The sequence below is a fragment of the Phymastichus coffea genome, unplaced genomic scaffold (genome assembly GCF_024137745.1).
Source record: "Phymastichus coffea isolate CEN01 unplaced genomic scaffold, Cenicafe_Pcof_1.1 PCOF00056, whole genome shotgun sequence".
NCBI classification, from domain to species: domain Eukaryota; kingdom Metazoa; phylum Arthropoda; class Insecta; order Hymenoptera; family Eulophidae; genus Phymastichus; species Phymastichus coffea.
Genome location: NW_026706867.1, coordinates 688,832 through 810,727, shown reverse-complemented (window position 1 = coordinate 810,727; position 121,896 = coordinate 688,832). Strand labels below are relative to the sequence as shown.

Genomic DNA, 121,896 nt, shown 5'->3' with positions numbered 1-121,896 from the left:
TTGATCGTGTATCTATATAGAGATGTAGAGAAGGTTGAAGAAAACACAACAGTTAAAAAATGTAACTCTCATTTTCCATCCATCTTTGTCTTGTGTATAAATAAAAGTGTACTTAAAGTTTCTCATATAAAAATGAAAGTGAAATAATGGCAAAAAGTAGCTGTAAAATAAAAATCATTAAAATTGTATTTGCCGTAGGAATTTGCGCAAGTCTCAAGAGGGGCACGTTTGGCGCTTGTTAAAAACTTTATCCCGAGAGTCGAGATCCGGATGAAGCAGCAAGCGCGTGTCCGCGCGCTCGTAACAAATTGGCAATATCTCCAACAGTGCGCGCGTCCGCAAGTCGTTAGGAGAGCTCTCACTGTATAGCCGGGCACTGGAGTCAAAACTCAAAGTTGATATTTCCGCTATGGAAATTAGACACCTCTCTCTCCCACCCTCTCTGTCTCATGCCGGCAACCGCTATAGACTTTTCGACGCGTGTATAATGCGCGCGAGTCGCTCACTCGCACTCACATGCGTGTGTAGTAGACGACTGGCTTTCGCTCGCATTAACAAATTTGCATTTGATTTGCACGGCTTCATGCTATATACTGTGCTTATAGTGCTTCGGAGCTCTTGCTCTTTCTCTTTGATTGTCGACCTGCCATTCAACTAAGTACTGCGTGTATTTGAAGTTGCTGTTATATTTGAGTTGCTCACATGGGCTTTCAAATGAATTGCGGGATATTGTCGTTCGATTAGATTTACGTACTATTTTATTTATTTACGTCGAACGCGACTATCTTTTTGTGAGTTTATTTCATTTTACTCACAATTCATCGTTACGTTTATTTACATAGCAGCGACAGCCGTACTATGTTTGTAGAACGAATATTTATCTCTCAGTATGGGTTGTACCTCGAAAGATTGCAAATATTTTAGTATTTGCATGAAAGATTTCAAGTGTATAAATATGTGCATATATGCCCACGTATAGTATATCAATAATCTTAAAAAAATACGAATATTGTTTATTTTTATATTCGTGAACTAAAAATTGTGAAATAAAAGAAATAGAGAAGCATGAATGAATTCTTTTTTAATTTCTTCATCATCGCCGCGTATACAGCATGTAGCTCGTATTATTTATTTAATGTGTTCACATATTTATTCTATTTCTTGAATTACTGTCACTCCATTTTCACTTTCACTTAACTAATAAAAGTAAGAATAGTTATAGCTGAAATATGGATGTCAATCATTTGTGTTAAACGTTTACATGGAACTTTGAGTTCTGAAATAACAATGCATAAGCTTCTATTTGTATACACAAGATCATGGTAAATGGAAAAGTACTTGAAACTTTTAAGATCTTCTATTTATACAAGTTAAGTTTACGTAAGACAGACGTCTCTTTAAAGTAGAAACGTCAAGATGTTAGCACACATAATAAAAGCTTACACAATTTTTATTAAGTTTTTATTAAGTGAATACTTGATAGAATTTGACGCCATGTCTTATATCCCTCAGATATTGTTGTGATCTATTAAAATTATAATTTTTAGAATTTAAAACTTCGTTCTTCTACGATCGCATAAAATGAATTTTCTATGCTATGATCGTGAGCTTCAATTTTTACGCAGAACAGTGATAATCACTTTGAGGGCTTATTAATATTAAGTTACAGACCCTTTTAACATCTATCAACAATAGCTCAAAAAATTCGCATCAAAACGCACACAAAAGTGAAAAAGTTGTTAGTACCCTCCAATAGTATTGCACTTGTACATGCGAGAGACATTATGTTTTCGAATGACTGCTCTATAGCATCAGTAAAAGTATTATCAATTTCCAGTTCATTCAGTACGAGTTTCGATGCGTCATCATCAAAACTTTTTTTGTAACTTTATAACCTTGTGCGTCGGAAAACGAAACTACGGCGCCAACTTTTAATACGTTCGCTTTACTTTGCCCTTTTAATCTTCAGCAGCGCCACTTTACCGTTTTTACCTCGCGCTCACTTTATTCTCGGCATTATTCCGTTCTCGCTCTCTCTCTCTCTCCCTCTCTCCTCTCTCTCTCTCTCTCTCTCCCTTTCATTGTCCTTTGGCTTTTTCAGCCATTCAGCGTTTGCTTCAATGTCTCAATGTTCACGCGAACGAGCGGCTGACCTTATTTTCTCGACGCTCGTATTACGCGACTCGCACGAGATAGCACGCAAAGCTCAAGAGCTATATCAGCGCAGTAGCGTTGCACTTACTTTTCCTCCCTCGATATCGTCTCTCTCGAGCTTGACCATCAGCTAACAAAGCTTAACTCGCATTGTGCAAGTTCGTTTTCTAGCTTTAATCAAACGACGGTTTTGTTGTGTGCTTTTATTTTTTTCAATGAAGGATAATGTTTTGAATACTTCTGGTGATATTTATTTATTTGATCTTTTGAAGTAAAATTATACAAGACAATTATAAACAAATGTCACATGAGTTATATAATAATGACGTACCGGTAGACAATCATTCAATAACTATATTCATATTTTGACAAAATTAATAAGTATTTGACCATCGACTCTCCAATCCCACTATTTATCCCATTATTTATTCGATTAGTCACTTGGAAATACAATGCGATCGCTATTTTTACAGTGTTGCGGCATGTTTTCAGTTTCCATCTGGTTATCGACTAATTTTACCATATGTTCTGATATCCAATCGATGTAGTGAGAAACTTTTGTGTAAACAGTTGGATACGCAGAACAGTGATAATCATTTTGAGGGCTTATTGAGGTGATACCTACTATAACGTTTCCGTTGATTATTAGTGGGCTACCGGAATCACCCTATTTGAAGAATTTTAAAATAAATAACAAATTGTACATTTATTTCAAATGAAAATGTATGATAAAAGACTTACCATACAAGCACTCTTAGGTTCGCCAGATGGTATTATTGTGCACACATGTATTGTATAAATATTATAATGTTTTCCAATGTATTGCTGTTGACAGTAATTGTCACTGCTAATCAACAGGGTCAACTTTTGGAGTATTTGCGGTTTCGTATGCTCATTTCGAAATTTTTTCTACATGTGGAATCAATCGTTTACTAATTCCGAATATACATTTCATATTAGTATTTTAGCAGATTTTCATGAATTTACAGTTACGGTTTGGCCCCAGCCTGCAATACGTGCTTTTGTTCCTGCAGATACTTCGGAATAACACTCTGGTAGAGTAACAGGAGCGACAAATTGGTTTAACGCGAACGTAGGAAATACCTGTTTATGAAAGTAAAAATATCAAGGAAGTACTTGAATGGCAATTTTTTAATAGAATCATTTAGTTATTAACCTTAAGTAGTGCAATATCGTTGATAAATGCAGCAACCCCAACGTAATTTTCATGTCTGATTGCTGAACTTACTGAATGGATGCTTATGGGTTGACTTCTATTGTAGCCTGTTGTAACTGTTATTCGATCTGCGTTCAGTTGAATCAAGGGGCTTGGGAAAAAATGAAAAAGTTATATAAAATTATTAGTAACAAACTATATTGTTTATGTAAGAACAAGTACAATCTTACTTATCGATGCAGTGTGCAGCAGTAAGCACGTAATATTTGTTTAAAATAGCGCCACCGCAAAAATGATCTCCCTTTGTTTGAAGAGACACCTATAAAAATATACGTGTTTCACAAAAACTTTATGAATCAGCCTTACAATGATTTTAGATTATATTGTCTTTATACCACATATGGTATCTCTTGTGGTTCTGTATTTTCTCCATTTTGAATTCTGAGATCGAGTTCTTCTACAAAAAAAAAAAAAAAATAACTTTTATCTTAGGCATAAACTGGTAATACTAACATAATTTTAATTAACAAAATAATCACATATTACCTTGTACTTCGGTACTATCAGTTAAGTACGCCAAAGACAAAATTAAAAGAGTTGCTCCAAACATTTTATTGTAGAATCTGCCCCTAATAACAAACACTCGTAACTGTCAACTCAAGATCAGACGCTGCATTTATGAAAAATATAAAACTTCTTAATATATCTTAGTCGTACGCAACCGTTTGGATAACGAATGAAAGTTAAGGTCGCATTTGAATCATAAACACATCAGTAATCTCATTAATTCTATTGACTTAAATTCTTTAATATTACGCAACGACAAGCTATATGCAGATAATACTAAGAGATAAAAAAGCAAACATTCATAAAACGACTCATATTTCATTGTGTAAATTAAATTTATTACTGTATAAAACAATTGTATTTCACTAGCAGGTAAATCAATTACTTAATAGAAAATTAATCATTTTTCTTAAGTAGAGTTTTGACAAATGAACTCAGTAAACGTAGTTTATGGCATTTGACGTCAATTTCACTTTAAGCTCATGATGTAGAACGTAAACTACACATAGCAGACATGGATAATTTTTCATTTTTTAAGGTCACAATTTTTTTCAAATATACAAATATAAATTCAAGTTTTTCGCGAAGAAAAGTAACAATTTATCGAGAAATTCTCAGAAAGATCTAAATTATATTAAATATATAAATATCTGAAGCTTTACCAAATTTTCGTCATGACAATAAAATATTTGGAGGTACCGAGAAGGCTATAAACTATATGGTACATTACATACATTACATTACGTACATTACATGCCAGAATTTAACAATTGATTAACTTGCCGTTATATACCTGTGGTTCAATATTGTCATACGTATACGTAGAAGGTGATCCACACAAGTTCTGTGCGCGGAACGAGAGAGAGAGAGAGAGAGAGAGGGAGAGAGAGAGAAGAGAGAGGGAAAGGGAGAGAGAGAGGGAGAAAGAGAGGGAGAGAGAGAGAGAGAGAGAGAAATGAGAGAGATTTGAGGGGCTTAGCTTGATTAATGACCTTATTGTGGTAAGAGCGGTTGCGAGTACGTACGTTTTGCGTCCAGTGCGATTACCTCGTTATGGAGTGAGTTTATGCTTCTAATTTAATAAAAGATAAGTTTGTAATTGTCGTTGATTACTAATAGTCACGATACATTTATTTTACTGGTTTCCATTTGAAAAAACAGAATATTGATTCATGTAAAGAATACGTGGCCAAAAATAATTTGCACATATTTGCATTTGTCTTTCGCGAGGAAAATTTCACGCTAAGTACGATATTTATCATCTCATCAATACGTTTCAAAATATACGTTTTAAAAAGGCGACTATACCAATGGTTCACAATAACCAACAGCCAACTAATTACTGTGAAGAAGTATCTTAATTATTTTAGAATCTACGAGATCACAAATATGAAATTAAGCGTTCTATTACGAGAAAAAATTTTGCACTCCAAGCTTGGTGAGGGTAGTCACGTCGTTATATCCATACGCGTCGTGAACGAGGAACGGCGCATGGTAGGTATGCAGATCGAAAAATTTGAATATTGAAATTCGCGACATGAACTGCCATTACCGCTTCGTCCATCAGCATCATGTGCGTGCGCGTGCGGGTGCGTGTGCGTGTGATCGTTGCAACTGTGTATCTCTCTAAAATAAACTGGTATACGTACGCGCGGGCCAGAGAGCTTCTGATGTATAGCACACGAGAGACAGAGAGTAAGCCGACTGGACAGTTACGCCAACAGAGATAAGATATTTGGTTATTGGGTACAACTGTTTTTGAAAGTGGACAAGCCATTACAGCGTCATTTTGTAGAAACACTACCAGCGCTGTTTTGATAGCAGCTTTCTTTTTCTTGCACAAATTAACTAATACATTATGCCTCATTAACGAGCTCCGATCCGATGTCGTTAAACATATATATCAAGTTTCAATCAAATAAATTATTAAAAATAATAATAAATAATTATAAATTTTTATAAATAAATAATTATAAATAAAATAACTATAAATAAATTTAAGATCATAAAAATATTCGAATTCATTGCGAATTCCACAAATGACGTAACACTTAGAAATCACTAACCTTTTCGTTGCAGAACCAAGTCTCTACTGGAAGTTATGAATCATAACTCGATCGAGCTCAAAAACTTGTCTTGTTTCAATAGCTTTATTTTATTGCCTGATAGCAATTTTGGCATAAGCCAGAAAAGCTCAAACACGTCAAGGCTCTTTTTCTTTTTTCCTCTCTAACTCTATCGTCTTGACAGATAAGTATTAGCGTATATGTTAGCGTTTAGTTTGCAAGTTTCAAATATGTTCTTAAAACTACTCATACACGTTTAATTAAATTTATATTTTTATTCTGTTTTGTGTTTTTCTTTTATTTATACAATAATGATTAAACGTATTTTCATAAAAAAAGTTTATTCATTTCCAGGCAGGACGAGATAGTAAAAATATTTCAGAAAAATAACAATGTAGCAACAGAATAACAAAGTAACAAAATTATAAAATGCATATATAAAACAATTTCATTTATTAATCTCTTTTTCGCATCTTTTTTAAAACATTTTTCAAAATTTACTATTTGTAAAATGTACATGTTTTTTTATAAAATAAAATTTAACATTTTGAAAAGGGCATCGTATTTGAACGTTTAAGCAGGCTGTTCGTTAAACTACATAATACAACAGAACTTGACTAAAATAAATTTCTCAGAGAAAAGAAAACATTCTTGTATGGAGGACGACAATATTTTTTAAAACTGAATTTATTCTGGAGCATTTCATATTTTCATATGAACTAGATTAATTCATTGTTATTCGAAAAGCATACAAATAAAGCGCAAGTATCATAGCAGCAAGATTCAATTTTATATTTTTGTTCATACAGATAATGGTATTTACCAAGATTAATTTACAATCTCGAATTAACGCACGTTCCATATATAAATTATTTCATTAAAAATAGTATTTAATGGTGCCCATTTTTAGTAAAATGAAATTAAAAAATGTAACAGTACTACGAATTTTTTATTTAAAGATCAACGAAAAGACGAAACTTTTATATAGTTATTTCATAGTACTTTTGCGAAGAATCGGGACATAATTGTCAATATTGATGACAATTATTAACAAATGTAACAAAGCATCCTATCAAGTAACGACCCAGAATGCCGGGAACGATTTATCACGTTGGTGTTGTGCATTCGGTTCCGCGAGAGCAGTAGCCGGTCACGCGCGACGCATGCACACTATAGTTACACAGCCAACGTTGAGAGCTGGACATCGATTACGCGTGGCTGCCGTGCAACGAACAGCAGTAGTATTAGTAGCAGTAGCAGGGTTACTTGTATATAAGGCACTGATTCATTTGGCCATATACGCTCGTCGCTTCGCCCCCCGGAATATTACGTCCTGTTTAGTTTATTAGGAGACCAGTGGTTCACGTGCATTGTCTATCGAGGGAGATGACTCCCAAGCGAGCCACCCTGCGTAATTGCCGTGGCCCTCTAGCCGTTACTCCTTCCTCTTCTCCCTTCCCTTCATTACGGCTGAACACCGGCGCGTGCAATCTCGCTTCGCTTCCAGGACGCACAATCGCCAGTCCCCTTGCTATTCACACGTCCTGACTATTTCCGACACTTTAGTTGGTGTCCACTGTCGACCAGCTTGTGTTTGTATACTAGTTTACAGGAGATGGCGCCTGCGTCAGTTGCCCGCTTTCTTTTTTGATCGGTGTCCATCGCGACAAATGATACTTTCACTTTATCTTCTGTGTCTCGTTGTTAAGCTGTTGTTTTTGGGCATAAAATTTATACTTCATCCCAATTTTTGGGTTGCTTCGTGAACGATTTCTAATTGGTTTCTTCAATACTTATTTCGTTTGTTCATGTCTAAAAAGATGGCTAGATGAGTTTTTTAACTTTTTATTTATTTGATTGACAAGATAAATATAAAAATTTAAATGTAATAAGGAAAAAGTTTAAAGTGTAATATTCTTTTGTAACTACCTCATTGTAATACCCTGAGATAAGTTAAGTAATATTGCACGGTGATTTCTTCGCAATACTGCACTTATAGAATCTATTAACTTCTGTATGTCAGCTGAATATATTAAAAAAATCTACAAAATGAGATATCGGGATGAATTTAACAAATTATGATCATATTGCAGCATGTCAAAACATGATCGAATGTTTCCATTGTGAGAAAAAAGTATATAACAACAGCCGGTCCGATAGCGGCTAAATTTTGTTGTATGTTTATGTCAAAATATAAATTACAGAATATGCTTTGAAAACGAATATGAAAATTAATCGTCTATATTGTCATTTTTCATAATATAAGACCATATTTGTAAAAGTAAATTAATTTTCAAGTAAATTAATTTTTTTATGATTTATACTATCTAATGATTAATTGTAAAATCATTTAAGTTTTTATATTTTTATAAATATTACAATATATGAGAAGATACTATACGTAAAAGGTTCTTAATTAATCAGTGATATTGACCAATACAAAAAATTTCCATCTATAATCTGTTAGGACTGTCAGTGTACATGGTTATAGAGAAATAGAAATTTAATATCCTAAACTATCATGGCAAATTGAAATTATATGTATAATGTTGAAATTCAGTTCTATAAATAATTTACAAGTGTGAAATATAGTTAAATTGATTTATGGTTCTTATTCATGATAGTCAATAGATTATAAGCATATTACAAAAATACAAGAAAGTTATTTTACTTCGGAAAGGAATGACTTATTAATTTAGATGAATTTGAAAAATTTTGTTAATTGAAAATATATTGATAATGCTAATTATAGTGGGATGAAATTAAAAACTATTAACATGGTAAATAAAAAAAGAATGTTATTTTATCTACGACGACCTTTTTTAACTACCGCTAATCTATTCCGTAATATACAAATTTACCGTCATAAGCTATAGCTTACCCACCGTCGATAAGAAAAAACCCCAGTGCATTAGTATATCGGTACGTACTCTGCCCGCACATTAATTCAAAATCAATCCCGCGAAATTCAAAATCAAAATTATTTTTGGTTGATTTTTCTTGACGGTTGAATTGAGCATTGATGAAACCAAACGATTATAGATAAAGGACTTATTTTAGCAATTTCTGCCCAGGTAACTTGTCAGAAAAAATCTATTTGACGCCATCAACGCTCAATCGTTGAAAATAATTTAGGTTTTGCACTTCGTGGGTTACAAAGTAATATCCCGTGGACAGCTCTAAAGTGTACATACACCCACCAGTAATGGATTCTGCACGAACATTTTGAATTTGACTGCTGAAGACAAAGTAAATATAGAATATAATCGACAGAGATTGAACTCTTGATTATCTGCATACAAAAAAAAAGATAGATAGATAATTGATAAGTTTGAATCTATATTTACTTTGACTTGAGCAGACAAATTTAAAACATTCATGCACAGATCAATACGGGTGTAGATACTCTTGAAAGTTTAAAATAACTTTTACTTACACGTATCAATAGTATATTATTAAATCTTATAATATCAATTGATCTAACTTTGAAAGGCAACTTTTAATTAACTACTTTAAATATTCATTTTTAATCATTTATCAAAATGTAAATTCTACAAAATGCTCTTGGAGAAAAGTTTTTAAAATTTATAAAAATATACTCAAAGTAATAAAAAGATATATTTATTTTCATACAACTTAAGTAAGAAGGATGAGAAACTCAATGGAGAATCTAAAAAAAACATGACGTATGGTTATCGATTTATTATTTGCCTTAACATATAAACAAGCTTACTTGATGAAAAGATGTATGCATCAAGAAAATATAGTACACAAAGGTGTAGTTTTAGCACTAATATTTTTCGCTTTCTGTAATTCTTAATAATATAATATTTACAAGACATTATACAAGAAGTTTATTTGGTTCCGAAAGAGGCAGTACAATAGTCTTTCTGTTGATCATTTATATCTAATTTGAGTATTCGTGAGTTTTACTTGTATTTACGGAGATTATAGATATTAGGTAAAACTTATAAACAAATTGTATAATTTAACAAATCAGAAAACTACATAATTTCTTAATATTATATTTTACTCCTATAATTCGGCGTTAAAGCAGATGTTTAAAGCCAATTATTGCATAACAAATAAATCAGTTTATAGGCTTTTCATAATACATTAATAGATCATCAAAATGTTTTTATTTCTGTTCCGTTTTCAAACCAGTTTAACACTTTTCAAATTCATAGGAAATGAAACCATAAGATATAAATAAGTCATTTGTCAGACAAAAAACGATCGGATTAAAAAATGCTTGTTGAAAAAACTGTCACACTGCCTCAGAAATACTACGTGAAATTGTCTGAAATCAATCATTCGAATAGATTTCAATAACTTTAGCGTTAATATCGCTTTAAATATACATGAAGAGCAGCCGGTTGCCTCCTGTAGGGCTCGATTAGTAATCACCGAGAATGGCCTCTTCGGAATATCCACGCCATAGGAGAGATGTATGAATATTTGCATGGGGGGAAGAACGGTGGTCTATGAATGTCAATTGGGTGGTTCACTTTATAACAGACATCGCAGGAAGAGCATTCCGACTGTCACTACTGAAATCTGGTATTGCCGGTTTGCCAAGTTCCACTGGTCATGATGTACAGCTGCTTGTTTCTCACCTGTATGTAGATAAATTGAATTATCAGTAGAGTAATTTTCAATGGTAACGTGATTTGATTTCATAAAAATAATTCATTATTTATTGAATTACAGCATTGAAATAAAAATATGCAGATTCCGTTTATTGAGGAAAGATCAGATTTTTTTTGATAATTAATTTAATAAATAATTTTAATTTAATACAAAAATGTGATTATATAAAAATCGGCGAATCGATTTGTTCAAACAAATTGAAAATTTCGGAAAATTTTATGGCATGTAATTACACAAATTGATACGTATTTTCAAATTATGCAGTCTCGCGTCAGATCTGTTGCTATGAATCGCCAATTGCCATGTAGACCTATAAGATCAATTATTGGAATTTGTATTAAAATTTAACGGAATATAAAAATTTTTGATACAATTACTCGAATTATTGAATTTAAATTATGACTTTTAGACGTGTAAAAAAAGCTGGTGAAAATAGTACGATGTAAATAGATTTGGTCAGTAATAAATCTTGATTATGCTAGACTTTACGTACGTAAATGTCAATTCACTCGATGGCGCGAAGGAGGAGAAAGTTCAAAGTGTGAAATTGACGGAAACGCGGCGAAACCGTGAATCTCACAACTTCATGATGCTGAGGAGCTTCTTTGATCGAGAGATTCTCTAATTTCCGGCTGTTGAGAGGCTCTCTAGACGGATAACACGACCGAGATGAAAAGTGATTCTCCGGGGAGAAAACTTTGAGTTTCGCAGCTCGGCAGTCTCCCGTTTAATTATGTCGAGATAGCCCTATTATTTGAGGTAATGAAATCCAAACGAGAACAAAATTCTTGAGCGAGAATTTCTCTTATGTACTTATTTTTTTGTGACGGAAAAAAAATAATAAAAGCCGAAATAGTGTGTTATTTATTCCGCCGAGTAGGCATCATACGTCCGATGTTTTATAAAAGCTCATATATGGATTATAAAGCGTGTGCGAGTGGGGGTTTTTCTTATCGAAAATGTAACGCTACTATACGCGTTCAGATTCGAAGCTCTGTGCCATCGTACCGTCTCGCGGCTCGTGCGGCAACGCGTGTGCAGGCAAAAGGTATTTACAAACTTGATGTTCTCATTATACTTTATAATCCATATAAAAGCTCCATGAGTTCGACTCGCATATGTGGTTTGTTTTTATTCGATCATCATGTGTTATTTTTTTTTTATTTTTTGCGTATTTTTTCTGATTGAGTAGGGGATAGATCATGATATTGCCATCGTATATTGCGGTTGAGTTTTATTGCGATATGATTTTGGTTTTTATGTTAATCGACTGGGCATCACATTTACATCGGTATTATGGCACAAATGAGCTGAAAAAATTAATGATGCTAAATTAAATTTGTAATTACCGATATACGTTTTGCAGTTATGAATAACCGTTATAATATTTAAAAGTCAACTAGAAAATATCGTATTTATACCAATTATGCTTTTGTATTTCTCTTATGAGTAGCAAAAATTTTATGTCTTGGAATAACCAAATTTCAAACTGTATTATTTTATGCTTTGCGCTCGGAAGATTATTTGATAATAAATAAAGACATTTTTTCAAATCATGGTAATAAGAGGTTTTATTTACCGTTGAGCACATGAATATTCACGAAGCTTGTGCTAAACTGACCAATGCTGCAGGCGAACTCGCCGCTGTCGCTCTTGCTCGCATGCTCGATCCGCAGCCTCGTTAATAATTCGTTGTCCGTTCTGGAACATATAGGAATAATATAGGATATATTGTATTAGATGAGGCTTTTCGTCGATGTTCTTTGTTTTATCCAAAATTTCACTGTTGGTTTTGTTTCTGTTCTACGAATTGTTTATGAGAAACTAACTTTTATTTGCTTTTTGAAATGTTTACATTGGCTTGTAGCACAAAGTTATGTGTAAAACGATGTATTTGTCAGTAGTAGAAATTATTATTTTACATGTTGTTTATCGAGTCACCGACAGTTAGTATATTTGATAAAAGCAAATGCTTGCACAACGTGGACTGTGAATATATTATAAAAATAGATATTTCTGGAACAAAGTTAGAAAGAATATTATTGAAAAAGTTGAGTATTTGTACTAATATCACATTTTTATTCGCTAGAAAATGGAAAAAGCCAGTATACATCAATAGCAAATATTTATTAAATTTTTGAGAGTGAACGTCTTTATTTTCTACATATAATCTTTTTAACATAAAATTCTATATTCAAATATTTAAGATAGTCAAGAGAAAGCATTCGTGTATTATTTCAGAGAAAGAAAAGTCCATATAGGTTGATTTACGGCATTCAAACTTACCCGTTGCTATGATAAACGTCGACGTGATCTGGTAGCGATTCGCCATTTTTCTTCCACACTGGATGTGGTACTTTTGAGTTAGGCCGCGATGGCCTTACCACACACGTCAACTCGATGACACTTCCGGTTTTGTAATAGCGATCACGTATTTCATGGTTCGCTTCATCCACTATTCTTATGTCGGGAGCTATAAAGAATTAATACGTAAATAAAACAGCTTCGTTTTGGATATGTGCATAATGGCATTGTTTTTGGTTCAGGTACAATATCTAATAATTTTTTATAGTTTGAAATATGAGAGTATATTTATTTACTATTGATAAAAACTTCATTTTATTTTTAATTATTAAAATCTGATAAATAATAGTGTTAAATAATCTATTTAATGGCAAAGTTAATAGAAAATTGAAATAATATTTTATGAAAGCTTTGGAAAATGTCAACAAAGTGTTTGCAACTAAAATCGGATTTAGAAAATGTTCGATGCATCACACAACAAACATCGACACTCCCCACAGCAAGGTTTCTATTATTTCTGTGATATTCGTAATGGCAGACATCAAAGAAGGTCTCGTAACGCTCGAAGCGTCCCTTGAAAATACAACTTCAAAACCAGCGCGGCAAGCCAGAGCGAGCAATAAGTGAAATTGCGTCCTTCCAAACAACCTCCATCGCGAGCTTACTTTCAGCCCTCGGCAAAATACTTTTTTTCTATGTATCCTCAATATCATCCCCGCGTATAAAGGATCAGCTTTGATTACTAGGTAAAAAGCAAAAAAAGAAGAGAGGAAGTAGAGCTAAACGAATTGCCAACATCAATCGAGAAAGGAAGGTCAACGATTGCTCTTCCGTGCTTAAAACGTGTTACGCATCCAACAAAAAAAGAGGAACAACCGTGACTGCGTAAAAAGTGTGAAACGAATTCTGCTCAACGGGGTATTCTTTTTTTGGTTTCGTGCCCATGTTTGGCTTTCCGATTCTTTTCCTCCCTGTAGCCATATTCACTATTCAAATATTAAACTTTCGGAGACGAAACAATATGTTTCGGTTCAGCTTTTTGAAATAGATTCCGTGAGAAAAAAAACAATCAATCTCGTATCAATATTTTACGATCGGATCGTCTGGTGATAGAAAATGAAATCTAGTTTCAATTCTATTGTGTAACAGCACATGTGGTGAGATTTTTAAATTAACTTCGCGCAATTGGATTTCAAATTGAATGACAAACTTGGATTCCATCAAAAATTTAATGCACGAGGTGTGTATAATGAAAACGCTTGTAACTAAATCTGTGGGTTTATATATTATATACAGATTAGTCCGTACAGACATTTACGCTTACAAATATGGTTATAAGCTCGGGTAAATATACCCGAATATCAAACCGCTCCTTCCTAAAGCGGAGCTACATTTAAGCTCTTCAAAATTTCCATTTACGAGCGCGAGAGTATAACTTTTGTTTTGCAAATGCTAACCGTAGTTTATTTGCCCGCTCAAGATTACAAAATTATATTTTACACCATTAAGCTTCATTTCCATTTCAGCAAAACACACTCATTAAACGTTTTTCTCAAAACTTTCGTACAATTACTTAAGTCACAACTGAATTTTCATTAAATCCACACACAAGGGAAGCTTTTCAAACGAAGAAAAATTGCTATTGTATGTCGGTTTCGCAATGGAAAGCACAGCGTGCTGCATTGTTTCTTTCGCTGCAGGAGTATAAAAAAGCGTAACATTGTGAAAAAAAAGTCGACTGCCCGACATCTGTGGCCATTTTAAACGGTATTTAAAGCACCAGAATTGTATGCAAAAATCGCCTGCATGCGCATACATTAGAACTATCCAACATTAACGTGGGTGGCACTCTGAGAAAAGTTGCACAGTAGAGGGAGAGAAGTGAGCCTCTTATTGTAATTGAATCCTTACGTCTGTGGAATTTTAATCAAGGGCCTCTTCGTGTGCAGTGCTGTAACAGATTTGGCCTCTTGCTAGATTTTTCGAGTGAAAAGATCTCAGTTGAAAATTATATGATGCTATGCATGTGAGTCATTTAAAAATATTTTTCGGCTAGTACGAAAAACTGTATCGTAATATGATGACTTTTTTAGTTTGCAAGATAATAAACTATTTATTCTTATAAGAAAACAGATAAATACGTTTTATAGACTTTATTTAAGTAACTGCAGTACATCAAGTCTGTTTATCTCCGAGGCAACATTTTCGGGCCACTTGAATGGATTAACGGTGACATTCTTTTTTCCCCTTTCCCAGAGTAACTTTTTACTACTTCTGATTTTCTGTCGTGACTACTGCTAAAGGTAGCAAGTTCGCTTTCGAATAAACGAAGAAAAGTTAGGTTCGGCAGCACAGATACGCAAGGCTGCTTTCCTTTTGCGACTTCTAATGAGTCTTTATGTAAATGTTGTTTTAACTATCGCTATGATCGCTTAGCTAAGTTTGCTTTAGATTTTGTTATTTTTTGGAAAAAAAAACTTCAACAAACTTCAGTTCGTTTTTCTTCAAATCACATAATCAGTGTACATTTATAATTTTATAATTTTTTATTGATCGAGTCCGTAAATGGTCGTCCAAGAGTTGAAAATTTGAGCTAAGTATTATATTGTAACTTTACAAAAACTTCCTCGCATTTTTAAATATAGAGCTATTCTCAGTTCCATAAGTAGAGCCTTTCGAGTTTAATCAAACTAATGATAAGCAAAATAATAATGTCATTCTCAAAAGCGGTACCCTATTCAGATTCAGTGTTTTCTTTCGGTCTCATAATTCCTTTAACGATCGACTTCACACTCTCAATCATTCGCAGGACAGCCATTCACAGCTCCAATAAGGGCACTACGCTCGATTTACCTAGAATGGTGACGTTAGTCACGAGCATTTTCGGCGGGTGCGTGTTCACTTGGCAGACATACACACCACGATCTTCCTTTTGGATCGCCGAAATAGCTAACCGCCAGTTGTTCGGATACTTGAAATGCACCGAGTAACGTGGATCTGCTGAAAATGTACTTTTGCCCACGGTTAACAGTGTTCGGTTTGGACTTTGCCGTATCCACATCACCTGCGAAAGAAAGTCGTAAATTATACCTACGAAAGTACACGTTGCTTTTTTGTAAGCCGATCCATCATTGGTTATTAATTAATGCTATACCCTTCTAATTATTCTCACTCAAAAATTGTCATAAATAATGCTTGATTCGTTATATGAGATTATAATCATTGCATTCATTGACAAAACCGATAAATTATTCTGTACTTTATTTCTACTGTTTTATATCAATGCAAATGCCAAATTGTTAAGTCGAATAATTCATCAGTGTCTATAAACGTGCGAATTTTAATCACGATTTAATTTCAGGATACATTAGTTAATTGTTTCAACATGATATTTCTTAATTACCTGATACTTTATTTATTCATCATACTCTTATATTCAAATTTGCAAACTGTTCTAGTTTTGAAATACAATTAAGAATGCTTAATTATTCACGTGCATGTTTAAATAAGCTCATAATTTCATAATTACTTCAATTTAATCAGTGCCAGCCGGCTAAAAAATGGACGAACGAAAAAGATAGCGTCATTTTAAAACAAAAATAGCACAAGCTAGTGCAGCAAATAACAAAAAGATCGTAAAACGTCATCGATTTTGAATTGGCTATATCCAGCCCAACCCGAACCCTTGGTGGTCTAAGATAAAGACTCGGTTAGCATGGTTGAAATGTAATTACCACTTTGCCAGAGAGCATAGCAACACGGCAGTCGAGAAGGGTGGTGTCACCGAGATGGGCGACATTCTCCGAGACATTGATCTCGTGGCCCTCGATATTCTCAAAGTAAGGGCCACGATGAGATCCATGGTGATGCCTCAAGTGCGGCACTCTCAAAGGACCGCCAACGCTCTCATGGTGATGATGATGCTGATGCTGGTGTTGATTTTGCTGTTGTCCATCGTCTACAACAAAAGAGGTGAGATTAGCAGTTTTTTCTCTCTTGAGTATGCCTTGACAACACGAAATTCGAACTCGAGCTTGAACTTTGAGGTTGTTGTGCCGCTTATTTGGGTCGGAAGGAGATCCAGTTTCGAGTTTCTTTGTTGCAAATGAGCGGACCTTCGAGTCTTGTAAGATCTGAAGGAGTGCTGAGTTGTTACTTAGAGTACTTTCTCACGTAATTTCTAAATTTTAATTGTATTTGAAAACTTTTACATTTTGGCTTGAAAATTTAATATCACCGAAAATACTTAACAAATATTTAATCGATAAGCCTTAATGCTTTTTCAGCTTCTTCTCGTTAATCATCACATATTTAGCATAAATTATTGACTTTTAATAAAACCAATATTTTTTATATAAAACTGTAAGATCACTGGTTATATTTAAATATGATAGTATTTATATAAATAACTATTAATTTATTCAAAAGTAAAAAAACTAAATCAACCGCGATATATCAGTCAAGCAAGTGTAATAATAATTACTCTTAATAAAAATAACTTCGATCAAAAATGAAAATATTAGTTTCTTAAAAAAGAAGCTTTGTTTCCGCGTTTATTTGAAGTTTTTTTTATTTTTCGTTACAATTTCATTGTTTTTGTAATTTTATGATTTTATCTTCCAATGTTTACAAGATTAAAAACCTAGGCATATAATTAATAAGCGTTTGAAAAGAATTTTTATTCATTAAAAATCACAGGGAGACAATAAATTTATCGTTTCATGACGTATGTTTGTGAAGGTGATGATGTGTGTGTGGGTATATGTGTGTATGTACTATCAATCAGTATAACTTTTATATTTGATGAATCATTGTTCATAAATTTGGAAATATACGAAGGTAGATAGAAATACTTTTAATAAATAATTTTTAAGTAAATTTATCGATTAGAAAAAAATTGTATTGTTGATATTTTTTAAGAAAATCCACAAATTAAATTTTTGATTAAAAATGTACTTTTTTACGAAAGATAACTTGCTTTAAAATTTATTCTTTTTACTAATTATTTTCTGAAGTGTATTTTGTAAGTTTTAAACTACGTATAAAATATATATTTCAGTACCTTCTCAACTTAATGATGTAATTAATTTCTAAACGATTTAAGATCATAAGCAACTCAAAGGTTTTAGTCTTCGGAACACTCTTATCAACATTTTTGCTCATATTTATTTTTTTTTTGAATCGTTAGTTCCAATATTCATTGTAAAGTAATATTGGTCATTAGATAATATATTATTGCTATTTATAAAATAATATATTTTATTACATATGGTTTTTTTTAATATTTTTTCGATGTTTGAAATCAGTGAAATATTTCTATAATTTTTTGCTTAATTTTTTTATTTAATTTATGGAATGGGGAAAATTAAAAAGAAATGCTATAGGTATAACAATATGGTCAATTATAGCTTTTAAAACTTTTGAAAGTATAAACACGAAAGAGTGTATGCTTTCTTATCTACAAGAAAGCATACACTCAGAGCACATTACCAGAGTAGCTAGTAGCATTTTTATTGACCCACTTGTAATAAATGTCGCTTCGAATTCCCGTCAGAAATAGCAAATGAAAATCAAATTAGAAAAAGAGAAAGGTAATAAAACTGGAAACGAATTATGATTGAAAAATTAATAATGTACGATTACTGGTCCGCGTTGGGAGGGGGGGAGGAAGATTCGATTTCACACTCTTTTAATTATCATTAAGTAAGCTATTATATTTTCACGAGCAGCTGAGCAAAACCATAAACTCTGTACGTGGTAGCTTGAAGGAAGTACACGTAAAAAAAAAGAAAAAAAAAGATGACTGAATTTAACGAGCGCACGACGTGGCTGCTGTTTCTGCGCCCTGCATTATACGCTTCTACTCAGCTTGGAATACTGATTTTATCCATTTACTTGGAACAATATACTTTACTTTGCTTAATTTTAGTTTCAGTTCACTTTACATCTTTTTGTTACACTCACACACTCACTATAATAAATAATTCAACTATTTATAAAAAGAAAAGAAAATTTTTTTATCAAACGTAAATCATGTTAAGCGCAGTTTTTATCATCAACATCGAATCTATACTGACTGAAAAAATAAGCAAAGCAAATAAATATATTGTATGTGACTAGTTTCTTCATCATTTCAAAAACTCGTGCAAGATATTTTCAATGCATAAATATCAAATCATCTTGAAATATATTTCAATAATATCATTTATGGTAAAACAGATTGAGTAACAGTTTAAGATTGAAAGTGTTCACTATCCGGAAACCCTTAATACAACGTACCAATGACACACGACTGAACGGAATTCCGTAAAGCTTGCATTTCATCTGTCCTCGTAAAATGGAAATTTACTCGATTTCGTTCAATGTTTTCTTAAACAGTCGTTATTGTATTTTAGAATTCAAATTTTTTCTATTCCAAGTCTGTAATTACTGGAAATAAATACTTTTATTTATTCATTTGTGCTTAGGAAGTTGATATTTTTTTGGATACATGACGCTTTTCCATCTTACTTTTTATTCAAGACTTGCTTTGAAAATAATTGCTCAGTCGAGGTAAAAAAAATGATTAACGAGCGTATCCTTGCCATTACTTTTTATCAAAGAAGCGAGAAATTGAACCAACTACTGTGAGACGGCTGCTGCTCTTCTTCAAGTCAATGGAGCAATATCCGGTAAGAGTAGCTCAGCCGTGGAGAAGTCGAGATTCTCAACATGCGGTGCGAAGATCGCGGAAATTTTCCGGACGAGGTTGACCTCGTATAATCAGAAAAAAAGAGTAGAAATGAAGAAACGCTTGCATACTTTGGGAGGTAAATGAAATAAGTTATTTGTACGGAAATCTTCTTGGTTTTCATTTTATCTAATAAAGTTGACAGGTAACTTCTATGATTCTCGTGGTAAGAAAATAAGATTTAATATTTTTTCCTATTTTTTGAAGTAGAAAGATGATTTCTAAATAGTAACTGCTTGCCAAAGAAAATGGTGGAGATTGAAGGATGTAATGACAATTTTTCATCTTGATAAATCCTTGTTAAAATAAAGCGAAATAGAACGAGAGAGAGAGAGAGAGAGAGAGAGAGAGAGAGAGAGAGAGAGAGAGAGAGAGAGAGAGAGAGAGAGAGAGAGAGAGAGAGAGAGAACTAAGAGCGATGAGAAAAAGAATCACAACGATTCTAACGTCATAAGTCGTATACTTTGTCAAAGAGAAACATGTCGGAAAAATATCACTATCTCCAAGTTGTAAAAAAGTATACGTAGGAGAAACCTTATTTGATGTGAACGCTAAGTAAATGCTTGATATTTCAATATTGAGAATTGTATTTTCTTAGATATTAAGTTTATCATATCACTAAATGCTGAATACTATATTATACGATCCTTTAATTGTCTTTATTGTCAGTACGAACACTTTGTACAAATACAATGTACGGCTCGTTTGATTTTCTTGACAGTGTAACATAGTTATTTGCAATAAATTTCGGTCACGCTTTCAATTCAGATGTGCTTTATGGTTACTACTCTGGGGAACGTGTTTGCTGCGATTCCCAAGACTGCTGCAACAGAAGCACGACTTAGTCCCTTGAGGCGATACTTGAGATTTTTTCGCGCACGACAGACTGGATGGTCACGGTTAAGCTTTGAAAATGTATGAAAAAGAAAAAAAATCTATGTAACAAATTTAATTTCATTGATTTTGTATTCTCATTGGGAAAGAACTCTGGATTATTCAAATATCATTGTATTATATTATTTATAAAATAATCGTACGAATTTGACAAAATATACCTTCTCATACCGTTGATTCTATTCTAAATATCTTTTATATAAATTACTGTTTTTATATAAAATTGTAATCATAATAAACTCACACTTATACTCGACCGGCATTACTCATTTTTCTTCAGCTTTTATAATTATCATCTTACGTTTACTTGTGTTTAAAAAATAATTACTGGTATAAAACGAGCTTTGCAACCGACTCAGTCTAAGTCTCAATTATGAGCAAAAATAATAAGTCAGTAGGATAAATGAGAATTGATTAATTCATTCGGGCAGAAACGACAGAGAAAAAGAGAAAGAGAGATAGACAGACAGACGGAGCGAGAGGTAGAAAACGAAGATCGAAACTCGATGAATTATGCATTTATAACCTTATTGTGCATCCTATCTCGTTTGAGGGTGTACTTTCGTCAGGAGAATGAGGTTACCCTTTAGAGTATGTGATTAAGCAGCTCTCACAGTAACGGTTCTTGTGGTAAAGAAGAGACGGCGATAATCGCTGGATGCAAGAGGAAGAAAAAAGTTTAGTGGTTAGCCCACAAACATGCTCATGCATATTAAGAGCTATATACCATAAACTTTTGAATGCATACTAGATCGATATTTTTATAAAAGAAGATGCTTTTCCTGACTTTATGTTTTCAAATTAAATAAAAGTAGGACACATTTTATGAATAAATTAATATTTGTTAACAAAAATAAGTATACACTAAGTAATGAATGTATGCTTATAGTATTAATGTATAATTGGAAATAAAAGATTAGCATTGAAAATGTCAGCAATTTGTTGACTGTCAGAGGAACATATGTTTTGAGTAGTTAGAAAAAAAGTAAAGCAAGTATATTCTTTCCTGCGAGTAATCCGATTAAGCAAAGTAGCGAGCGAAAGTAAAAGAGGGAATCCCCGCCCCCCTCACCTCTTTTCCTCAGCAGCAGCAACAGTCAGTGCATCGTCAAAACGTTTTATTCCGTCGTTTTCAAAGGCTTATCGTCCAAGACTATATATACATATATCTACGTGAGTTCGTAAGTCTTCGAAGAGAAATAGACAGAGGCAGAGGAATAAAAAGAAGTAAAAACGAGAGCGGAGCTTAGAAACGTTCGATAGTGCATCGCGAGCAAACTTCGAAGAGCATCAATCATGTGGCTCTTTAAAACTTTACGGCCAAATTCGGTCATTGCACGTTTACCAAATGCTTTTCTACTGTCGCACTCTATGCTCTAGTTCATAATTTAATGTTACGCCGAAAGCGTCGGATCAACAATTGTCGAGGTCGCGACTAAATTATTGCGGCTGATGATTGAGCGTCGCCTCGCCGCACCACCCACGTAGCCACATTTGCCAAGATTGAACTACTGACGCGACATTTGTACTGTCGCATTTAGCCTAGCAATCTATGCTATTGCAAAGTAAACTTTTGAATTCGAATATTACACTTTCGTTACACCATCGAAGTGATTTCCAGAAATGCGATTGTACTCTAAAGTAAAATAGGTTAATGGATAAATAAGAAAATCTGTTTAGTTCAACGGGAGAATTCCCCGAGGAAGCTGGAATTGTTTCGTTGTATTAAAGCTTTTCTCGAAGAATATTTAATAAATTCTCGCTGCAAAACTCAAATTTCCGAAGCATGGAAAGTTGAAGCTAACAGTACTCAACCTAGTTATATTCAATCAAATCAAGAGATCAACGTACGCAAAGAACGTGAATAATATCGTAGTAGTATTGAAACGTGAATAATGTCGTGAATAAGATTGGATTAAACGGAGAGTGCAATCTTTACTACGTTTCTTCAGGCTTCGCGTTTTAATATATAAAACACAACAGATTCAATCTGCTAACGTCAGTATTTGCGGTATATTGAATAGGTAGGAGGAATAGATAATATTAATGATGAGTGATCAGTGAGACATAAATCAGCATAACAACATGTAATAAACATTAAAAATGGATTTGTGAAAAATAAATTGCCTGTCCTTTTTTTCTTACTAATTATAACAGTTTCAGTTAATACAACAATTAATACATCCCTCCGTCCTTGCATTTAATACGTTCAAGATTATTTAATTTGCTGCTTGCAAAATGACCTGTCAAATTGATATTATTATTCAAGAAAATTGAAATAATCAAAGTTACAATAAAGTTCACTTTGAAATACCGCGAGAAATTGCCAACTGAGACTTGAAATGTGCTATGAAACAAGATCCGAGAGGTACAATGACAGTTAAAGCTGAGAAATAATTCAGCAAAGCCCAATGGCTGTAAGAAGTGCACAGCTCCTGATCCGCATCCTTGAAATAAAGTGAAGGAGAGAGTGAGAAATGGAGGATAAGAGAGGATTGGTAGAGAAGGAAGGATAGAATAGAATGAAACAGTATCAAACGAAATGAAAATTGATGGCCAAAATTCTAGTTTAAAAGAAAATTAATGTAATTTGTACGCCCCACTCCGTGATTCATCCTGTTATACCAATTTTCTTTTCAATTTTCTCATGAAACTGAATATAATAAAAATATTCAATTTTTATTTTTAATATTTCACTCTATCTAAGCTCTTTCTCTTTGTTCTTGACGGAAACCATAAAAGCGGTAGCAGCAATGTCACATTTGTACATAACGTAACATGGCAAAGTTGTCTTGTGGAGTTACATGTATTTTTATATGATCGTAAGTATAAAGAATTGCAATAAAACTTATTTGAATAGAATCATGAATTATAATGAAAGTATAATCTATTTTCTAGAATTTCACCTGGAGCCAATATGAATTAGGACATAAAATAGTATTTCAATGATATAACCAGTAAATTGAGGGTCATTAAAATTGTATACATTTTTTAATAAGTTCTTAACAATTCACACTTCTTGTTGTTCACGTGGTTAACTTTTTGTTTATATTCTATCATAATTATTTAAAAATTATTTTTCTTTTTCACTTTATATCGCACTTTTTTTACCATCTAGTATCTATTCAATCGATCTCAGGAAGCAAGACGTGCTTGGCCTATTTTAAATGTCCTGTTATCAATTTGCCGAACGTTGTATTCCCGCTATTTTTCGTTTTCCAACGCGTTTGGTAGTTTCAAATTGTCATGTAAATTTCACACCACATTCACGTTTTTTGTGACCTATGTTGATAGGAATGGTCAATCACTTTTCTATTGAATGCTTGACAATTCTAATTGGATTTCCACAATCTCGCTGAGAATTCGATTTTTGCGTGAAAGAAATCAATAGTGATAGAAAATAGTTTGATTGGACAATATTTGAAGTTCATATTTTGTATAAAGTACGACCGGATAGTCTTTTTTGCTTATAGCAGGTAAAAGTACACTAAAAGCATTAAATGCAATCAATGAGCCACAGAGTCTCGCCATCATGAGAAACACAATGGCTTTCCGACGGAAGTTCAAACAGTCGTAACAACTGCAATCGACCTATGAACAGCTGATCAAAGCAAAGCTAGCGGTGGAGAGTCCGAGTATCTTCGCTTTGATATATCTGTGTACACGGTGTTGCGCGCTCGCGCCCGGGCACACGGCGATGTCAATAGCAAATAGACTACCGCCAACTTGCTCGATTGACTTGCTCTACAAAGGCTTCCTGCTATCCCACGACCGCAAAGTTTCTTAATCGGTTAGACAATCACTTGAAAAGGCAGCTTCAGTTTCTTTTTATTCCATCATGTTTGTGTGCTAAATGCAGTAGAAACTATTTTTTAATTGCATTCAAGTTCTCAAAATTTCATCGATGAGTGTTACTTTCTATAAAATCTAAGAATTTTCAGAGATTTCCATTAAGAAATATTTATCTTTACAACTATAACCATCTTAAAAATATACGTTTCTTACGAAATTAGTACAATAAATAATTAAGCTGCTCGTTTTATACAATATCGCTAGATGTTTGGCACAGTTTAATATAATGCGTCATTTATTTATTATAACCTACAAACTTGTATACTCATAGAGGTTAAATGAATAATTGAAGTTTACTCAAAGTGGCAACATTGAGAAACAAGCTTATTTAACTTTTCATCCTCTCACGGGTTGCTGAAGTGCTATCTACTAATTCAAAATTCATCAATTTAGATACTTGAGATGAAAGTCATAGTTGAGCTGTATTAAATTTAAGTAACAAGACTTGCGTACATTTTGTATCTGCCTCTATATTTTTTCTTTCAAAGAAAATTTTTTTTCAATGTACTTTTCAAACTGGATGCGTTTTTTTGAGGAATCATGAGAAATTCAGAAAACTATTTTTCTTATTTTGTACAAAATATAGATGAATTATTACAAGCTTACAAGTAGTATAAAATATAAATATATAAAATCGATGGTAACTGATTATCGGAACGTTATGCGATCCGATGAAAGGCAAAGTTCGATGAAAAGTTTATAGAAAGTTGCGGTTGAGAAAAGTAGAGGCGTTCGTGTATAAAGTAAAGTATACTAATTCAGATGCAAACGAAATATGATTTGAAAGTTTAATTAAGCTGTAGTAATTGCTGGAACTTTTACAATTGGGAAGAAAAGCATGCTTACAAAGTATAAATTGTAAAATATCTACTTTTTTAATTCAATCTTCTTAACATTGCAGTGATGACAAAAGTTAATAATAGTATTATAGGTGAGTATGAAGTCCATATTTTATTCAGGTCAAACCAATTTTTATTCATACTATAAAAGATAATGTAATGTTTCTCGCGGAAGACAAATAGGAGTATCCATATCGTAAACTTTATGTGCTATAAAACTAACTGTTGGAAATGTTCAAAGTTAATGGATATCAATCAATCAACTGAAAAGACTGCTTTTAAATATTCCATCACACTCGTACAAGAGAATAAAAGGAGTATCGATAAATAAAACGATAAAATTTAGTTTTATGAACTGACCAGATATACGGGTGACGTTATTCGACAGTTTATTTAAGTCAGTATAGTTGTCGTAAAAATAAGACAGACTATGTCGACGATGATAGGTCGCTGTGACAAGTGTGGCGGTTGCTAGCATCAGGAATATCCTCGACCCCCAAACTCGGTCCAAAGACATCCTCCTCCCTCAACATTCGCATCCCCTGTGGTTCAGTCACGATTAGCCGCGAACAAACGTGCTTACTCCTTCTGTAACATTCGGATGACAAATCACATAACAAATCGCTGTAAAATTTTAGTTATAATTTACATTTAATATTTTACATAATTGCATGATAAAAAATTTAACGGTTTCATTTTATTATCAAATAGTTCAAACTTTCGGCCTTGTTTACTAAAATATATATTGGAAAAGAAACAAGCATGAGATGAAAACCTTCTCATATCAACCATCGATTTCTCGTTACATCTTTCATGAAGATGACGTTGATACTACTCTACGAAAGTCAAGAGCCTTCCATCGTTGGAAAGATAGCAAAGTAATAGATTCGGATATACATATACATGTATAGCCTTACAGTTGAAACGTAAAATTTGTAGGTGGCCTCGGGATTTTATTATTTTTGTGAAATAAAATTTCTTTCAACTCAGATCGCTTTTTTCTTGCCTCCATTTTATGTCTTGTACTCTGTTTGAAAACTAAACAAAATAAGATTACTAAAATCTAGATGATAATTCTAAATACAAAACTAAAAGTGTTGAAAACAGAAAAACCTGATTTAAAAATTATTCCGTAGATTTTATAAAATACCATTCATTATCAATATCATTCACCATTAATCTATTGAACGCTTATACGCGCATAGATTCGTTATTCGCCTTTTTATATTTTTATCTATATCCATCGTATCATTATATATGCTATGGTAGATATAAATAAAATTTTATGATATTCATATTGATACCGTTTATAAGAATCTATGAATATAAAATGGGAATTACAAAGCAAATAATTTTAACCAAGCTATGCCGCAGCAAGTTATGTTTTTCATTAAACAATGCACTCATTTGATAAGTTCATAAAATTAGAAACTAGTACTTTTTGCAGTATTGTAAAAAAAAGATGACGTACAATTCTTTTTATCAGTAGTTATTCATAATATAATTTTGCTACCAATTTCGAAGGAAATTAATGTCAAATTCATGCACAACTCGTTACTAAGCAGACGATGAACAAAGGAAAATTTATTCTTCGCACTGAATGCAGTATATGCCTGCAGTTCGTACTTAGCTACACGACTTGCGGACTATAATACAAAAGCAGGCGACCGCAGAGTTAAAAAAAAAAAGAGGAGGCTAAAAGCTCGCGCTCGCACGTACTGAATGCTTAATGTGCTTTATGTCTCTAGAACTCGCCATTCTTACGCGGCGGTTTTAAAATAACGTCACACACGTTGGCAATAGCGCGCACCTTAAACGTTCGCCGCTAAATGTGCTGCCGCGCGCTTGCACTGCTTAATTAGTACTCAACTGAGCGAGAGCCTTAATTACATTCGAGGGTTTTGCAACAAACGCCGACTTGCCTTTTATTTCCTTTGACACAGAGCATCCAACTGCAAACAGAAGAAAAATGCACTAGATAGTACGATTGATAATGTTGAACTTATCTTAAGCATTTCTAAGCTGCTTTTGAGACGATTCAGTGCCATGTCAGTAGTCGATATCAATGTCAAATCAGACAGACACATTGTCTCCGTTTTTCTTAGATATGTATTGATATAATAAGTAGGTGGCATCTATTTAATATTTTTGAATAATTTTTCATTTCTCCCTTTTACTTATTAAAGTTTTGCGTAGCGACGAATTTGAATTGTTCCTGGCTGTCATTTTATAAAAAAATTCATTATAACAGGAGAAAAATAAAAGAAAATTGTATTTCGTAATTTTCCACGAAATTGAGTTGCTTTTTATACTGGAATATAACATAAATTTTGTCTATGAATTAACTTAGATGAATTCAGATCCAGCTGCTGCAAATTAGAATTTCTCATTTGAATCGAATTAAAAATAAATCTCGATAATAAGACTGACTTTGATGAAATTCATAAATTTCCAAACACGTCAATTAAAGTTCATAATTCTGTTAACACTTTCCACAGTCGAGTATAATGGAAATTTTTCTCGCACCGTCATTTAATGAGATATCCCCTTATAAGAAGAATATAACAAAGGCAGCTAGGAATTGCAAAAAAGGTAGTCGTACCGGTAGTGTCCGTTAGCACGCTCAAAGAATGTACAAGTGCGAGAAATTGGACATCTAAGAGAAGAAAAAGTGGACAAGGACCTCAGCTTTTATGAGGTTTTTATGCTAATGAAATTTAATGTGGCGGACTTTGTCTTGAAAAGCAACTTATCTCAAATATAACTGGCCGGTCGCTCCTACAACTCCTACAGCCTCAGCCTGATCAACTTACTTTTCCGATACTTTTAATAAACTATAATAAAATTTTAACCAGTTGTTTTGGATAGAAACTTTAGAAAAATATTATTTATACTTTTTCGAACCTCATACGGTCTATTAAATTATTAGAAAACATTATTATTTATAATTTTATAAACTAAATTACAATTGCAATATGATAGCTTACGATTGTAAAATAAAAAAATTAGCAATAATAAAGTCCAATGATTTATTCGGATTTCTTTCACAGTGTGTCTTCGTAGAATTGAGACTATTGAGAAAAGGCTACATTTATCGAAGTAAAAAATAAGATAAGTGCGAGGAATCCAAACATAAAAGCGGCGAGCCGTTCAAATTCAAAAAATACGAGCCTCTATTGTGTCCCTGGATAATAAAATAAAACCCGGACATTTTCAATGTAAAGGGGTGAGACAAGGAAGCTCCAAGATAATGGCTCTACAACGTGGCTGTCGTTTTTCTTGAAATAAAAATTAAGAGCGCTCCAAGTCAGCCTTTTGCAGCCACACTCTTTTCACTTCTGCACTTGTTTGCTCAGTTATATTTTTCGTTGATTTTGTACAATATTTTAGGAGATAAAAATATAATAATTTACAATACATTATTATGCAATGTTGTGTTATAGAAGTTATTATCAAACATTTTTTTCCGTAATATATGAACTTCTTTTATATATTATTTACTATAGTAAAATTTATCAAAAGTCTAGTACAAAATTATTTGAATTTTTCTTCAAAAGTTATTGATGCTTCATTAAAAATTTAGGTTGTTATTTAAAACATAAAAAATGAAGTACCCTCATAAATAAAAAGTAATCGAAACTCATCAGACAGTATAGGATTTTAATAATTAGCCTTTTTGTTAGCTTGAAATGAAATTGACCCGGTATGGCCGACATTCCATCGTGATTAAATAATTTCTCTGGGTAGTGCTTAAACATTTTTGATCATACGCTCTAATGAGACTTCAATTATAATTGAGTATATTTCAGAAAACTTTTTCGGTTCGTTATAGTTGAATGTTTTCATTTAATTGGTATTTTAAAAAGTGCTGCATTTACTATTTTTCAGAAAAACAACGACAACCTAACGGCTACAAAAATAGCAACTTTATCTTATTTTCTTTCATTTCTTTTCCAGATAATATCTACTGGTAATAAAGACACAGAGTGCATCTCCCTAACGTTGGATCTCGCCAACGGCGTCAATTTGCTAGGGCTACTGAGAAACTGACCACAGCGTGCATCAGAACCAGGTCAATTGATGCATTAAAATCTGAAGGCCTGCTTCACCCCACTCTTATACTAAAAACAGAAATGTTACCTCGAGGGGAATATTAAAGATACCAATCGTGCATCTTTTCTGTGTAGAATATATCTGATATCCATGCACGGTAGTGTGCGCGCTGCAATGTAAAATTTTACGGTATTAATAATGTTAACTATGACATGAAGCATTAATACTGAAACGTTCGTGGTATTTAAAATCTTCGTATACCCCTGTATTTCTGAACGGGTCGAATTATGGATTGATTGCATTGATATTTCTCTAAAACTCGAGTATTGCGAGTTACAACTTTCCAACAAACATCAATGCAACTATGCAACGAGATTCATCATTTACGGCGACGCAACAAACAGCAACAACGAGAGTATAGTGCAAAGACTTGATGATTACGAATTAGATTCTCTGGAGTATTAGCGCAGCTCGAATTTTCCATATCCCTAAAGATTGTTAGGTGTCGAATCAGGAAGAGTCAATTAACTTGAGTCCAGCGTTTCATCGTACACGCATACGCGTGCATATCTATGCTAATTAATGCACTCGAGAATTTTGTCGAAGTAGAACTAGCCGCGCATAATTACGTGTGTACCAAAGGTTTCAGCTCTTTCATTTTGTGGTAAGTAAACATGTATTGATATGCTACTATAGCAAAGAACGTAAAAAGTAAATTAATATTTGTATGAAATTTTGATTGTGAAGCTATAGGTTATAAATTTATTTTTTTTTTGTCGCAAGCTAACGAAGCGAAATTCATCGTGCATTTGATAGAAGCGAGATTGCAATTTAATCATGCCTACGCATGCTCATCTGCGTCCATAAAATCAATCTTATCAGCTGGAATTTGACGTGGGCTATGACTGATTTTATGAGAATTATTATCTTTGGCAAGCTAGCTATGCGAATCGTTGTTGCACGGAAGGCAATTTGGCGTTTATCGTCGTCGTCGCCAGTGCGTTCCTCGTAAAACTGGCCTACATGCACTGGCAGTCTGCTTGGCCTAATTGATCAGGCAAATAAGCGCGCTACCGAGGCTATTTTGCTGATAGTGGCATCGCATCCGCGTGTGATTATCGTGTACGCTGATGTGATTAGTTGATTGTACCCCGAGCCTTCAATGCTTCCAAGCCAGTTAGGCAATTATTTTTTTTCTCTCAGAAGACGATTTTTAATAATTTAAATTACTAGTTCAGAATCGATATTAGTTTTATCTTTATAATCAGTTTGGAGATTTACATACATTATAAATTGCTTCGTGTTTATTGTAAAAATATATTCATTAGCAATTAAATTTCTGAAAATATTTCTTATTTATTTTTATTATTTCGTATTTATTTTATTAGAACTACTTTCTATTAATTAAATTTAGACATTGTCTAAAAGTTTTTCTACAATAATACCTTCATAAGTTGATAACTTATAACTTCTAACTAAGCTTTGAAAACAATTTATGACAAATCAATAGATATAACTGGTCAGATAATCACAAACAATTACGCACAAAATATCCACGTCACTAAATGTCGCTTATCTAGCATCCTTCATTATTAGGCTTATCGAACTAATTTTTCCCGCCATAGAAAGTAAAAGCTCGTTAACGGGATGATTTATGAAAACTATGAGCCAATTTTCATGCATTTCACGATTTGTTCCTCGCTCAATTAAAGCCGTAGAGTTAAGCAGGCCATTTGTTGGCCCTACTGCGCAGTCAGAAGAACAATGAGGAACGCGGTTAGATTGTGAATGCCGAAGGAAACAAACAGCTTTTGGTATAAGGAAAAGTTCTATTATAAGAACCCACGGGTAGGTGGATAATCGATTTTTCCAACGATTGATTTTTCGAAGAGTGAAACAGAACAAGATATGAGGTCTGTTTATTGCAATCTATTGATATTAATACTGAATTTATGGCTAACTAAAGTAAATAATGTATTGTTATTCTAATAACGATATATTTTTCTGAAACAAGATAGAGTACACCATAATTGAGTTCTAACAAAATTAAAGTTAAGTTTGAGTTCAAGGAACTGTCTGAATTACGAAGGCTGAAATTTTTATTTATGCTACAAGCGTCTTATCGGTTGACATAATTTATTTTAATTCGATTGAATAAAAAAAAATTATGGTTATATATATATATATACATGAAATAATATAATTAATATTTAAATTTTCATGGTTACTTTTTTATATTGGTATATACAGGCGATAATTAAGAATATTCCAAGTACTGGATGCTCTACACGCAAAAGTTGTTAAAATGCTTTGTACAAATATGACAATATTCAGTGATAATTAGTCTATTAACTATATAGACCATTCTATAATGTTAATCGGACTGTTAGAAAATTATTTAAGAGATATCAAATATTGCCATAGTACAGTTTTAATTGAGCAAGGATCGGTAGGTTTTAACTTGCCAACAGCAAAGAGTTCTAGAATTTTAAGCGCGGTTTATGAAGGATTTAATTCCTGTATCAATAGGAGCGAAGTTCGGCCATAGGTACATTAAAATAAATATGTAACATGATTTTATATTCTCATTGAGTACAAAGAGTAACCGAGATGTTTCTAGAAAATTCATATTAACGTTATACACAATTATTCATTTCAGATAATACTGAACTATTCTAGAAAGGGATAAAAGATTTTTAATGTTCTTTTATACCATATTCGTTCGAGCTAAAAAAGAGCTTAAATTAATAAACTCACTGAAATATGAACCGGCTATTTTTCTTCACTCTTTAGCAAAAAATGATAGAAATGATATTATTTTAGATAAGATTTTTTCAATTATTTAAATCTGAACGAGTAGGTTTTTAATTAGAAAATTTGATTATACAAGAAGAATTTTAATTATTTTTTTCATGAGTCCATCGCAGATTATTTAGCTCTATCTGATGATGTTGACTTATCAATATCTTGAAATAGATCAAGACTTCTTTCCTTCTGGAAAAAGTGTTGTAATATTTAACACCAATATCGATATGTAATTACTGAAATCAGTAAGTAATTTAATAGTAGTTTACAATATCAAAGGTTTTCGATAGAAGGAAACCTATTTTTAAAATACGTGAGCGCGAAAAAGTTTAGAATTAGTCTATCTAATATTTACGATGGTAATAAAAAAAATTAAAATGTTAGTTAAAATTCAAATAAAATAATCCAGTTGAATATGACGTGGTAAGAAGGAAACATATTTGGCTACATTTGCTCTGGAAGAAAGGTCACATTTTATGCACACACGTGTATTAGAAAACATCCATTAAACGTATTTTAGATTATCCCTATGAAAAAATAAAAAAAAAAAGAGGAAGCAAGTTTTCTAGGCTGATTATGCTTTGATGTTTTCTACTGCGTATACTATCAATTTATAGGATTCAGTTGAGTTTCGAATTATACTAATTTTTTTGTTCTACTTGTTCTTCTGATTATGTTTATAAGTATTTAATAACTGTGTCACGGATATAAAATTACAAATTTAATCTTAGAAATAATCCACGGCGAATGACGAGTCAGTGAAAACTTACACAAGTCCGATTTCGGAAAGATCAAATTCACAACGTTTGAATAATAAACTTCATGCACATTATTAACAGTTACGGTCGGCAAAGACACATCATTTTCTAGCTTCTCTATTAATACTAATTTATCGCGTATGTTAAACAGTTAGATATTGAAATTACTACGGAAGCGAAGCCGTAACGATTGATTTCTTACGTTGAGAGCGTCCTCAGCGCTAACGGATGACTCAGTCACTCGGATCTAGTCGTGAGGAATCTACGACCGACAGGCTTGAAGTTGCGATGGTTTTCTAATGCTGTGATGAAACCTTTATTCTTCTACGTCGGACGTGGTTTCAGGCTCTGACCTGGCAATAAGGTCACAAAGTGTTTTACAGGTAGCCGTCTTAGAATGTCCTGAAGTTGAGCGTTACAATTACGGTATGATAGTTCAGCCGAAAACACCGAGCAAAAGCTAGTGAGTTCATCATGGATCTCATCTCTTTGCTTTGTGGCCGTCACTCACGTGATGTTTTTGTTATTACTGCCTGCACCAATCAACTATTGAGAGCCAAAGCGGTTATCGTTCAGTCATTTGAATCTATACGTTACAATATAACAAAACGTAATCACGATTTTTATCAAATACGTATCAAAGATAAAATAACACATGTAGCACATTTTATATGTTTTTAAATTAAAGTAGTTTTTTACGTAAATAATAATTGTACGATTTAGACGATCGAAAATATCTAATATTCATACTCATTGTTCTTTCTTATTATATAATGTAATTAGTAATATTGACTGACGTTATATTGATTGACTATCTATAATAGGTACAATTAGAAAATACAGGAAAATAAATTGAATTATTTGATTTGTAGGATTCCTCAGCATAAAATAAATAATAGTTCGCTACAGTTCACGTCTAATAGCATCATTTTTATGTGACATTATACTTCGCTGTATATATCTTATGTATCTGATGAGGTATTTGATCAGGTCAACAAAACGTATATATATATATTCATCAGAAAGTCTCTAGAAGATATAAGTAAAATTTTATTATAAAACTTGTTAAAAGTAATCGTTTCATTTGTAATTAAATTTAAGGTATAATTTTCCTCTTTCAGAAACGTACCTCCTGTAATTGAGTTATTGAACATGATACATATTTTTAATTTCTATACTCGTAGAAATATGAAAAAGCTGCTATTTCTTTATTGCTATTTGGGATAACCCAGATACGTGCGAGAGAAAATTAAATTTGTTCACTCTTTGTAATGTTCAAACATATAAACTTTCTGACGAGCATTGGAAGCAGACCCGAGGCAGCGCACAGTAAAATGCGCTTGATGAACATGAGAAAAGAGCTCAACGCTTCACTCACTATTAAACCCGAAAAACTTTCTTTTAATTTTCTGCAACGTATATATTATGTAGTTGAAAGAGAGAGATTCCGACGCGTAGTTATCAAAAATTTGCTAACTTTTGTCTTAACATGCGGGATTACTCGTTTTATCTTAGGTATTTCTTTTGAATCAGTTCATTACGGCTCTAAGAATTAGTAATTCTCTCACGTGATTTATCCGTATTTGTTTTATAAATCAATTTGAAGATATAAGTCTGTTTGGGTTTTGTTTGTGATTGTAAAGTGTACCGTTATTTTGAATAAAAATTGTTATATAGATAATGCATAAAATAACGATATTTAAAGGCAATATCAGTTCAAGAAAGATAATATTAGTAGACGAGTTATATACACATCAAATCATTTCATTTAAATACGAACCATGAACTTTTAGTACAGTTCGATGTATCATTTGATAAAAACACAATATTCGTAAGGAATCCTTTTCCAATAGTATACAAAGATTTAAGCTCTGCAGCCACATGCGCTAAAGTAAAGTGTGACAGGACTAGAAATCTCTAGTGTATCGTAAGATTTCCTTGAAGATTTTTATCTTTTTCGCCTAAGGACAACGGAATGGCGTCCCTGTGGATTGCCGCTGCAATAGTTGTCGACGCTTCTTTAACTTTTTACGCGGGTTGCCCACAGCGAGCGAATATAACTTTTTTCTTCGTCCGGTCTTCCCACTTTCTTATCGATGTAAGTGACATTTGCTGCAGGACATCACGTTCAATCGATTTATCACGTTTTTCATTTCATTATGCAACCATTTCTTTAACGATTCTTCTTCTACGCGGAATACTTGTCGGTGAATATTATTTCACTTATTTTTATCTTAATAATGAACTGCATTAGTATTATAAAAGTAACGTTTATTTATAAAATGAAAATGAAACAGACAATTAGTTATGATAAACAAATAAGTGAAACTCAGTTGCTTTAACTTATTCTGGAAGCCTGTTCGCCGTTGAACTTATGTATAAATACTTTCCAAGAACGTGTAGAGCTTCTTGAAAAAATTAGCCTCAAGCTACACATTTGTCCAATGGATCAATAGTTAAACGCAGCAATTGAGAGTATTTTGTTCCAGTGAAATGACTTTTACTATCTACGAACTTTACCATTGAAAGGACACCAAAAGAAAAAAGATAATTGGCTTATTCTTCCAACTTTTACGTCGTTGCTATACGCAAACTATATATTTTCTTTTCTAGAAGTGTAAAACACGTAATACATGCATATTGTACACGACTTTTACTCCTTTGCTTTCATACTGTGTCAATGGAGTATGGCTTTTCGCAGAACTTTCATAACTCAAACGGCGAACTTTACGGAAGGTAATTTATTTCACTATCTGATACGTTATTCTCTATGGAAAATTGTGACTAGCCCGATTTTAAGTGAGAATTAAGTGGAGTCGCGATTTTCAAAAGATAATACAATGTTTCAACTGATTTACAATAACATTTTTGATAAACAACAATCAGTTTAGTGTGAATAGCACATCACAGAAGCCATGTCAGAGAGGCCAGTCTACACATAGTAACAGCAGCTTTAGTTGGCTTACTCGCTTTCATCGCCTCTAGGCTGCATTTCTATAAGCAGAAATTACGTACTAAACTCGAATGCCTGTGAGATGGTTCGATGATAGAACTTAACATATTTGCACTCGCAGTTAACGTATTTACGTTAACACGTATTGCTTCCAAATTCTCTATGGTTAATACTTAAAGATTCGATTTTATTTTATTTCCACTATTATCATTCATTTTTTAAATAATCAAAAAAGAAAAAGATAAAACAATATCTACTCACATTGATTGACATTAATGTCTACATTGAAGGAGCTTACGTGCTGTCATTTACTGTTGAATCTAGAAGGAAAAAAATTGTATTTTAATTAATGGCAAAATTAAGTAAGTACTAAGTCCTTACATTATCAAATTTTATCCTGTTGATTTATGGATAACTCAATTCTCTATCATTTCACTAGAAACGATATCTTTGGAAATATTCTGACTTTGATCGATAACACTTTTAATCCACCGTAACAATATTGAAGATGATTCTTATCACTATTTATTATTAGACGAATTCATGGAAATTAAAACTTATTCATTCAGTTATCATAAAGGTAAATTATATAAGAGATAATTATGATTTAGAGATTAATTTCCAATAATACAATAAAAAGTTAAAAGTTAAAGTACTTTACGCTACGGTTATTGTTCAGTAACTATTACAGATTAATGATCATGAATTTTAAAAGCAAAGCGAATAAACAACAATTTTTCTTTTTTCGGATCATATCAGTCATCATACACTAATAAATTTCAAGATAATAATAATAAACAAAAACAGCGATTTAGAGCAATTCTCACTAAATGTGAGTATATATTCAAAAACAGCTTCTCTTTATTAGAATTCTTCTCTGGAATAACATTTATGTAATGATGTTGACACAAAGTTCCTAATGAATTTGCGCAGGCATGTGATATGTGGAATTGCTTAGTCTTCCAAATGTACATGAAGCGATCTATTTCATTGCATGACGAATTGAACTATCTCAATGTTGAATACGCTGTAATCATGGATATATATCGATTCGTGAAACTGATATTACCGTGATTGCACGTACAGGATATAGCTGTTAAGATACCCGTGTAGTAATTTAATCTGGAGGCTGTCGTGTCATTAAAAAATAATCCAATTAAAATATTTCTCTTTTCAATGAAAGATATAGATTGTTCTTTTCCGTATAAAATTGCCGGTCAATCTACTTGCTAATTTTAAAAGTGATTGCGGCAGTTTGATAGTTCTATCGTTTATGTATCTTGATAGTCACGAGGAAAGTTTTCATAGCAGTATATATCTATCAAAACCTAATGAAAAACTGCAACTTTCATTGAGTACTCTAGCTATAATAGATTAGATTTAATCTTCAATGTTCCCTACCTTAGTTAATAACATAAAAACATTAGATAAGTTAATAGATAATCTTAATTAAATTCACAGAAAGATGTAATCGGATAGTAGACATAAGAAGTAAGACTGGAAAATTTTGATCTCAATAGAGAAGTAAAAATACCAATATTAACAAGTGATCGCATAAGCCTCATTCAACTGAATATAACGTATACGCATTTTTATAAAATAATGTAAATTTGTCATTATAAATAAGATCTATTAGAAAAGTAACCTACTAATAGCATTCGGCATGAGTTACCCTATAATGACAATTGTCGTGGTTTTTTCTCACTCTACCATTCAAAACCATATCACCTCTGTCCAGTTCTCTCGCGAGCTCCATTAGATTAGCTCTCTAATGTCATTATCCTTATTCCTTGTGTTCGTATCAGTTATCTCGTTGCCAATTAGTATAAGCTCGCTTTTTCCTCTTGTGAATTGAACCACCAGGATAAAGTAATTTTCTCTAGGTTTCCGAACACATTGATCGATTAAAAGAGAACAATTGATGATAACCATTCTCGTCTCTCAACCACATACACTTCTACACTAGTAACTTAGCATACCGGTAACCTCTCCTAACCAAACACATGATAAAACTTTGTGCAATAGTTTTATAAATTGCAATTGTATAGTGGGCTACAGCAATACAATTATTTTCAACGATGAATCCAAATATTTCTTTGATAGTAGTAGTGATGAGGAAGTCAACAAAGAAGAAATTCTTGATAAGGAAGTTTGTTCAGAAGTAGAAAGAGAAATGTGTCGTGATTTTGATCAAGAAGCTCGATTAGAGCTTGAACATAACTCATTACATAAAAAGTCAATGGTCGGTACAGTTTACTACATTTTTGAAGTGGAAAAACAAGAATAATGTGAAATGTTTTAAAGAGAATATTTTCATTTGTTATTTCAAAGATTCACAACAAACAACAAAGAGTATGCCCAATTGTTGCTTGGTGTATTTGGTCAGTATAAAAAAATGCACAATATTAAACATGATATTGATATTGATAAATACCTCAAGTTAAAGGATATTTTTTTAAATAAATTTAAATGTTATAAATAAAAAGATCGCTCACATTTTCCTGGGAGCAAATCATTTTATGACCAATGCATCTGATTATCTTTACCTTGGTATACTAAAGTATTTAAAAATTTTCTCATTTTTAACTTATTCTAAGCTCTTAAATATTAAATTATTTTTTAATAATTGTCATAATGTTTTCAGGTTTTGCTTCTTTTTGATATCTATGGAGAGCTAAGATACTGTGAATTTGTGAGTCTAAATAATTCTCATGTTTATAATACAACCAAATCCAAAAAAAATTGCGCCGCGAAATTTGGACGGAGGAACATCTTTTGCCATTATATTATGTACGTCTCTTTTATTTTCGGTATATTGTTTAAAATAGCTCATTTTTATTAATTTCTCATTCAAAATAAAATATGTAACATTAATTAATGTAAAATTAGGAAGCAAGAACACTTCTACGGTTAAATAGTATATTGCGGAATGTAAACTAATCGCGCACAAAACGAACGTTAGGATAAGATGACAGATGAAACACAGTGACACTCGCTTAACTTAAATACACGTTATTTACATCGAAAAATATCTGTACGTGAACTCACCGGTGACGTCACTGTTATTTAGGGGTGAGGTTGAGTAGGAATTCAGTGGTGGAATATTTATTATTCTTATGTTTATTAAGGCACACGATACAGAAAGTTTTACATGTAGTTAAATCGCGCGAAACAAATTCTTTCGACAAAGGCTACTTCCTGGAGATGAAGGTGGTGTCGAACTGGCTGCTACTTCACTCTCGTACGCCGAAGACCAAATTTTCCAGGCCCCTCCCCACCGCTGCATTGCAGGGTCTCATAGGCGCACGCGCTGTCGTTCACGCCCCCGCTCTTTCACCCTTCTTGCTCTCTCTCTCGCTCTCGTACGACAGCCGATCGGTCTAGAGCAAGTCCCATGTGACTTGCCCTTCCCGCCTCCAGGGTGACCCACATGTTCAGGAAGCTGAGCTTCCTCGAGGGGTCTGCAGCCTCCGGGTGCGCACGGATCTGTATTGGTGGCTTATGCGGCGACGAGCAACACTCATCAGGCGCCTCGTCCCGCAATACGTCGACTCAAGTATCGAGAGGAGCCCCGAAGGCCTCACACATACAGCATACCACACAAATACACCACACAGATACACCACGCACACACACCATTCAACGACAAATTAACACGCAGGCTAATTAATTTTTTGTTTTTGAACCCAATCTTCTCTCCGGCTATTGCGACACATTGTCTCGAGGTCGTAAATAACTGTGTTTCAGTTGGAGAACAGCCGCGCGCGTACACATTTTCCCGACCTGAACGTGTCCTGTCGAACATCTGTACGATCGAGCACCCGAACTCGAGTCCCGCTTTCTAAAGTAATAAAAAAAAAAAAAAAAAGGTTTGCGCTTCGCTGTCGAACGAGCCTTTTTTTTTTATGCAGGACTGACCCATGTGGCAGTCAGCCTGCTGCTCACTCGCGGGCGAATATATTTTTAGCGTTCTCAACAGTCACTTTGATGCCGAATACAAAACGGATGGTGCGAAACCGCACAGTGCGCGTAAAATAAGTTACCAACAATCTGCTTGATAACCTCCCCTCTTTAAACCCGCCGAAACGCAACCGACCGTTAGCAACGACACGGAGGCCGGCACAACTACTTGGCCACATATATGTAAATGTGACGCCTAAACATATGTATGTATATATGTATGTATATAAAAACCTATATAAAAATCTTAGGGTATAACCCTGAATGGTTACAATAGTTACAAATGCAACGGTGAGTGAAGATATTATTACTCAATAGGCTCTCGCATGAGCACTGCGCAAAATGAATCGGGCAATCAAATTTATAAACTAATGGGGAAAGTTCAAGACAGAGCGACAACAAATAACTCTGGATAGAGGATAACGTTATTAAATGGTCGCATATATTTCGAGCCACCCTCAACGCATAAGGGAACACAACAACATGAGACTCGAAAACGATGAAATCTAGCGTACACAGAACAATGTAAGCAAGACAATAAGTGGCCTCAAAGCAAAACAAAAAAATGTCAAAAGTTAAATCGAGCGTGCAGCAAAGAAGTGAGAGAGAGAGAGAGAGAGAGAGAGAGAGAGAGATCTTTTGCGCCTCGGAGACCGTTTTCTGCCTCTGTCTCTCTTTCTGCTCGTTAATGCTGCTGCTGCCCTTACCCTATTATTAACCGGTGTTGCTGTTACCGCTTAGCAACCGTGCGAAATCGTCGCTCGCATCGTCAACATAGATTCTCACCGGGATTCCACACGCACGGATGTTGAGTTTCAACGCTGGCTGTGAAATGGTGAAAAACAAATTTCATTGATACAATAGTAGTACAGTATCGTATGAAGGGAAAGCGATTGCCCGTTTTCCAATGCAAATGCTCAACGCGCGCATTTCTCGAATTTGCCATATGCGCATCGCTGACTCTCTCGTATCCCATCCTTTTCCTCGCCAAAATTTCTCAAATAGCCTTGCCTTTATCGGGCCTTGCTGTGTTGGGTGCTTCTTTTTTCCGCCATCGCACTCTTGCTCTCTTTTTTTTTCAAGTGGCTTCTGAATTCTAATCTTTTTTTCAAGTGGCTTCTGAAAACCCGTGGGGCCTGGTAACCTTCAGAAACTTATTCGTTCGAGCTAACGAACTGCAATACGACGACGAAACGCATACTTTGCGGTCGCCCATGTTAATGAATCGAGTCTGAGTTACGAATGAAATTGCCCATAAACATTTTTTATTGTTGCGGGCGTGGATGGCCAGTCATTCGAAGGGTTGAATAAAAGTAACGACATATTACAGAAGTCGGTACACGCGTAGCTTGACGGACGTGGACAGCGCCTGGTTTTTCTTCCTGAAATGGGTCCCGCTTTTTATAGTGACCTAATTGAGTTTGACACTTGCGCTACCGAACTATTGCACGACGCTCATAATGGGTCATTGCGTATTCGCATGTGCTGCTACCTGGCTTACTGTTTTCCAGCACAAATTCCCTAAATTTTTTTTCTTTTTTTGAAAATAAAAGTGTGCACCCTTTTTCGACGTTTTCTACAATAACAATGTACTAACAATGAAAGTGACACAAGTTACATGATGACAGAAGATGTTAATAAATAATGTAAAGATATAAATAAATTAATGTAATGATGTAAATCTTAATAATATAAAGATGTTCATAAATTTGATCTAGTAAACAATGAAACCGATCATAATAATTGATGCCGGTTTTGGACACCATCTTCGTTACGTACAATGGAGTGCAAGAAAAGCAATTTTCATTTAATCTCCGTCCAAATTTCGTAGCGTAATTTATTTTGAATTTGGCTGTATTGTCGGTAACGAAAATATTCTATTTGATCCGAGCTTCTCGTCTATCAAATTTACTAATACACATATTTCAAGCTCCACAATCTTACGCATGAACGCAATACGTGAACGAAATTAATGTTTATTGACGTATTTAATTTGCTCTTTGAATAATGACGATGTTTGTTAACTATTCTTCGTTGGAACGTAATTAATTCATCAATTAAATATCTCATTCAACGTGCTTGCTGCCATTACAGAAAAGTACATGATGGTACCTTTCAGTGGCATTCATGGTCAACCTCTGCATTTTTAATTGACAGTGTATAAAAACTATCGTCCTACTTTATTTAAATTTATTATTATTTTAATTTTTTAATATAAATATTAATTATTTATTTACTCGATTTAATTTATTCTCACTACATTTTATTTCATTTTGCTTTCATAATAAGCGTAACTTCAAATACCCTATATAGCACAGTGACACACTGATCTTGTTCGCATCTGATCGTATCAGAACTTGATGTTATTTCTAAATATCTGAATTCATCTGTAAACGGTCTTTAAAGAGATACGCATAAAATGTTATAGTCAATACTAAGTTTTCCTCCAAACCGGCAGATCGTTTAGCTAGTTATCTACGCGAATGATCAATTTTTATAAAAGCATACGTTAGATTTGTTTAAACATGCGTACTTTTATTTTTAAATATTTTTATAAGGCTTCGGCTAGTTTATCGCCATTTGAGGAATATAGTGGATATAGTATAGGAATATAGTGTAGATTTACTACGAACGTTTTACATTATTAACAATATGGGCCATATTTTCTAAATAGTAAAACTCGTACTATATTAATGAAAAAACACGAAAAAACGCCACTTTCATCTTTGCGCTTTTGTATCTCAACACCTTCGGTGCAAATTGCGTAATATAGAATAATTATAAAGAAATATTTCTACGAAAATGTTATGTTAAAACAAGTTTGAAAATATAAAACAGTTTAAAAATATAAAAGTAGAACGCGTCACAATTAGTATAGATTTAATAACTAACCTGTCTCGAGCGTCAATATGAGCACTGACTCTTTCTCTCTCGCGCGAGCTGGAGAGGTTCGGCTCGATCAATTCCCACTTTTGCGTTTTAATTAGTGCGCGAGCGACAGATGTGTTATTGTCCTGGTGCAGCTAACCTCTCAGCCCCACGACTCTTAGGACTGTCCGAGAGTCGCCGAATGTATGCATTCACCTATTGCGGCTTTTGGGAATTCCTGAGTTTTTAGAAGAATTTCAAAAGGTCAAGTTTTCAACTATACTACAGTTTTCGAGGACTTATGACATTCTGACACGGCACGAGTTGTACAATTGAGAAATGATTACCTTGAATTTTCCCTTGCTTAAACCTGTGACTTGCCGGAAGAACTAAACAAGTTTGATATTTTGTAATTAGTAATTTAGGAGAAAATTAATCGTGTTTTGAAGCATTGTACATTATTTATTTGCGAAAGTCGAAAGTATTGGTTACCCAGTTTCTTTCGCGAAGCCTCAGTAACACATTTTCAGCATCGTGATATCATTTGCTGCTTTTACGCACGCAAATGATAATTTTATAAAAACGGTTTGCCGTGGAAATGAATCGTTATGCAAGAACATCAAAGGATTAATCACACACGGAGCCTTTGCAGCTTGCGCGACAAGATTCTTATATTTCTCTGATGTTTATTTTTTTTCTTTTGACTGTACACATAATGAGTTTGCAGAAAGAATAGCAAGCAATTGCAGTTTATTGATCATTAAAAATAGTCTTAATAATTAGCAGTAATCTTAACTTAAAAATCGATATTAGTACACTGAATATAAAATTATCTTATTTTATTTTTAACATCATTCGGGAAAAACCCAAAAGACCTGTCTATCGGCATCCGTCTGTCGTCCCACGCGCCGGTGCAATAAAAAGCAATAAAAAAAGGATCAGTCGGTGATCTCACAGATGACCGCGAAAAAAGTCCGTGCAGACATAACGCAACGACCCGCATCTGCATCGGTCGTTTCCTAGAAGGTCTTCCGTCATCCCTCTCAGTTCACACTTCGCCTAGTGTGATTGCGTGCGAGCGTTCATGCTTGCGTGCATCTTTTCTTATACCTTCTTGTATCCGTGTGCCTTTATACCTGTGCGACGTTGAAAGGAAACGAGCTAGCGTACTAGTTGAGAATACGACGGTCCTCTGAGGTGCTCACTCTTGTCCTCGAGTCGGTATCCTGACTGCTGGCCGCGCGCTGTTCGAGACGTCGCTCCCGCGTAGCATTCACTCGAGCACTTTCTCTCGCCCATGCACACTGTATCACCGGGTAAAAAATAAGAGAGCTTTCGATTTTCATAGCACAGTGAATGGGCCATTACACATACAACAATCTTGCACAGGATAATAGAGCCACCGTTACATTGCGTTTCTTAACTAAAATCCTTTGTTTTATATGTTTAAATATATAGCTTTTATCATTTCGAAGAGGTTTTTTATGTCTAGTAAAACTTACTGTTGATTTAAAATAAATCCGTCTTGTCATTTATACAATTCATACATTCATAACCGTCTATTCAGTTTTGTGAGACTTATTAATCCTTATTTAGTTTTTCATGGTTGAAACAACAATTAAAAAGATTGTTGTTTACGTAGTTAATGTTAGTTTAGTTTATTTATTTACAACTTATATGTTACATTACGCGTAGTTAATGTATTTCACAAATTTATATCGTGCTTCTTTTCATTTACTTGTTTTCTTCAAACATACGTATTTATATTTATATTGTAAAAGTACAATTTTGTTTTCACCTGAAAATTGTATGCACGTTACAACGTTTCGTTGTACCAATTGCTAAAAATTCTTATGCATCCAACCCATACTCACGGATATGTCGTTCTACTTGCAGGTCATTGCCCTTTGACTTCTGTCGTTACTATGTTCGATTGGGAGATCTAAAAGAGAGCACGAGCGCTGGATAGCTCTCTTGCCTGGGGTCCGCTGAGGCAGTAACATCGCCGAGCTTTTCTCGATCGTTTGGTTCCTTGCTTCCTGATCTGCGTGTGACAATTAACATTACTCCAACATAACGACCTATCTCCAACGTGTTTTACTAACGACCAAACCAAGCAAGTGAATTTACTTACTGGAGGTTGATTCCAAACATCATCCTCATGATTACGAGGACATTAGGAAGAAATTCCAGGCGACGAGACGATTACTGTTGTTCATCCAGCCTAAATACTTTGTGTGCACGCGTGCGCTTTCTTGTCTTTAGATTTACCAATTATCATTTTACCGCGAACTTAAATTGCGTGCATAGTGATTTGATTTAAAGCTATTAGTAGTGTTTATCTGTAATCGTCCTTCTTAACTATGAAACCATAAACCTGCATTGCCGTGAATCGTTGATTAAAATCGCTTCCGACTCAAAGTTTGTGTCTTTCATCTTACTTTGCCAGTTTGTTCCTGAATGTTTGTGTATGTCATCGAATGTAATGAGCAAAAGAATTCTCTTGCAATGTTTTATTTGAAAAACCTTGATAAACAACCATTCCCGATCAGAAATAATAAATTGAACATGATCGATAAACAGTGACCCGCTGAAATTTGAACGTATAATGCTCGGCATTGTATTTGCTTGAGTAATTGCACTGACCGATGGGTTCGTTATTTTCACACGATATTAACAATTTCGCATATGTATACATTCATCCATGAAATATACATACGCGGACTTATAATAATTAATAGTTTAATCAGTTTCTGTATATTAAAATTCTAATATAATATGGCCGTTCTGGCCCCATAAGTCCGCTCGTTGCCCTTCGAGCGCTTGCTTTGGAGGTTCCGTTTGAACACGCGTCCACTTTTTCTTTACCTCTTTCGGCACACATTTTCCGCTTTTTCTCTGCGCTCTTTCGCGATTCGAATTTAACGACCTCTCGTCGGGGCAAATATTCAAATTAAAATAATCAAGACGTGGCCGTGATTAAAATGATATTTGATGTATTTGAACATGAGATGTATGAATATGTACATAAAGCAAGATTAAAATATAAGTATTGAGCGATAATTTTGTAAATTTTTATGTCCAAATATAACTTCAGATTAAAATTTTATAAAATATTAGAATCTGCATTGATAGATAAGTTATGATTCTATTTCAAATATGTTCGGTCGTGAGATATTAAGCTGCTCTTTGTAAGCGAAAAAGAAATTGTTCAAATTGTAAATTCAAGTGTAAGAGGTTTACGACCTACGTACGAGGTATCAACTACATTGTAGCAAGTGAAATTTAAATATCGATGATGAACTAGATTGATCATTATGAAAAAATTTTTTTAATTACAATAGACGAAATCCTACTGCAGAACTCGGTGATATGATAAATTATTGAGTTGAATTGGCAAAGAAAACCGAGTTCCCTCGAGATGGAAATAATATTGATTATGATAATATTAGGGTGAGAAAGACTGAGAGTGGAGGTTTTAAAATATTTGATATAAAGAACGCCGGATTTATTTAATTCACAATAACACTACTTAAAATAATAAATAAACCGGAACGCTCGGAACCAAAGTAAGTTTACAATCAAAACTAACAACTAACGATACAAATTACATTTATAAAAGTTCGAAATCTCAATCGCCAGCTAAACTAGTTAAAATAAGAAAAGATTAAATTTGTGTCGGCACGAGAATCGTATTTCGAAATATTACAAAGGTATAACTAACGGAAGTACAATTAATGAAGTATAATTAACGCACGCGTGCTCAACGATAGACGACTTGCCTGTTCAAGTGCCGGATCTAGAATGATTGCAACGCGTCGCCGCGCCAGCTGAGTCCGATCAAAAAATTTTCTTATCTCAATTCCCTTTCCTCGCACGAAGGTCGAAGGCGTGAACTTCTTGACCTCCTGCCAATGAGGTTTCATTATTCATATATCAACTGCTCCTTACTCTAGTTGATTGGCTCGAGTCGAAGTCTATGATGACTCCGACCGCGCGCTAAAGATTGTGCCGTGTTTTGGTAGCTCGTATTGCGTTGTTTGACGGTGCCGACTTTCGGCTCAAACAACGAGGTGACGGACGCTCAATGTCGGTCGTCGACAATCAGCTTTGCAAGGTAACCTTTCAACCAGTCTGATTGCCACAATGCATTTGCCATCGTTTTTAGCGATGTATGCATTTTTGCGAGTTTGGAGGCAGTGATCGTAGCAATATTAAATAGTCAAATTTGATTCTAAATCGTAACTCAGCTTGATGCGGCGCACGCTTCTCTCACACGCTTATTTTAAAGTAAACAATATTCGTAGTGTTGCTTAAGTTTCGAGTTTCGAAGAGGCTGTAATTGAAATTTAACAACAAAGGGACCAACCGACAAATATCGGCAGATAAGAGAATTCTTTTAGAAATGAGAGTGTCGATGCCGCGACGCATGGTCACTCGATCTTGACTTCGAGTTCGATATCGCACGTGCGCATCGATTAGCAAAACAGTCCGCGGCGTAATGAAATGATATAAGCGCAATGTCTTTGTCTGAAAATTCTTTGAGAGCATATTTCAAAATACATCCGTAACAGATAATGTTTAATACATATGTGTATAAAGAGCAGGAAATAATCCAAACATAATTCCGTAATGGTAATTAATATATGAATATATAACAACACGCAATAATATATGAATCGCTTGAAAAATAAATCGTCCACAACGGAGTTTGTTATATTTTTCTTCTATTTCTTTTTGTCGCGAAATCAGTTATTGATCTATCCACGCATCCAGAACCTTCTTGAGTTCGAATTTTATGACTGTGATGAAGACGGGGTGGGCAGGGCTAATTTGTTTATGATCATGTTAATGTTTATTTTATTTTTAAAAGATAAAAGGTGGAGACATAAAACCCGTAGTCGTAAGTAGGGGAGTACGTATACTAAGTAATATAAGTTTGAAATATAACGCTTTCCTGATACTATACAGCGGGAAAATCGTACAACTTGCTTACGAAGCACAAGATACATGCAGACTGACAGACTATCGACAAGTTAAAATAACTCGCAGTAGCCGCCACCGCTGCGGGTTGACACTCATTGGGGCGTGTTTTCCGCTAGCAGTTAGCCCCACCATCCATTGTTTTCACCTTTTTCCTCTCGCTTATTTCAGTCTACCAGCCTAAAGCAACCTCTTTGCTGACTCAATCCGTACCTAAGTGATCCACAATGCCCAGAAGCGCACTTGTAGCGGGATCTAACAGCTTTCTAGAGCTAAACTTTAGGAGCTGGGGGCTTCACGGACACGATAACGTCTGTGCGTTCGTACACGTTTGAAACGTTGAGCTTCCAGAGATATGAGTCGATTAATCGTTTTTTACTAATTTTTTAGTGTATATAGGAGCGCATGCCTACATTTCATAATAAATATTACCCGATAATTATACAATAGAGACCCAAGAATAGCTATGCGTTTTTAACAATTTCGTCGTACGTAGATAAGCATCTTTTTTTCGAGTGCATCTGCAGCACATGCGCTGCATCTGACTTTCACCCGTCGCTCATCTTTGAAGTTTTCTCGGCGCCAACCAAACGGACGTATTCTTGACGCGCGACCTTTGGCACCTGCTTTCCCGACGTTAGTGAGTGCAACTCGTTGTTGCTTGTTCACTCGCATTTAGATAATCTTGCTCACTAATCACTTTCTTAATTATAATTAAATTTTATGGCCTTATTTTCTATGTTCAGAACAGACACGTATAAAAGATCAAAGATACGTAAGTTCTTTGAATAATATCTACTGGTACGATTCGAATTTTTATACGCGTGATGTAAATTACAAATAGATTAAAAACAATTTGAATTACAAAATCTCTCAAACATCACACAGTTTTATCCAACTACAGCTACTATTACGCTCCTAAAGCTTACCGTAAATACATGGCATGTGCATCACTAAAATTTATGTACGTAATAATATGTGTATACAAATCAGAAACCTAATTTTTAAAGTTAAAAACCGAGAAGGAAAATTATCCCTCAGTAGTCGTCAGTTAGGAAGCTTTGGGTCATGATCAAGGCAAGTGTCATTCTTAGATTAACGCGTACATATAAGTGTTTTCACAAAGTTGACTACGGCAATTTGTGAAATATTTTTAGTTTAACTAATTGTTTAAATTATTTTTGTTCCAAAATAATCAAGTGCAATTTATTCATTTATTTACTTTAATTTTGTTCGCTATTTTTGTTCAGCGATATCATATTTGTTATTATGTACGTATTTATTATCTTTGTACTTAATTGCGATCAACTATTTATTTTTAATTATTAACATTAATTATAATTTTTTTATTGTTTTAAATAAAATCTGAATCGCACTTAATTATAATGAATTATTTACTTACACTTTATAATTAGAACAATGAAAGAAGAATAAAGGTGAATAAAAAATAAAATCTTGAAAAGTAGAAATAGAGAACAAAGTTCATGTATATTTCAGTTCATTGCTTATGAATATTTTTTTGAAAACTTCAAATCTTTGTAAATAAACTGTTTTAAATATTTTGAGTGAATATTAAGGCTTCGTTAAAACTTCTCGTTTCGAACGTATCATTTTATTTATTATGAGGATTTAAATTAATGTTAAAAGAATCATGAGTTACATTGGTAACAATAAATTGTTACTATTATTTTGAAAACAATGAACAATCTAAAATAATTTAAACATACATAGAAAAACTATATACTTGTATGCAAATACTTTTGTGAATCGCTAATATATTAATAATTTACAAAGACAATACTTGGAAGTCAAGATAAATACGCTGTTCTGAATATCGAAGCAGACCTCGAGTTTTTGTCTTTAGTACAACGATTGGGCATGTCCCTAGTGTAGGATTTACGAGAGTCGTAACACATGTCGACGCACTATCATGACAAGTTCAAGGAAACTAAGGTAGCTATGACTCACACACATTTAATCTAACCCACAGTTTTTGCATGCCTAATCGAGTACGGCTTTTTCTCTACACCCACCTGTCTCCGTCTTTTGCATCGAGATGTTTTCTAGATTTGAGTTTGCGATAGTTATATTGAATGTATACCTCCGTGCGTTATCTGACTATAAATAAGGATAAGCGACTCGATTATTTCTATAGCTTTACGCGAATATAATGTATTGTTCTCGTTTTTAAAGCTCTGATCTTCTTTTTCTCACAGTTTATAAGGCTCAAACAAACGTGTACGAGCGCAAAAGCGTTGTCGTAGCCATGAAGTCGCCAGCTTCAGGGATAAGCTCCTGGAAGCTGTTCGACTTCGCAAGAAGCTCTGCTTCTAGGAATTGTAGATCTCCCAGGTACGGCAAGGAGAAGCTACGAGGTTGATCTTTGGTGCGGTTCCGAGCAAGCGAGCGAGCGAGAAGAGGGGTTGGGGATCGTCTGAGGATGTGACCGATGCGCCCGCGTCGAGGCCCAAGTAAAGTAGCACCCCCGCAAAAACGGGGATAGGTTGGTCTGTCAACCAAATTATACACAGTAAATCAGTTAAGGATCGTCTGTTGAGATAGGCAAGTCGTTTTCGAGCATTGTAGTCGTCATCTGACATTTGCGTTTGGGTTCAGCTTGTAATTCAATGTGTTTGTAACGCGTTGTAAGTTCTTATGCCTCTGAATTTTCGTCAATTAAGAAAACATCAATCATGCAAAAATGTACATATTTTGTACGATCATTTCGGCTCTCCCAATCCCTAACACACGCATATATTGTATTCCAAAATTCGACTATAAAATTTTTCTTCGTCATAAAAATAAATACCACGATCATTTATTTTCACAAAACTAACGCTCATTGCTTAATTATCCAATACAGCCTAAACTAAACCCATCACTAATTAAACCAACTAACTTATAAGAATCAGTACTTGTAATAAATTTTTACAAATTCCATTATTTATACAAGAAGTTATTAACAAATAAAAGGAGAAAAAATTAAAAAATAGAGCAGCTTGTATGCTCTTCTTATTTCTTGACAGAGGGGCAAACGCTTGGACTGCAAGAAACGAATTCTTTCTCTTCCTCTTTCTCGCTTTTCTCACGCTTGTCAACCAACGTCTCTGTTTATGTGTGTTGGGTCTTGGCAGGCTAAAAGTAGAATGAGAATTTATTTAAGAACGTGTCTAGGTGGTAATTGAAAAATTTTCTTTTGTGATTATCACAGTTGGTTTTTGACAAATTATATACTTTTTAAATTTCATGATTTAATATTAGATTAATATAAAAATAACATTTCTTTCTAACATATTTTTCATTTCATTTCTTTGTAAAGAAAACTGATCAGTTTGATAAAATAAAAATAGTTACTTGCTGTCGCTAACAACAATATCCCTGTTAAGTTCGTCTTAACAAAGACAGCCAACAGTTTCGAATAAGAAATCATGCATACTCAAGTGATAAGAAACGGTCAATTCTTGGCAAATGTCTTTTCATGCAAAACCTAACAGCGTGCGTTGAAAATGACGGCCATTATATCTATATACACATCCAGTTTCGGTAGCCATTTGTTTCGGTTCGTATTGTTTTACGAGAAACACTGCCATTTGTCTTAAGCCTTCCCACACGTCGCCTCGTTTGTCTTCCTTGTCCGTGAGCTTTATGGTTTTTTCTTCGAGCCAGTCCCTCGTCATCATTGCCCCTGGCTATATCGTTCTTCGTGTTCTATGTATTCTCTTGCGCACCAAAGACTTTACGAAGACATTTTGATGAAAGGTTCAAAGTCATTCTAAAATCAATAGAGATAAATTTTTTTAAACATGTATTTATTATTATCCTTTCAGATTCACATAACGCAATTACAAAATAATTCCTTTCCTTACTTTTAGAAAATGTACCCGAACACAAGAGTAATTCTGATTCTTCGTCTCAAAACTTTTTAAAATTACTATCGAATATCCAATGTCTGAACATCGCTTACGAAGTTCTTTTACGAAAGGAAATGTCGAAAAGATTTAATTAAAAAGAAGAAGCTGGCAAAAGAACCGTGCTCATCTTCATTACTCGAGTGGTAAAGCTTCAGCGAAGAAAAAAGTTTGACTTTCGAGAATAATTTTCCAAATGAAAAAGTAAGACTGACTCTATAGGATAGTAAACTACAAAACTCTTGGCGAGTAAATCTAATTAAGAAAATAAGAACAAGCTACAAAGAGAGTATTCCACAAAGTTACGCTTGCGTTCAGATAGTTTCCATGCGTGAATGCAAGGCTTCTAGACCAAACAACCACAACAACTCGAATGATCAAAAGTCGCGCAAGGGCTGCGTTCACTAGCTTTGATATGTCCGTTCGCGATGCCAATGGCGACTGGCTTGCTGTCGTCCAACTTTCTCAATTGGCCTGTTCCGCAGCACAGCGTAAAGCATTGAGTGCGGTGTATATCAACTATGGTTGTAAACGTGACAAGTTTTTTAATTACACAAAGTTGTGCTGAATGGTATTCGTGATTTCATACAACTTTGCAGAAAAAGTCAAACGAAAAATTATGAAATTCTATGGTTACCGGATTAACCAAATAAAGCGAAACATGCAAACGCATCAATTTGTTTCGTTTATACACAACGCAATTGAGTTAATAATGGGTCATCACTTTTTTTCGGTACTTTTAAATAAATTTATCTCCACATCACTAAATAAAAATGGATATGATCCTAACATCGATTTCTCGTTGATTCACGTTGTGGCATTAATCAATTTGAGGTATTAACTATTTTACTAATTGACATTGATATTTTTTGAAAAGTTTAACAGCCAATATTTTCATTGGAACGAAACGAATATGCTTTTAATCAAAATGACGGCTTTTTCATTAGATAACGACCCACTGCAGCCTAGAGTTAGCAGACGTCGCTTTGTTCGAGTAATCGTGTCAGAAAATTTATCTGAGCTCAAAGTTTCACTTATACGGAAATAGAGACAGAGAGCAACTATACGTAAGAGAGCACGGACCAGAATTTCAACCCTTAGCGCCAAGTTGGCGTGACGCGCGGTAACCTTTAGAGGTGTTAACGACAAAACTTTCGTTGCGCACAGACTAGGGTATGCGTGGATATTAAAAGGAAGCTAGCTGGCGCATGGAGGCCTATTGTATCTAACCTGTACCGCGTGACCTCGCTTTACCTGGCTATTCTTTTGTTTTGAAAGCGTGTTGTCGTATCTTACAACGCGCGAACGCGTGCGCAAAATTATCTGACCTAGTTTGACTTTTGTCGATGCTAGCTTGACGAATATCCTTTATAGTTCCATTTGTTTCTTTTTTATTTTTGTTCGTTTGTTTGTTCATCTTCTTTTGAAGAATCGTTTGTCACTGTCATGTTCTGTTGAGGAAATTTATAACAACTTACCGATGCAAGAACTGAAGTTTGTTGTTTGTTTTTAGAAGAAATACATCTAGTGGCAGAAATACCAACAAGACAAGCAAAGTAGCTTTTTAAAAGTAACAGAAGTTTGAGTCTTCGCACAAGTTTCAATAAAAAATTGTCAAGTTACAAAACTTTAAAAAAGTAAACTATACTTTCTTAGCAATATGGTTCAGAAGTTGCTTATAATGTAATGTTTCATATTATCGGAAATATTGATGACCAAACGATATAGAAACGTGGCAGTCTCTAAGAGTTTTATTGAATTAGGCATTTTATAAAATATAGTCCATTATATTAGCCGTATCATATGTTAAAAAAATACTTTTAGATACAAGGAAATATCTGTCGATTTTCCTGTAAATAATAAAATATTAAAAGAAAAGCTACTGTTAAATAAATGGATTTTTTCAAACGACAATACTTGCTGAAAGGAAGGCTTTTCTAAAAGTATGTACCATTACAAGGATAAAACTTGCTTATTAGATTTTCTGAAACTATTCTCAAATACAATGGCTATTGTCGATCGAGGAAGCATATATAGCCTTCTTCAGAGAGCTACGTCGTAGCTCTTTCATAAATAAAGCTTTGTTTACTGAAGTGTTTTTTCTTACCTGCAGTACAGAATGCGAACAGGTATACCGTAAAAACTGCTGCTTGAATCGGTGGCAGCGAAACGATTAATAATGTGCAAATAAATCTTGTGCAAGAAAAGTTCAATCCCTATTTCAATAAAAAAATAAAAATAGGTTACAATTTCAAATGAATCTTCCTTTTAAATCCTCTAATTTTCATCATAAATTTCACTCCTCAAACGAATGCTAATCTTGCAAACTACCTTCTACGTTCAACTAAAAGTTAGCGTTTAGCAAAATTTTATATGTGGCTCTATTCGTCTTGCTTGTGTAGTCGACGTGAGACTAAAAATTGCAAAAGTTCGTAGCTATCGTGCGAAGGAGGTCAAATCACGTCGAAAAATTCACGCTTATCCCAGGTTCCAAGGGCAAAGACTTTACAAGTTTCGTCACAAATTCTAGCGACAAAAATTACCTGTGCATTTGAAAAATTTTCTTTTACTCGTAGACGAAAAATATTTTTCTCCTGACGGACTTTCGCGTGGCTGAACTATTTCATATCTGTCGCATGGCAAAGTTTCTTGTCGAAATCGCAACTTGTCCTGGCATATAGCGATAGGGTAAGAAGACACATTTGCGACAATGGCCTGTTTTTTGTATAGTAAAGTTTCCAAGCCGTAAGTTTAATGAGTTATAAACACATAGTTTTCACCGGCATTATTTACGTTACACTGTGCAAAGTTTATGCCGATATTAAATAGCGGTTCTCTTATTTTACCATATATTTGTACTATTACTGAATTATAGATAAAAAATAATTCAACTTGCGACAATGGTTAAAGTTAAGTGATAGAATGTAATTGATTTTACTGGAGTTATAAAAAGTTGTTTCGTTTATTTTTTGTAAAAAGATATATGGTTTAGATCGCAAACAAATGTCAGCCATATCGTTCGACAAATAAAAAATCTCGTTACTTATTCTACCAAGTGACCGTTAAAATTTTCAATATGTTTCATACTTCTAATAGCACAGAAAAAATAACCAGAGAAATATATGTAGTAAGCAAAAACCTGTGCAAGGTTTTCACGACGCACGTAATAAATCTGTTGCCATAACGTCACGAATGTCGTTGGCGCGTACTTGGCAATGTCGCTAGTCTCTACATTTTTTATATCTCCTTTGCGTCGACACCTGAGTGGAAAATGGAGCGCGAGATTTGTAATCGATTATACTTGCGAATTTTCAAAATTTTGTATTTGCAATCAAATCTGCTGACTATCTGTCGATTCAAGGGTCATTATAGATTCAATATTGAAGAGCACGTTTTACAGTTAAAGTTTTCTTCTATTGGGTTTTTTTTTCATATTTAGTTTATGCAATACACGGCTAAAACGAATTGCAACAATACATCCAGTCAAACGTACAACAAGAAAACGTAGCGCTTCTGAAAAAAGAAACTCTGTTCGAAAAATAGCATTGAATAATCCAGCCAGCGACCGTATAATTCGGTTCCTTCCAGATCAATTAACTTACAGCCGGTTTATGACAAAATAGCTTGCCGTGGGAAGCCAACAGAATTTCCATGCGCGATAATCATCCAATATATTAAAAAAATGATTAATCAGTTTATAATCGATGTCAGCATAATTATTATTCATGATTTACCTGTGACGTAAAATTAGGAAAACAATAAAACAATAAATATTTTTGACTGCAAAATGTGTTTCATAACACAGCAGCTTATTTTTGAATATGACCTAATTTTACGCGATGATAATGTGACCACGGAAAGAGACAAACACATGTTTATTACTGTTGTCATGATTATGTGAAAAGAAATTAAGCGTGAAATCGCGATGCATACAAAATTAATATGAACAAAATTGATGTCTAACATAATTTGATTAACGAATGTTTTTCATCTTTTAATATTGAAATACTATACTATAATAAATATTAAAATGCAATTAGTTTGACTTACCAATTACGGTGAAACGAAAAAAAATTAGACGTATTTCAATACACATGCCACGGTGATAATGTTTATAGTGAGCCCAAGTTGATCGTACACGCACTGCCCATATAAACATCAACGCACTTCATGAGAGTCCTGGCAATATGATATTTCACGTGGCCGAGTGGACGTGGCGCATAAACTATACTTCGCATAAATGGCTCTGACGTTTATACGGCTTTCGAATGCGTTCACCCGAGTGCAAGGCTTTTTTTTGACCGGTCGGCGCGTCGAAAGAGCCAGAGGAAAAGTCGTATCAGCCGTTGATTTACAAGCTCGTTGTAACGCGTTGATTTTGTCCACCAAACAAAAGCGTAAATCTATGTCTGAAGCTCTCTTTTTTTAATTTCTTTTTTTATCCTTGTTTAGATTCTTTTCTTACTTCGTGGAATATTTTTCTGATATGAAAAATTTTGTTTTTAATGTTCGCGATTAATTATCTTGTGGTTTATGAAGCTTTTCAAAATTTTGATTGCATGTTAATCAGTTATACCATTAATTTCGAAATCATGTTTGCAAATTCGCTTACAATATAAACATTAACGAAGTTAACTGTATGACTCGTCTAAACGTAATTTTCCCTAAGGTCAACAGAGTTTATATTTTCGTATTATAGTCGTTTTTTTCCTATTATTGCTGAAAAAGTTTTTAAATAAAGCGAATCTTAATAGTTATATATAACATAAAGTGTATAATTACACAATTGAAAATTATGATAATTATATACAACATAAAGTTTATTTTTTTGTATCATCAGAATTATTTTTCAATGTGTAACGTTTTATATTAATGTTTAACCCAATTTGCGTAGCAGCAAAATATAATTAAATTAAACTTGATTTTTTTGCTTCGTAAATGCTCTTGTTAAACTTTCAATCCTCTTGAGACTTACTAAAGTGTTATCATTCAATTAAAAATGCATCCATCGATCCTCGTTGACGCTTATTTCAAAAGAAAATGTTTGCCATAATTAACCACACCACTGTATTATCATACTCAAAATATTGATCAATTTTGAACGTCAATAGTCATCAAAGAAATTCAATCATTGACCCATCAATAAAAACACGCTTTTTTCCACAACTTGAACTTTTACCTAAAAAAATAAAATAATCCTATTTTAACTCTTCCTCTTTCTTTTCACGCGACGGCAAATGACCTTTCAGGTGCTCCGGCAAATGTTTGCGATGGTCTTCTCAAGACGAGATCGAAAAAGGGCAAAAGTCGATTCGGGTAATCGAAAGAGAAGAAAGATACGCTATTGGTAAGTTGGCGACTGAACATTATGCGACTCGTTGAAGCGCAAAGCTCGATAAAACGTCTTCAAAAGTTACCGGCCAAGAGTGCATATAACGGTATTTGAGATATAACGTAAGCTACGTCGATTGAGCTCATACCGACTATAGCATTCCATCGAATTAATAACGTTTGTTTTTGAATGAATAATAGTTTCTGCTATCATCACATCTAATTAACAATGATCAACGTATTAACAAAAATTTTGATAAACAAAAAACAATGCATTCTAGTGAACATAAACCGTAATTAGCCCAATCTCCCCAAAATAATCCACCAAAAACTACTGTGAAAACTTTCATCGAAAAAAGTTACTTTAGTGAAGAGTAATCGCTGAAATTTCCATTGCAAATATCAAGCACGAAAATGCATATCACTTCCTGTATATCGAAAAAAGACAATAAACTACATACCGTATATACACACATTAGCTGAGAATGTTCGTATACTCGTACTTTTACGCGTCTCACCTAACAACATCCAATATTTTCCAACGAATTTCAGCGGGTGCAAGCTTTCAATTAGGAGTTTCTAGTACTACGGAATAGCAGCTATCTCTGATTACGCGCATTTTTGTCATACTAGGTACAGTTTGCTTTTACGGTGAGCTCGAGTACTTGATAGATTGCGCTGGCTCTGTTTTTTTTTATTTTAGATCTCGTGCATCGATGAGTAGGTTCAAGAGCGACGTGTCATATATGGGACAGGACGCCGAGCGTGCTAAAAGTTCGTTCGCTATATTTTATTTGACAATTTTCGTCTGGTTTTTAGTTCTTCCTGAGTGAAACAATTCTTATATATATTGCTTTCCCTTGTCTTCGCCGTTAACCATATGGAATATCGGATGAAAACTAAACAAAAAAATATCGATATCTTTACGACTATTTTAAATGGTTGTAGCTTTGAAAAGTAACAATGAAAGCTTGGATATATGTCAGATTTCACGTTACTTCTATGTCAATGTCTTATTTTTTAAATCCCTTTTTTCCTGCTCTGAAAAAAAAGATTCAAAGAATGAAATAATAATCTTTTTTTACTTTACGTTATTCTTTTAGAAATCTGTAGTTCTCTAAGCCCAGCCCAGTTTTTTCTTGAGCATTCGCATTCTTTCTGTACACGCGAACTTACTTACGTACGATGGTCGAATTGGCCATGCAGGGATCGAAAAATCGACTCTCGACTTACGAAGGAAACATCGTCGGCAGACTGCCGAAGTGATCTAGACTTGTGCCGTCTTCCGAAACGAAATTCGAGTCTGTCGGGATTTCACCTATGCCGCACGTGCCTTGGCTCGTAAAGTGCATTCGCTTTGACAGCACCGTGTGAAGCTACGATACACATGTAATTTGTTACGGAATGCATTTTATGATTCTAGCTATAACTAGATTCGAATACGGCATTGAAAAATTTAAAATTGTTCAGTCGGTATGTGTTTTCCTAGAAAAGCAAATATATCACATTATTTACTTAAAATAAAATTGTACACCATTCAATTTAAACATTCAAGTCTCCATCGTAACTACTTTAATTAATCCAATAATTTCCCGCGCAAAGTTGTCGTATTCTTTGATAGCAAGTGCTAAACAGGAGAAGTCGGTAAACTCGTTGACTAATTTTTTCCGATGACCTGAATCAGCCAAATGAAAAAAACAACAGAATTCTGTGAAAGAGTAGAAAATCGTTATTCCCAAGGAAGTTTTAAGACTTCTGTTGTTTGGTTTCAATTCACTTGATTCCCCTAACAAAGGAAAGGAGAACAAGGAACATTCTTCGAGAGCACCTTCGTCCTTTTTATTCCTCTCCTTTATTTCTTTCTTGATCTCTCTTGGTTTCTCTTTACTTTCTGACTCTACATACAAAAGTGTTGTGAAGAAACCGAAGAGGCAAAGAGGAAGACGCGGAGAATACTCGTCGGCTTCATTCGCCGATTTCTTGTTACGTCCTCTCGTAAAGCCGTTCCTACTCTTCGGACGCAAAGTGCATTTCGCTTCGGACTCAAAGAAAAGGAGGAGCGACACGAATATATATCTACACTGCTCTACCGTGCAAGAGTACAGTCGCGAAACGAATGCTTCTTTTGAATTTTATTTCACTAATATAACAACTACCTTCTACTCTTTCATCGCAACTATGCATTCCCTATTCTATTTTTTCATTGTTAGATTTTCAAGCAAATCGATCACCATCAATGCAATTTACAAATAGGAATTTAACGGTGGTCCTTTAGTTTATACATGTATTTAAAGTACTCCCCCATAGAAGAATAATATATAGAAATAAATTCTCAATGCACTCGAAAATAGAGTTGAAAAAAAAATGTAAAAAACCCATAAAAATATTTTCAAGCTAACTGAAAAAATAGTAGTTAATTATTATATGCGCACGAATACTAAAAAGATAATTATCATTTTATGCTGATTAGAAGTACAATATCGCCGTAGTATTCTCTCAAGTATCAAAAATAAACATCTCTCTTTTTCTCCGAAAGACGAATCTTAAGGAAGTTTTGAATGCAAACAGAATAATTTGACCGAAATATATACACATTATACACATCCATTATTCGTTCTGTTCTACCAGGCGCATATCCAAGTTAGGCAAGGCACGCGTTAAGCTCCAATCATCGATTTGCATATTTGTGTTCATCTGGGTCAACTCCAAACCACTGTATACAAATTAGACAGTCGCTTCCGTCGTTTACAGCACTATAACGTAGAAACATAAGGAGATATCATCTTTTGTAAAGGAATTTTTTCCACGTATGCTCTCTTATTGCAATGCAAAACAACGCAAAAAAATCTGTATACTTTATGCAAACGAAAAAATTCCAAACCTTTTGCTGAAAATTGTAAAATGTAACTGTTTTGTAGAGTTAGAGAGTAATTAGTATGATTTAATGCACCACAGTTGAAAAGAGGTAGCAGGAAAAAATTCAAATGCAATTGCTCCATGTACAAAGCTACCACGCACGGTGGATGAGCAATTTCAAGGTGAATTAAAAAGTGTTGGCTTATTTTTTTTAATTAGTGCTGCATACATGTTTTATCATTTACGAGATATCACAAAATTTATTTGCGAAGAAAAATACATGCGTAAAAACACTTTTTAACATGATTGACATGACTGTTGATACGTAAGAATGCTAGGTAATTATTTACGATCTGTATTAAAAGTATTAATTTGGGTAGTGAGTTTTATTAAGAGAAAGGTTTGAATCCAACAGAGCTTGGACAGTTAGTTAATAACACTAAAATAAGGATGACTTAATTATATTTTTTACATTTCAATGAATTTGACTATTTTTGGAAAATAGCTTATTGGTAGTAGTTAGTAGCTTATTAGTAGTAGAGGCATACTAGATACACTAGGTTGATGATAGTTGTCTTGATTCGCTTATTAAATCGCTTGACTGGATTTTGAATGAGATTGTAAGGTCAGACAAATAAAGGACTTCTTTCAATGTCGATGTAAGTAGGCTTACTCGTTTATTTCCAGAAGTTAACATTTGATCTTTTTGACGGAACCATAGGGTAATATAAAATTATTATTCTCTCATCACTCGATCATCCATGCCATTCACTTTACACTCATGCGGATGAGCGCGGTTCCCTTTTATACTACATAAACCAAACGAATTTCACCATTGTAAGTTCAAATATAGTATAGAAATAAAGTAAAATCAAATCAAACGCAAATACAGTGTATGTTACGATGTGTTCATGTGGCGTTGCTCGTAGCTTATTTGCTCAATATCGCTTGGCTCCAGTCGGATCAGCTAGGAGACAAACGGTCTTGTTTCACGGTGTCGTTGCTTTATTCAAGCCCATAAACTACAAATTTCTGTAACTTCCACCTCGTCAACAGCATGAGATGAATCGTGCGTTGATGGTGCTGTTGTTTTGTCGTTCTCAGGCTTATAGTCTCAGTATTAGCGAAATGAGATGCGGAAGCCAAACGAAAAGAATCCTTGACGGACTCCAGCGTTTTTGCTGTACATGCCGCAATGAGCTGAAGTTGATGCACTCGACTTCGAACATATCGAGACGATCGAGCAGAGGCCTTATTGTAATGATGGTCATGCGCACTTAGACGTAGCGCAACACATTGTGCACCGATCGTGTCATTCACAAAATTAATCAACATTAATTAGTTACTCTATTGACAACATTGACATTATCCTTGTGACAGACAGATCTGCGCATAATATACTGCGTAGCGTCTAACTGCAACGTCCATGCGCATGACCATAACCACAATAAGACTTCTACGTATCAACTTACATTAACTTTATACGAATCAGTAATATTTATATTTCGTATTTAATTAATTTAGTTTGTGTACTCACTTTTGTTAAACGGAAATTTTTTACGATTCCAGCCTTAATAAAACGATGATTATTTACTTAGGCCAAATTGATGAAAAGTTAATTAATAAATTTTGTAGAAATCCATTGAAACAATTTTGTTTATTAACTATACAGTGCCTAATATCGTTTTATATTGAAAACGTTTCAACTTTTCCTTTTGAATTTAAAAGTAGGAAATAATGTGAAGAAAATTTATTTGGACATATTTATCAGCAATACATCTTCATTATGATTTTCATGTTTTACGTGATAACTTCTTATTCAAAGTTTGATTTTTAAAAGTTTTTACAAAATAAAAAAAAAGAAGTAGAGAAAATTTTATCCTCCTCAGGGCGAAAATGCTTTCAAAATTCTGTAAAATAACCAATAAACTGTTAAAATAAATTATCATAACAGAAGGAGACAAAACAAAAGTTTTATTTTGGTTATAATTTGGTCAGTTTCCAGCTAAATTCTTTTGTAACTTCATTACTCAAAATATCATTCTCATAACTATAGTATTTATGAAATTATTATTTTCATTTCTCGACGATAATTCTTTGTTTCATTTTGCTGAATTATCACATTTGTAATTGGTTGAATTTCATTTGCGATAACATATATACACTCCCCTCCACATGGTTTTGGGCATTCAACACAAAAATCGGCAGAGCTAAGAAATGTTATTATTTGGCATCCAAAAGTTGTATCTCAAAAAATCAACGGCATTTGAAAAAAATGTAAAAAATTTCATCTTATTTTAACAGGCTACAGATTTAGATCCGTAGGAAACAAAAAATTCTCTAACTTGGTAAAAAATGATCGGAAAAAGTGCTCGACCTCTTATTTTAAAGCTGAAGAAATTCTTTTTCGAATCTGCGAATCTAAATCTGTAGCCTGTTAAAATCAGATGAAATTTCTTACATTTTTTTCGAATGCCTGTCTATTTTTTTGAAACATGACTTTTGTATGCCGAGTAATAACATTTTAGCTCTGCTGATTTTTGTATTAGGTGCTTAAAACCATGTGGAAGGGAGTGTATATAAACTAGGGATACCTCCTGCTCACTTCGCGCGCCAACCCCTAATTTTAATTTCAAAATTTTTTCCGATTTCAGTTTTCCAAATGTTTATGGAATTTTAAAATAAATTACATTTACAAATTATTTATTTCCACTGGTAAATAAACGGAAAGTCATTCTACGTAAACTGCAAATAAATTAAATATCTGCTTAATTTTTTTACAACAATTTATATTCGATGTATGTTTTTACTATTTTACGATCATATTAATACTTTGACATATATATATATATATTTATCGTTCCAATCATGTTTTAGATAGTGACGATACCTCAACATATAATAGTAATATATGTTATTAAAAATAGTGTTTTAGATAATATCCATATCTTGATGTATATATTTATCATTTCAGTCATGCTGTAACGAGCGGTTTGAAATGTAAATTATATCGGTACGTTGCGTAAAAGTGAATTATTCATTTCACTCGATCAACGAATTAGGCGGACGCTTGCTCGAGCTATACTCGTCTTGTTTCACAATTAATTACACACAGTTCTGTCGTCAAGACTAAAACGAGCCAAGGATTGCACCGTCAAGAGGCTAAGAGACTCCAATAAGAAGTTCGTTCTAGCTGCTGAGAGAAGCCAACGTCCACGACAGTAAAATCAAGACCACCGATGTCGGTCAATGGGGCGGCACACCTTGCATAAAATCTGCATTTTGCCCAGGAATAACACAAGTGAAAGACGAATGGAGCAAAGACCATCTGACGAAGTGTAAGAACGTACAGCTTTTACCATATTAACCAATTTTTGAACGCGTACTATTAAACCACAAGGCCGTAAAGGGCCTTTTACATGTGTCGTATCGTCAAGCTCGCGAAAATCTTATGTTACATTGTATTGCGTGCCACCGAATGCGAGAGAAACAACCGAGCCCATCAAATATATAAATCTTGTAATTAACATTGAAGAATCAATAACAGCTTATGCTACACGTTAATAAATGATAACGTATATTCATATTTGGCGTACGTGAAAATTCATCCCGCTCATTCCAGAGATTGAACTAATTTGTTATGATTAGTTTCCACTTCTTGTTCTGAAAAAAATACACAAAAAACTTACAATGTTTCAGATAGTGTCGATATCTCGACGTATAATAGTTATATACGTTATTAAAAATAGTTCTGTCGTTACATTCTCTCAATTTGTGCTATAATTTCGATATTTTTAGTTAAATATTTATTTTTCATTGTGTTATAATTTATGATCATGATTTTTATCAAGATCAATTAACTGTGTGATACATCCATATTGCATTTACTATTCTTATTCTAAATTTATTGAATGAATCAAAATTATCAAAAAAAAATTTTCAAGCTATAAATTGTCTGTTAATAAAAATCGTACGAATCGTTTAACAATAATATGAATATTTTCAGGTACATCTTACTAATTTCCAAAGTTTTCCTTTTCAGTGAATTTAAAATTATTAATATTCCAGTGGTTATAAATTTCAACAAACATAGAATGTTCATCATTTTCAAGATCATATCGTTCAAAAAACATTGTTTTCAAAATTTTAACACTCGTCTATTTCTCGATTTTAATTTAAGAAACGTTCGAATTTATTTATATCACTTATGTGAGCCATCATACTTTGAATCAGATCACATATCATATTATAAGCAAACTAAGTTATTATCTGTAAAATAATTTAAAAAAAGGGCAAAAAAGGGCGCATCTGAGAGAACAATAAGGGGCTTATCTATGTGTGTATGTGTGTGTGTGTCTGCAGTCTATCAACATAAATTTTAACCTACATTTGCTTTCGCTTCATGAAGGACATTATAATTATTCATTATGAAATTGAGCTTTCTATTGATTTATAAATTTGCAAGCACAAAATGGTATGTTTAATATAAATTGTTAGATTAGTAGAGATTATTTTTGCTATTAAAATTTATAACTATATATGAACTATTGAAACTTAAGTTTATTATTAAATATTTATTGAGAAAGACGTTTGATAATATTACAATATGCGTCTTAGAGCTAAAGAATAATCTGAGGAAAAAGTATTTGAAATATTATAATAATATGCAACGGAGTTTATTTAAAAACATTTCAATTTTTGATAATGATAAGAGGTTTTTGCCATTTTTTGATTATACTAAATTCTAGTATGAGAATTGAATAAAAGGTTTATGAGTCATAATTACTTACTATCTATTGCTATAAATAAAATTGTAGAATTTTAACATTTTTATTATAATCCGTTTCAATGATAAATTTTACGGCATCTTAAAAGTGAAAAACTCAATGGGAACAGCAAGAAATAGGAAAGAGATTGCAACTTTATGGCCTTCTCCCCTTATCGGCTTGTTGACGCTTTCCAACAGCATCCGAGAGGACTGTAGGCTTTTCGTAATGCGTACGAGTGAGAGTGTGTGAAAGAGTGTGTGTGTGAGAGAGAGAGAGAGAGAGAGAGAAAGAACTTGCGATTTAGAGCCGCGCATAGCCCCAGTGGCAATATTTTTAGAAATGGGGTTCGGACTATCTTCTTTTTTCAATTAGAAAATTTTCATTTGTCGTAACACACATTACAAACTATTAACAAAATCTATTCCGTTTGTAATGTATATAATACAATTGACATCATTATAGACTGACTAATTGAATTAGTATCAAATTTAAACACTAACTCAATCAAAAATGAATATCTATTATTATTTAATGATACAGTTTGAGTAGGTCGATCGTCATTAATATTGTTTAATTTAAAATTACGAATATAAACAATTTTTAACAGACATACGCGAGTAACACATTGGAGTGTTGATTGTATAATTGTACTAAATCCTAATCTTCATGAATGTACCACTTTTTATAATCCGAAAATCTAATGAGCCGAATTAGTATTCGCGAGGAAGCTTCAGCTAACGAGCTCGAAACGTTGCTGGTGCCTTCGTTTACGCGATAATCGTGGCTAATCGAGCAACTCGATTACGTGACTGCGCGCTTGCGCGCGTCCGGCGTGCTTTTAATTTAGAACGAGAAGATTCGATTATGAATCAGCGAGCCGAGGGTGATCCTCATTTATTCATAAATTTCTCAGACTGTGCTTAAGCTGAAATTCTAATTATGCACTTTTCTTACTGCTGGAAATGACCATCAGATACTTCTAGTGTGCAAGTAAGGTTGCAAGCCTCTGTCACGTATTGCGAGCTTTTTAGTTTGCTGAGTTCTTTTGTTTTGCACTTTTATGTACCTAATCCGGGCGACTCATTGAATATTTGCTGCTCAAATTTGTGTTGTGACTCAACCGTATTCAAAACCTAAAGCTAGCTTACCATGCGCGGAAACTTGTAGCTTTAAAGTATTCTCCCGCGCGGGGCGAATAGTGGTAGCGTGAGCTATCTTGCGGACGACTCACAGTTCGGGCAAGCTAACCCTTCGGGGGCGACTTTAGACTTTAAACTAAGATATTAAGTCAAAATTACTCTTCCTTACGGGCGAATAGTTAACTCGGAATTGGAAAAATTAAAGGTTGAAAATTAGAAATTTAGATTTAATTGAATTATTTTTATTCCCCTTGTAATCGAGTTTCTCGAATAGAAATTCGGAGCTTTGCGCGCTCGAAAATTTACAACGGCTTAAAGGTTTTTCTTCTCTGAACTGGTGCTGGAGATGGTTTCTTTCCTGGAATTGTTGATGGCGTTGGACTGACTTTCCGAGTTTCTTTTAGGTATCTCATGCCCTCGCTTTCGTGATGGAGATGAAAAAACCCTTCTTTGGGCCTTCGATGCGTCTTGTATTGGCCGAAGGGCTTTTCCTTTTGATATTTTTTCCGGTATTTGAAAGCGCTATCCTTCGGAGTTTGGATCTTTTCCTTCAGATATGGCTCTTATTTCATTCGTATACAATTCGCTTATAAAAGATGTTGCGGTAAATTGAATTTGTTTATCGTTATTGCGCGCAAAGCTCCTTACAATGTTCATTACGAAAACTATTTACGAATTAGTCTTCAATTATATAAGTCGAACTTTATTATTTATACAATACATGTACAATACATATATATTGAATCTGTTCATTATTTACTTTAAATCAAGAAGGAATTAAAAATATTTTAAGCAAACTTTCGATTTATCCGTGGTTCGTAAGTTTGGATGACTATAAATTAAAATTTGAAATTTGACTATTTATTAGTTGGCTATTGATTTCAATGGAAAACTTTTATGACTGTTTACATTCTTAGAACAACTATTTATTTTATAGTTGGAGTTTTGGTCTGTATAACAATACACATGTTTTCCCAGAAAAAATCGAGTGTCTGATGTTGTATAAATGTTCTGTATTTTTTTACTCACTTTTTCCGTTAGACTCGGCGGCATCTGCATAAGGCGCTTTTGGGGCCTTTTGTTATCGAGAGCGTTTGCAGATGTTAGGTCTGTTTTCATTGAGGTTGCAGCTTTGGGATACAATCCCTTGAAGGTACTCAAAATTTATTTTCAGGAAAAATTTTCATAAAAAAGAATCTTTAAGAGGCGATTTTAGAAGAAGGAAAAAAATTTTGTTTATTCCTCGCCGTCACCGTGTCTTTCGACGAACTCGTAAATGGTAAACTCATACGAGGGTCGTTTGAAAAGTCCGTGTAAAGTCAGAGAGATGGCGCTACTAGTAAGTATCAAGGTTATTTTCAGTTAGTGGCATATCTTGGAAAAGCACACACCAAGTTTCAGCCAGATCGGCCAATTACTTTGCGTTTTACATTCGTTTCAATCAAAGAAATCGAGTGGTTGTAAAAAAATAGACGAAAAAGAATTTCGTGTATTGATTAAACATTACTTTTTCAAAGGCAAAACGCCTCAGGAGATTAAACAGAAGCTTGATAAACATTATGGTGATTGTGCACCTTCGATTAGAATGGTTTCTAAGTGGTTTCAAAATTTTCGGAGTGGCCATATAAGCACAAAAGACGCTGAACGTTCTGGACGCCCTGTTGAGGTTACCACTTCAGAAATTATTGATAAAATCCATGATATGGTGATGGCTGATAGAAGAGTGAAGGTGCGTGAGATTGCTAGTACTGTAGGCATCTCGAGCGAACGGGTACATAATATTTTGCACCAACATTTGGACATGAAAAAGCTATCCGCTAGATGGGTGCCGCGATTGTGCTCACGATTGACCAAAAACGAGATTGTGTGAAGTGTTGCAAGAATGGTTTGCAGCTGTTCCAGCAAAATCCGCAAGACTTTAAGCGACGTTTCATCGATGTAGATGAAACATGGATACATCACTACACTCCTAAGACCAAAGAATAGTCTAAACAATGGGTTACCAAGGGGGAATCTGCTCCGAAAAAGGCGAAGACAATTCCTTCGGCCGGGAAGGTTATGGCGACTGTCTTTTGGGATTCGCAAGGAATAATCTTCATCGACTATCTGGAAAAGGGTTAAACCATTACAGGCGAATATTATTCATCGTTATTGGATCGTTTGAAAACCGAGTTGCTAGAGAAACGTCCACGATTGGCCCACAAAAAAGTCCTCTTCCACCACGACAATGCGCCAGCTCACGCCTCAGCAGTTGTTGCCGCAAAACTGATGGAGATAGGGTTCCAACTCGTTTCACATCCCCCCTATTCTCCAGACTTGGCTCCGTCGGACTAATATTTGTTCCCTAATATGAAAAATGGCTGGCGGGGAAAAGATTTTATTCAAACGAGGAGGTGATTGAAGAACGAATGCCTATTTTACAGACTTGGACAAATCCTATTATTTGGAAGGGATTAACAAACTAGAGCAGCGTTGGATGAAGTGTATAAGCCTAAAACGAGACTATGTTGAAAAATAAAAAAGATTTATTAAAAAAAATCAAGCAGTTTTTATTTTTGCACGGACTTTTCAAACGACCCTCGCAACTTATAATAAATTGATAGTACAATAACAATAGAACTAATAAATAATCGATTTCATTTATCAAATGATGGATGATACAGTTCAAATTTGTAAAAAAACAATTTGTTATACTAATCGGATTAATTGGTCTGCCACTTTTTTAAATAAATCCGACAGCCAATAGTACAAATTTTGCAACATTTTCCCATCAAACAGATCTGACGAAATGCATGTGACTGACTTAGTTTATGCTGTACAGTTCAACGAAGCGTTCTTTATTCGATTTTATAAACAAACACAATGGAGTAATCGAAATCAGCTCTAGTGAAGTGTACTTATATTCCGTGGATGCTGTAAAAATATGGTAAAAATATATTTTCAGAATTGTTGTGAATGATTTGTACAAAAAAATGTAAAAGCAGACTATTGACTATAACGAAATAACAATTTAAATATCAAATATTTATAAACTATTACCGAAAGTTATATTATCGGTTCGGTTGCGTTTATTATTCTCAACAAATATTTTACTGTTGCTTATACGTTGTTAAAGGATATTTCTTTAATTTCTATCTACCAATTTGCGTATAAATGTTCAAAATATTTTAATTAAAAAGTAATAATCCAATTTTCTTTTGAATCATAATACAAGAATTAAATTTTTACTTGAAACTAACAAATTGAAATTCGCAAAAAAAGTTCTTTCGAAAAAAAGTTATGGAAGGCATTGCGAAAGGATAAGACAGGCTTTTTATGTTACACTATCGATATGGAATACAGAAGTTTTATAGCATTAAAAAAGAAAGAGTGAACGCAAGCTTATCCAGTCATCTGCAAAGCGCACGTGTACTTCAGAGTTGACCCTTATACGCATCGAGTACGAGGCTGTCGAGGCATGGGAACGTTTTTAATTAAAAACTGCGCTCAAACGCTCGGCAGGATTATTCATTCGATCTCATCTTTGTACAAGCCTCGTGATGTTTGATATATATTCATAGAACTTCATTTATTGCACGAGAATATCGACACTCGTACGTTTCATGTTCTAACGAACTAATTGGAGATCTGACAACCAATTATCCCTAACATCAATTATAATTTGATGTTAAACATATGATAAACTGAAGGCTATGGATTAAGATATATTTACCGGAGAAAAACAACACTAATCGTTACCTCGTAACAGTTTGATTATCAACAAAAATAATACAAATATTGCCAATAACATTTACTACCGTTAAGTATAAATAATAATTGCATTCAACTATTTATAATGAATTAAATAGATAAAATTATAGGTCTCCATCATTAACGATGAAAGACTAAATGATTAGTGACCTACAATCGTCCGGTCAAGCATTAATCTATGATGACTGCATCAGCTGATGGGTTGCTGATATTAATGAGATCTAGGGTTACATTAAACGCGTAATTTATTACTGCGTATGTGTGTGTATAAATATATATACTATCTATACACACATACGCGCACGTTTTTAATGGAAAATGTGACTTACTAAAGGCTTGTTTTAACATTTTTAGATGGTAGAAAAACAACAATAGTCATTTATTAACAAAAAGCGAAATTTATAATAATTGTATTGTTGAAGTACATTTAATATAAATACGAAAGAAAAATAATTTACTTGTAAGATAAGTAAAACAGAAGAAAATACGTGACAACGAAACTCTGGGATCGCGTAAAATTTGCCGTAAAAAGTGTGTCAACGTGTAAACCGGTGAGTTTATCGCAGCGAATTCGAGCTTGCAGCTTCGAAACTCGGAAAGACCTTTTTCTTATCGACGAGACCCTAATACGACATCCATGCTACATAAACAACTTACTTACTTTGACGACGCTTGCATTTTTACTATCTATCTCACGGAGGCTATTTATCATGCTATATCTAGATTTTATTTAAGTTCAACAACTGAATTCAAATTATTGATTTTTTTTTCATTATTTGCATTTCTAAATAATTCAAAAAAGCTACTATTCTTATAATATGTCCCTATGAACTTTATTGTAATAAAAAAATATTTATTCATCAACTGCTAACATCAAACGTTCCATTAAATTGCAACTTCTAGTCATTTTATGCATTTTTAAAGAAACGTAAATGCTTAAAAAATAATGTTCATTTATTAACTCTAGTTTAGCTTGAAATTTTCAAGTATTAGAAATGAAGTTGGTGGAAAAGAGCCATCAGGTAACTGTAAGCTTTTGAAGTTCCATGTGTAGATTAGAAACTAGGATCCAGCATTCACATTCGTTAAGTCTAATGAGCCTCCTAAAGAGCCAAACAAGTAGTATCCTTTTGATCACGGTATATTTCTGCCGACAACTCATATTTTTGTTAAAATAGAATTTGATGTAGACATCGCTTATTCTGTAATGTATTTATTTTGGACGCAGTGGATCACTTAAAATAAAGAAGATGAACTCTGTTCAGTATATATGCGTTAATATAATTTTCACCAATCTAAAGTTTATTTGATCTATAATATAAATATCTGTAGAGAATATATTCTAAGAAAAAATGTAGAAAATTGTAATGTAAACGCATTCACTAAAAATGAAGAAAGAGAAATTCTTTTGATACATGATACTGTTGCTAAAGCTGAAAACAGCGTGAAACAATTGATGCAAGCACACACTATGAAGCCATTATCAACGTGACATTGCACATTAACGGACTATTAAAGCCGAGTGACAATAACGTGCATGCATACAGACACATTGCATTGGCGCGGATAACTAATAGCCTTACGATATACAAAGACACAGCTAGTTTACGTGTGTATCTATAGCGGCAACAGATACGAAAGTGGAAATGCGAGTATTATGATAAATCAGCGTGATGAGGGTGAATAACACGCGTAGTTTAGGCTCAAGAGAAATGTGATGCCGGGGTTTCCTTGTTCCCTCGGTGTCTGATGCCTGAGCGTGCTCTCATAGATGCTTACGCGAGCGTATGATGTTTAGGCGAATAACTTACAGCGTATACAATTCCCCTACCAAGCTTTCTCGAAGACTTTGGCTGGAGTGAATACTCCAAATTATTTGGCCTTTTTTATCTTTGATTTGTCTTATTAAATTAGAAAACATTTTTTTTCTAGAATTTTAAAAATTAAGGACAAATGTAAATTATCGATTTTTTCATTTTAATAGCTATTTATTTTCTTGGCAGTGTATATTTATTGATTTAGTGTTGAGCGTCGGAAGGAAATGTGCTGGGAGAAACATTAAAATCAATCTACATATAAATTCGTAATGTATCCTGTTTTTTTATATAACTGTCAAGCTTGAAAGTCGAATCATACCTTTTGATTCAAATATTTGACAAGCTTTTACTAACAAATGTCAGGATAAAATAGCCACATAAAAAAGAAACGGAATAAAGGTAGACTTGAATTTGCAAATAGACACTTATGTAAATTTATCGATAAGAAAACAAGAACTGCTGGAGAAGAAGAAGCACGGGAGAAAGACACATCCGATGAGTTGCAAAAAGAAATAAAGAGTGCGAACCCGTTAAACTTGCGAAAGTTTCTTCTAATTCACCGTTCCAAGATGCATTAATTCCTTTCCATCCGACGGCAGCTTTTCAGAAAGACATTACCTCTCTTTCTCTCTCCCCCCTCTCTTTCAGGCGTTCAGTCGATGAATTAAAAGTTACTCATTTTTAACTGCATCTGCGCAGGGAATCCGTTCAAGTTTGCCTCATTGAATTGACTTCTAGGGGGATGGTAGTGATGGTGATGGCACAACCAAGAAAAACACTGACAGCCCACGCGCGTGTAAACTACTTCTTTGTTTATCCATCTAGGCAGGAGTGTGTACGCTTGACTTTCTTTTTCCTATATATACGCGAAAGTTAGCTAGAAGTACGTACATCTATATGTGAATGGCACTTGAACTTTACGCATCAGGTACTCTTTAATGCTTGGAAGAAACTTCAAATTTTTCATGCATGGCTGAACAGTTACTTTTATATTTTTACAATTTAACTTGTACTTCAAATTTTGACTTAACTTTTTTAATCTTTATCGTATTACCTTTCTTTTATTTTAAATTTATATTCATACACTTAGGCTTGAATTTACAAAGACAACTCAGAAAATATTATTGAAATAAATCATAAACCGATGTGCTTTACTAGTAATTAATTTTCATTTATTGAAATTAATAAACTCAAATATCTGCTAGAACTTATCTCTTAGTATTGAATTTGAGAAGCTCAAAAGCGATGGTGAGCAAGTTCGGTAGCAAAGCAATTTAATAACGTAAATTAATTTATCTTCACACAAGATCCATGCATAGTTTGCTCATTTAGAGGCTCAGGTAACATATTATACTGAGATGAAACTCGCCAAATAGAATGTTACTCAGTCTTGTTGATTTATAAAAATTATAATAACAGTATATTATTAAATTTGAAAAAGAAAACAATTTCCAACTTATTGTGTGAGGATTATGTTTTATTATGAACTGATATTCATAAATATTTTTCATTTTTCTTCTTATCCCATTTCCGGGCTCTTTTGTATCCATAATAGCCTCTTTCGTGTCGAACCTTGCTTCAGCATTCCATGGCCTATAGTGAATACTCTAACTCAACCTCTCAAACCTTTACAAAGTCGATCAATCTTGTTATACAAGCTAAATCTAGTTGCAGATCAGGTGCGGTACAGGTCGAATTTCAAGTAGCTCGCACCTCCTTTTCTTGACTCCGATTTTATTTCCTTCGCGTATATTTATTTTTTTCACATTACGTGATCATTATCAAGTCCCGATTTAAATTGAATAATTCTACTTGAAATCTGTTTTTTATTTTTTACTTTTCTTTATATACATCACTGAAAGTCGACGTAGTTAATTGAAAAGTTTAAATACCTCTTGAATCAGTTCCATTGACTATTCAGCTAAACATAAATATGAAAGCGCACACTCAGTTACAAGCTATATAGCCGATAATCAACTATCCCATCAAACGCATACGCTATCTTATTACTGCTACGTTGATCGATTCCAAGGGATCTCTATAACTTACCGCCACTACCTTCCGCCCTTAGCTGTAATCCATCCTTACTCGTGTCTATGTTTTCGCCTCTCCGATGACGTTTAGCTGCAACAATCTAGACGAGTTTAATGGGCTCTCTTTCAAGTTGCCTACGGTTTTGACAACTGACGCGCAATGAGACGCGACTCTTCAAAGATTCCGTCTCTCAGTTCAATCGCTTATTTTCAATGTGATATCAGATCCCTTTATTGCAAATTTTTTGTAACCATCTTCGACCTAGTTGTTTTTAAATTTTCGATTTTATTTTAATAGATTACGCACCAAACATATTTATTTCTCAATTAAAAAGTACTGTTTTACTAAATACAAAAGCGTTCAATTTTCCGTGAATAATACTTTTGGTGATTTTTTAAATAAATATTTCTATTTATGTTTTCTGCAAATCTGTCTGTAAAACTAAGTAATCCTAATGCAAACTTAAATCGATATTCAAACGCGTTATCTCAATTTCCATCCATCAGTCGCTACGTAAATTTGCAAAACTGTATCGAATGCTAATTTGGTAGACTAGCACTGATTCCATCATTTCATATTCGAATATAAATTTTATTCAAATGAATTGATATGCCGATTGTGTCGAAGTAATCCGGTCTCCTTTTGACAAGTGTAAACTATCGGTTTTAACAGTAGGAAGTTCAAAAGTCTAGTATAGATACAAAATATATGTTCTATTTGAAGAATATTTACATTTTAACTTGAAATTAAATTGGAATTGTTGAAAAATTGGCATAACTAATAACTACCTACATTTATAGGTATAAGACTAAAACTTAACGTATTGTAACGTACGCAAACGCACTTTTCGATGGATACGTAAACTCTTGTCTTCGTCGTTACTCAGCTGCCACTCTCCGTTTGTCAGTATTGTGTCCATCACCTCGCCATAACGCCTACGACATTGCTTTGTGTTGGTCCGCCAGAAGAGACCACCAGAGAAACTCTCGATTATTCCATTACTGGGCATCTGGACTAAGCTGGCCCCTCTCTCCGACGGCAGCATCGCCTGTTATCTGTACGCGCTGATAACTCGACATCGCTTTCTCAGCTAAAGCATCGAGCTTGCTGACGGCCGTTACTTCGAGTCATGGGTGTGAAGGGCACAGGAGATCGAGGAATGAGAGCCATCGATGGTCAACGTGAGCCGGCGATCAGCATCTCACCGTGCTAGTCTACGAGTGTAAGCGCCACTCGCATTCATTTCATTGTTGTCGGACGGAGTCATCTTCTACTGTTAGTCGAGCTAACCGTGAGGGCTGTCGTGCGTACCTTAGTGGTCAATATGTCAATTTATTATTGTCTCGATAGCGAATGCCGAGCGCAGCGATTACATTAATGAATTATAAATATATTGAGTGCATTTCATTCTATGATTATTTCTCGATCACTTATTATTTCTTATTTTATATAACATGCTCTACCATACCCATTCTAATCACTGATTAATAAAATATATAATTTTTACAGTATTTTATCTATTCTAATAAAATGAAATAAAATAAATGGGTTATTACGTACAATCATGTTTTCTATAATTTCTATAAACTTTATGGAATTTCAAACAAATTTCAAACAATTCATACACGCAGTTATATCATTTAAACATAGGATTTGTATAATCAAAACCTTATAATTAGCCCGACAAATTAATAAACTGCTCTTGGTATTTCCACAAACGATAAAGTTTCTAACACGTATGTGAACAATACAGGATTTAATAGTAACATTTATGCAATAGCTTAACCTGAAACATGAAAATGAAGATCTTAAATTTGGTGGCACAATAAAAATAGACTAGATCCATGACTTGTTATTATTCAATTGACTTTTTACCGTATTCAGATGAAGTAAATAACAAACGCTAATATATTTTGTTTACTGTTATTGCTGAAGCAGCGAGAAAATAATGAAAAAATTATGCAAATAATATTTTAAATAACAAATGAAAAATCAATGTGACAATTAACATTCAATGATTAGTTTTTGGCAATCTGAAATATTTAAAATTTTATAATTTATGACAATAAGCTGAAGCATAAATAGTAACTTTGTTATAAAAATTCCAATAATAAACAAGATAATATTTTTTTAGATTTGAAACTTCTTTATTCGCTCGTTATGAAAGCAATATTGAAGCGCGTTATTTTACTTCATAAAGCGCCTTTGTTATCACGAAAGGAGTTGTATTAGTTTTTATATTGATAAAAAAAATAACGTAATTCATGAAAATATTGCTCTAGCTGTGCAATTTAAAATTAACTCTGTAGTCCTCCATCGTAAAAGCAAATAATAACGTCGGAATGTAAATCCCTTTTAGTAAACATGAAAATCATAACCATTACACGTAAAAAAGTCATAAAAGAAGTACTAGTTTTCAGGTTTCGTCAACAACAGAGCACCTTGAGGTAATACACAAAAGCATCTTTGTATTCAAACCCAAGAAGAAAAACGTAACAAAAAGACTACAAAAGCTCGGGCAGCAAGCGAGTCATATTGCAGTGAAGTCAAGAGTGATTAAGAAGTCGGCAATCATTTTACAGTCTTGTCCATATTGCTTGCCAACGCGCGACTAGAATGGAAAAGATGCTAGGTACTGCTCTTTTTTAAAGGACGAGCTCCGAGTAGAGAAATAGAAAAAAAAAAGAAAACTCGCAGGAAACGACCGCGACGGCGCTCGAGGGAGGGTAAAGTGTATTCCCTACTCACGCGAGCTTTTGTTGAAGAGACAATTAGTAGTCTGCAGGCAGACGCCCGCGAGGTTCGTGAACGGTCATTAGATGAGCTGGAACCGTATAGGTTTAGTAACTACGAGACGCGTTGTCGTGTAATTGTAAGCTCACTCTTGACGATTTGTAATGTCACTTGTCATGCTTAACATGAAATTTTCTCAATTGTGAATTGTTAGTTTTGTTACATTTTATAAACATTTGTACCTGATGAAGTAGATTCGATTTCTACGTTGTTTTACTTTTCTAAGCTGCATCGCGTATTTCGATATACGAAATACTTTCCAAGAAAACCACATCGCTGAAAATAAAAGCAGAACCTCCCCAGGCTATTTAAGCTGAAATCGGTGTGCAGTTACATTCGGCAATAGAACGTATTTCGTGCATTGCTGATGGCGAAAACAGCGATACTCGTAACATTTGCAAGTTTTACGGGAACTGCAGTATCAAGCCGGAAGGCATAGCCTGAAAAGCTGCTAGTAACTCGTTATCGATTGATTTTTTGACGTGTAATCAAATTTAGTATAAAATGAAGACCATTCCAGTGTCACGGAAAATCGATGGATCGAAAATAGACCCAGTCTACAAATTTAGCCAATTAAAAATTATTAATAAATTACCTATTCAGCAGTCGTGCGCATCAGATAAGTTCATTAGAATAACTGATTTCTCTGAGCATATACATTTCAGTAGAAAGTTGTACGCGAAATTTAAATAGATCCAATGCAGTATAACGTTCAGGAATCCGAGCTCATCATTGAGATATTTCAGTATGTATTAAGCAACGATGTTAATTGAAATGCGCAGTGCACGTTAAATCGTAATCCAATTTCATTTTTTTAATTTTTGGCTATAAATTATAACGATAACATTTTATAATTCTAAAGTAGTTATGTATGTGTAGAATATATTCCCGGTATATTTATAAGTCAGTTAATTATATTTTTATATGAATCTCAGTGCAATGTAGTTGTAATAACATGAGCTTATTTCGCGAAGATGAAAATCCTTGGAAACGCGTGTTGCGCGCGCACGAAACGGGGGAAATTCCATTCGTGCAAAATACTTATTCGCGAGAATGGCTTGCCTTCGTACAAGCTTTTTTTGGAATGCCTGAGTGAAAAAAAGTTAGAATTACGCATGGAAATGTCGTTTTAGGCATACGATATAAGCCGTGTAAAGAAAAATTTCAATTCAATTTTTACAGTCGTTTTAATTAAAAGGTAAGCATTAACTGCCATTGAGAGGGTACGCGTATAAATTCAAAATTTCAATGAAAAAACAAACGTAGTATATATGTATAAAGAACAACAAAGTAATAAAAAAAAACAAAGTTGATTGTCTTTATGCGATAATGTACTTCGTTGCCACTTCCTCATAGATCAATACGTAGTACCGCTACCTATCATGCGTTCTGATCACATTTATTAAAGTCATAAAATTCTAAAAACAATGGCATTCGGTGTTTACGTCATTGCTAGGTACCTCAGTTCAGCTCGTCATTACGCATAGAAGTGCGTCCCGCTGATTTGATTCAAGTTTGATGGAAGTGAATTTTTTCACTACATTTTCTTTGAAAAATCATCATGAGCAAAAGCTCAAATATCATATGAAGTTTTAGTATCACATGAACGGAATTCTGTTCAACAAATTTCTCGCGGACGAGAAAAATGGGGCCGTCATGAATGTGCCCATGTACATTTATGTGATACAGCTTTATCTTCTCGCTCGCATGAAGCTACGGCGAGCAGATAACAAACTCAATCTCGTAAATCTCATCGAGATGGACATAAGAAAAGTCGAAGTCTCACGTGTCCAAGCATCGACATGATGAACAGCATAAACCAGAAGTCCACTTCTCTGACCGAAGTGTGAGACGTCTTCGTAATGCAGAGCGTTGTTCAAGAAGCACGCCGTGCTACAATTCACACAACTTGCTTACTGTTTGACAAGATCGCGTCGCGACCGCAAAAGCACAATCCAAGAGGCTCGCCCTATAGCAGTACGCTTTTATCAATACTGATCAATGGCAAATGCAGTCATATTGTAACTGAAATTGTTTTTTCAGTCTCCGACAGCGAATCCTCGTATCACTCAAGCCGTTCTGACTCTCGCAGTCACTCCAAGTCTCACTCTCATTCCAACCATTCGAAGTCTACCAACTCCGTGATGTCTTCCAATCGTTCGTGGCTTACAGTCGTTCGAGATCTAGCAGCCGCTCGAAATCTAGCAGCCGCTCTAAGTCACGCAGCCGATCAGTCTCGAGAGACATAGAATGAGTTACGACCTCGCAGTCATTTTATACTACTGAAAATTGAAAAAGGTGCTCATAACATCAGCAATGATGGATCTAAGGGCAAGCCTAGAGCTGTTAAAAATAAGCAAGACTTTTTAAATGTTATGTTCGAAGCGTCGATGCTTGAGAGCTTGCTAAACTCGAGAGGTCCCTATAAGAGACGCGGAAACTCGCGTCAGGAGAGGGGTCCGAGAAGATCAAAGCTTTACAACCGGAGCCAAGATCAACAGAACGACCAAAGGAAGTAGCGATAAGTCGACTTACTGGTCGAATAGAACTGTTTATTAATGCGTGGAATAAAATTACAAGTGACGTTTTTATCCTGAACATTATTTCGGGATATCGTATTACATTTTCTCGGTCGATATATCAAAAACTACCATGGAAAGAGCCGAATTTTTCGGTACATGAGAGTTTTGCTTATAAAAAATCTACTAATGAATTGTTGGAAAAAAGTGCAATTTTCAAATGCAAACCTTGTAAAGCCTAGTTTCTTTCCACCTATTTTCTTCGAGATAAACCTGATGGAAGTGAAAGATTATTCTGAACCTTGTTAAATTAAATTAATTTATTGAAGCTCCTCATTTTAAGTTAGAACATATAAAAACAGCTTGTAAATTGATAACGAAAAATTATTTTCTTGTTAAATTGGACATGAAAGATTCCTATTTTCTTATTCCAATAAGCAAGAATTATAGAAAATTTTTTAGTTTTATTTTCAAGGTACCCTTTATAAATTTAATGTTTTACCATTTGGACTCTATAAAACGACTTACACTTTCATAAAACTGCTTAAATCTGTGATTGAAAAATTGAGATTTGTAGGGTTTTTCTTAGTAATTTATTTAGACGTCATTTTACTTATTGCGAAAAATAAGCTGGATTATGTGAAAAATGTCCAAACAACACGAAATCTACTTGAATCGTTAAGTTTAGTTATTAATGAAAGGAAAAGTCAAGTCATACCGTTACACCATTGTGAATTTCTTGAATTTGTAATTGAAACTCTGCAATTCAGTTTAAGTCTTCCCGATAAAAAATGTAAAAATAATCAAGAGATTATTTGTAATGTCATGACTAAAAACTCAACTACAATTCAAAATATTGTAAAAGTAATTGGTTTGTCCGTAGTAGCATATCTAGCAGTCAAGTACGGTTTTCTTCATACAAAAAGATTAAAACGTGAACAATTTTTAGCGATTGAAGAAAATAGAAATGATTATGATGGTACTATCAAGATTTCGAATACAATGATTGCTGTTTTATCGTAGTGAAAGTTGAATATTTTATTTTCCAAAAACTCTATTAGGCTACATATTTTCAAATTGGAAATTTTTTCTGATGCGCCATTGATAGACTGGCGAGCAGTTTGTAATGGTACTAAAGTCTATACATGATGGTCTAGTGAGAATTTAAGTTAACACATAAATTTATTAGAGTTGAGAGTTGTTTTCAACGGACTTAAGTTATTTGCAAAGTACAAAAAAAATTGTGAAATTTTATTACGTATTCATAATACCAGAGCTAATGTATACATAAATAGAATGGGTGGTATTCAACATACAATTTTAAATTATTAGGCTTGTGTAATCTAGTAATGGAATGAAGTGCGTAATATATATTCGACAGCTTTATACATCAATACTAAATATAATTTACATGTAAATATTGAATAAATAATTTTACAACTTTAAAACTGAGTGGGAATTAGGTCTAATGGGATAATCGATAAAGTTGGAGTTTGATGTGCCAGATATTGATTTATTCACATCAAATGTTAACACTAGGTGCAAACAGTTTGTTTCTCGGTTCAAAGATCTGAATTCTATAACAGTCGATGCGTTTACTCAATCATAGATTACGCATTTCCACCATTCTCACTTGCCCTTCGTAAAATTATAGCCGACGGAGCTGAGGGTATCGTGATTGTACCTTTCTGGCCCACTCAAGCGTGGTTCCCTTTTTACAAATCGCTCTCTATAACACCTTACTGAAGTTTGGTGCCAATAATAATTTATTGATTTCCTTTTGCAGCAAGACCAACAGGACAAACTCGCTCTCATCAAAACTTACCCTGGTAGCAACTCTGTTATAATCATCAAAGCGCATACAAGAGAGAGAATATCAATAGAAATAGGTAATATTATGTTAAATGCAATTGCGCCAAGTACTCTGCTACAAAATGAAAAATCGATTTGTCTCCGGTGACATTATTGTCAAGAGCACGCGCTCTCTTTATACGATGTTCAGTTATCTTCAATATCTGTTCAAATATCTTCAATTTTTTTTTCGCTTTGCAATTGAATAAATTAGGTTCGTCTAGTACTCTCAATATTTATAGTCACGGTTTCTTTATTCATGAAAAATCAACTAGGCTCTGATCCAAATATTGGTAGATTTTTTAAGGAAGTATCAAGAGAAAAACCTAAAAGGCTGAAGTATTCACGTAATTGGGATCCATAAATCGTTTTCAATTATTTGTCACAGTGATTTCAAATGAAGAGCTCGACATTGATAAATTAACGAAAAAAGTAGTTACTTTACTCACTTTGGTAGCTGCTCAAAGAATGGCAACTTTGTTCTTCTTCAGAATATTAAATATTACAGTACGAAATGAAAGAGTACTCGTGATATATCTGATACTTTAAAAACATCTGCACGCATGAATTATATACCGCAAATAGGCATACCTTTCTTTCTTGAACATTCAAGTATATATATCCAGCAACAGCATTCACTAAGTGTATTAAGAAAACTGAGTGTCTCAAATCTAAAAACGAAGATAAATTGTTTCTCACGACTAAAAAGCCTTTTCATGTTGTTTCTATTGATTCCATTCGTAGATGAATTAAAGAAACATTGTTCGAAAGTGGTATAGACAGTAATATTTTCGCTGCACATAGCACCCGACATACCTCTACGTCGGTTGCGCCACGAAGAGATGCAAGTATTGAAGCTATTCGAAAGATAGCTTGGTGGTCTAATGCGTTATTGACATTTGTAGCTTTTATAATAAACTACTCACTAATAATGAGTCTTTAAATGTTTTTACGTCTAAAAACTAGTTTAAATAAAATATATTAATAAAATAAAATAGTGAGGCACATGTAATCTGTTTTCTACATGAATTCTGTTCCTAATATTTGTTCGGTTGCATGTATCAATGCTCATAAAAAGTTGTTTTTCCAAATTGAATTGGTGTAAAATTGTACACTTTAACCATCTACATATTGATCTATGAGAGTGAGGCAGTGAAGTACAATTGAACGATCGAGTGAACTTACCTGAAAGTGATACTCAAGCATAATTGTACGTGCTGCCTCATCCGAAATAGATCAAACCCAAAGATCATTGTTTTTTCTCATCCCTTATTTTCATACGTAATTTAACGTTATAAACTTTAAAATTAATGAGGTTGGCTGCCAAGCTGAGCTGAGGTATCTAGCAACGAGGTAAACACCGAATACCATTCTTTTTAGAACGTTATGACTTTAAAAACTGTGATCAAAACGCATGATGGGTAGCGATAGTACGTATTGATCTATTTCGGACGAGGAAGCTCGTACAATTATGATCGAGTATCACTTACAGGTATGTTCACTCGATCGTTCAATTTTACTATGGAACAAATTGCAAACTAAGTTAAACTGATGTAAAAACCCCGGTAGGGAAAAGTCGTTATTGTACAAATCTAAAATTAAGCGATAAAAAAATTCTGATTATGATATGGAAATGGATAAAGGTACACGTGCTCCAGACAAATTTTAAGTGGACAAAACAACTTGCCTGCGTGGTAAAAACGATCTGTCGAATTTTTCAACCCCCTCTTCGCTCACTGCCGCTTCAGTGTTAGGCCTTTACGAGCGCATAGCTCCTCGATGTTCCTATTCTCCTGTTGTATATGGACGCATGCTCTTACCTCATCAGCCTACTCGGCAAGGGTTAACCATGTTCTAACTCTTAGCGTATATGGGGGCCCGAAAGTCTGATAGTCATGTGCATACTGCGAGGCCTACAGCCTTCAGGACTATAACCTTGTTATAGTTGTAACTTGGCGATACTTTGACGATGACGCACAACACGCTTGTCCACGTCAATGGGTAGTATGTTGTACGATCGATTGCAATTGCAACTTACTAACAGTCATTCATACCTATATATACCTATTTTTTAAAGGTACATTACTATTATGTCGTTTATACACACCTATTTTTTAATTACAATACAGATTTCTTCGCATAATAACCCACTTACTACGCTTATAATTCTTATTTCTAATTTAAATTTAAAAATATTTATCTTCTAAATCGTAGCGCAACGACGCAAATTGGACAGCCAATCTTAAGAATAGCGGTATTCTTTTTACCATGCGGACATGACTAAACTCGAACGCTCATTTGAAAAGACTTTCTCCTTGTCACAATAACTGCGATTGTAAGGTATAAATCGCAATCATATGTGAGCTGCATCGTGTTCCTTAAAATTAAGTTTACGAGTTTTTCGGAGTACGATTATCACCGTGTCAGAGTCACCCGTCACTCAAATTATCGAGCTTCTCAAATTATCACGTTACTAGACGCGCCGTCTCTTCGATAAGGTGCCAGATTTTCGTTTTTACATTAAAGACTAAGATTCTTATTTCGAACAGCTCAAACGCAATGTCATGCACATTTTCATATAAGCGATTTCTTTAAATTTTAGAATGTTCTACATTGGTATCTTTGAATTGGATTTGATTCGACAAAAAATTTACTTTCTTCCATAAAAATTATGGTAGCTTATGTAATTGTTGGAAATTTATTTGATTTTCAAATTTGAAAATAAGAAAAGCCAGGTAAAATAAAAAAATTTAGACATATTTTATAATGGAACCAGATATTTTACAATGAAACAACTAACTAGAAATACAGTACGAGGCAGATATGAAAAATATATAGCGTACTAAAAAAAAAATTAGTGTCCCTAAATTTTGTTTCAAACAACTTTTTTTCAATTTTACATTAAAACAACTATGACTTGTTGAAAAAATTCCAATTCTGCGCGCATAAACGTGTCTTGATACTACAAGTGAAATGCGCGACAATACCTTTAATGCACATTGTTTTTAACCGCTTAAAATTGTAGGAAAAAATGCTTACTCCAGTCTATGAAAATTTCTTTGTCAATTTGAAAGATAAATAGGTAAAAGTCACAATTTTTACAATGAATTACACACGTAATAACAGTCGAAACAATATTTCAACGCAGATTTTATTTCCGTTGTAGGTTTTCAACAGCAAGCGCGAATAATACAACTTGATTATTTATTACTAACAACATAGAGGCAATTCCATTTTATTATTCATCTCATTGGTTCCCTCTCTTTTTCTATTCAGAATCACGATAATTTCAAAATATTTATAATTCATGTGAAAATAATAAGAAAATGAATTTATAGACTAAAAAGCTGAGCATGCTTGTGATACGTTTAGCTGTTACTTACATATGTGTTAAAAAATTTACACTTTATATTTCAATATTTTTTCAAATTCATTCTCTGAAGTATATCTAATATACATTATAATCCATTGACCTGACGACTGGGAATTTTCAAAGCATCCACATTTTAGATTTATTCAGTGTTTTATATTCGTTGAAATTTTTTTACCACGACGCGTCGTGCGGAAAAGACAACTTTGCCGCATGCTCGGTGAAAAATATGCACTTAAACTCGCTCTTTCCACAGGTAGTTCTGAAAATAACTATACCTAAAATTTCGGGAACGAGATTTTCATGTGTGCCTTTTCAGCCTCGCTTCACTCGAGCGTAAATCTCACACAAGACAAGAATCTACTTTCCTGCACTAGTTAGGTAATTTACTATTCTTAACGACGTGCGGAGAGTTCGGCTTTCTATGTTTCTTTCCCGTGCGAGAAGTTACCCGAAAGTACAAAAATATCCTTCAAAAAATATCGTACTGGAGATTGGTAAACGTAGTTTAATATTGCACTAAAAACATAACTTGAATTGTTCATTTCTTCAGTCTGGTGGCGTTCGTTTTTGTTGTCGATTTTTAATTCAATTATATAATTTTATGTCTTTGACAGGAAAAATGAAGGGTACAAAAGACAAAGCAGAACTCAAGAAGAGAATGCTTGCGTGTAACGGAGCACAAAAAAGGATACTTGTTTTAAATTATACCTCGCTTTTGAAAAATGACTCTCAGCTCGACAAGTACTTAAGAAAGAACAGACCAAAAGGACAGAGATTAAAAAACTTTCAGAAAACTTCTATGCTCGTACATACTACTTTTAAAGCTTGTACGCGCTTCTTAAGCTCTTAAGCACATTCAGAATAAAAAATGACCACCAGTTAAGGTTTTTTATTGTTACTCAGAATAAAAAGTTTAAGAGTTCCCATGGCAAATAGTATGAACTTCGAGTGTTCATTTATTAAACTTCAAATAAAAAGTTATTTAAGCATTCTTATTATAAAGTACTTTGAGTCGAAAGTTAAACTATAATTATTTACATATAAATACAAAAAGAATAAAAGATTATTATTTTATAAATTCACAACAGCGTATCTAATATTCGAAATTTTGAGGAGTATTCTAACTGAATAATTAATATTCATTTCGATGACATGATATGACATATAGAAATATTTGAGTAAAATGATAAAAAAGTAAAAATTGCTTATGATATTGGTATATTGAAATTTCGATGGAAAGCTTACAGAATGAGAACTTCATATTGTACAATGATTTTTTCAGTGTATAATATCGAAAAATAATCTAACTTAATTTTAATAGTTGAACGATGTAAATTTTGTAAAGTAATATAAACATTTAACCTATTATCATGTATTTTTTTAATTTAAAGATTTATTGAAAATACAATATGACTTTACCTTTTTCACAATCGATCTCAAAAAGAAAAACCCACTAATCACAGTATATAGTAAACGTTTCACTTTTCATAATCCTCAATGTTTTCACTCAATACAAAAAGTAGTCAAAACGGTAATTCCCATGATGTAGTATGCGGTTATGGGAAAAAAGAGAGCGCAAGCTCACCTATGTCCGATCCGGCGGCCACCCGCAAACTGACTGCCGAGCGCTCAAAACTCGAGTCGAGTCTGTGCGCCGCGCGCGCCTGCAACTCGCGAACTCGGCAAGCTTTTGCGCCGCCGCAACACGTGTGATGCGTGCTGCGCGCTGAAACCGTCGTCGATATTCATGGCGGCAGCTATAATCTGATTTTGGGAGAGGTAGGAAGGGGATGCTGAATTTGTTGATAAGAAAGGGTGTCACGGTGCTTTTTGACGAGGTGATATCTATAGACTACATAAATTTGCGAAAAAACTTTCTATCTGGCGGAAATAAGATGATAAATTCTATAAGGATATCTCATCAATACTTATAGCGTTTATCGATATCACGTAAAAGAAAGACATAATTGTCGAATGATATGTTAGTAGAGCAAGTTTCCATGCGTTTGATTGTATGTGTACAGCGTAATCAAAGTAAGACTTCCAATTTGCTGTAGACGGCTAACAAATGAAACTGATCAATTTTCCGATTACGCCCGTCTACTTCCTTTTACATAGAATATAGCATTACTGTGTTGCTCGTTTAACTAGTTCTGTAAATAGAGTGTACTAGTAATTTGTTAAGTGTCTAGCTAAAAGTTCAATCCTATTAATATAATTACGACATTCTATTTGTAAGATTCATTGACAAATAAAATATTGAAAAGTCAACAAATTAATCAATGGAGCTCACGTTTGACTGATTATTATAATAACACTTAACAAACATGTGACCTGAAACAAACTATTACAATCGTCCTGTTTATTGACAATTAAAATGTATAATTCGAATAATATTGGTCTTGATTGCATAATTTAACGTTAATATTGAAATGGTTTTCAGTGACTTCATAAACTGTTTGATTAAATATTTGTTATATTCTGAGAAGTATTGGACAGTGGTAGGATATAACATTTTGTTTATTTCGTGTGGTTAAAATTTATTTCAGTTTTTAAATAGGCAATATTTTCTCATATCGCATAATTTTTCCGATGAACAGCAATCGATTGTTAAGAACTGTCACTTTTTTATAATTACTTCCATATCCACCCGCTTTCAATAATTTTTATTCCTTCTGATATACATCGGAGCGAATCTATTGTAATTATTTCATGCTTTTCTTATATCATAAAATTTAATTCAAAAATTTTTAACCTATTCATTAAAGCTGTCGTTTTATTGGAAAATTATTACTTAAATAAAAGTATTAATAAAATGGAACTTATAAGGGAAATAATTAACAATATTACTAATAAAACAACTAAAGTAAGTCTTGATCAAACCTTCAATGATAAAAATTCGGAAATATCAATTTAGAGATAATAACAATCTTCTAAAAGAGAAAATAAAAATTATATCATTAATATTGATGCTAATAATGTTTTTAAAAAAACTTTCAAACAAGCACAATCAACAAATTTAATTAGCAAATTCAAGAGAATAACTAAATAAAAATTTAAAAGTAGGTAAAAACAATAATGCTAAAATAAGTAAAGATACAAATAAAAGAAATTAGAAGAGTATTTAAAAGAAAAATAAAAGACTCAAACAGTGATTTATTTATTTTTGACGAAGAAATTAATATTAAAGATATTAAATCCTTAAATTATCTATTTCTTGTCTGTAATAATATTGGTATTCTATACGTTACTATATGTAACTTAAATTCTAATCTTAACAAACTAGAAATTATGACAAAAGAATGCCGATTAAATCTATGATTATTGAATGTGTGGAAACATAGAATATGGAATATTTGAAATACAATCATCTTGATGAACATAATGTTTACTATAATAATAGTACTATAATAACTAAAAATTTTGTATAATAATGAAAAAATTATCAAACTAAAACTAAAAAAAATGGACAGTAATGAATGTATAACAACTTCGATAATGAATTATAAATATTATTTTTATTACTGTATTTATTTTACTAATTAATAAGTTTTGTTAATGCATTTAGTTTATAGTATTTAGGTTTTGTATACACATATTTGTACTATGCAATTTCTACAAACAAGAGGAAATTCTTTTGTAGACTAGTAGTGAACTGATCAATATTAGATAACCATTTGTATGTTGTAAAAATAATAAAAAAGTAAATAAGAAAAAATAAACTAATGTTATTTCATTAACTATTAGTAGTCGATTTTATTTAATATATTTTCAGCTGAATAAATATATTTTATGCAAAAGTACGCAGTCTCTTTTCCTGGAAAATAATAAAAGCTTAATAAGACTACTCTTTAACAGCTTTTAAAAAAAATTCATTCATTTCATTACTTTATCACTTAATGAGTGGACGCTTCAAAGTAAATTACTTAATAACGTCATTATTCACTTCGAACGAACTTTTCTCGCATTTTTATCTTCGTTTGAATTAAAAATTTAATTTTTCGCTGTGAATATGTGACAATGGACACTGGTATGAAAAAAAAAGTCGAAATATTAACGAGACATCAAATGAACTTTAAAAAAATACGTATGTATTATTCACGCTTCAATAAAGGTTGCTTTCAACGTGTTGGGCGCCTGGCACTTGACAGTTTTTGTTTGATTAATTGTATGACGCGCATATTCATTGCCTCTCGCAACATTAGAAGCCGCAGGCAGCATGGGTGACATCCGTTTCCTCTCGCACGTATGCACGCGCGTTCGAACGACCCCTGTCGAGATTTATCGTTTCGGCCCTTTTCATGAGCAGCGATTCTCTCTCTCCAACCTCGATATGTATATGAAATATACATCATATATTTGACGCGCCGGAGCTTTCGATGTGTGTGTAAATAATTTAAAACCAACCATGATTTGCTCGTGGCGAACGCAATTATAGGCTTGGCAGCAGCAGCAGCGGCTCTTTTTTGCTATATGATCAAATAATTTTTTGTGAAACTTATGGAAGCGCGCGCATGCCATGGTATACTTTTCATTGCGGTTTCACAAGGCTTTTCCGATAGTCCTGTTGAACAATGGTTTATAAAATCCGTTTGGTTTGATTACGATTTTTAGCTGTTGACGTATCATTTGTCATTGCGTTATTCACTTGTTAGTTTTTTAAATCAAACTGCTATTTATAAAAATAACAACTTAAAATTTCAAGAACTCAGTTTTATCTTATTCGACAGTAAAGATCTAAATAACGCATTTAGAACATTTTAAAATTAAAAATTTAACGTTATTTATACACAGCAGATAAGTATATAAAATATATCCTCATACATTACAATGTAACTCATTGATTGCAAGCGCCGGTGTAGGAAAAGTGGATAAGTCTAAGGGATAACGAACAAACAAAGAATGATTTGCCTGTCAGCTGCAGTAACAGATTTGCATAACAATGGATATACGTTCACTAGATGAACTATACGCTATCCATTACAAATAACAATCCCGTTTATTCAAGTTCAATAGTTTTTGTAGAAAATTCTTATTAATAGTAAATACTGATTTAGTAAAAAAACGTGAAATTATAAATCAAATGCACATGTAACAAATTTTTTAAATCTTTTCGAAGTTAGATAATAGAAAAGCAGATGAAGAAACTTGGAAGGTACAGTATGGAAATTTATCAGTTTTGCAGTAACGAATATTCCATTGAGATCGAGTTTCATTTCAATAACAATTCTGGTATCGGATGTTTGCTGTTAATTCCAAACATTGGAAATTTTTCAAACGAATTCCAGGATATCGAGAAAATAAATTATGTATATCATGTTATCTATGTTAACGTGATATAATTTTAAAGAGGTATTAAAAAATAATTATAATTCTATAAAAAGTTGGAAATATTGTGCAACAACTGTAATTAATATTATTACAAATTAAGGAGCCAAATGGAATTTTTACCTAAATATAAATTAACTTTTCTCTTCTTCATTATAGTATATACCAATATAGATTAGAATGTTAGTATGGCATGTAAAGTATTCCAATATATTTTTCAGAAATATAACGAGTTTTGTAATTATGTCATTAACTGAAAATAGTGAATTTATTTATTAATATCTTGAGCATCATGGACGACTAAACTTTTTTAAACGGTAAACTTGATATCATAAAATATAAATTTTCGTGCTTAAATTTATCTTAAATATGCACTTAACGGTTATTTTGATGAGCACGTATGCTCCGCACATGTTTTAAAGCCATCACATTAGAAATCACAGTATTAAACCCAAAGTTCAGTATTCGTAGTGTTCATACGATACAAGATATTGTTCTAAGAATAAAAAATGTAGAAAGTTCGTTAAGTTCCATGGATATAAATATGTAAAAAATAATATTGGCGCAACAATCACTAACCGTTTAAAATCTATAATGAATAAAAAAAATCTCCAAAAAAACCACATACACCATGAGATAAAAATAACGATAAATTTCATCCAAAACAATCTAGAGACTATGTTTACAAATACAAAAAAAAATTAATCGATAAATATATTGAATTCGGATTACGATACCAAGATGAGAAACTTACTCAATGCTTCAGCAACATATATGACAATTAGACATAATCCGCTAAAATTACTTCAAACAGGAATTTCTACAGTACTACGATTACTGAATGTTAACGAGTACTTAGATTACAAGTACAATAGCAAATTTCTGATTAAATCTTGTACAACCTTAGCAAAAGCTAATGGTTTAGTAAAAATAAATAAGCACTTTATTATAATAATATTAGAAATAATTACAAGATTCCATTTCCTGAAATCGTTAATGTTACAAATTGTTTTATATGATAATGCATATTTCTCCCTCAATAAAAAATTATTGTTATTACTATTATTTCAAATATAGACCCCTGTAGTCATTAAAAAACTTCTCCTCTCTCAATATTCCACTTTTGGAATGTTGAGAAAGAAGTTTTTTATACGCATTATGACTGGACCTACAGTTCAAGGTAGAATTCGAACCACTGATTTTTTTGTGTAAACAATTCTATAAAAAAAATTAGATAATCTGGAAAAGACTTGCTTATCCATACTTGAAACTAAATTTGCATGTATTCCAAATTTATACTTGAAATATGTGGATGACACTTTTTTTTATTATTAAACGCCAGCAAATAGATACAGTTATTCAAATATTCAATTAATGTCACAATGACTTAAAATTTACGATAAAAAGGGAAGTTAAAAATAAATAGAATTTTTTAGATACTACACGGTTATCAGAAAAGATAACAGAATTTTGACGAATTAGTACCTGAAATCAATTTAATCAGGCAGACTAATACATTATTTATTAAATCATCCAGTAGCTTATAGGAAGTATATTGTGTATGCTTTGGTAAACCGAACGTTCTTTGACAAATGATTCAACAAACAAAATAGACGCGGTATTACCGATATCTTACTGGATAATCAATACCCATTTATTAAATTCATCTCAAAACACATAAACATTAGATTACAGAAAATTTCCTTCATTGACAAGAATAAATCTACAAATAGTTGTCAGATAAGGGTATGAACATTCCGCATAATGTAAGCTACGACATCATTGCAAGACGTCTGAAAACTTATAATATTGGTGCAATACTCTTATTAAATAAAACGTTGATTGCAATAATAATAAAACGTTGATTGAATAAGGACACGACTCCAAAGATGGATCGATCCAACAAAGTTTATAAATTAAAATGTAAACAATGCGATTGAGTATATATTGGTGAATAAACAGACATAAAAACCACGCATTAATGAACATAAGAATAATAACAATAAATATACGGCCATAAATATACATATGCGAAAATATAATCAGGAGTTTGATTAGATTAGCGCCAATTGTGGATTTCGAATCTAACTGGAAGAGCGTTTAGTCTCAGAAATGCTACAAATAGAGAGCTTTCGCTACACCATTAATGATAAAGATAATACTGCAACACTGAGCAACATATATAAATCTATTACAAGCGTACCACACATGGGTTAAAGATCTGGCGCAGGCTATATAAGACCGAATCATGATGATAAGACCAGTTGACTACATACACTTATAATGACAATAGCACTTTCGAGTTGTTATTTTGTAAGTTGTTTTGTTAATTCGTATTGATGTGTTCTAATTGTTTGTCATACTATTTTTTATTCTGTTTTTTCATAATCAAGTATTTTCAAAGGTGAACCAATCAATGAATAAAAGTCAAAGGTTTGTTACCTCTAACAATTAAGTGTAGCTTAAACTAAGATACCTTTCGAAGAGAATTTATTCTCGTTCGATTCAAGTACATTCGATATCTAATGCAACCTTCATCCAAAGACATATCTCAAGCTAATACAATGGTTTCCCATAACTTTTGCGTCAAGTAGCGTAAGAAACACAAACTCGAAGACAAACACGCAAATGCTAACTTGATGCCGCAACGATTGAATGCCGCTAACTACTTAAAGTTCCTTACGGATATTCACAGGATATGAAATGAGATAAAGTGAAAGACGCCTTTACTTCATTGAATTCGTGTCTAAAGAGCGTCACCGCTAAGACTTACCATCACCTACATAAATAAAATGTAGTGAAGTCTACTTTAATTGTGAAAATATTTGACTTGTTACACTGTATACTTTCATCAACGCTTTCTGTTAAGTGTCATTTCAATTGCTATCGTCATTTTTTGTACCGGTTGCTAAAAACTTTTTCTTTATACTAGTGATAAAAAATACGTATTCGTTTTGATTTTTTCCTCTTTCGAAACAAAAACTATAATCTACAATCGATATAGTACGAAAGTAGATAAGTAAGCAATCTATGTTTCAGGACAGTGTATAAGAAATATTTCAGGACAGTGTATTAGGAATACACGTATTTTCAGGACAATGTTTCAAGTGTATGATTCAAGGCAAACAGGCCGACAGCGCGTGATGGTTAGCGTTCTCGTAGGGATCTATTTTATTTTTGGATAATGCTTCGTAAATCTGTTGTTGTCGGGTAGATGATCGACTAACGTCGTAGTAGGCTACTCACGCGTGATGGGGGAGCACACTCTTAGTATCGCTTTATTGAGAGAACTTGTTGTTAAAAAACATGATTTTATTAAAAGTGTTCAGGATGGGAATGAGTGTAATAAATAAGTAACTTAATTTTCTATTAAATTTGGAAGTCTCTATGAATATAAAACATAATCAAACTTAAAACTACCAAAAATACATTAAATGAATAAAATTATACTAATGCTAATTACAATCGTGAAAATTATACTAATTAAAACTATATAAATTTACACTGCACATCATACGCGATGAACAAAAACTTAAAGTTTCTGCAGTCAACTCGATATCGAATTGGTACTAAAAAGCGACTTGCTTGTTCGGCCTACTATTTCCTATAGTTATGGATAGCTTGCCAGCCCACTCCTCACTACTATAAGGATCATGTTCGGCGTTGCCACATGGCACCGCGCTTTAAAGATCTTTTTAACGATCTTTTCTCGCTAAATGAGAATAGAATGGATATTTTAATCTGCTGGGGTATAGCAAAGCATATCTATTTATCTATGTGTTTGCTAGTTGAGCTTATGGGATGACTTCTGATTTCTATTATGTAGCGAATTTTACTTTTCGAGACATAATTCTTCTTGATTTTTCTAGTTTTTTAGCCTGTTAGGTATTAGTAGAGGAACTCTACATCTCTTATCGCAATTGTTTTGATTTTCGGCTATGGCCCTTATCAATAATCGACTGGAAAGTCATAAATCACAGTTTATGCAGTCCTGTGACCTTTTCTAGTGAGATCCCTTTTCGAGTCAGATCAAGTTAAAGCAAAGTGTCAAACATGCGTTGAGCGCGCAAATTGTAGCGGCGAATATCGCTTATATCTGTTTATTTTGAATGACTAATATTCATATTTCAAGACGACCACGACAAAAAGAAATAGTTTTCCTCTACATCGACTATTATACACTGCTCTATATGTGTACCAAACGATAGACTATAGTTTTGAGGTTCATGCTACCCTATAGAGAGTGTAGATGCTTCGCTCTTCCTCTCTCTCTGTCTGTCTGTCTGTCTGTCTGTCTGCCTGTCTGTCTACCTGTCTATTTATCTGTCTCTTTCTTTCTATCTCTCTCCATTGAGATGTTCTCCATTAAAAGAATTACCTACTCTATTAAAAAAAAACCCTGTGTATATCATTATGCGAATCAAGCCAGCTTTGTATATGCCATTCAAAGTACAAAAATTATTTACTTCGATTAAAGAAAAGCAAAAGCAATTTAGATCAGAAGGCATCGATGAAGCTGATTATGATACATACATATATCCTTTTTATACTGTCCTGAAATATACATACATTTCTTACATACTGTCCTAAAACATAAATATATCTTTTACATATTGTCCTGAAACATAAATATATTTCTTATCCTGAAATATACATTGTTTATTTACTTGCAAACGTGGCTTGTTGACTTTCGCGTTTTGTCAAGCTAACTCATATGTACTCATAATAAAACTTTAACGTTATTTTTCATCAAAAAGACCTGAACAAGTCACATCATTCGAAACGAAAATGTTCGAAACACTTTTTCATTAAAACTGGCTACAAGCATTACATCATTGTTAAATCTCACATAATTCTACGAATGATTCTGCACACAATCATGAATAATGCTTCAGATCTGCAATCAATTGATCGGCACTTTAAGCCCCTCGATGGGAAAGCAAAAGCAATCCATGATATTTTTTTCTTTCGCTTCGGCTGCGAAATAAATCGACACGAAAGCGTCGCGTTCCCTCGATTACGCGGAGATCGCCTGCATTTTTAAAATCTCGATCCGGAGCTCAAGAGAAAATCTAGCACAGACGAGAATCTCGCTCGATTATGCATACGAATGTTTAATGGTCTCGCGCGATCGCAAGCGCAATTCTTTTTTTGCCACGCGATCTTGATTTTTCTGCGATTGGATGCGTGCCTACATCATTGATACTAAGGCGCATAATTTGGCTTTCCACTTACTTCTTTTGCTATCGATTTCAGTTATTCCGTTTTTCTCTTCTTTCTTTATTTCTCTTTTATGCCATGGGGATTACTTTGCTTCGTGCGGATACTGCATTCTGATCAGTTGGTGTCGCCTTCTATTCTTGCATTATTGGAATGTCAATTCACGAGTATACGTATGTTTTCTGTAATATTTGGCGGGATTATTCACTGATTTTTTTTTCGAGAGGCATTTTAAATATCGACATTTTTGTTTCTTCATCAGAAGCATGTTCCTTTTATGGAATGCATATTTTCCGGGGATAATTGGAATTCTGAAATTTCACTCTACAAGATTTTTTGGTCCAAGCTCTATTGACATTGACTGGAAAGCTTGATAATTAAAACTGAGTCGCAATGCCTTGGCGATGACAGCATAAAGCTTTAGGTTCTTGACATGTACTGAAATTGATTCAAAATTGTGCTGTGTTTTTGTCTAGCTGCGTTCGCAATCATTATATTTAACGTAACTTTTTTTAGTAATCAGTATTATAATGAAGAGAAAATGTTCTTGCAACAGTAATCAACCACGCGCCGATTTGTTTTGAACGAGACACGTGTTAGCAATGAATTCATGAAAATTCGAAGTTTCAAAATGAAACAAAAAGCAAAAACTTCTGGCAATGCCTGAAAATGTTCCAAAAGCTAATCATTAAAAAATCTTGTTTTCAAGAACGTACGCGCGTATCCAATATTTCCTGCAAGCTCTCGGTGGTAGTGATAGGCTTGCTTTAATTACCGATCGTTACGTCAGACTGAGGTGTAAGCCGACTCTTTGATTACACGTATTTTTTCATCGCAGATTGCAGCTGTCTGCGCGCCGCCGTTGTGTAACTTTCAACGCGAGTCGAGCACTTGATCGATTGCCTCAGTCTGTGTTTTTTATCCTCACTGTGAAAAGGTATGAAAAGTGTGTTTCTGTTATAAAAAATCTTGAAGAAAAGAAAAATTTTCATCTATTTAATATTTGCAACTCAACTGCTGATTACCTTGATTTCAATTAATTTTTTTCTCAAAGCGAGTAGCAATGACGAAGATATCTTTATAGCGTGCAAACAAAAATGAAACTCACGTAGAAAAAAGAAAAAATTGGACGCTAATGAATCAGCTTGAGCGAAAGGAAGAAAAAAAAATTCGAGCGCAAAGATACAGTCGCAAGATCAGGTTAATAACCTGAGGTAGTAGCGATCAGATCACGTAGTAGTCAGGTAGAGGTAGAGGTCGGCTCAATTTCTAACAAAAATAAAGAATCCCTTTCGTGCACGCCATCCGCGTGCACGTGTGAAAAGGAAGAGAGAGAAGGTCGAAAGGCGTTCTTATTTATTTGATTACTAATTACGTGAAGGCGCCCTGGCAACTGCTCACATCTCAATTCTCGCCTACACTTCGCTCGTTCTGCTTAAGGACGAGATATTAAGGGAAAGCTAGAACGTTTGCTGGCAATTAAGTTAAGCTAGCATCTAGCGTGAATTAGGCGCACGCTTGCCACACTACTACTTCGCAGCTACTGTAAGCTAACGAAAATACCTTCCGTTATTTTTTTTCGCCTACTTATCGGGAATTCATTATCGTTTCATCTGAATTTCTTTTTTTTTCACTCTTGCTCATTGAAAAAGGTAAAAGAATATTATAGTTGATGTGCAAAAGCTTATAAAATACGACTACAGTAATAGATACCACAAAAATACAAAAGTCATGAGCAAAATTAATAACACAAACTATATATATATCATATCCACAAACAAGTACGAAGATCTTCATGAATTCAAGTAGCTTTTGTTTTATAGAAAACATCAATTGATTTTACGGTACAAAAAGCACGGTAGTTATTACTCTCGGTGATGCTAATTCACAATCACAACGCCAATTTACGTAATATCAACAACATAGTAATTTTATCGATTGAAAATCTAGAAAAAAGGAAAAAATACGCAATGTAATCGATCTCTGAACGGTATGCTACATGCGAATCTCGATCCAAAGCGGCCCGTTAACTTCATTATTCCTTTCGGCAACGGTTGGCCGCATCCGAAAAGCCTAGCTCCAATCAACGATTCATTGCGTTGCATGTATATTCAACTTGATTCCGTGAGGCTATAGAGCTGAATTAGATAATTGCAGCTCCCGGGCTAATGCAAATCTCCGATCAAAGAGGCTAGCTATTATTCGTTAGTGAGAAGCATCACTGGTCGCTAAAAATGGTTATGAGTGTGGTTAATATTTTTCACAAAATTATAGTAATAAGTAATTAAGACGAAAGAAACTATAGCAGTGTAAGAAAAAAAACACAACTTTGAATAACACGTTCTTTTTGATTTTTGAGTGATCTAGATAAAAAACAATTCAGGAGTTTTCAAAGGATAGTTAAAAAATCGAAGTAATATTGTTGTCAAGAGCCGTCGGCTCCTTTATAGACGAACGAACAGGGTCCAACAGAACGGAAGTTCAGGTACGTACGATAGATTGTTGTGCTCATTAGTCTTTCTATTTTTATTATTTGTTTTTTTAAAATCAAAATCACATTTAACAAATTTCATTCATTTATATGTAAAAGTATAAGAAGCCATGTGTATAAAAATAAAAATATCTTGCATATCACTCCAAAAATATATCTCTATACAATTGATGAGTGTAGGATACGAATCATGAAGAAAAGCAGCCGATAGTCTTTTATTTATTTATTTCATAGATTTACGGGCTTACAATTCTTTACACATACATAAGAAATAATATAAAAACGAAAATTTAGTTTGGGAAATCGAGTCAGCCAAGTGCAAAACGAATCTCAGATCACTCTGTAAACAAACATGACACTCTTTTCTTCTTTCGTCTAATCATACATTACTTGTCATCGCACTGTGGAATGGTAAATTATTGTTAGTTATAAATTCGTTTAGTCTGTATTCTATATACAGCTTAAGTGACTAGAATAAATTACATGATATCGAATGTTTCTGTCTCCATTCAACTAGCTTAGTATTTGTCTGCAACAGTAGAAGTAAATTCAATCAATCCGATCATCATTCGTAAGCTAAATAAAATTGTATTTTGTTATTTCTCTTAAATTTTTATATTTGACGATTACGGGAGTAACTGTAAAATTGTGTGTGTGTGTGTGTGTGTGTGACTATGTGTGAATGAGACTGACGTTATTGTACTTTTTCAAATAATGAATATACTTTTGGATTTATTATAATATAAAAACATAGTTATAAAATTAATTTTTATTGAACAAATGCACAAATAATATATTATAAGAATTTCTGTACGAGCATTATCTCGGTAATGATCAAGTTGTATAAGGATTAAAAGTTCAATAGCAGATAAGGAAGCATTTATAAAATTTATCAACTATTTTTATTAAGATTTTGTTCTTTTCAATAAAATATGTTACAAAAAATACGTATAGAATTAAAAAAATTATTTTCCCGAAGATATATTTCGAAGGATTTATAGCCTTTTCATATGACAGTTTATTTCTCTTTGAAAACTAAACAAAAAAATTACATTTATAGATGAGCGAATAGGAATTGATTCTTCCAAGCAAACAATTCAAATCGTTCAATGGTCCCATATAGTTCAAAGTTTCCATTTGAACTATCGATGCGCTTCAATTCGGTTGAGAGCTTCGCAGTTTCGTTGATGCAATGGCAGCGGAAAGCGTATTCTGCCGTTGACTGCTCGTTTGCGGCCCGAACTTTCAAGGAAACGATAAGCGGCTGAGTAAATTCACTGCAAGTGGAGAGAGTGTCTCGTATTTTTAGAGGATTTATTATACAGTCGTATAGAGTGATCCAGTTTTCCGATAAAACTAGTACAAGATAAATATAATTTATTATAGATATAATCAGATTACGTATCGAGGGTTATTTTTAAGCTGGATTGCAAGTGGTATAAGCTGTACTGATGCGATTTAAATCATTTTTGTTTATTTCTGGAAATTCTTTTATGTTAAAGTAACAATTCATACGCAGATTTGACCAGACAACTACGTAATAAAAAACCTCACAATAGAAAATTCATGCTGTAAAAAAGAAAATGAAATAATAGTAATATTGGGTTCACATTAAAAAATGACAGATTCGAGACACCTTTGTCAATTTTTCTATCAAAAAATTGATTTTGTTCTAGAACTCAAAAATTCTAGAGATCGATTTTAAATTTTGTTCGAACGAAAATAGAGAGTTTCAGTGCATTTCTTTTTTACAGACGAAAACATCCGATCGCTCGTATTCACCCCATTAAGCAGAGGACTCTACCGAAAAAATTCTTTGATATCTGGCAAAGTTAAACGCTGGATGTGGTTATTTTTCGGATTGTTTTATAAAATGTATATATTAAAAATAACAAGATTCGATCGATTAAAATTCAGTTTAATTTTAAATATTCCATTAATTTATCAGTTCTATTATCTTGCAAATGTATTATGCTTCTATTCCTGGAATGACGTACAGATAGAAAATGGCAATAGTCCAAAAAATTTGTTATAAATCGATTTATCCGGTAATATATTAACTTTATTTTATAATTCGTATATAAATATTTATAAGCATATTCGATTTTAGGTAAATGCAGAACAGATTTCATTAAATTATAAAATATTGATCAGAAATTTATCGTTTGAAGTTTGCTTGATAGACGTACTTTATAAAGAAGAAATAAGTATCATCTAGGTAAACTGAAGAAATAAGTATAATCTAGGTACACACAATATACGTATATATGTACATATATAGTTAAGAGGCATTAATTTCCGCATAGCTTCTAGTAGCTTCCAAGCTCATACTCGTCTAATGAATTAAAGTTACACATTTGTAACTACATTTGCGCTTGAGTTAGTCGAGTTAGATTGACTTCGGTGAAACTCGAGGGTGGAGCAGAAAGCAAGAGATAGAGGGAGAGAGAAAGATAGAGAGAAAGAGAGAGAGAGAGAGAGAAGAGAGAGAGAGAGAGAGAGAGAGAGAGAGAAAGCGCAAAAGAGAGAAAGAGAAAGAAGAGAGAGAGATAGACAGACAGAAAACTTGAACAGTTAAGAGAAGTGCAGACATGCGTCTCGCTCTCAAAGCAAAGCAGTACGTTTTTGCTTGCAGTTCTTATGGATTATATTTTTTTTACTGTTTGCAACTCGCACGTTGAGTGGTGGCACGAATGTACATGAATGACACTTCAACTGCACATGTCAGTTAGCTATTATCACCAGAGGAAAATTTCAAATATTTTCCAGCAAAGCTAACGTTTTGTTATCGAATAGCGTTTATTTGATAGCACAATTTAATCAAATAATTCAGGAAGGAAACAAATCAATTCCAAAAGGTATTGTTTTCATAAATCTAAGATATTAACAAATATAACAGCGGTATTAACGTGGTATTGTAAGATGCAAAAGAAGATGTCAACATGGTATCGTAAGATGCGAAACAACGGAACATAAAAATTCACGGTTCATCACGCTCAATCAATCAATCTCTCGTACTGAAGAATTATTCAATATTAATGAGAGACATCAAACTGTTCTGTAACCGATATTAATGTGACGTGTTTGCATCCATTTGCTGCTGTTACGGCAAGCTGCGGACGTTCAAGCTGAAATCACCTTCTTTCGCTCAATGTCTTCAGCCTAGAAAAAATTAAACAAAGAATCATAAAAATAAAATTTAGAGAAAAGTTATGAGAACTACGAAAATAATACTTCATTTTGAAGGAACTTAAAAAATGTTGCCATAATACTACAGTGAAAATTGCCATGTCATTTTTTTATTATCTCTACTCAGTGTCGTTTACAGTTATTGCTATGGTAGTATATAAAATATCGAAATATGTAACTAAATTTTATTTTATTTTCAAACAGAAGATAAAGCTGATACTCAATTTCTATTGCATAATATTTACTAGATCTGCATATCATTGTATAACATATAAACAGAGACCGTATGTGTATATATAGAAAGCAAATCTAACTTGAAATACTTAGAACAAAATTTTTAGTTTTTAGTTGAACTGTTGGATGAATGGCAAGTTGAAGATTGGAATAAAGAAGAAGTAAGTAGAATCACTTCTCAATGTCACATGAACGTACTCCAACCATACGAGTATAACTCTTATTCTAGCTTCCAAATCGTTTCCATCAAAGAATCGATCAATCTCATATCATATAACAAAGCTTCTTCAACCTACACCGCTTTCCAAGAGACCGGTGTAGATTAAATTTCAAGAGCTACTCGATGTTCTTTTGATCTTAGCCATTCACTACTTCTAGTACATGTAGCTATTCAGTTTTAGCTGTCAATAAAGTTTTATTGATCTTCTTTGCATACTATTAATTTTTTATAGACTTAAACATTTTCAAAGTCTTTGATGTTTGATAAAAATTGATAAACTTATACAAAAACTATTTATGAGTTTTTACCTGAAATTTTTTTTTATAAATTAATAAATCTTTAGCCTGTAGGCTAACAATTAGTTAAAATTCGTAAATAAGATGCAATCAAAGTTATACATTTCTATTTGCTGCGGATAAATGATTCAATTATTCATATAGCTATGCTCTTATTTTATAATATTTTAGCACATTTATAAAAAAAGATACACAGGTGTAGCAAATTTTAGATATGTAACGTTTCGAAAGTATCATATTTGTTGAATTCTATAATTTGATGAAACTCAACGAAATTGTTCATTGTTGCAAAATCATATCAGTTCCTGTCAAAATATGAATCGTAAAATCCCATAAAAGTTTGCCACGTCGTTCAAGTGGGTGGTTTGCATTTTAGTTGCATCACGAAGGGAAAATTGCAGTTAATTTGTTTCGACGTTACTAATTAGTAATTACGAAGTTCAGTATCATGAACAAATGCCGCTGGTTAACTCGCGGCGAAAAGTTTAGTGCGGCTTGCTTATTGGCGCACAATCTCAGTCTCCTCTTAATTCCAGGGCGGCTCGGCGCCGTGCCACTGTGAATTCCATCGAACCATTTCGTTACGTCCTTTAGAATCAAATAAGTGTAAGTTTAAAGGAAAGAGTTATAGTCTGCTTACGTAAAATAAAAATTTTAATAGTAATACATTTGCAAAATAACAATAATTAATGAACAAGCAGTTATTTTAAATCAAACTCACTTCATATTATAAACATCTGTCCTTATTGTAGTAATAAAACCAATTACATTTTCAATTTTTTCCCTTATAAAATATTATACGTTCTTTAATACAAATATTTATTCATTTACTTTTACACAAAATTACAATGTAATAATGAATTTATAATAATTCAAATAATTAGATTTAATTAATAGACTTTACATACTCCACTCATCAATACTAATAAAAACTAGTTCCCATCAATTTTAAATTTATAACGAATCAATATTATTCGCAATCAAGGTTTCCCTCAGAAGTATTCTTGAATGGATTCATTGTATAACTGTGTAGTCATTTTGATATTTCATCGAATCACCATTATAATTAAAACAATAACTATTCAGACCAGTTCGTAATTGCTGTTTAAACGAAAATCCTTGACCATCGAAAAATATTCAGTTCATTTACATCACTCACAGGCCGAAGTATATACCTCTCAAAAAAAAAAATCTTTTCCTCTTAAATTGTTTGAAAAATTGAATCCATTAATTTCACTCCAGTTGGTATCATCGGTCAAGTGGTTGGAATGCCAAGTCTAATCAAGAACGCATATTACGTATAATTGCAAAAGTTTGTCGAATCGAACAAAACTGTGAGAGGTTATTAGTTACTTTTTTATTAACATTTTAATATTTTAAGATTGAAATGACAGTTTTCGAAATTTCAAAATTTCAATTACACTATTTGTTTTACATTTTATTAATTGATAATGAGAAAAATGTTATTGATGATGATCAAAACATTTATGACGATGACTAAAATATATTAATCATTTTCTACGTTGAGATTAATAACCGCGCTACGTGCACCTAATGCAAGTTTATAAATGATACAAATCACTTTGTCAGAGTATGGAGCGCAAATAGGCTTTGGCAGTATAACTTTATCGTCTAATATTGTAACGAGTAATCATTGAATATGTCGCCGTAAAGTTTTGCTGTATAACCGTTCGCGTCGAACTTTCGTCGTTTCAATTCTCGTTCTCTAATCTTAGTTGAAAATAGAGATGGATTTATTATGAATTCGTGTTAATATATAGTTTCTAACTGGTTTTATTCTGATAACTTACATATAATTTTAAATAGTCGTTGGTATGCCGCGCGACGTGCATGTTTGGAATTTATATTTACTTCTTTCTATTGCTATTTTTAGATTTGAATAAAAAATGTTCTATTTTTTTACATCAAAGTAAAAATCATGTAAAATTTACTAGTGATAGAAATTTAATTGTTATTATAAATATTTTGAATGATTAAGGGGCTTCAGCGTGGAAAATTTAAAGATTACCTATAACTATTTCTATAGATCAAAATGTGCTGAATCCAAAAATATCATTATTTATTCTTGTGGCTATAGAAAATTTTGAGATATTTCATCTTAAAATTAGAGCACTTTTATATCTTCGTACAGAACCTTTTAGGGGGTAAAGTGTGAAAGTATTGGAAATTGACATTTTACTATGCCTTAATAAAGTAATTACTATATTATAGACATTTTATAAATAAAAACTTAAGTTTTTAAATGATATATTGTAAAATATAGATAGACGTAGAAAAATCTGTCGCAAATGGATGCCGCGGCGTGAGTATAATTCACTAAACTGATCGGATAATTTTTTCTAATATTAATATCTTTAACTCAATATACAGATTCAAGAGAATTTTTTCTAACTAAACATATCGAATTTCGGAAAAATAACTATCAAAAACTGAAGGTATTAAAGAACACCTCTAATTTTTTTTTTGGTATTGAAATCTTAAGTAATGAAGCGAATAGAAATTTAAATAGAAGTCCATTGTTAAAGTATTCAATAATTGTAAGGAAAAAATAACTGATTTCAGGAGTTATAATCAGAGAAAAGACAGAGTTAACGAGGTAAACCTCTATAGAATTTATAAACATCAAAAAATGAAGTTTTTCTTATAATTTTGGTTGCTTCAACATCATAATTGTAATGTTCTTTTGTAGAATAGTACATTACGATACAAGTGCGGGAAAGTAGATTCTCGCTTCGGTCGGGTGTAAACGCTACACGAGACGAGAAACTCTTTCCCAAACGTGTGCCGTATCGTATTTTTTAATACGACGTGTGAAAAGTGCGATTTTCAACGTACGTTTTCTGCCGAGCTTGCGGGAAAAACGCACTTTGCGCACGGAGTATCGAAAATGGCATTTTTTACTATTAGCTCGATTTATTCAAAAAAATACCATAAGCTCTCATTTTATGTTCGTTGTGCTACCTGTCACTTAGATTGAATTTGCTCCTATTATTTTGTTAGAATTAAAAATTTGTTTACAATAAATTATTTGTATAATTTAGTTTAAAGAAAAATCCAACGCCTTAAAAAGTGAGAACAAAGAGAAATAAATAAATTTCTTCAGGTCCATTGTTTTATAAGAGTAGCTAATTCTTTTTGATTTACTATATGAATATCGACATTGAGTACAGGAAAATTTGTTAATTTAAATGATTCTTTGTGTTTTTCGTATTTCAAAAATTGATAATAATTGGATTAATCATTTGACTGTTTGCTAGAAATGCATACTGATTTAGAATAATAAACTATATTTACTTTTTGTAAAAAATGAGTCATATCAACACTTCATAATTTGTGTAATGTAACGAAATTTCCAAATAGTATTAAGTTTTTATGAACACATTATTATTAACCATTATGAATTTGAAAATACTGAATTTGGAATAAGAAGGATTTCCGCGGTTGATTGATGCTCATAGAAAAGAACTTTGATGTTTATAATTATGTTAATATTCTCTTTTTTTAATTTGAAGAGAGCTGGGAAGCCAGTCATCAATTTATTATTAAAAATTTATTTATTAAATAGAGCTATTTTCCTAATGAACGTTACAGCTTTTATAAGTCATCCAAGGCAAATGGTTTTATATTACATGACTAATACAATTATTTAGTGTATAGAAACTATGTAGTTAGTATATACTAACAAAAAATGCTCGTGATTGCTTGTAAGTTGCTCAACAATAGAACACTCTTGACGAAAATATACTCAATAACTTTTTTTCTTTAATAAAATAATATGTTGCATGTATTCTTCTTAAACTAAATTAACTGTATGTAAATGAAATTCTCAATAGCACCAGCAATAAGTAAAACAGAAATCTTATTTGTTGCTATGCTTATTCATCTAAGTCAAAATTTGTCACATCTCGAAATTACTTAAACGACCTGCGTTTGTTTACTTAAACTCGTCATTTACTTAAACGACCTACGTTATTAATAGAAAATATGCAAATTTTCATTCATTATAGTGCATTTCAACGTGAATACTGTAATAATGACTGAGATAATATTCCTAGATAGTCTAGAAAGATGTTGAGATTAGCAGCTGCGCAAACGGGACAACATCGCACCCTGATTTATATTTTCAGTTCCACATTTGATAGTATGTATTATTTTATTTGCCAGTTGGTATCATACTTTAAATTTGTATTTTTAATATATATTCAATACTCAAAATATTTATAATAAAACAGAAAATTATTTGGCATGCTTATGAATACTATACATTTTTAAGAAAAAAATATAGTCGTTTTGCTACAAGACAATATGCAGTTCTCTGGTTGTAACTAATATTTTTACTATCGTTGAAAAATTCGCATATTGATCGTGTATTAAAAAAAATCGTTAGTGCAGTGTAAGGGTACTACAACTTTTCTTAACAAAGTAGTCGTATTTCTTATAACACTGAAATTTTTAATATAATAACAACATAAGAAAATGAGTTTATTAGTCAAATGTAAAACAATATCATGAAATTTTTCGAGTAATAATACTTTTTGGTAATACTTTTTCATCTACCTTTCGATTGTATATTTAAAAATATTTTTTCCCTAATGTATTTATTTAAAACAAAGTTTCAAAAAATCTGTTTACCCGTGAAAAAGTCAAAAATAATTTCTTATCATTGCAATCCATTGCCATGTTTATTACAATTCATTTATAAAGTAAAAAAGTATTTAATAAAGCATGAGGACAGTATTATTGCTATAAAAAAATAGATAGCTTCATTTTTTACATTTAGTCCAATGTTATTTTATGAATTTCATACAAATATTATAACGATGAGAAGATTTATCGAAGGTCGTATCTTGGATTTCAAAAATCAACAAATTCAAAATTTAAACTAACTAGGAACATCAATTCATATTCTTTTTCATTTCATATCATATTATTAACATATTTAATTTCAGTCACTTTTTTTAAAGATGGATTTTCGAAATTTTTTACCAAACACATATAGCAGCGAACAAATGTGTACTAGTAAAATAGTTCCACGTATTTTAAATTCATGATTTCTCATTGAAAACGGTTATAAATAATCTTTTAGTTCTTTTTAACTATACGGGTCAAATAACTATTAAACATTTATTCTACTCTTTGAATAAAAATTATGATATTACAACATTTATTTTAATCTTACACATTTGAATATCAAATTAGTACTAGTACTATCATAATGACCTCCAGTATCATTTAAAGGTTAAATTCATAAGCTTTATAATGTCTAATTACTCAAAATTTATTAGTAAAAAAATAATTTATATTATTTTATTTGAATCTGCATGTTTCAACTCATGATTCAAGTAAGTAAAGTTATTAGGAGCTAGTGGATAAAGACTTAGAGAGAACAATGAAATAAAGCTTCATTTTTTTGTAATTTGCTCAAAATCATATAATCGTAAACTATACTGAAACAATGAGTTCACTTTCTTAAATGCAAAAGAACTTATAAGTAATAATATTATCTATTATTTAGTTTTTCAGTAAAAGATATGAATTGACAATACTAAAGCTGCAGTAAAAGTAGGATATGAAGGGACGTTACCGAAGTATCGCTTTAATATCTTACGTTCTTAAGGTATGGCAAAATTAAAAACTATATGTTATCATTGAAAAATATGTACACATGATAGTAAATTAGAAATCTACTTTATCATCGAATTATCTGCCATATCATTCGCTGCACATGTGTAACGCGTGATCTTGGGGATATTTGGTCTATATCTCAGATACCGCAATTGTTAAAGACTGAAAGTCTCCAACCCAGTTGTAACATCAGCCTAATCACCCTGATTTTTCGTAGAACATTCTGAAGATGTACATCTGGAAGAGATATATATCTCTTTAACTATGTTGTGACTTCTACGGCTTTTAAAATCAAGCTAACGATAGATAAAAAGGTTTCCCTGCACGGTGGAATCCTGAATTGGTTGATTTGTACTTTTCATTCCAATATATGACTATTATATCGATATTTGTTTCAGAGTCAATGTCTTCCTAATTTTACAATAAAACCTGACAGAAGATTTTGTCTCTTCACAACATTTCTCCGACATGACCAAAAGAAGTGAATTTAAGCAATTTTGTATTGGAGTCAGTCCTATAGATGCATCTACCATTAGACCTGTAACTCAAAATTTAGTTCCTGGCTTATTACTATCTCTTCTTTTCAGTCTCTATTTCTTAGACTTTAGAACAGCTAATGATTTTTAAACTTTATTAAGGTATCAGCCTCCAATTCTTCACAAATATACCAATCCTCCTTTTCTAAGATATTTTTCACATTGCTAGAAATCTTCGAGGTTTTCTTCATCCTGATCCTCTTGGCGATATTCTAAATGACGATTTCCTAAAGTGGACTAAGCTGCCTGGCATCATTGGTATCATTCTTTGTGTGAATGTTAAAAGATCGAGTGTTTTCGTTTTTGACAGTGAATCGACGGCTGGAGAATCAGGACAAGACTTATCATCCTTGATGTCAACAATTTCGATAATTTTAGCAGCTTTGTATTTAGCAAGAACAAGGCAATTGTTCTTTGCGTTTGCCTGCTTGCTTGTTGGGCTTTCCTGCCAACTATTCGTCCGTGTTGAGCTATTTGCTGACTTTCATCCCATTCACGATTTTCTGGGTGTAATTGTCGTTACTGTCGAACGCTCTTGCCGCATTGTGCTTCCGCTTGGCTGTTTCTTCTACTTCTAGCGCGGATCTATTCGACTTGACTGCTGTTTTCGAGAGTTCTGGTTCTTTATCAATCGTTTTAGTCTCTTGATAAATATTTACAGGTTTTCTTAGTAACAGTTGCTGCCTTGATATTCCTACAAATACAGAATAATTACAAGACTATGTAGAATTAAATGTGAAAGTGACGCGGTGAGCAGAAATAATTTTAGCTGAGTCAATTATCTTGTTTTATTTATTTTTTGTCGGGTATGAAAGCCCCGTGAGGAAAAATTCGAAAAATAATCACATAAATTATAAATTATTATCCTACAATTAGCTGCGCTAAATATACAAACAAAATAGAGTTACAACAAAACAACTTAGATAATAGTGAATGCACGCAAACGAAGTAAGAGAGCGTCTCACTGGTTCGGCTCGAATAATGAAGAAGCAGGAGAAGATTAACGCTTTGCACGCAATTTCCCAATAACTGATTAGGCCGCTCACACCGCCGATTTTCTACTGCCGACTGAGCGGGCGTCATCTCCTTAACGAACGCATACTCAATTATCCACGCCCTTTACTTTCTTTTTATTTCTCTCTCTCTTTCTCTAGTTACTAAAGCGAGAACAGAGACGGCGCGCAGGTATTTCCAGGTGATGTGCGCCCGTCTTTTGTTCCAAAGTTCCCTTCTCTCGGACCTGAGACATGCGCCGACGCTTGGCAACTTTAAAAGGGCGCGCGAGCACTTTGCTACATTTAGCGCATAGGACACAGGGGTACCACTGGAATACTTATTTATTTATTTACTGTATAAGTATTTATGTAATTTGTTTATTTGTATAAATTAGTGTTCGATGACGTACACTAGTCTTAAATGAACTTGAACAGTTTGGACAATTCTTTAGTAGAAATTCCAATTTAAATATAATCCACACAGAAATTCGAATCACCTAAAAGAAAGAATTTATATATCTCATGTATGTCAAGTTCTTTGAAAATTAATACGGGTATGGTGCGTGAATATTGAATAAATAAAGGATATGGATTTATTTTTATTAGATTTTTATCAAGTACAATTAGGCTCGTATTTATCCGGCATAAAAACCCCAGTCATAAGTAGGGAAAAGCCATCTAAATATGAGCAAATACAATCGACAAATGTACAAAGAGTTATGCTACTTATTTACAATTAATAGATTTCGGCAGGTTCGCTTTGCCTGTGTGTGGCCATTCAAGTTAAAAACTACTCGCTTACCACACGACGCTAATTGCACCTTGTGCGAGAAGCAAGATCGTCTCCTAGAGCAGCACAGTGCCAACGTCTTGGTCACGGGCACGGCCCGCACTATGCTACCCCTAAGAGTAGGGCCGAGTTGCTGCTGTTTGAGCTACCCAGGGTCGGAGACGCCTCAGAGGATATCACGCATATCCTTAGCTAGGCCAACAGGTGCCGGTAGTCCTTGTTGCGATCGTGGGTTCGCCAAGTCACAGGATAAAAGGCACGACACTGTGCTTGCAGGCAACTGTTGTCCACAGAACGTAATGTAAGACCAGGAACTCGCACTCACATTCAGCACACACGTTACCAGTGAAGGCTATTACGATAAACTATTACAACGACGTAAACAACTGAAAGCAGCAAGTTAACTGAGAGAGCAACTAGGTAACTGAAAGGGAGTGCAACGAGGTGCTGAGAGAGAGCTACGAGGTGCAAGGATCGAGTTCTCGAGAACTACTGTCTGTTTCCTCCTTCCTGAAGAAGGATCAGAGAATTTTCTCCAGCATTGGACCTGTTCGTGGGGCCAATTAGAGATGCATTAGTGCCAAATTTCCCTCCAAACTTTTACCTGCGCGACAATTACTGGATGACCATACCCTCTTTTTTGCATCGCGCGCGCACCGCTGGAACTGCCGCACATGTTCATATTCTGGGTATTCCCCATCCGCAAAAAAAACCATTAAGCGACAAAGGACCGCATCTCCAAATAAACCTTCACTTTTACAACAATCAAAAAAATGTTATAAATTATTACTCTCTACTTTCGTGCTACGCACATGGAGCGCAGATGCCGCGAACAGAACTTTTGGCTGCATTACTAGTATTAAGACATATCCAAGATGATCTGTTACGACAAATAGTAACGCTTTCCTTTGGAATATTAATAAAATATATACTGGTCAAGGTCCGGTCTGACTAGTTGTAAGACTGTCTGTTTATATTTGCAAACTTTGGAATTTATCGTCTGAGGAAGTGTCTCAACGCTTGTGATAATAACGCAATTATTGTATATATTTACGCATACTGTATATAGTTGTACTTAGTGTTTTATTGCTATGGCGAATAAAGAAGTATCAATCAATTAATCTCTCTTTCTTGTTCTCTTGCTCTGTAGCCTACCGGACCATGGGTGAGCTTTGCAGCTTCCCTTTCCGTCCTTGTGTGAGTGACCTTCAAAAACGCGGAAGTCGTACTTCCCGCGAGGTATAACAACCTCCAGTACACTGTTGAAGCGGATGGCTTTCAAAACCACGAAATCGCTTTTGCGTTTATACTCGTGTAAGCGAAGAGGAGAGAACGATCAGAGAGAGAGAGAGAGAGAGAGAGAAGTAGAGTTACAAACTTTATTGATCGCTGGCTTAATTTATTTATTTGCTTGCAATAACAAATACGCGAGTGTACAATGATCCTTAATTTAATGTACGTATGTAATTAGTTGTATGTAATTACAAATAAATGCAAACTAAAACTAAGAATAATAATTACAATTTAAGCTTGTCGAGACATATGTCAGACTAGCCACGTCGGCGACGGATCCGTGCATGCCTGGAAAGAAAATTTATGGCTTCTCAAATTTTCGAAATACAGATTAATTTTACAACGCATCGGCCATGAATCATTTGTGTTTCCCTAACCTTTATGAGCGGTTATCATAAATACAATCTTCGACACGATCGAGCGAAACTTACGTTACAATGATGACACTTCCAAAACCAAACGATACTACATTTTTAATAAAATGCCACAGACGATTTTTATCAAATGATTTAACTGGTAAGTTCAACAATCTGTTCAATAGATCAAATATCTTACTTTTGAAAACATTCCAAGAGCATCCAAAGGTTTTTCTTGAATGAGTTTGTCTGCACTAGAGGTTTAGGCAAAGCATTGGTAACTTTCTTATATGTTGCCAAGATCATGTTAACTTAGGGGCAAATTACTTATCATCTAAACAGTCAAGCATTAAAATCATTTATATTATATTAGAAATATATTACAAATATCTTGGAATAACTTGAAAAATGTACCTGTAACTTTGAGTGGTGTTCGAAACAAGGCTTTGATTAGCTTAATATAATATATTTCCTGGTTTATGCTATCATGAGACCCAGCACTTGCAGCACTACCAGGCCTTTCTTATCCTTCAATATTTGTAACGCACGCTTCCACACCCTACTTTTTCGTCTTACTACTAAGAACATCACTGGTAGTATGCAATTCCTCTTTGCTGTGGAGTCCAGAAAGATCCATCAGAAAGATTTTAATCTTAAGGTTTAGAATAGAGCATTTAGCGCACTTTAGTATTGCAGCGACACGAACCTGAAATATGAAATTAATCACAAAGCATCTCAATCTAGCAAGTGATTGTGAAAATGTTAATGTATAGAAAAATACAGTATACTTATCTAAATGACGAGTCACTTATTTGTAGGTTATATTCCTCCTGATAATCGTATCAACTGTGCAATGAAATGTTCGAACCGGTTTCAGTTCAAACTTAGTTGTGATTTAATTAATTATTTTTATACATCAAACTACCCTTTTGTGGAGTACAACACCTGATGGACTGCAGTTGTATTCAAAAGTTTACGTGTAAACGACACTGGTCCGATCAGCTGTTTGATTTTCCACGGATAGAACAATTCGTAGACGCCAACTGCTCCGGCGAGTGTACAATTAAAATAATTAGTTTTGCTATCTTTGTGAACGAAATGTAATGTTTTTACGATTTTTCCGGGTCGATTTTCGCGAATGTTCCGCGGAGTACTTTTAGTGGATATAATTATATATAGTTTTCTCCATATACAGCCAAACTATTATCATCAAAAGATAACGAGGTTCGTAACTTTTGGTCGGTTTATCTCCAGTCGGTATATTATTTTGTACCTTTTGACGATTATTATTACTGATACCATGACGAATGATAATTGCTATTTTAAATAGATACCTTTAGAAAAAGTAACTTCAGCATACAAGTTGCTACAACTGCCTAGAGATTGTTTTCAATCAATTCGCTTGTCACAAGCAATTAGTGCGTAGAAATTATCATTTCGATTTGAATCATGAAATGGTTTTCTTAAGATAACGTGTTAGGTCCGACTGTATAAATAGCAAAAGGATCGTCCGTTAATTTTTAAAATTGGATGTTTGGTAGTCACAATAGACATTATAATTTCTGAGCACTTATTACTTCCAGTAAAAGAATTGATTTCAAAACAGCCTATGTAGCCTACTCTTTCCTGCTAAATTTATTTTTTTTTGAATGGTATGTCTTTAAGGCCCTCGCCACACATGCGCATATGCGCGCGTACGAGGGCGTACAAACGCGTACAAATCGCTAAAAATGTTGATAGTGCCAACAACAGAAAGTTACTACTATTCCTCGCATACCCTAAACGAAAATACTTACTCCCGGAACAAACGTATCATAACCTTCAATAATATAGCGTTATAACCTTCAATAATATAGCGTTATGATACGTTTGTTCCGGGAGTAAGTGTGTTCGTTTGGGGCATGCGAGGAATAATAGTAACTTTCTGTTGTTGGTACTATCAAAATTTTTAGCGATTTATACGCGTTTGTACGCCCTCGTACGCGCGCGTATGCGCATATGTGGCGAGGGCCTAATGTAATTGTCATTCGAACGTGTTGATAACCATTTTAATGTTATAAGCTGTTATTGATGAAACATCAATGGACATATAATAAAAATATAACTAATTAATATATACATATCTATAAACATAAACGTATATATGTATAATGAAATATAAAAATAAATTTCCAGAAACTAATCAACATCCATTATCAACATTTTATTAGCATGAATTTGAATTAAATCACTAGCAGTTGACATTGAGTATCCTACTTTTCATACTTCTTTATAACACCTCAATTTTTACAGTTAAAAGAATATAACAACAGGAAAAATTTAATTTGCTCATAAGATATATCCTATAAGCGATACAATTTGTGATAATAAATGAAAAGATTTTTAACATTTTTTAAATAGAATACATATATGTATATACAATAGACTTAAAGTATTTGATCTTACAAACTTTTGCACAAGCGTACGCAGCAAAAAAGTGTATGCGGCCAACTTAACACAATTCCCAAGCGTGCGATGGTTAAATTATTCATAAGCTAAACTGGCGGCTAGTAAAATCGCGGAAACGAAGATTCGGTACTTCCTCGCTCGGGGATCTGTGAGTGCAGGACACAGGCAAAGAACAAAAAAATTTATACCACGACTTTACAAGGAAGTGCGCCCCGCAGATTATAAATATTCATACGCTGTTCTGGGTAATTTTTTGCGCATGACGCTCTCTCACACCGACGACTTTTATGTAGTGCACGATATATATGATGCTTTGAATTGTAGCTTCTATGTAAACGAGTGTTGAAACTTATCTATGATATCTTCCTTAGGTCGAAGACATAATAGATTTGAGATTGACTTCGTGTATTGTTGAAATGCAAACTTTCACTTTTCAAAACTTATTTTACTGAATATTGAAAGCTACGTTTGAAAAAAATTGAATTATGTTGAGTAGTTTAATCAGCTTATCCATTTAAACAATCCGTAACATTAGATGCATCAATGGTAAAGCCGACGTTATTAGTGCATTAAAATCTAAATTATTTGTATATAGATTAAAAGGCGTTTAAACAAGAACTATTCCGCAAAATAAAAATTGGCTGCAAAGAAAATATTGTAAGTATTCTGTTTAACACACTATTTTACTAAAAATTAATTCAATCGATACAAGGTTTTGAAACGTTTCTTAAGATTCTTTTGATAAATCAAACAACCATATTATTAGAGTAATATTTGAACGTGTCGATTTGCGGCACCTTCATATTCAATTTACTTGTATCATATAATGAAACGAAAAAAAGAATCTTTCTCTACTCCAAAAATAAAATTATTACTAACTCATAGATATGTGTAACAGCGGGAGGTAACAAGATTTAAATACTATCTTAAAATGACTTCTTAACAAATTATATACTAATTATTGTGTATATACAATATTGTGAGTATGTGAAATGTAATAAAGTATGGACGTATAGAGCGCAAAGGTGTCAGGTGTTTTCAAATATTCAAGTAGAAAAAAGGTCACAGTAAATTTACGTTTTGCCAATATGTACTTCTGGTACGCTTTGAGGAAAAGTAGTTAAAGTTGACTGAAAAGTGTGAGAGCAAGTCGTCTACGACAAAAGCAGTTAGTCAGTGGTTTTGGAGCCTGTGTACAGTACGCATGCATGCTTCATAAGTGTGTAAAGTTCATCAATAAAAAACTTACCATTAAAATGTCTTCAATACTTTAATCTAACACAAACGCCAATCCTCTCAATATAATAGACTCATAAGAATCTTTCACGAACATACATCAGTATAGCCTTTGTTACCTATCGATATGTCAACACAGCTGGACTAATAAATCCAATTGCCTCGGCATTAAATATTCCATTATGACAGTGAAAATTTGCCGATAAAACGACGTCATCCCATAATTTTTTCACGTCATTAGCGTTCTTTCTGTCTTTCGTCCGCGCGCGCACGTCGAAATTTATCTTTTGTGGCTGATTACATTTCGAGAGCGCGCGACGCTGACTGGTGCGGCGCACGAATGCGAATTAAAGGGGTACGGCAGCGTTATTGGGACGCCGTTCAATATGCGTCGCGAATTTCTCGCTCGAACGATTTGTCTCTCACACTCCCCGCTCACCCGGAATATGAGTGTGTGTATGTGCACTCGTGGCGTGCTGAAAAATAAACACTGACGCGCGAAAATTGCAAATGCCAACACTTGACATGTTTGCACTGATTAAATTTTCAACGATTTATTTAGAAAATTTTATACTTTCGCCAGATGAAATACTTAGACTGAATTTTCGTCTTGTAATTTACATGGATGTTAAGCACAATGTCAACTAGAAATTTATTATTATTTAGATTTTATGGCTGAATTTTCGATCAATAAAGTTTACATGTGATTTATGTGAGATTTGAGAAATCATGGTAATGGGTGTTGCAATAAACTTGAACGTAGTTAGTAAATTAATACATAAATTATTAATATAAATGTATATGTTATATTTTAAGTTTAATCGTAGGTGCACGTCAATATAAAGGTGAGGGACTTGCTGGCCTGCTATTAATAATTCAGACACGGATCCCCACTCCTACGATTTTCAGGTTTCCTCTAGTTTTCCCTTCGCTCTCTGTACCTACGGTGCCAAACACTATACTTGTAAGATAGTTTTACAAGAAGAAGAATTTATTTTCACTTTATTTCCGGCAGTTAACTGAAAATCGTAATCCTGCTCACTCTTACTGATTTAATATTTTAACCACTATTTAGGAAAAAGCCTTTCTTTGAAACTATATCTATCGTGATGAAGTTCCGAAACGTTTTAAGTAAGAAACATTGTTCCTGATAAAGCTACACATTGATGCCTTAATTTGATGCGAAAGTTCAAAAGAGAAAGAGAAAGAGAGAGAGAGAGAGAAAGAGAGAGAGAGTGAAAACAAAAAGGCGCGTCCGATAGCCATCGGGTAATAGGTTCGCGCGCACGCCTGAGGCTTCGTTATTCTTTGCTTCGTCCGCCTTCTTCGCGTTCCTCTTTTTCTGTTTTCTCTTTTATCTCGGTGAAGCAAAAACTTTACTCGGTGCTTAAAAAAAAGGACTCGGACAGCGGACTTTTTCCTTCTTTTTTCAGTTCGAATAGAAGCTTCGAGTGGCACGCTTTGTGGGTCTTCCGCAGTGGCGTATGAAATATAAAGTACTCTTCAATGTTATTGTGAATAAGAAAGCCTTTTCTTGTATGCACTGCATTTTAATTGTTACGCTCAAATGGCTTCGGTGCGCTTTTTTCCGCTAAAAATTGTGGATGTCTTCTTTTATTTTAAATAAATTATTGTGTATATTCTGACATTTTTGAATGAATTAGAAATGTATGAATCATATATTAATACCTATAGATGTTTTCATCACATTTTTTTCTTTCCCATTTCGCAAAGATCGGATTTTTGTTTCCTTGTTTGTAAAAAACAGTGCAAAACGTGTAAACTTGTCTTCATCGCATCGATGCATTACCGAAATGCCGCTGTATGGGGTACTTTCAATGAAGTTACATTTAACACTTCATCTTTCGAGCTTTCGTTTGTAAAAACAAAGAATTTTACTAAAAATGTCAAAGCCATACGATACACGACGCAACAGTCACTTTTTGCACGGCAAAACCTTAAAATCCTATGTGTTTAAATTTAAACGTTTTAAGTGTGTAATTATGACGTCACCCATAAGAAATACATTGTCGCTGAATTTAAACGTTTAGAAGTGTTTAAAATTGGGGACAATGTTTTTCTTATGGGTGACATCATATTAAAGGTTTAAATTTAAACACGTGGGTTTACCGTGTTGAGCATATAAATCGAGCGACAATGTTTAATTATATACACGTTCACGCAACAAAATAAAAATGTAGCTGCTCTTCATATTTTGGCGACTTATATTATTATTAATTTAATCTATTTCATCAAGAAATTAATCAGTATAAAATCAAATTAAGGAAGTAGAATGGTGGTTACGCAAAATAAAAGAAAAAGGATTGTAGAGTGTTGAAAATGGGCGAGATGTATCAAATATGAGTGTAGGTATTAAAGGAATGACCGCCTTGTTTAATATTTCGTTACTAGATTCATTAACCTTTCAAAAAAAATCCACATCAATAAGTGCTGTTGGTTAGAACAAAAATATTTTTGTTTTCACTGTTGCAGTAATACTTAGTTCTTTGCACCGATCGAACACAGTGACGATTATGCACGGAAATATGTCAGACGAGGTAGAGATTCAAACCAAAAATTATGAAAAATTGAACATCTTGTATATACGCAGAGAATATATCAGAAGTATATATGTTTACTATGATAATAACAAAGGTGTAGAAAATAAGCAGGGCGAGAGTATCAAATGTTGACGAGTTTTCACGTACTCAGGGTATAATTTTCAGTTCAAATAAGGAACGAAACATGCATACTTTATATCAACATTTAGTTAGCAGGTTGAAGATTGGGGGTCGAAATGTCATAAAAGAACACAGAGAAGCCATAGGTGAGACCGTTATCGACGGGGATAGTTAGTGTGTTTAGAAAGCCTCTGTATAGTATTTGTGTACTTTTAAAATTTTTACGAATTTCTCTTTAACTTCTATACAAAACTTGCTTTGATCTAAATTAATTACTGTGACCTTATCACATACATCAATCTCAGCGTCACTCCTATATATCCCCAATTATATGCAATAACCACCCTACAATTTCGTGCAGTACATAGCGCACGAAGGTTGTCAGATCCCTCAAGGAAACACATGGCTCCTGGACATTGCAGCATATTCATTTCTTACGGGGTGGGCTATTGGACCGTTAGGTTGTCGAGCGAACGGAATAAGTAAAATAGCACGGGGTAGAGATGTAAGGTAAGAACAAGCTACGCGCGCGACTAAGAACGACGCTGCTGTGGCGACAAGTATAACGTGGGGGCGGTAAAATTCGGCTGCAACGTGTGGCACCGATGAACTCAATTTGCATACTCCGTAAAGACAAGTTGCTTTTTGAACTTCTAAGTTTCTCTCTGTATATAGCATGCGTTCCGAGTTACTTATATTTTGTTTTGTCTTTTTTCTTAAATTTTGTTGATAATATTTATTTAAGTCTTGTAGTTTGATATAGCATAGACTTTTTTCTTACAAACTGAGATTTTTAGTTTTAACGTTTTATTTAAATTTATACTTGTATATTTTTATTAATGATTAAAAATCATAAATTTTTCAACAATTTTGTTCATTTAATTTTATTACACTCAACTTTACACCTTCAGTATTGAGCTTATATAAATATAGCGATATCTTGCTACAATGCTGGCAACCCTTAAGAAACTCAACGAACAATTTGAATTTTGGAGTAAGTCCAAAATAACGTGCAATTTACTTCTTTTATAGTCAAAGATAAACTTCAAATATCTTACTTATCAGTACTATAATACTGTAAAATAATGGCTAGATAGGAGATATTAATAACAGTGTGCCTGATATTCTATTTAAATAAACTTTATTATAAAATTAAATGACCTTTCACCGATAAATTGATACATCCGTCTTTTAACTGGACAATGTTTATAGTGTTCATTATTTATTCATCATTCATTATTTACATTGTCATTTACGCAATCTTCAGGTTAAATCTTTAGTGTTAACTAACAATACCAACTTTTACTTTATTAAAATGAACATTTTGTTCTCTAATATTCGATAGCATTTTGAAAGAACTTTTTATTCACTACGCTAACATAGATCGATACAAAAATCACGTTAATCGTAATTTTTACGATTTTGCCACTTTAATTTATTGAAATACAAAAATTATATAATTCAAGTTTTTTCGAATACAGTAATGAAAATAAAAAATATTTGAGTGCAGTTGTTGGGAAATTGTTGTAGAATAACTTCATTGTATTTCTGTCAGACTTCAAGTAACTCGAAGTCTTAAAATAGTTCGCAAATCCGATCTGAATCCGAGCTAATTTTAACATTTTTCAAAGTAACCAATAAGTAACATAAATAATTCAAGTCGCATATCAATGTAAAAAATACTAATGATAGGTATAAGTATCCAACATACGTGAAATCTACTCTGCTTTTACCTAGTAATAAAGAAAACGCGCACGTTTCGCTCTTTTTTTCAACGTCTGGGGTAAAACGTGTATGTTTTTTCAGGAAAACGCCACGCGCGAGCACAGCTCGGTAAACCACTTAGAGCACTTAGTGCAAGTGCCAAACGCAAGAACTTTTGGCCAGTGAACTATAAGAGATACATACATATACTTTCGAAAAGTATGTGAAACCAAAAAACCGACGACGGATATGTCTAAAAATCCAAGTTTATGAATTCACTCTAACAGACACGTCCATTACTCGTAGGATATAAGAATAATTCAAATTTATCGGAAAAGATTTGAAAAAATTAAAATACATATTTTTAGTTTATATAATTTACTTTATTACACATACGAAAATTTGATAAAATTTAAAGGAAATAAGTATAAATAATATAAGCATAGTACAGCTCGTATCACTTCAGCACGCTAAACGCATCCGACTCGTGCTTGATATCACTCGTAAAATGCTTATATTACGTGAATGTATTAAACCGCAATTCTATCGATAAATTTCAACAATATATGTATGCGTTATTCCGTAATAAACAAGTTGTTCACGCCACCTCTAACAGCATCATTTCCTGGGAGGCTATACCCAACGAGTTTCGAAAAATCGAACTTATGCCAGCGCAGTATATTAAATCTCAGTTGATAAATGTGCGCTTGCAATAAAAAAGGGAAGTACAACGAGCACGCCATTATCGATACCTCATCGAACAAAAATCTGTCGCCGATAACTGGCTCATACATCTTGGCTTTTGGATTGTTTCTATCTCGCCATGCACTCGATTAATGAGTCTCCTTCGCTGTCTCTCCTCTCTCTCTCCCTCTCTCTCTCTCTCTCTCTCGCTCTCTTTCTTTCTCTCTCTCTGTAGGCTATTTGTGAATGAACAATATTACAGAGGCGCACGCGCGTTCGCAAAATCAGATCTCTCGGCACCATGTGGCCACGCACTTTATTTGAAATACGAGCAATTTCGCACAGACGCGCCGAGTATCCGGGTGCTATACGTGTATGCAGGTTGTTAAAAGGCTAACGGAAAAATGAGAGGTATAATGCGGATAACGTACCTTGAGAAATGGGCTTTGATTTGAATTTCATGATTTGTTGTATGCGTATTTTGATGGTGATTTGTAGCGCTAGAATATTATACAATATAAAATAAAGACCACAAGAAGTTTTTAAAGTAAAACTTTTAATTTTCATTTTTCAGTGATGTGTATTATTTATCCATAATTATCGTTCTCATAGATTAAACAATTGTTTTAAAAATAATCATTATTCGAACCTAGTTTTTACTGAAACTTCGTTAAGTAGTGTAAATCTATGCTTAGTCAGAAACTTAATAGACTAGCAGTCATTATTCAGTGTATTTCTTAGAAAATATGCTTTATTCTAAAATTATTCTCCAATTAATGGATCTGACCTAGTTAGATGAGAATAACCGAGTATTTTCATGGAAAACCGCAACTTGTCACATAAACAGTCTGCAGAGCACAGAACTCCTCGACTAAATGATCAGATCGAACTTTGAAATCGCGCGGACAAGTGCCATTGCTCTTTCCCTCTCTATCTACGAAATTGAGTTCCCGATCGGTGAAAAACAACGTTATATATTGACTGGTTTAACGATGTCGAACTAGTATATACACCTTTTTATTTTGTCAATTACTCAATATTTCGACGGAACTGGTACACTAAAATGCTAAAAAATGACCAATTTCCGTTACGTTTATTATTGCAAATCTATATAAATAGAATAGATATTTTTTTTGAATTTATGATTTTGTGATACGTTTTTTAAATAAACGTATTCGCGTTGCTATTATTTATTTCAAAGATAATAATAAGATTACCAACAATATTTCTTATCATTTTATGCTAGTCAATCGAGAATGTTGATAACAACGATATATCAAAATTGAAAACGTAGAATTAGTCTAACAAAGATGAATAAAAACAAAAAGAAAGAAGTGTCAAGAAAAGTACAGAGAGAAATTAAAGGCGAAGCACGAGACGAAGGGAAAAGCGAAAGTAGAGCGCGAGCATCTAATTAAGTCGTCATTAATTTCTTCCACTACGAATCGTCGGCTCGTCGCACTATGAATATTCATTAGAGAATCCGAGAAGGGAAAGGCTATGTAAGTGTGTGTGTGTGTGTGTATGTGTGTGCGTGTGTGCGTGCGTGCGTGCGTGTGTATGCGCGCCCATCTACAAGGCAAGCCCCTCCGCCTTCCCACCAAGAAGGAGCAATAAAAGTGCTGACTGCTATCTCTCACTGCACTGGTGATAAATTATTGCATGAAATTTAACGTTCGGCGCACGTGAAAATGTCCTCGATATAATAAGAAACTTGAGGCTGAATAATGTCGACGTATATATATTTCACTCTACTTCTGCACCTGTCTTTCTTGCGTTGGTTACTTTCTTCTCTAGTTTTCTAAGGTGAATTTTCTTTTTCTTTTGCCTGTTGAGGATTCTTTGCACTTCTTATCCTTCTTCCTACTTTTTTTTACCTCTCCCAGTTCTTAGTCGCTGCACTCCGTAAGTCCTAATGAAGTAAGTTGGCTGGTAGTTAATGAGCTCCTTTCGTGGGGGACACATTGCTATCTAAAATTTTCAAGGTTTACAGATTTTTTCATAAAGTGCAGTCTTAACTACGGCTCTTTTTATTTTAAAATTGGCATATACAGTAAAAAGTTATTTATATTCTTACGGATGTTTTGAGGAATTCCTATTTATATTTTATGATAATTGATAAGTTTTTTTTAATATGGATAGTTATAAAGAGTCAGTTTGAATGGAATAATGGATTTTCATTATAAAAACAATGCCACAGAGAGAGGAAATGTAGAATCGAAAATTGTGTCGGTGAGTAAGTTATACCTTGCTTGTTGAAAACGGTGTCCCCGTAGAGGATTAGGCGTTGATTTATATGCAAGTTATGAATTTCCGAAGTTTCTCACAGAGACAGTACAGCCAGCATGGTCCCATTGGGCGACTACGTTCGCCTACAAATGAACTGAATACCTGACAATTTTGCTGGAAAATATACGAAATAAATACACTGTTGTTTTTTACTGATTTTATATATATTTTATACCACATCAAAATTATTATTACTGCAGTTTTATTAGTCTAAACAGAAATGTCCATAAAATGAATTAACGTTGATTTTCATAATTTTTACTAAAATTAAAATAAAATTTCTTTGATAGTTGAAAAAAATTAAATATTCTCCAGTGCACTAGTTGCAACAGTTTTTTTTTCACAATGTACAATGCACATTTATACAGTGTATATTTATAAACGAGAGTCTTTCGACTGTTTTGGCGTACTTATATATTAAAAGATCTTTTTTCATATGGAAAAGAAGAAAATCCTTTCGGAAGAAAGCACTCGAAAAGCCAGCGAATAAACAGTGGCAGGGGATAG

The 121,896-nt window shown here is 33.4% G+C and overlaps 2 protein-coding genes across 6 annotated transcripts; both read right to left on the bottom strand.

Moving 5' to 3' along the window:
* Positions 1–2,412: 2,412 nt before the first annotated feature.
* On the bottom strand, positions 2,413–4,731 carry LOC131666127 (chymotrypsin-1-like). Its single transcript, XM_058938529.1, has 8 exons — positions 4,692–4,731; positions 3,878–3,980; positions 3,727–3,788; positions 3,562–3,650; positions 3,332–3,482; positions 3,142–3,258; positions 2,896–3,063; positions 2,413–2,821 (listed from the first exon to the last, which is right to left on the bottom strand). Exons 2-8 carry the CDS (start codon positions 3,939–3,941, stop codon positions 2,588–2,590), a joined length of 885 nt encoding a protein of 294 aa, XP_058794512.1. The 5' UTR covers positions 3,942–3,980; positions 4,692–4,731; the 3' UTR covers positions 2,413–2,587.
* A 4,956-nt stretch (positions 4,732–9,687) lies between these two features.
* On the bottom strand, positions 9,688–85,356 carry LOC131666107 (zwei Ig domain protein zig-8-like). 5 transcript variants are annotated; one of them, XM_058938492.1, is made up of 8 exons: positions 85,173–85,356; positions 36,064–36,122; positions 25,594–25,821; positions 16,653–16,876; positions 15,772–15,982; positions 12,901–13,087; positions 12,194–12,315; positions 9,688–10,580 (listed from the first exon to the last, which is right to left on the bottom strand). In XM_058938492.1, the coding sequence occupies exons 3-8, from the start codon at positions 25,748–25,750 to the stop codon at positions 10,474–10,476; spliced, it is 1,008 nt and encodes a 335-aa protein (XP_058794475.1). In that variant the 5' UTR covers positions 25,751–25,821; positions 36,064–36,122; positions 85,173–85,356; the 3' UTR covers positions 9,688–10,473. The 5 variants fall into 5 exon arrangements, with proteins under 5 accessions (XP_058794475.1, XP_058794477.1, XP_058794479.1 ...); XM_058938494.1 differs by lacking the exon at positions 36,064–36,122; XM_058938496.1 differs by lacking the exon at positions 85,173–85,356 and having other exon boundaries at positions 36,101–36,124.
* Between the last annotated feature and the right edge of the window lie 36,540 nt (positions 85,357–121,896).

What these genes read in the sequence shown, in the direction of transcription:
- LOC131666107 (XM_058938492.1), bottom strand. Translation starts at nt 25,750, where the DNA reads ATGTCTTTGGACCGAGTTTGGGGGTCGAGGATATTCCTGATGCTAGCA. An exon ending in CTATGCTCTCTGGCAAAGTG is followed by an intron (nt 15,983 to 16,652) that starts GTAATTACATTT and finishes TTTCTTTCGCAG; the next exon opens with GTGATGTGGATACGGCAAAG. An exon ending in GAATATTCATGTGCTCAACG is followed by an intron (nt 10,581 to 12,193) that starts GTAAATAAAACC and finishes ATCTACATACAG; the next exon opens with GTGAGAAACAAGCAGCTGTA.
- LOC131666127 (XM_058938529.1), bottom strand. Translation starts at nt 3,941, where the DNA reads ATGTTTGGAGCAACTCTTTTAATTTTGTCTTTGGCGTACTTAACTGAT. An exon ending in CACAAGAGATACCATATGTG is followed by an intron (nt 3,651 to 3,726) that starts GTATAAAGACAA and finishes ATATTTTTATAG; the next exon opens with GTGTCTCTTCAAACAAAGGG. An exon ending in AACCTAAGAGTGCTTGTATG is followed by an intron (nt 2,822 to 2,895) that starts GTAAGTCTTTTA and finishes TTCTTCAAATAG; the next exon opens with GGTGATTCCGGTAGCCCACT.